We start from the raw sequence: 144179 nt of genomic DNA on the forward strand, positions 1-144179 counted from the left end.
GAAGATGGAATGATGAGCTGTATGTGTTGTTCGACGACATAGACATAGTCCAGCGAATAAAAAGACAGCGACTACGCTGGCTAGGTCATGTTGTTCGAAGGGCTCTGAAAGTGTTCGATGCAGTACCCGCTTGTGGAAGCAGAGGAAGAGGGAGGCCTCCACATCGATGTAAGGACCAGTCGGAGAAGGACCTGTCTTCACTTCGTATTACCAATTGGCGCCAAACTGCCAAAAGGAGAGATGCGTGGCGCGCTGTTTTGGACTCGGCTATAACCGCGTAAGCGGTGTCTACGCCAGTCAAGAAGAAGAAAAATATATTCTATAAGAAGCTCTTTCATTGTCGAAATACACTTGGAAGCTTATTATTGCCTGACGCAGAACTCCATGGATTTATTGACAAAATGTTTTGCTTCCGATTTGAACATTGTTCAAACTCTGTTCCTGAGCAGTGGAAAAACGATACTTCGTAAAATTACCCTAGAATTTTCGTAAGCTACCAATTCATACTAATATTTTACGCAATATTTTTCCAAAAATACCCACTGTAGAATAATGCTGCGGTTGCATTTCTCGCTTTGTTGTTGCTGTTTAAGGTGTTTAATTGGAGTTCAATTGTGGAGATACCTGCATGTATACCAGCGACTGCTTTTGGTGTGTGTATTGGTGCATATGTATGTAAATGGGTTATCGATAGTATTCATACCAACTCAGCTCAACACCAATACGGCGCTCCGAAGCGCAGTGGCAGCAGCAACATATTTTCGAAAAAATAGTTCCAACATACAGCGCTATGGCAACGTAGTAGGGTGGAGAGAATGATGCCTGCAACTGACGAGTATTGTTGTTGTTGAGGTTTTCTTTTCTTCCTCACTTGGCTAGCTATACAACGTGGGTTATGACGTCTACTGCGCATGATTCTAACCTTTTGTTGTTGGCTGCTGTATGTATACAGGTGTGAGGGTGTGTGTGTGTGTGTGCAGCATGTAAGGTGTCGCTCAAAACTGGATTTGAGCAACAGCCTCTTGGCATAGCGCAAAACTGGTTGCTCAGACGCTCTCAGGAAGCAAAAGCCACCACCAATAAGCAAACAGTTTTCCAGCGAGGTTTTTTTGCTTTCCACTTCTTTGTTTTGTTTCATTCCCAAAATATATGTAACTTACCACTCGCTGCGCAAGCTATCGATTTGGCCAAACACTAACCACTGCAGAGCCAACCAAAACAACAATAACAACAACAGCAATGAGTACAAAAACATTGTTTGAGTTGACAGGCTGCGATGTCAGCAACATGGCTTGTTACTTTGACTGCTTGGTTCAGTAGTTGGATTGGCGCCGGAGAGCACGCGGATACTACACGATATAAACGCTTAGTGATTCTATACGGTTAAAAAAACACACACATACATGATATAACATAGAATATATATAGAAACGGGCTCGTAGCGTTGTACAACATTTAAATCGAAGTTTAGTGCATATTTTTTCGAAATAAAATTTTCGAAAATAATTTATTTCAAAGTTAATTTGTAGTGATTTACATTGTGTGGCGAGTGATTTACTAAAAGTGAGTGTTGAAAAATGTGCTGTGCGGCCAATATTGATTTTATGTTGGCGTAAAGCAGCCGCAGCCGCAGCAGCAAATAGCAATAAAAGTGGTAGTGGTAGTAGCAGTGGCAGTGAAACAAGCAAAAGGCGAAGCAAAAGAAGAAGAAGCACAAGAAGCAGGAGCAAAAGCAAAAGCCAATGGCAACGAGTAAAAGGAAGCCATGGTGAATACGACGGCAATATCTACACAAAAGTGGCTACTCGCTGTGTTTGTTGGCTAAAATTCCAGAAATCGTAAAGTCCATAACATAATTTGACGCAGCTAAAATCGAAAAATTTAATATATCTCAGCATTATACATACAAAACAAGCATAAATTTTCAAAAAAAAAAGTTTCATAATACCGAAAAGTGAAGGTGGTTAAGTGCACTATTTTAGCCGCAGAACGTGCGCTGGGCCCACATTTTCTATTTTTGTTGGGTGCTTGCTGCTTGTGTAGTCCTGTTTGTGTATTTATATAATCAATATTCTGTACCGCAGCAAAAAAGTGTATTTTTTTCGCATGAAAATCAAAGTGAATAAAAGCAAAAGTCATAATTATTGCTAAAAGCAATTAAAAAGTAAAATAAATAGAAATCCGTGTTGAGCGCATATCCGCTATTGAAAATATTCTAAATTGTTATACGAGTGTACACACAAACATCCACAGCGCAGCAGTGATTGGTGCGCTTGTGTAGGTGTGTGCTGTTTGACGCTCAGCTGTGCTGGTGTTGGTGTTGAAAGTGTGTTTCCTATCAGTGTCAATTTGCCAACGGTGAGTAGTTATCCTTCCTTATTCATTTCGAATTCGCGGAAATCGTTCTATTTTTATACATAGCGGCAGTGATGTGCCGCATAGATACATACATACAAACATAAATGCATACATATGTACATAGTTATATAAATATGTGTGCGTTCCGTGAGGCAGTGTGCGTGTGCTTTTACGCAGCTAGCAGTAAAAAAAAATATTTTTGTATGAAAAACTTATGTTTATGAGCATTGGAATTCAAGTTCACTATTTTCTGTTATAAATTCTAGCCAAATATATGTATGTACATACATACATATACACATTTGTAAGTATATATATTCCGATGCTCCTAACAGTGTAAAACTCCTTCGGAAAAGCAGTAAATAGTGAAGGTTAAGGATATTGTTAGCTTTGAGCATAATTCCCAGTGGATAATAAATTGAAACGTGTTCTTGAGAAAACAATAATAAAATTTATGTATCGAGCTCTTTACATAAAATCAGTAATGCTCCAAATATCCTTAAATTATATACCCTGAAATTACATAGTTGTCAGAAATTAAATTGTTTAAAACTAAAAATTCCATACTGATAATTAACTAGTCCGAAAAAGAACAAACGTGCACCAGTTAAAAATTTTAATTTAGAATTTATTAATTTTATTTGATTTCAACAATTTAATATTTAGTTTTATGAACAAATTTTTAAATAAATATTTTTTCTTTTTTTTTGTGACTCCCACAGCAAATCTTGCAATATTTCCAATTATGTCATTTAATGAAGTTTTATTACTTTATCTTCCTTTATTTTTTAATTTTTGTGCCAAACCTTATGATTTTGGTCCTTAATTGTATCAGTATTAATGAATTTCTATTATTTATTTTGTACAAGTTGAGACTAGTGCTAGTTCGTATCAAAATCTAACAATATACTATATAATACTTATTATAAATATTCAAGGATACCTTTTGGTCGCATCTTTTTGGACCTCCAATTTTAAATTAATCAGGGGTGTTGTTGAATTTAAGACAGATTTGCTAAATGTCAGAATGACAAACCAATTCTGATTTTCATTGGTGTCACAGAATCAGATTGGATTTTCATCTTTTCGAATATAAGCAAAAAAATATTCGAATCATCTGCACCACTATTTATTCATGGGGCAAAATTACCAAGACAATTTTTTTGGAATTTTAATCAAATAAATACTTCATAATTTTCTTTAAACCCGTAAAATAGAATTAAAATGAGAAATTATTTCGAATAAAATTGGTTCCATGACACCTATATGTGATTCAAATATCAAACCAATAATATCAGAATTCATGACACGAACCATATTTTTTATAGGTTTGAATTCTGATTCCGACAACAATCAGATTCCACAACAGCCCTGAATATTTTTACGATCACTGATTATCAACTCAGGAACATTCTCCAAAACTTTTTAATGTTTTATGAAGTTACAACTCAGATCGCCGCATTTGCCCGCATTGTCACTTGGTGTTTCTTTCGTTCTTTAGCAATGTCTCCAGAAATAGGTTGCTGTTGACAATCTTTGGCCCGATACGAGAACAGATTCGGATTTATGTCTGTTCCCGTTACACCATGGTCATGGTTAATTAATGTAGTCCTGTATATTTAAAAATTACTTAAAGCTTCTAAAAAAAATCGTAGATCTTTGAAATTCTGTCACTTTTCTATAGCTTATCCGGAAATCAGTTGACAGTTAACAAAAATAAAGGATCATACATCAACTACCCAAAGACCATTATGTTGGCTATTAATTAGTTACATTCATTTTCGATTGAGACTTCAATTGCAGATGTTTAAGTCCAGAACATGTTTGAGTAGGTGAGCCGAGAACTCTGGACATCTTTATATACTATATTTTACATAAAAACAGAAACAATTTGCACGATTTGGATACACTTCATCATGTTTTGGAGATACATATGTATGTATGTATGTATATCTTATTCTTAAGTTACAAGAAATATTTGTACTGATTTTTGGGATCAGCATTATACTTGAAGTCGGTTAAGATTTAGCAGAGGAAGCATTAACATCAGGACCTGTCAAGTTTTCTATGATAAATTTTTAATTCAGGACGTTATTATTTTTGAGCCATTCTTATATGTGTCTTAAAGTTGTTCCCAAAACGCAAAATTAATATAAATTCTGATGAATAAAATTTCCATAGCAGTTATTTTCAAATTAAACAAAATTTGTTGAAACATATCTCGAAATCACTATGATTATGTAACGGAATGGGTCTTATTTGTAATTAGTGTCCGACCGATACCAATTTTTTGGCCGAAGCCGATGCCGATTTATCGGTCAGTTGGCAAAATATCGGTCGATGCCGATGCCGTTTCTTTCATGAACAAATTTATTAAGTAAACTAGTATAGTAACAAAAGAAAAACAAAAACAAATAATATTGCAAAATAAGCAAAATAAAAAATCAATTCAAATCTAAGTATGATAGCAACAACGATTTCTATAAGAGTAACATTATGAAATTATCTTCAAAACCTCAACAAGTTGTTGAATAAACCTGTGCATATGTGATAAATCGGGTCATTCTAAATAATGTAATAATAAATTAAAAACAAAAACATGAAATTCTTTATACCGGACTTAATATTATCATTGTGGGAATTGTTTGGTTTAGGCAAATATAAATAAGTAAAAAAAATATAAAATAATAATAGTAATTCTAAAGATGTAGAAAGAATCGGCTAAGAATCGGCCAAATTTGACCACAGTTCATACATCTAGTGTTAATCAAATTCTTATACTAACCTCAAAATTATAGCACATATATTATTAACATATGTATGTATATTTATTTATAATAATTTTACCGTTTTTATTCCAGCAATAATCTATTGGGGAGTGGTATAGATGTATTTACATATACATAAAGGCCAACTTCTCATACGATGCATCCGTCTAGTGAACAAATAAGTAGAAGCCGACAGGATTTGGAAAAATCAACAGAATTATCACTTTCGCATAATGTCTTACCACAAGTACGATCGCATCATGGCAGTGCTGCCAACATATATCAAGATCAAACGGACGATTTTCGAAGAAGGTAAATGGAAAAGTATTTAAGTTCATCAAGTATAAATATATTTTTAATATATTTAAGAATCTTTTATTCTTTGATTAGTAAATGTTAAGAATTGTATTTGAAACTCCTGTTCTAGATAAACAAATCCTTTAATTGACGTTGGGCCTTAGAATTTAGGTGAAGGTACATAAATAAAATGTTTTGATATTTGAAGCCAAATAGCAAGATATTTGAAAAAAATGCAATCAAGACATGTTAGATGGTTATGGTTAGAAAGTGTTAAGGTGAGCTCTGAATCCATTTCCAATTATACATCCGGGTCCGATCTGGTAACGAAAGATTCCAACAGTAAAACAGACATTTCGTGTTGGTTGTGTTTTTTGTAGTTCGGGAACACAAGAATATTACTTTAGGCTTACTACCGATTAGTGATTGATTACATTATAAAGGAGAAGGGATTAAAGGATCAACTACCATAGAACATGTCGAAATTTATATTGAATGAGGGTTCACAAGAACAGAAGTATCTGGCTTCTTTGATTCTGCAATCCTATTCACTCGTCGGGTATCATTTAGGTCTTAAATTAAGGACATATTGGCTTGTAAGACAATATATTTATTCAATTGTCTACATTAATTTTGTCGCCTTTAAAATAATACTTAATAAAACTTCTTCCAATCGTCGAAATACTTCTCTAACTCGTTTTTTAGGATATCTTTTAGCTCTTTCATCGAGAAATCAGGGTTTATAAAACAATGGCTCCTTAAGGTTCTCTTTATAATTGTAAATGGGAAAAGGCTGTTTTTGGCCAAAACAAACGAAAATCGCCAAACCCATAAGAACACATCTAACCTTAGCGGCTGCTACAGACGAAGTAAGCAATGAACACAGCTGAAATATTTTTCGTACCTCGAAGTCATGAATATCAATATAACATGGACTCTTCCTTTCAATGACCTCTCCCATAGCTCAACCATGCTTTTTCGGATTATTTTATAGAAATTTACAGATAATATTAAAACGGTTCCTAGCTCCCATATATCTAATATATGGATTTTCAAACTTCCATTGGGCCTTATACTGATTTCTTTTCGATTATTATGCTGAATATATTAAAAAATTTAACTGAATGTATAACCTCGGATATAAAGTAGCTTGGTAGCGAAAATGAGAGAAATCGGTCCAGGAATTATCTATTAATATTTGATGTTCTACTTTTATGTTTAAGAAGTAATAAATACACGATACACCAGCATGTACTCAGTTCTGCGCCCAATTGAAAATCAACATAAAGAACGATTATCGTTTCGATCGTTCGATCGTTTGATTGAATGTAAATATTTTGCACGCTTTTCGCGTCACGAGTATAAGAGAGTTCACCATGTGACTGACAACTCGAATTTTATTGTTATTATTATTGTTATTACCGTCGATTGCGCTTTATTATAACAATATCGATCACGCTGGTTGTCCAGCGATTATTGCTCTATACTTTTAACAACGGAGACTGTTTATGGCTGTAAACCAGTAAAAATCATTAATAACTAGTTTTACTAAAAATAAATTAAATATTTTGTAAAAAAACGAAAACAACAACTAAAGTAAAGTTTTTGAAATTCTAACGTGCTCAAAGTGATAACGATAGCGAACAAGTTTGAATTATTCTTCGTCGTGCAAAAAAATGGTTCTATTCCGTGACAGTCACCATTCACTCACAAAAATTCATATTACGCTCATATACATACATATATGCATACCTATACATACTTACACACATACATATATTCATATTAATGCATGTGAATGTTTTTAGTACATAGTAAATTGACTCCGTCAAACCAACCAGCTTCAAAAACTGGTTTCACGATCTTAATGAGCATCGATCGTCTGTTGGCCAAATAACCGAACCGCTTGGTGAGCGCAATGCGCAAGAGAATGGTAAAATACCTGCCAGTTTCTCTACAAATATACGGCAATACGTGCCCGTAGTGTAATTAAGTATTCGCATATAGGGTGTCCCATCAACAACGTTCAAAAAATACTTTTATGAAAATTCCAAGTTGGCATCCGATATATATTAGTGGGTAGGGGTGTGGATTCTAATTGAGTTTAACATGCATTAACTAATTAGAGCCGTCTAACTGACAAAGCTCTTTAGGTGGGTCTAATATGAAGAAGCTTACGATTACTGGCTCAAAGTCGGGTTGAAAATCAAAACTACCAAAAATCGTGTAAAAAAATCTGCAAAACAGAAGAGAGTATGAAATATTGTCCCGTTCATGACAAATCTACTTCTTCTCTACTGACGTAAACACCACTTACGCGAGTGTAGCCGAGTTAACAATAGCGAGTCATTCATTTTTTGTTGTCGCAGTTTGACGCCAATTAGTGATACCAAGTGCAGCCAGGTCCTTCTCCACCTGGGCTTTTTAATGGAGTGGAGTTCTTCCTCTTCCTCAGCTTCCACCAGTGGGTTCTGCATCGAACACTTTGAAAGCTGGAGCGCTTTCGTCATTCGAACAATATGACGTAGCCTCTGTCTTTTTATTCGCCGAACAACATACATATGTCAGTGTCGTCATACAGCTCATCGTTAAATAGTGTGCGGTATTCGCCGTTGCCAATGTTTAAATGACCATAAATCTTCCGCAAAACCTTTCTCTCGGAAACTCCTAGTGCCGTCTCATCGAATGTTGACATTATCCACGCTTTTGCACCACAAATCAGGACCGGAATGATTAGGGACTAGTAGAGTTTGGTTTTTGTTCGTCGAGGGATGACTTTACTCTCGACTGCCCGTTCGTGAGAATGTCAAATACTCGTCGTAAAAATACAACCAAATATAAAAAAATATTCTAATAAGCTTAGAAATTATTTTGTAATATAATAAATGGTCAAGTAACCCGTGAGACTGGAAATACTCATCTATAACTTCCTGAACTACCTATGTAACCATATACCACTTCAGCCTTAGTTTTTTCGAAACACTAGCTCAATCGTTACCATACCACAATTGTTTTTAGAATTATCTTTGAAGAATGTTGCTGATTTGACAGTCCACTGGTTAAAAATTTGCTCGTTTTATATTTTTTTGTCGATTCAAAACTTAAATTGCTTCAGTTTAGTTCATATGCAATGATGGCTTTCAAAGGTACTTACATAACTACTCTTGATACACTTATGATATATCGTATATGGTAAGAAAGTGTATACATTAAGAATATTCTTGAGTTCAGATTCTAATATGCCCATAACTTACGCTTAAAAGTCACAATAGCATGTTTCTTGATATTTCTTGAGTATTTCATTAAATAACATCGAAGATAACCTTTATTATATTAAATATGTAGGGGCCAATAGCAACTGAGTCCAATTGGAATGAGGGTGTTCTTTGATATTTTGAATAGGAGTTTCTGTCAAACGTTCGGTGTTTCGAATCTACGCCAACTTCCAAAATAAGAGAAAGGAGTGTAATTGTAGACTCGTCCAATTTTGATCATATGTATAGTACTAGACATACTTAAGAAGAATATTGATTAAAAAGTAAAGTGCAACACAAATTGACGCTGGACGTTTAATGCATTACTATCTTATTCATTGGATGGCGAGTTTAAAACATATCTCAAAACATATTTTACTGATTGGTAGAAACTAATGGAAGTGGTCAGATGAGATTAAAGCAAAAATATTTAAGGCCATTGACAAACGGATATGTTTAACAAACATAAAATCAACTGCTACAGGATGCTCAACGATTTCGCGCATCATCACCTGGTTGGATTTGATTTTAAGCAAACATAAATTAAAGACATAAAAATCGCTACAAATAACCAATACAAACAAAAGAAGAAAGAAGACTATAGAATTGATGACAGCTATGAAAATATATAAATATCGAAATATTAAAATATTAAAATATGACCATCAAAGAGTCTTAAGAAAGCTCAAATTTAAAATGTTTTAAATATATAATATAAAGCCGTTAATAAGGAGTACTGATTAATGCAATAAGATTACAAAGCGAAAGAAAATTTTGAAAACTTACAGCTAAACATATATTCAAGTGTATTTGATATTTCAATTAAATAGCATTAATAATAACAGAACGATTACAATATGGGTCTAGAACTAAAGTAATTTACGTATTAATGACTTCACTCGGAGATAATTTTGAGAAGGGTAACCATCCCCATTTTTGCAAATATTCTATTTAAAAATTTTCAAGTGGATTAATATTCCAATTGTACGAGTATAATAAGGGAGTGTTGTGTATAGTTAACCGCACAATCATCAATTACTTGACGAGCCACCCTGTATGCGCATTACTTCAAATCAGACCACAGCCAGACAGCGAGTTAACTTCAATGCGAAATTCATAAACGCCAACACCAACACGAACACCAAAGCCAACAAAACGAAACGAAAACACCAGCGCAAAAACAACAAAACAACAACCAATAAAGCAATAACAACATTATTATCACATATTCATCTACAATCAGCAAAACGGTGAGAAAAAAATTTCGCACTTTGTGCACATACGGTGCTGTGAGCACCGAATCTCCACAGCGAAAATCAGTTGACGAACTTCAATCGTAACGGTGAGTTCAATTGCTGCGAACGCCGTCAAGCGCTGTCGTTGGAATCGTTGCGCGTGCGGCTTATCTGTGAGCGCAAATGAGAAGTGAAAAGAAGGAAAAAAAATCGAAATCGAATTGCTGTGCATTATATATGTATTCATATATAATTGTTATTTTTAAGTGATAACATGAGCTACCAACTAAATTGCAAATTTAAAAATATATATTGGCAAATAACAAATCAAAAATTGGAGTACGCCAGGAGTAAGACCAGCTGTGCGCGTGTGTATGCCGAAGTTAATACAATTTATGTGTGAATACGAGTATTTAAATATATGTACATATATACAGCAGTATATAAGCGCACCTGTGTGAACGGCATACAAATACATGTATGTCTGTATGTATTTTACCTTGACGTCACGGCTCTTTTTATAACCAGCCAGCAGTCGCCAACGTAACGTTTGTGTTGGCCGTTCTCCCGCTCAACGCGAAGCGCTAAACATATCTTAGATACCTCTAGATAGTAACGCGACAAACCGGGCTCCCAACGTGTGGTGGAGCGTGTACGCGGCGCTGATGCCAACAACAACAATACGCATATTCACAGTTAACAAAAGTCGACTGGCAAAAAGCTAAAGCACAACAGCAAACAACGCCAACAACAAACGGCTCACAATTACAGCGTGGAATTGTGCAAATGCGCGTCGCGTTAGTTTGTGTGTGTGTGTGCAAAAAAAGCAAATACAAGTGCATAAATCAATTTTATACATACATATTTACATATATGTATATATGGGTGTGAGTGTGTGTGAATTACACAAAAAAGAATGCTCGCGAAAAAAATAAATCAATTAAGTTACACAAAAATATTAACAACAACAACAATCGGCTGATAAAATATATAAATAAAAAAATTAAATTTTGCGTACGCCAACAACAACAATAACAAATACAACATTTCGAAAGTGCTCCCAATAAAAAAGTACAAATATTTTTAAGCAAATACATACAAACATACATAAATACTTATATAGAAACGCATGTAAGTCGCGCTTAGCTCGCCTGTTCCAAAAATTAAAAAAATCAATTTCGATTTACCGCACTGAACCCCAAACGTTTCGAATCTGTGCTTAAAAAATCGAAGAGAAAACAAAAAAATCAATTTAAGAACGCAAAAAAGGTAGCCAGAAAAAAATATTGACGCCACAAAAATACCTCATTATCATAAATTCAACATTTTTGCGCACACAAGCAAGGCACGATAGTGCGCACGTCAATACATACATACAGACAAAGCTGAAACCAAACGCAGCTGCGCTAAAACCCACGACTCAGCAAAAAATAAAAATCAAATTGCAGTAATCTCTCACATACAATTGCGAAAAAAAGCAAAAAAAAAATAAAAAATAACAATAAAAACAAAAATAATAACAACACAAACAAAAATAATAACAACAACAACAAAGAGCTTAAAATCACAAACACTTTATTAACGGAAGAGACTCGACCGACGTGAGCGTGTGTTGAAAATGGTATTCTACATATCGGTTTTTGGCAAAAATGTCGAACCACCCGACAAGCCGACGGTCAACGAAAAGAGGTGAGTGGGGGTGTGCCTAAGTGTGGGAGATCGCAAACATATCGCACGGTTGGGTGTAAAAGCAAAAGTCCTGTCGTTAACCTCAATGAAGTGCTAATTTAAAAATATATAATCGTATCCACATATGTACATATCATACTTACATACATACATACTTTAACATTTAATTACAATCATTCATACACTTGCACATCAATCTTCGTGTGCAATTGTATGTATATATGTATGTAACAGCAGCTTTGCGTTGCAAATTACTACGTAATTGCAGTTAAAAATAAATTGTTGCCCACTCTAAAGAGATTCCCTAAAAATCAGACTTCCCAACCAACCTTCAATGGAGCGCCACAACAATAGCAACAACAACAGCAATAAATGCGACCGCAAAAGAATTGCGACTTTTGTCTGCGACACCGACACGAACCGACACAATATTTATTTATTGCAGGGTCAAAGTCCGCCACAACATTAAATTAAACTCAGAATTATTTATTTTTTTTGTTTTGATTTCAATAGTAGATATTATGAGCGCGTGCGTATTTTTCCATTAGGGTTGTACGACAACAAAAACTCCACTGCGTGTTTAGGAGATAATTCAAAAGTGAATGAATATTCATTTGTAGTACTTCAGCAGCTGTAAACTCTTTATAGTTATATACTGACGGGTATAAATACAACATTCCAGACATTGGCTCTCTTCTTCCTCTTAACAGGCGTAGACACGGCTTTCGCTGTTAAAGCCGAGTTCACAACCTTCCTTCTCGCTGTCAAGTGACAATTGGAAATTCCAAGTGCAGCCAGATCCTTCTCCACCTGGTCTTTCCAACGGAATGGAGATCTTCCTTTTCTTCGGCTTCCACAAACGGGTACCGCATCGACCACTTTCAAAGCTGAAGCTCTTTCGTCCATTCGAACAGCATGACCTAGCCAGCGCAGTCACTGTCGTTTTAATCACTGAACTATGCCAATGTCATCAAATAACTCATACAGTTCATCGTTCCATCGTTTGCGGTATTTGCGAAATGATGAGGGACTTGTTGAGTTTGGTTTTGGTTCATCGAGTGAGGACTTTACTTTTCAATTGCCCACTCAGTCCATAGTAGCACCTGTTGGCAAGAGTGATTCTGCGGATTTCTAGGCTAATATTGTTATTGCTGTTAACACTAGTTCCAATATAGATGAAATTATCTACAACTTCAAATTTATGACTATCAACGTAAGAGCCAAGGCCCGAATGCACTGACTGTTTGACGACAGGAGATATTTCGTCTTGTCCTCGTTCACTACCAGACCCATACGCTTCGCTTCCTTATTCAGTCTGGAATACCAAATTTAGACATAGCAGCATAAAGGCATCTCTTTGTCGTGCTTTCAAAAGCAGGTTTAAAATCGATAAAGAGATGGTGTGTTTATCTGTTAGTTTTTTTTTACTTTTTTTTTACTCAAGATGAAGAAGGTGACTGAAATCGATTGATATAACTTAAGAAGCAAATTCTGCAAGTAATAGTTGATGACTTTCCGACCGGTCTACATAACTTAATTTATGTTTAAAAAAGGTGTATGAGCTAAGCAACATTCTTCAAAATTTTGGATTTGAGTTTTCGGACCCCTATACGTCCGTCATACTTCCGTAACAACATAATGTAAACCTCCTTGACCACAAATTTTAATAATAATTTGACTACCTTCACTGCTGCTGTTATAGACAGCTACATCCGCTTACCGATTTCGTCAGATTTCAATAATGAAATTACCTAATTCTTTAAAGTTTTGTACTGTGTTTTTCTTCTTTGTTGACTAAAATTTCCTGATCATACTCAATTCCCATCTTCAGATCGTTCTGTAGAACAACCTTTGTTCTCTCAAGCGATTTGTTTTCTTTTTTGTCCATTCGCTGGAGTAAAAAGCGTTTCCTTCCTCAGTTTAACGCTTAGATTTAGGTCCAGTCTACTTCTAGATACGAAACATTGATAATTTCATTACTTCACCAAGCTTTTCTAAGTGATAACTGAAGTTAACTTTACAATGTCGAAAGGTATTTACAAAGATATTCCATATTCTTGATCAAGACTTAATAGAGACTTTAAAATGGAGTTTTGGCTTCTGAAATTTCTTTATTTATTTTCAGTATTTGGTTCATAAATTTTGATATATACATAGCTCTATAATTATATCGATTAATATTATATGTTACAAACAACCGTTCGATGAACAAAACGTCTATAATATGTGCTGTATATAGAGTAAAAATATATACATATATGTTTTCAATGATAATGAATATAAATATATATGAATTTATTTGTAAACACCCCCAATTTTGGACGGCCTTCCCCAACTCTGTTGTTAAATCTCCTCCATTTCACATTATTTATTTTATTTTTCTTATTTACTTATTTACTATACAATTTCTAATCTAAAAGTTATTAGCCCTTAATTAAGTTTCACTTTGTACTTTGTCATGTTCTAATTGATTTAATCGAAGGTCAAAGTGAACGTTCGATTTTAATTCATAAATATTTATATTTATAAATGGATATCTATATTTAGAAAGCATGTTTTTAATGGTATTTCTAATTAACCTGTAAACGTTAACAATATTGTATTCAATTGTTTTCTAACGAGCGATTATTATAGTGAACAATAAAATAGCTTGGGGTGAGGGGAATGTTCGGTTGAATTGTTAGTTAAGAGTCGGCGACTACTTCAAGTAAATCTTACACTTGAGAATATTTATAACTTAATTATATAAAGCGAGCGCGAGTTTTAGTGCTTTCCAGCGAATGAACTTTGTCAGGAGGTTCTCTAGTCTAGACCGAAATGATGCGAGAAACAAAAGACTTATAACCGCCTTTTTGACCTTGAGTATGATCAAATGAAATTAATCGTTTCCTGAATATACCTTTCAAACTCCCGAATCATTGACTTTACAATAAATCTGGTAGAAGCCGAGAAAGACCTACACTACGTTGGTAAGATTAGGTTGAGAGCGACCTGGTTTCCCTTGGGATTTCCAACTGGCGCCAAATTGCGAGAAAAAGCGACGAATGGCGCGCTCTTATTGATTCGCCTATAATCGCTTAAGCGGTGCCTACGTCAATTACATACATACATACATATGTACATTAGGGTGGCCCTTATTTTCCAAAGTATTCCGATTCTCGATCGCACCCCATAGAAATATGAGAATAGCCAAAAAAAACTAGTATATACAAAGTTTTAGGTCAATCAAAAAAGATTTAGAGGTTGCTCAAGGAGCTTGAAATCCTGAAAAATTAAGAATTTTTGCCATTTCTATGTCTCAGACTTCCATATTTCAAAGCCACACTATCCCTTACTGGTTTTCCATACCGTAATAAGATAATAAGAATCACATTAGAACCGTTATAGCGGTATATCACGAGCATGCGACGCTTGAGAATGCACGTGCAACACATTTAATTTACTTTCATATTTATATTTCTGTAACTCTATCATCAATCGACCGATTTTTAAGATTGTGGTAATTTTGGAAAGGTAATAAATTGCAGATCTTGATTGATCTTGCAGATTGATTGACCCAAAACTTTGCATATACTAGTTTTTGGGCTATTTGCATATTTCTAGGGGGTGCGATCGAGAATCCAGAAACTTTTTTATCCTCCATACAACAAAGGGCCACCCTAATGTACATATGTAATTTGAATTCTTAAATATTTTTTTTGGACATAAACCGCATTCTTTATTTTACTCTTTTTTTCGATATTATCCGACAGTTTTAAATTTATAATTAACCTTTTTATCTCAAACCGCAATTTGCGGTTTATAGCTAATACCATACGAAATTATAATATAGTTCCCACCGAATTTTGTTCAGCAAACTTATTAAGCTGGCGCTTTTTACGCTTTCTACTTAGCTTTAATCCCAAATTTGATCTGGTTGCTATTATATCAGCAAAGATTTTTTTGTTTGAGTAAAGTTCCCGGAAAAATGTGGGTCAAATTTGCATAGAGATTACGGGTACTGTTCACTTTAAGGATTTCGCTGATTACAGCTATTTTGTTTAATTTCAGCAAGAATTTTTTAGATAAATTACTGAAAAATATTAAAATTATTGTAAAATAAATATAGTTTAGTAGTTGCTATATAATGTACTCAAAATTAAGTGCTCATATAACCCACTTTACATATGTTTCAACTTAAGTAAGTTTCTGAAGGATTGATATATGAAATATATACGATATTTTATACGTAAAATATTTATAAAATTACATCGATTGGCTCCAACAGGTTTAGGTGCTTACGTGCCTATCTAAACTAGATAAATATATAGACATAGATATGTATATACATATATGTACATTACATGCACATTCATAAATAGAAAAGCTTAACAACACTAGAACAAATTTATAAAATACTATAAACCAATTACAAATATTACATACTCGTATATATGTAGAATTCAGGTGTTTCATTTTTTTATTTCATTCACCTGTCGCGCTTGCTGAGTGGTGTGATGTGCGAATATTATAAAATTCCGCAAGTATGTATGTATGTAAGGTACATACAAATTCACTCAACCTTATCTTATCGCAAAAATTTGTTGTTATTGTTGTTTTTTTTCACACCACGTATTCTCTATAAACATCGCGCCATAACTTCGTCACATATTCAAAACAATGCAAAATAGCAAAAAAAAAAAAACATTTTCTTTACGCGAGGGAAAATATTTAATTTGTATTATTTATTTATTTTGCTTATCTTTTCCTAGAAATTTTTATATTTGTGGCACAATTATTTAAAATTTTTAAATGCGATAGAAACGTATATATTTCTGAGCGGGATAACATTATACACATATCGAAATGATAATTTCGAATAGAATAGTTGTTGTTTTGTTTGACATTTTTATCCACCGTTCCATTATTAAGCGGTTTTTATTCTTAGTCATGTTGAAACATGAATCTCGCCCAAAAAAGACTCTTATCACTACTTTGAATTTTACGTAAACCCAAACTTAAGCTGTTGCTTATGATCATATTAAGTGCTGGTTATCTACTTTATTTCCTTTCATTTATGAATCTTGAAGTAATGTTTGCCTTTACTAAGGATTCTTAAAGTCTTAACTACCTCAAGTGTTATTTTCCTCTGAATATGATAAAGCACTCCATAGTTGTGGTTAAGTGCTTTCGGAAAAGCTTGTTGAAATTATATTAAACATATGTATACATATATATTAGTTGTTTTAACCAAGTCTGTAATAATTTAATATTTATTTGTTTTCTTTAATATTTTATCTGTGTTGAGTTCTTGTCCTCAGAAATGTAACAATCTCTAACTATAGAAGTAGTTTACAAGTTTTATGGTTTAACTTTATAGTCGACAGAGTGAAATCTCAAACTCATGGTGCACTCTTTACCTCAGCAAAAGATTCAAAACGATATATTTCATATGTATGTTAATTAAATACACGGTTCTCAAACCACTCTGCCACTTTTTGAAAGCTCATCAATTCAATTCTTAAATAGGATTTTTGTACTCTCGCAACAAAAGTTGCTAAGAGAGTATTATAATTTTGTTCACATAACGGTTGTTTGTAAGTCCTTAAACTAAACGAGTTAGATATAAGGTTATATTTATATACCAAAGTGATCAGGGTGACGAGTAAAGTTCAAATCCGGATGTCTGTCTGTCCGTCTGGCCGTCCGTGCAAGCTGTAACTTGAGTAAAAATTGAGATATCTTAATGAAAATTTAAGTTAAGTTCGAATCGGACCACTGCCACGCCCACAAAATGGCGATAATCATCGCATTAGGGAGGGGCACATTTGAATGTAATTTTTTTTGGAAAAGTGGGCGTGACCCCTCCCCCAAATAGGTTTTTTGTATATATCTGGCAAACCAATTAAGCTATATAAACCAAACTCTCTGCAGTCATTTCTTTTAGCCGTTTCTTTATACAGTCCAAAAATGAAAGAAATCGGATAATAACCATTCCCACCTCCCATACAAAGGTTAGGTTGAAAATGACTAAAAGTGTGTTAACTCACTAACGAGAAACGTCAGAAACACCACATAAGAAATGGCAGAAGGAAGCTGCACTGAGATTTTTTTACAAAATGGAAAATGGGCGTGGCGTCGCCCACTTATGGGTCAAAAACCATATCTCAATAACTACTCGACAGATTTCAATGAAATTCGGTATATAATATTTTCTTGACACTCTGATGACACTGGTGGAATATGAAATCGGTTCACAACTACGTCTACTTCCCATATAACTCAATTTTGAATCCTTCTGTTTCGTTCACTTTATAATGTATACATAAGGAACCGATAAAGATAGCGAAATAAAACTTTACACAAATACTGTATTTGAGCTGTGACATCACTTGTGGAAAAATTGCCAAACTCGAACCATGACTTTTCAGGCCCCTGATATCAAATATAAAGAACTCAGTGCCTAAGGGTAATTTTTCACCGAAAATATAGGTAGATCTCTAAATAAATTGCGAGAGTATAAAATGTTCGGTTGCACCCGAACTTAGCCTTTCCTTACTTGTTTTATAATAATATAATAATTCACTAGCGCAAAATGTGCCTGGAATGAGAATGGACCAAAAAATTTATCCAGTATTTTTCGAAATATAATTTCTTTATTTATTTCGAACATCTAATTTTGGCCCCTTATAGTAGTAAACCCCTTTGACCCCTAGAAGAAGTAAATATTCATTATATATATTTTTATTTTATAGTAACTATATCTTATAATTAGTAAGAATGCTTTCGAATTTCCTTTTTTCGAACTATCGAAGGCAAATGTTTCGATTTTGGAAGTTAACTATACTGATCATGTTTAAATTTTCCATAAAATTAAAAAAAAATTGGCAATCTGAGAATCAAAGGAACTCATTCTGACTCATACAAATTCTAAGGGAAAACTGTAATTATTAACATGGATCTTGTTAATTACACCATTTCCATAACAACCTGAATAACACAATTGATTATCGTGGAATTTTCATTCCATTTCAAATGAAAATACAATTACATTGTGAGTAATAGTATAATATCTATCTATAAGATTCCCATTAAAATTCTTTGTATCTGCACGTGACGTTATGTTATTTCTATGTTCGATATTCTGCATTTTGGTTTCATTATTTTTATAATGCATGCCATATATAGACGTGTGCGACTGCTTAACAATTACAATTGTTATTTAATTATAACTTTGACGCTTTCGGAAAATGAAATATTTTTAACAACGTAAACGTAACATGCATAAAAAGATAAAAAATATAAGATTCAACAAAGACATGTGCTGTGCAGGGAATTTTTATTTAATCATAGTTTATTTATATTTCAGATTTGCATGCCGAAAAAGCAATACAAAGTCGTATACCATTCTAAGAGTAGGTAGTTCCCCTTTTGATTAGTTTTTTTTTAGAAATGGCGCGTTGCCTTCTTATCAGTAAATAAAAGTTCAAAAATATTATCTTTGGGCTTTGTTGTTTGTATATATTTACATATGTATGTACATATATACATACTATACACATGTCCATATATCCATATAAGTGGGTTTTATGCTGTACTGATGTTTTGTTTAGTAATAATGTGAAATTCTGAATGTACTGAGAAATATTTAGGTTCTAAGTCAAATGTATTCTTATATATGAAATGATTCCATACAGCACTTGAAACCATCAGTCTATTGAGACTAACCCATATCCAGAAATGAACCGCTCAGCTGGACACTAACTATTTGTTGTGGAGCCATATCCAGTTCTTTCCAGAATATTTGATACACGGCATCAAATCATCCAAACACTTTCTTGATTTCTTGATTGTCCGGACTTTACAAGATCATTGCAATATTGGGATGAGAAAGAAAGTCTCTAAGTAAATTTTTGTTGGTTGTAAGACACTCAGTTGATAAATGGGATTCAATTATTGGAGTTTTCTGGCATCAAAAAGGTACTACTTTATCCGACCATCAACAGAAACTGAATCACTTCTTCTGAGTTCTGGGAGCTAGATTAAAAAGAAAGGAATTTTGAATAATACTAGAGAATTTACATACAAATTCGAACAGTCACCACCAACATCTCTTTTTTATTATTATTAACCCAAACGATTACCCTCCTCCCGCCCAACCGACGCGTGGGGCGCAGTCCGCATACGAGCGGAATTTGCCGAGTCTAGAAAGGCAAGAGATTTTTAAGCGTCCGGTTCTCAAACTGCTCAGCTACAGAAACAAACATTTCAACAGCTGAGAATTAAAAATTTATAAAAACAAAAAGTTAAAAATTTCTGAATATTACTTATTAAGAGAAGACAAAATAGTTTTTTTGATGCAAAATATTGAGTCAGATGGATCAAATATGCTGGAATGCGAATTAAAATCATGACATATTCGGCAGAATGGTTCATTTAACTCAAAATTTGTTCTAGAAGATTTTAGAAATAATGGTCTAAACTGCCTGGATGAACGCAATGGGACATTAAACTTAATATCAGACAAAAGGAATGAACTACAAACTAAACCATTCAGAAGTTTTACTAGGAATATTATACTTTAAACGAAAAAACAGAATGTGACACACCCATTAATCTTCGGCTTCGTATGTCGATTCATAAAACAGCTACAACTTGCAAAATGGGTATCAAATATTTTATTCAGCTTCTTTTATAAACTAAATTAAAGATCTTCTCTTTCATAATCTTTATTTCAAGATCTTTGGTACGTGCCATATGTTAAGCATCTGAGAGGTTCTTAAAAAACTTTTTTTATAATACTGCTATCAATAAACTACCTAAGGTAAATCTATGTAAAACAAGTAAGGAAAAGCTAAATTCGGGTGCAACCGAACATTTTATACTCTCGCAGGTTATTGCTATATTTTTAATAAGAAAACACACAATTTGACCCATATATTCGGCATAAATATATTTCACATATTAACCGGTTTATAAGTTATTAAGCTCATCGTATTTTTGAAAATCCTATAATTAGGTATTCTCATAAATTCATAAGGAAAGTTATGACCCGATTTTAACATTTTCTGGTACAAAGACACACTATTAGAAGAAAAATATTTCCTCTGAATTAAATTAAGATACCTGAGAGATTTACCGAAATTTTCGGTGAACAGTTACCATGGGGCACTGAGTTCTTTATATTCGATATCCGGGTCATCGAAAAGTTATAGTCCGATTTCGACAAATTTTTCACAATTGATGCCACAGATCATATACAGTATTTGTGTAAAGTTTTATTTTGCTATCTTCATTGGTTCCTTATGTATATATTATAAAGTGAAGGAATCTGATGGGATTCAATTGATTGAGTTGTATGGGAAGTAGGTGTGGTTGTGAACCGATTTCGCACATCTTTTATTCGTGTTATCAGCGTATCAAGAAAACATTATATACCGAATTTCATTGAAATCTGTCGAATACTTCCTGAGATATGGTTTTTGACCCATAAGTGGGCGATGCCACGCCCATTTTCCATTTTGTAAAAAAATCTCAGTGCAGCTCCCTTCTGTTATTATTTCTGTGAAATTTAGTGTTTCTGACGTTTTTCGTTAGTGAGTTAACTCACTTTTAGTAATTTTCAACCTAACCTTTGTATGGGAGGTGGGTATGGTTATTATCCGATTTCTTTAATTTTTGGACTGTATAAGGAAACGGCTAAAAGAAACGACTGCAGAGAGTTTGGTTTATATAGCTTTACTGGTTTGGCGGGGTCACGCCCCCCTTTTCCAAAAAAAATTATATTAAAATGTGCCCCTCCCTAATGCGATCCTATGTTCCAAATTTTATTTTCATAACTTTATTTAGGGCTTAGTTATAGCTCTTTATGTGTTTTTGGTTTTCGCCATTTTGTGGTCGTGGCAGTGGTCCGATTCGAACTTAACCTTCTTTAAGTTTCATTAAGATATCTCAATTTTTACTCAAGTTGCAGCTTGCACGGACGGACAGACGGACGGACAGACAGACAGACAGACAGACATCCGGATTTGAACTTTACTCGTCACCCTGATCACTTTGGTATATATAACCTTATATCTAACTCGTTTAGTTTTAGGACTTACAAACAACCGTTATGTGGACAAAACTATAATACTCTCTTAGCAACTTTTGTTGCGAGAGTATAAAAATAAAAGTTCTAAAAAATCTCTTATACACACATACATATATACTAATGTACCAACAAATATACTTTTGACATTTATTAACTATTCATTGTTTTGATGATAAAATGCCAAACCAATTGCTCACTTCATAAATTGGCAACAATTTCTTCTTTCAAGATAAAGTCTGATAAGGAGAATTAAAATCAAAATATGGGTGTCTTTATAACATATTTATGTGCGTACATATGTATGCGAAAGTAAAATAGTTATGAAATTATTATACAAAATTATTTAAAAATTTGCGTGTTATTTGTTTACTGAAGAGCTTTTTGAGTTCTCAGTTGCTTTAACAGGAAACTATTTTCCTGCCAAGGAAACTTGTTATCGATTATTAAGAAAATAGTTTTCGAAGACGTGACCCACCTTGTTGCAGTCACGTACTCAGCCAATACAGATACTACTGAATTAATAAAATTACAAGTAAAGCTGTTCTACCTCATTGTTTATTAAAAACATGCCAATTTATTTGTGGTAAATAAAATTTAATAAAATTAAAAAAAAAATTAGAAATTCTGCGAAAAACTTAGTCGGTTGGTGCCAGGAATTTGTGCGATCTTCCGTTTGATATTATTTCGTTCCACGTAGGAAAAGCCAAAACGTGATTTTCAAACAATTAAAATATTTAGCGTAAGCGTCAATTTAGTAAGGAAGTGTGCAGCACGTTACAACTTTTAGAGTGTGACATTTGTAATTTATACCGCATTGGAAAGATATCGATATATTCAAGTTTAAAAGATTTCATTACAAGGTAATTGGAAGAGTATTTTTATAATTTTCAGTACCTTATATAGAAAATATTTTAAATAGAATTTGGGTCTTAACCACAATGATTAATCCAGAACACTCGTTTTACAAAATATAAATTCCGAATGTCGTTAAAACAGAAAGCTTTTAAGACTAAGCTTGAGCTCATTAGCTAAAAGTGGTACTTTGATTCCAAGGAGATATTCAGTGGAAGTTAGTTCCCAAAAACGTTGATCAGGGTCGAATAGCTTCGGTAAATTCTGGGAAATTACATTTTATACCCTTTCTACATAATTTCTAAGTGATGTTTAGAAGACATAAAAAGGCATCCGAGTCTTGTCTGATAGTGATAATTAATTCTACATTGCCGGTGCTGACCTGTTATTCTGGGATCTACGTTTTTTCCTGAATATATATAGGAAAGTTCGAATTCAAGATTTTAACTTCTTAGTTTAAAAGTCGACATGGGTCTCATATGGATCATATTGTTAAAATAAAATTTCAATATTATTTGCCATAGATGCTTAATATTTGAATTCTATAGCTGTCTTACTATTTAAAATAACTGTTTTTGAAATAAAATATTAAAATCCAACTCATCTAATTTTTAATACAACTCTTAAATATTTTCTTTCCAGCATGGCCTGCATTCAAGATGGACTGGAACATATGAGAATAGGTGGCGGGAATCTTTCCTACACCACAGACATCGATTTCCATCGACCGCAACCACAAAATAACGGCACAGACAGTTCGGATAATACGTGTCAACATCGATGGACACCCACAAATGGTTACCATGACAAGGGTATCGGTGTGATGACAAGTCTGTTGGGTTGTATGAAACCGATACTCTCCTTTATGACCAAGACTGGCGTTATCGAGATCAAGGATCCGAAAGATTACGCTTGGGAAATACCTTTTGAATGCATCACAGGGTTGGAATGGCTGGGCAGCGGCGCGCAAGGTGCGGTCTTTAGTGGAAAGCTGAACAACGAAATTGTTGCGGTGAAAAAGGTGAAAGAACTGAAGGAAACAGATATTAAGCATTTAAGAAAGTTGGATCACCAAAATATTATTAAGTTCAAGTGAGTACTTGTATATAAACTAATTTACTTTATAATTTCATGCTAAACTCTTGTAATTTTTCGTTTTCACAGAGGTGTTTGCACACAACCGCCTGTTTATTGTATAATCATGGAGTTTTGTCCCTATGGTCCACTACAAAATATATTGAAGGAACAGCGGAATAAGAAAGTGATGTTGCCATCACGTTTAGTCTCGTGGTCGAAGCAAATTGCACACGGCATGCAATATCTGCACTCTCATAAAATCATACATCGTGATCTAAAAAGTCCCAAGTACGTATGCTAGTTACTGAAAATGTCTTGGTTAGTCTTTACTAAGTTTCTTCCTCTCCCTACAGCATACTGATTGGCCATCAAGAGATAGTGAAGATCAGTGATTTTGGTACAAGCAAAGAATGGAATGAGAAGAGTACGAAAATGAGCTTCGCTGGCACCGTAGCTTGGATGGCACCAGAGGTGATACGTAACGAGCCGTGCTCGGAGAAGGTGGACATATGGTCGTACGGCGTGGTGCTGTGGGAGATGCTGACATGCGAAATACCCTACAAAGATGTCGACTCATCAGCCATAATTTGGGGTGTGGGCAATAACTCATTGAAACTACCGATACCGTCCAGTTGCCCAGAGGGTTTCAAATTATTAGTAAATTTATGTTGGCATACGAAACCGCGTAATCGTCCCTCGTTCGGACAAATATTAACGCACTTGGAGATAGCCGGTCCGGAGCTATTGCGTAAAACCGACAACGGTTACTTCGAGGCGCAGCAATCGTGGAATGAGGAAGTGCGTATGCATTTCAAGGAAATCTCACAAAATGGCACCAGCATACATAAATATGAGCAGGATTTGATCAGACGGCGCACGGCTGAGTGGCAGCATGCGCAAGACATACGACTGGTCTATGAGGATAAGTTGGAGAAGACAAATCGACTGTATCTAGAATTAAGTGAATGCATGACACAATTACAGGAAAAAGAAAAGGAGATCGCTATGTAGGTTTCACAGCTTTAATTTTTATGACAAGACAGCTGGACTAAAGCATTAATATCTATTTTTTATCTTTTAGGCGCGAAAAGCAACTGCCAGGTTACAAGCCAACGAGACGCTTGGGTACTACGCTGCGGAAAATACAAAATTATCGAAAACGACTTAATCCACCTATTAATATACCAGGAAATGCTCAAAAACAACAACAGTCGTCGACACCTGACCCCGAAACAACGCCGGAGGTAAGCTATTCTTTCATTTAGTTGTGAAAATATCGATCCAAATCAAACCAATTTATTTCGAACCCTCTACATATTCAAAGTCCTAACCGCGTATTTTCTTTAACAGAGCCCACTCAAGGCAACGCTCTACGCCCAGGTCATAAGTTTGAATAAGACGAAGTCTTACTGCGTGGCCACGCAGAAGCCGAAGAAGAGCAGACATCGACGTGTTGGTTCGGGCAGCTTCGCTGCTGCACCCAAATATAGTCCAAGTCGAGACCGACGTTATCAGAGCGAGCCAGAGAATCGTAAGAACATCAAATTGGTCGATACGGAAACTCAAACCGATGCCATGGATATTAGTGAAATGGATATAAGTCCAAACGCCTGCTGTGCAATGCGTGATATCTCTATGACACTTGCCATGGAGACTGGTTTGCCATCCTATGAAGTTTTATATGCCACAGATCGCATAAAGCAGCGTCAGTCGGCACAACCACAAACCGCTATGCAATGTGCGCAGCTAAAGGAGCAACAACAACAGACGGATGCAGCAGCAGCCGCTGTAACACCAACCAGTCTGAATGGCAATTCCATGACACCGTTAGATGTGACATTCCAAGATGCATGCTCTAGTCCCGACCAAATGCTCGACGATGTGATCAATAGCAACGAAAGACTCGATTTACCCGATTATTGTAGTTCCAATGAGCACCTTGATCGTCTGGGCGAAAAGGTGATTAAGTTTATCAACGAAAATCGACTGAGCATACAGACAACAACCTCAATCAGTAATCAAGCTGAGTTGGCGACAGCACGTCTGCAAGCGTCTGATAATGGGAATGAGAATGCGAACGATGGCAATAGCATAAGTAGACACGATTTAAGTCGTGATGCTGTAATGGAACGTATGACGCCAAGAACGAGCAGTGTACGACGAAAACATCAGCAGCACACGTTGGACAAGTCATTGGCTGCCGATGACCAGGCTTGCAATAATGCGAATGGTGAATCCAATGAAGATATATTCGATGACAGTTGGTCGGATGAGGAGGGTGAGGATACCGACTATCATTATGGACTTAGACGTCGAAGGTAAGCTAAATAAAATGGCGAAATCTGCCGTAAGTCGCTTAAAAGTTTAACTGGTATATTTGTTTATGAGTTTATCAACCGAGAAGCTATTCCTTTTAGAAGCATTGTCTTTTTAAAGACTTTCACTGACTTGTCTTAATTCCGAAACCCGCTTTTCCTTAACGAAACGGTATGAAATAGTTTATGCCGTCTTCCGTCATTTGACTTACGGAGAAAGCATTTAACTAAAGTCTCCGGAACTATTTGACTTAAGATATCGATCTTAAAAATAATAATAATTTCAGTACATCCAGAAGACCTTGTCCCACCTTTTTGATATGGATGATTGTCTCGATGACTTCTATATTGTGGTTTCTTATAAACGCTATAAAGCAATAAGGAGTATTGTTGAGGATAGGTTCAAACTTTATCCAAATTCTCAATAGGCGGTTCAGCGAGTGTTTTCTTCAGTATGTTGAAGACTGGCTCTCACCTGACCTTCTCTTTGATTTCTGCTAGGTGGTAGGCAACCGTCACCTAGAGCCCTCGCCGACTTTGGTTCTTCCAGCTGTTTTTTTACCGTTAAAATCCAATTATTTCTATAGCGGATTTATGCAGAGAACAATGACACTCTAATCCTAATCTAATGGAGACAACCACATAGCATTCCCAAGATAGAAAGTCGAGGAGCCGAATTGTTTTGCGACTTTTTACCAAACCTCAAAATTATTTAAAAAATTTTGATGTACTTCTCCAAAAAGTTTACTCAACTGAACTTCTTTCTCCATATCCAGCATTGGACGTCTACCAATTGGACGCGGCATGCGCGCGCGTCGTGGCTACAAAATACCAATTATACCGAAAATTCCCATACACAAACGCAATGTGACCGTCGTATCGGATGAGGAGAACACCTCCGAGTATAGTCACTCACCGTCCAGCCAACATTCAACGCTCGAAAGTAATCCTGATGAAGTACTTAAACAAATGAAGGCGAACAAGAAGTCGGTCAACGCTGCGACCGCTACCACAGACTCCGAAGAGGATGTCTCGTCGAGTAGCAGCAGTGATGATGCTGATGAGCCCGAAACGCAGCAAGAGCGTAGACCAACTGCAAAAACAAACACATCGGCAACAGCAGCTGCAACAATAACACAACGACAAAGGCGCGAACAACGACAACAGCAACAAACACAACAAAAATATGCAACAACAACAAGAGCAATAAATATACCCGCTGCCGATGTTGGCATATCCAATATGCCCAGACGCAGCGATGTCATCTCCATACCCACATACGAAGCGGACGGCGCTGTGGATATGGTCTAAGCTAATGTACGCCTAACAACAAGAAAATAAGTGCGAAACAGGCTCAGGAGCTATAGCATGTGGCTATAGTTCCATTTAACATATACAAAAGTAGCATGTAAAAACAACAAAAACAATTATAGGAAAAAGCAAACAAATTATGAACGCAAAACAATTTCGCTTTAGTTCAAGTACATAAATATGTATCTCAGTAAAATCAAAAAAAAAAATAATTAATTAATGTCCTATATTTAACATAACAATTACCAGTTTATTAAGTAACCGTTACGATAAGTGTACAACAAACAAGTCAGACATCTTGTCATACATAGTAATTAGTCATATACATAATTACATACATTACAAAGGATTACATTACATTTAGTACTCATTACATTGTAATTAAGTGTTTATTATATAATATTTAGTTTGGACGTTAAGCAAGTAAGCAATTGTAGTATGTGCGCATTATTTAAATACATACATATATACTTATATTTATATTTTATACTTGTACTTGTATTTGTAAATTTAAATAGCTACTTTGATCACTTTAAGATTAAAGTAATTGCATGTTGAATTGTCCGCAAAGAATGGTTGCGCGCCGGTAAAAGTTTTTTACACAAAAAAAATTATTTTCGAGTTTTTTTTCGGCAAAAACATATGCCGTTAAATATAACGTCAAAATTATTCAAAATATTAATGCTGTGCATATAATAAACGATATTTACGATATTTGGATTAATTCGTCATGATTCTACATACAGTTTTAACTACATTATAGAAATCTCTGGAATGTCCTAAATCTTATAACCATGTACGAGGTACAACAAAGAGAGATTTTAAACTCTACCTTTTACGTTGTAGCGACACAAAACATTCACCAAAAAAATTTGAGAATTCGACAGTCCTTGGCTGTATAAAAATCTAGGTCCGTTTCGATTACATAGATTTTCGATTGCATGGGTGTCCTAAGGAGGTAGGATAACACAGGAAATCAGTCAAAATATAATTGTTTGATGCCAATGATCCCGTGAAGTGTCATGTCATAATTTATCTGTCGAATGCCTCTAAAAAGTTAATCAAGAAAATTTTTTGCAATCTCTATTTCGAACACTTCTGACTTAAATGAAACTAATATAGCAAATGTTCCTAGCTTTATTGCAGTCGGAAACCAACTAAGAATTTGATGTTTTTAGAGATTTATATCTTTTTCCACTTTGTGATTGTTTCGACTGTAATCCTAAATGTAGGCAACATTTTTTTGATTGAAAAGAAAATACAGTAAATGCCGTTGAAAATGAAAACCTTAATTTTTTCAATATAAATTATTAGTAAATTTTAAAATTTTCTACGCGTTAAATAAAAATTAATTATTTATGAGATTTCTGCAACCATTCTCGCAAAATATACATATATGTTTCAAAATCCTTATGTGCTTAACTGGAATCTCGCCATTTATAAAGAGTATGCGTTACTTGTTGAGCGTTCGATATGTAATTACTTTTCAAATAAACACTATTTAAATTAAAAAAAAAAACACAAAACATAAGTTAAAATTGCCCAAAAACAACAACAGCACTTTAAATTTATGTAGCCTATCGATATATATATATATTTAATTTAAGGTACTTGTTGTTGTATAAAGTTCAATCGTGAAAATTGTATTTGATTACAAATGTACTTAGTTTAGTAATGGAAGCGATGAGATTGCTTGCCCGTGCCTGCTATTCCACGAATACATACTTACAGTTACATATACATACATTTATATTATATATATATGTTTTAATATAAATACATACATTTCCATGTAAGTCTGTAGCTTATAATTATTTAAATTAATTTAAGTGGTTTTATGTGTTCATGTAATTTAAATACATAAGCACATACATACATACACATTTCATAAATTTATTTTTTATTTATAATTATAAATTTATTAGAATTCAAATAAGTAAATCCACTAAGTTTTTGTTTGGCTATTATTTGTAGTAAGTAATATATTGTTCAATATAATTTAGAAAATAATAAATACACATAAATATATGTATATGCATATGTACATACATGTATGTATAACTAACTTACATAGTTTCATTCAAATACAAATTTTTCATTAATTGTTATGCAATTTCCAGTGCTCAAATTCTGGATTTTTAACGAGAGTCCGTGAATTTTTGCATTTCCATATAGAAGCATTAAATTCAACACTGTCTCTTCCCACTTCCTATGAGTACTTAAATGACATACTTTTTCTCGTAAATCAAAATATATTCTCAAAAGTTTGGTGAGTTGACAATCATTAATCACTTGTAAATCTACAAAGTAAGTAGACTAGACTAACCTTCAATACCCTTCAGATTCTTAAATTCCACTTAATACTTATTTCGAAGAACATTTTTTACTGTATTTACTCACGATTCTTCTCAATAACTTTCAATATTGCCACTTTATATATTTTTAGAGAGATTTTTAAACTGGAAGAACTTCTATGTAATGATAAAACACAATTTTGAGGGATGCTAATGAAATGTCACAATTTTCGGAACCCTAGGGCTTGAAAAACTCCACGTATGCTTTAGATTCAGAAATGGAATCTAATGTCTTGAGCGTCTAAGATCAAAAAATATTCTAGCCTAGCAATTGCCTCTGGGAGACAATGACAATCCTTCGAGTGCATTTCTATAATGAAATAACATCTCATATATTACAATGAGAATGCCGCTTGTCCTCTCCGAACTTAAAGCTTTACGGACCATATAAAAGTGAAATATATTTGACTCAAATATAGACTGATTTATCTAACAGCAGTTGAGAAAAATTCTTAAAAACAAAATATGGTTCCAAGAGGATAATTTGTCTTAGGATCCCCAAGTATCAGTTAATATTGAAACATCTCTTTAAGGACACTAAGTCATTATGGTGTATACGTATGTGCATATGTATATATATGTTTATATAATGTAAATATTGTATTATTATTATTGTATTGTATTGTAATTATAAGTATATATGTATACATTTAAGCATACACACAATCACTAAATAATCACTTAAGTGTTTTAAGTAGCGGAATTATTGTTTTTACAAACATTCGTCCTTATTTGACGTCCTTGTATTGTTTTCTAGTACTAGAACTGCTTAGTATTTCGCTTGTAATTTGCGGCGTAGCTTAAAGTCAACAAAAAAATTAATTAATAATTATTTTGTTTTTAATTTAGGCGTATTTTAAGCGTATGTGTAATAGTTGTAAGCACTCAGGGTTTAGGAAGTGGATATATACTCCTATGTAAATTGTACAGCGTAGCGTTTAGAAGAAGATTTTTTTCGAAAGTCAGTAATTAACATTTATTTTTAAAAGAACAAAATTTTAATCGTTTCAGAATTATTATTTTCTGATAAAAGTAACACTCTCTAAAAGGAAAAAGTGTCATTTTAAAATGATTTAAAAATAGTTAATTTTACCTTAGAAAGTCGGTTCCACATTGGCGATAGATTCAATGGAAGCGAGCATGTTCTGTAACCTTGAAACTCTCCTGGACTTCTCGTGTGTTAGGTGTTAGATACTGCAGCTCTGCAAAATTTTTCAAAATTGATTTGGAAATCTCTTACTGTATTCGAGCAAATGACAGATATATAAACAGTTTCGGAAATTTTTGCCCGGTTACTTCTTTTGAGCCAAGTTTAACAGAAAAATTCGATGGTTCGTGTAGTACCAGACAGTCTGGAATCTTAGTGTACCATTATTTAATCTCTCTCCAAAATTTGCAATATATCCTGTATAATGGTATGGGTGTTTGGTCAATAACTTGCGCTTTTTTGCAGGCGATCATACTTCGCCTGAGAGCATGTGCAACAGTGCGCTACAAATTGGTATGCCTTTTTTTTCCATTTTTGGGAATAGTCTTCTATTATTTGTTTTACATTTTCCTGGGCTGCTCGATACGCACGATTATGCTTAGCAATCAGTCTGAAATTTACTGTTGGAAAACTGTCTATTAATTTATATTGAAATTTCGCTAAAGTGTGTAGGTCGCACCGTATTGCATTTACTACATCTGCTTCAACGGCGTCTTTCCTCGTGGTGAACGTAATTAAGTGTCTCGTCTTTCTTCCAATTATTATAAAAGTTCTTTTGGGGTTTTACGCCTTCCTCTATAATGATCTGATTACCGTAACAATTTACTGGTTTGCTTGTTCTTTCAATTGTATTGGTTGATGACTGTTCGCTACGAACTGTTTCAATACTCATATTGTCCAAAGCGTTAATATGTTGTCTAGACAACGTATCAGCAACTTCATTTTCTTTTCCTGGTTTGTAGATCACTTTTGCTTTGCTTTCGTCTATGAATTCGGATTTCTGTCTGAAACCGCAAAAGTTAACGGTTGATGATCTGTGAAAAAATTAACTGTGTTACGCCATAAAGATAATTTCTAAGGGCTTTCAAAACACAAACGATAGCAAGTAACTCTCTCTCATTAGTAGCATAATGTTCCATTGTGTTTGACAAAGTGCGTGAGATCATTATTATAGGTTTTCCACCTTGCGAAAGGACAACACCTATAGCACGTGAAGATGCATCCGTAGTTAAAAACGGTTTTTTATAATCTGGATATCTCAGTGTTACATCGGCGGAGACTAATATTTGCTTTAAGGTTGCGAAGGCTTTTTACTGTTCATCAGTGAAATCAAATTCGAGTTTATTTGACTGTGATGCAGTAACTCGGCCGTATTCTCCCCTTAATATATATTATAATGGCTTCGGTATCTTAGCAAAGTCTTTTATAAAGCAGCGGTAATATTCTGCCAATTGTAAAAATGACCTAAGCGTAGGTTGTCGTCTCGGCACGTTTTTACTCCTCCCTGTGAAACTACAAATCCGAGGTATTCAACCTCGTTTTAAAAAATGTTGATTTTCAGCAGAAACCCTAATATTGTCATTGAATAAACTTTAAATAATCGATTCTATATATTTTAAATGTTGTTGTTAATTGTCAGAAAAAATTATGACGTCCTCCACATAGACAAAACAACTTTTCCCGATGTTTTCCCTTAACACATCGTCTATGATGCATTGAAATTGCAACCGGCAAATTCATACTTGCCGTTCTTGACGGAGAAAGCTGTTTTTTCTCTGTCCCTCACTGATAGTTTAATCTGATGGAAACCAGATTTGAAGTCTAGAGTGGAGAAATATTTACTTCCACCTAAATTGGACAGTATTTCGGATATATCTGGAATGGGATATTTATTGGCGTTAGTTTTATCATTGAGTTTCCTGAAGTCAATACCTAACCTTTGCTTTGCATGTCCGTTTTCGTCTACCCCCTTTTTCTTTGCCACCCATATGGGATTATTAAATGATGATCTTGACGGTCGAATAATTCCACTCCCTAATACTACTACTCTACTGGGACGTTTGGATATTGATGGTTCGTGTCCATTGGTTCTACAGTATTCTTTTTTATATTTATGTCTATTATATTGCCTATTATGTGAGTAGTGTGGCTTTTTATTACCCACACTGAGCTCAGAATTAAATGTTCTAGGATTCTCGGAATTTCGGGTTCCATTGTTCCTCCACATAGAAAATTGAGTGCAGATGGGAGATCCGAAGGTCTCGATGCGAACAATATGTCGCACAACGGTTTCCTTAAACCCGATATATATACCACAAGGGCCCTTTTTAATTTTTAATGTCAAGTTATTTTCATATAATATAATAGTTTTGTCGGTTAGGAGTGTTAACATTTTCTCTACTTTATCGCAGAATTCTAAGCACGTCATCGAACCTTGTCTTAACGTGAACAATTAGTCAGTGAAACTCCGGAAGAGATTTTATTGCATCTAAAGATCACTATTCGCAAAAAATAGTTCTAAATATTTACTTTTTTTCACTTCACTTACATTTCCATTTCGATTCCTTAATGCTAGCAGTATGTTAATAGTTAATAGTGTATCATTTCCTTGAATCTCCTTGATGTCCTGAGCTGGATTATATTTCCTTTCTGATTCCTGGTGTCCTTAACCGGATTGCTGATGTTACTATCTTAATGATGTCCTTTAACTGTCTTTGACCGGATTGCGGTTGTTGATTTCTTAATGATGTCTTTTAACCGGATTGCGGCTGTTAATTTCTTATGATGTCCTTTGACTGGATTACTGATATGTTTTCTTAATGATGTCATTTAACCGTCTTGCAGATGCTGATTTTTATGATGTCCTTTGACTGGATTACTGATTTGATTTCTTAATGATATCTTTTAACCGGATTGCGGCTGTTAATTTCTTATGATGTCCTTTAACTGGATTACTGATTTGATTTCTTAATGATGTCCTTTAACCGGACTGCGGCTGCTAATTTCTTATGATGTCCTTTGACTGGATTACTGATTTGATTTCTTAATGATGTCTTTTAACCGTCTAATAGTTAAATTTTTTTTCTATTGAGAGTTTATTGATTACAATTGATTGAATATTGATTATTTTGCAAGACATTGTTTATTTTATTTGAAATTAGTTGCGTATCCTGATTTTATGAATTATTTGTCCTTTTTCCGTAAATCTTTACTATTTCTTCACTGTAGGGTTTACTTAACATAGTTCCTAATCTCTTATTTTCTTTCCGTTTATAAGTGTCCGTGCAGTGTCAGCGGTTGATCGATTGCGCGTGAAGAGTTGTTGACCGATGTTGGCGAATTTCATAAACAATTGTCTTTATTTTTAATTTTTAAACTGAAGAGTATAAATATTTTGATTGTGGGTGTGAGTAAATTAATCTATATCCTTGAAAGAGCAGCTGCCATTATATAGACAGCATTTCTTTCTCATTGGTGGCATAATGCTCTTCAGCTTTACTTAATGTTCTAGATATAAAAGTGATTGGTCTACCATTTTGCGCTAGGACGACTCCTAAAGCAAAATCAGAGGCGTCCGTTGATAATTCAAAATCTTCTTCAAATTTTGGATGTAATAAAACTATATCTTTTGATACTAAAGTATTTTTTTATTTTATTAAAAGCTTCTTCAGCTTCATTGTCTAATTTTAATTATATTTTCTTTGAATATTGCTTAGAAACATTCCCTGCTTCTCCTCTTAAAAGTGTTGTTAAAGGTTTAGCTATTTTTGAATAATCCTTGATGAATCGTCGGTTATAACCTGACATTTCTAAGAAGGATCTTGATCCTGTGAGAATTTGTGGAACTGAAAATTTAGCTACTGCTTCTACCTTTTTCGTTTTAATTCCTTACGAGCTTTCTACATATCCTAAGAATTCTACTTCTTCTTTTACAAAAGTACATTTATCTAATTGTATTTTCATATTTGCTTCTTCTAACATCTTAAATACTAATTCAATGTTTTTTAAATGTTCTTCTTCATTTTTACCAAATATTAGTATGTCATCAATATAAAAATAGCACATTCAACGACTCATTAGTGAAGTCAAGACATGAAACTTTGTCTAAAATTAGTGAAAGGTGTTGGTATACCTTTTGGTAGAATGTCGGGATATGGTCGTGGCGTTGAGCCAGTGTCGTCATTTGTTATTTGGTGTACCTATGTCTCTCTAGTCCGAATAATGCATTATAAGGCATTTTCTAATTTGTGCGTAGTCAAGTGGATTATTATATGACTCCAAGGCGTTGCATCGCCAACTATTTTATGTCTTATTGCAAAGTATTTCTTTACCCCACCGTATGCTTTAAAAATTCTGTCAACACTTTTCTCCAGGAGTTAAATTTTCCAGGTCGTCCTGAAAGTTTTCTAAGGCATTTTAACTTTGTGAGGGATCTTGTCAAATTCGCCTTTATTATTACCAGCCTTCCATTGGGATTTTGTTTCACTTTTTGGGCTGATCCGATTCCTATTGTACTGAGGTCCCTCGTCGTTTGTTTGATCCCTCGTCGCTAAATAGTCGCTCCCGTTGAAATTATTATTTTCGAATTATGACACACGCGTAGCCGTATTTTTTGATTTTCGGGCTTTCGGTTTTTTTCTTTATTTTTTAATACTTTCTTTGTTAACGATCGCGTAGCCGTCCTTTTTAGTTTTCGAGCTGTTTACCACTTTTCGCGCGACTTTTAACTTTGGTCGTGGAGAACGGTTTTTTTTTTAATAAAAAATCAATTTAAATTGCAACGAGCTGACGTTGATGACAACCAAGAGAAATTTGAATTTCCAATTTATTCATTATAATGGTTCAAGTTAATGGTACAATGGTATTTCTGCTTACAAAGCATAATTACTTATTTTACTTATTGCATATGTTTTACATTAAAGTTTGCTTATACATCGTTATTACTTAAATGCTGACTAAAGTTAATGAACTCAAGTTATTCAAGTTCTCGGAAATATTGTAAATTAGGTGATTGACTACTTTGATTTTATTTGGATTAGGCTTCATGCCATCTTATGTTGAAATATGCCCTAAAAATTCTGTTTCCTTCTTCAGAAAATTACATTTATCCATTTGAATTTTCAATTTTTTTGATTCTAGCACTTTTAAAATGTCTTTAATTGATTGCATATGTTCTTGCAATGTTGTACTAAAGAATAGTATACCATCTAGATATACAACGCAAGTTTTGTTTATGAAATCTCGTAAAATTTCATTCATCAGACTTTGAAAGGTTGCAGGTGCGTTCTTTAACCCGAATGACATCCTAGTAAATTCATACAAGCTATGAGGAGTTACAAACGCTGTCTTACACCTATCTTCTTCTTTAATGGTAATTTGGTGGTAACCTTTTGCTAAATCCAATGTTGTTAAATAATGGGCACGTCCCAATTTATCTAATATTGATTCTATATTTGGTAAGGGATATTTATCATCAATAGTTACTTCATTTAATTTTCTGTAATCTACACTATTCTTTATTTTCTTTTTCCTGAATTAACCACTTTCTTTTGAATTACAATCAAGGGACTTGAGTATCTGGAATTACTTTTTCCATTTCTTTGATTTGCTTTCGAACTTCTTCTTCGTGTTGAGGAGGGTATCTGTATAATTCGGAATTAATTTGCTCTTCTGTGGTAGTACTTATTTCATGTTGGATTTCTGTAGTACTACTTAATTTTTCTCCTTCTTTAAATAATAACTTTTCGAATTTTTCACTTCCTTCACTTCCTTATTATCTTCAAGTTCTTTATAGCTTTGCCTAGGCGATTGCAAGCGATATTGGCTGCTACTGCTGCTAGGGTGTCCTGCAATTCGGGATCTCTCTTGATCGGTTTCTATATTACCCTGAATTTGATCTATGATTGTTGTTAAATCTTCCGCTATTTTGTTTATATTGGCCTGATGTGTTATACCTAATGTCATTTTGGTAAATTTGGTTATATGAACCTTGATTATTTCTATAATTTATGTTATTTCTTTGTCCATGTCCTCAGTCAGGATATCTACTATTATTTTTGTCATTTGGATTATCTCCTTTTATTTTAAATTTTCTATACTCTGGTCTAACATTGCTATCTTCAAACCTCCTACTCGTCATGATCTGTTTTATGTTATTTAAATTTCCTTCTTCATATATCTTGTCTAACAGGACTCCTTGAGTCATTTCTTTTAATGTGTTAACTAGTAAACTGTCCATGCTACTCAGGTCTATGTAGTTGTCACCTCTGTAGTATACGGTCAATTCGTCCGACTTATATTTAATATTTTGAATTTCACTAATAAGATCATTAACACAACTCACCTTAACATTTCCTATTTTATTGTAAAGATGGTATGGCTCTACGTCCGGCCTGTACCTCAGCTTCAATGTCTCCTTTATAAGTTGCCAATTATCTGGTTGTGGGATGTTGATGATTGTATCCTTAGCTTTGAATGGTTCTATAGAATATCGTCCTTACTAATTATTTTTGAAGTCCGTTGTCGTTAACTGATGAAAGCAGGTATTCGATACTGCTAAAGAATGAATTAATGGCAAAGTCTCCGGTCCCCGTGAATGTTGGTAGATCGTTCACTGTTTTCAATAAGAAGTTTCTGCTATCACTATTTTCCTCCGTCCGCTTCTTCAGTTTTACGTATGCTTCCCTCATCTGCTCCAGCTGTGATTCCCTGCGATTTAGTTGCTCTAACAGCTCCATATTCGGAATTTGAATCTGCTCCTGCTGTGCCATCCTTCTCCTCCTGTGAAATGCTTGCTGCCTTGATGATTAAAAATTGTTTGTTTTTCGTCCTTCACTTGTTTATTGATTTGGTGAATTCACGTTTTCATTGCTTAAGTCGTGTTCACTGCAAATCTTTTTATTATTTAAGTATTTATGGTGAATTTACGCCTTTAATAAGGTCGCTTTTCACTGTACAAATTTTTTATTTTATAAAAATATTTATTTTTGGGTGGAATTACGCATTTTTGTTTTAAGGTCGTTTTCACTCCACAAAAATTTTCTTTTATATTATCTTATACTCTAGAGGATCCGGTGAATTTCCTAAGTTGGCTACGGTTTCGCAGAGTTATTATGGGAATTATATGTTTAATCACTATCCTTTTTAATTATCTACAAGGATTTCCGACTAAAAAATCAATTTAAGTTGCAACGAGCTGACATTGCTGACATCCAAGAACAGACTAATTTATTAAATGTTTTCACTTAAAATCAAGCTTAGTTTAATTACAATTTGCTTATTAATTAATTTTAACATATTGTATTTATGAAATTGTTGATTAAGCATATTACTGTTGATTTGGATAATTCTTAAGAAATTTATAGTCTTTTTCATTTTCAATTACTTTATTTGTTTAACATTTTAGTAAAAGGCCGGAAATGGTATTATGTTACAATTTGGTGTCTTTACATAATTATTTGTATATGTAACTCGAGTGAAGAGTTGTCGACCGATGTTGGCGAATTTCATAAACAATTGTCTTTTTTAATTATTAAACTGAAGAGGATAAATATTTTGGATTGTGGGTGTGAGTGAATTCATCCTCGAACGGGCAGCTGCCATTACATTCGCTTTACCCGGTTGATAAACAAGTACACAATTATACTCTTCTAAAATGGCTTTCCATCTCTTCATCTTACTATTAGTATTTTTATGGCTTAGGGCGTACGTAAGGTGTTGGTGGCCGGTAATAATTCTAACTTTTTTTGAACCGTAAAGATAACTTCTTAATGAATTAAGTGACCAAATTATAGAAAGCATTTCTTTCTCATTGGTAGCATAATGCTCTTCAGATTTACTTAATGTTCTAGATATAAAACAGATTGGTCTTCCATTTTGCTAGGCTCCTGAAGCAAAATCAGAGGCGTCCGTTGTTAATTCAAAATCTTCTTAAAATTTTGGATGCACTAAAACTATATCTTTTGATACTAAAGTATTTTTTTATTTTATTAAAAGCTTCTAAAGCTTCATTGTCTAATTTTAATTCTATTTTCTTTGAATGTTGCTTGGAAACATTCCCTGCTTCTCCTCTTAAGAGTGCTGTTGAAGATTTAACTATTTTTGAATAATCCTTAATGAATCGTCGGTAATAACCTGATATTCCTAAGAAGGATCTTAATTCTTCGAGATTTTATGGAACTGAAAATTTAGCTACTGTTTCTACCTTTTTAGTAATCGTTTTAATTCTATTCACGCTTACTACATATTCTAATAATTCTACTTCTTCTTTTACGTAAGTACATTTATCTAATTGTATTTTCATATTTGCTTCTGCTAACATCTTAAATACTAATTCAATGTTTTTTAAATGTTCTTCTTAAATTTTTACGAAATATACTCGATTATTCCTAAAATTATTATGTTGAGGAAATCGTGATTGGAAATTAGTTTTATGCGTTTTATGCGCATGATTTATTCTAAATTTCATATTGTCCAATTTTTGCCATAGATGTAAAGCTTGGGGAGTGCTCGCATGCTAAGGATGCGAGGTAAATCTCCGTTTAATCGTTTAATAGAAGTGTCAAGGGCTTTGTCCCTATATGAATTCGTCATCGTCCTTATGCAAATTATTTTGTCTAATGTGCTCTTTATTGAGTCTCTTTTTGAACTAAACATACAATTCACTTACTTAACCTACGCCGCCGTCGCTGCACTCGCTGTAGTAACCTGTCGTAGCCGTTGGGAGTATGTTGAGTCAACGAATCCCACGATGCTTGCTGTTGGCATTAAGTTACTATGTTCAGATAGTTCTGTTAGACAGACAATACAGACTGTATAACTTGACTGCCAGCGCTTCGCATTAACTCCTCCCCTTCTAAGTGAGGATCGTCCACGATTCTTTCAGTTACCTTTTTTACCAAGACATCTATTGCCCTTATTATGGTTGGCGGTAGTTGAGCAATTCGCCACTGCTCCCATAATGAGCTGTTGCCCACAAGTGGTAGTTTTTAGTGTTTTGCAAAATGTAGCAAACGTAGATTTTTCGCATTTCACTGCATACGCTTTATTTCCGCATTCGGCAACGGTATTGGTTTCTCCAAAATGTATTACTCGTCCTTGGTGCGATACGGCGAATAAGCTAATTTTCTTACAAACTATTTTATGTATAGGATATTTTATAACAAAATATAAATTGTCACTGCAAAACCTAAATTTTAGACATTCCTAATATTTCTATTATGTAGTTACTTTGGTAGAGTGCTCGTCAATAAGTGTGTTCAGATCATTATTGTCTAATGAAACAGGACTAATTTAATTAAGTTTGGCTAACGTTATAGAAATTGTGACAGCTTGTAACTCGAGAGTTATTATTCTATTTCGTGCTAATATTATTTCGTATAAGTGACCTGTATCTATTTTTTCTTTTTTAGCTGTAGCAATGATTTGATTAATTTTGTCTGTTATTTCTAGTATCTTTTGCTGAATATGGGTATTTATCCTATACTTTTTGTTGTTAGAGTCAACGAGCATATCCTGTCTCATCTGTAGTCTCTGGATGTCATCAAAGTCTGGGATACCGGCGATAATTTTAAGTGTCGTACCTAAAAAGTTTAAACTTCGTGTTTGACGGTGATGAACGTTAACAGTTCGCAGTAGTGTTTCGATGTGCATGATGTCAGAATCTATTATCTTCCTCATATGAGACTGGGGAAAAAGGTTTGTGAGGTTTTTCGTATCCTCGTTGATTATTGAATACATCGTCAAATTGGTGTAGTGAGTTCAGTAGCCGCAATGCTCCCACACGAATGCGTCGCCGTCTAGGATAGGATACATTCCTTGGCGTTCGTGTAGTCCGTGAGTTTTTCCGATAAAGTTGTCGGTGAAAGGAATACTATTGAGATAAATCTGCAATTAAAGAGTGACATTAATTGTATTAATGTGTTAGGGTGGTCGAAGATTGTCCTTATGTACCCTCCAACCCTTTATAAGAACGGCACCACCGCCATGTTGCCATATTGCCATGTAAAGACTTTACTAAAAATGGTCTAGATGCGGGAATGATATTTTTTAATTCGGGTATTGGTTTAATATAATTGTTTGATGCTCCTGTGTCTAGCAGTAGTTTTATTTTTCTCCCATGATTCCCCACTCCACGCTCAATCCACGGGAGAAGGGATTTAGCCCTAAAAAATTCAAATTCAAAAATAAAATTCTTCCTCGAGGTCTTCAATTTCAGCCTCAGCTCCTTGATTATAAAGTGTCTCGTCATCCTCTTGTTGATTTAAAGTATTAATTCATTGCATCTTTGGTCTAGTAACCCTATCGGAATCTGTCTGTCGTTTTTGTTGATAGTTACTATTAAACCCCTGTCTAAATTTAGTTCGGTACTGCTGATGTCCTTGCAATGTTCTCTGCGATGGCTCTGTACGCCAATTTATGTTTTGCCGTAATCTTGACACAGAGGGATCTATATCCATAGGTGTCACCGGCTCCTGACTCTCATATCTATTCTGATTTTTTCTATACTGTTTGTTTGGGAAGTGAGGTGTTTGTTTTTGATGTTCTATCTTATTCTCTGCGTTAATATTTTTTCTAATTTTATTTCGATCTTCAATGGATGTTGCAAAATTTGAAGCGAATAAATATCTTTCTCTATTTGATTCTACCTCTTGTGCTAATGCTAATGCACTAGGTAGGTCACTAGGTCGGGAAGCAAATAGTATGTCGCATAACGGCCTTTTTAGACCTGATATGAAAATTCGTAAAGCATCTGCCCTATATTTTTCGCAAATGGAATCTGCTATTGGACCTTCAAGAGTCATTATAGTCTTATTTGTGAGGAGAGTCAATTTCTTCTCAACCTCATCGAAGTATTGGATCACGGAAAGACTACCCTGTCTTAAAGTGGAAAGTTGCTGTTCAATTAAATATATCGGACGTTTGTCCGCATATGTAAAACCGAATCTAGCTATTATAGCATCGAAATTTAACGCTGTATTAAATGATGCTAAAACTGCATAAGCCGAGCGTTTAATTTTATTTCTAATTATTTCAACTGCTTGGAAATGTCTCGAGCTGCCTTGGTATGTTTCAAATACCTCATATGCCGTATGGGCGGCCTGTCGCCAGGACATATTCAAATTCTGGTAATGATTTTACCAGATCAAGGGGCTCCTCACACTTCACGTGGGATAATATTCTTACTGGCTCGAATTTTTGTGGAGTTTTTCCAGTGGTCAGAGTGGTCATTTGGTCCGTCAATCGTTGTAGTTTAAGGTCAAATGATTGTTGTTGTTGTTGAAGTGTGCAAGTCATGGCAGCCTGTATTAAGGCCGTTAATTGATTTGCGTCCATTATATTTCGTCGAGAAATTTGTAAATTACTAATTTTTTCAATCAAATCTTCTAAATTGTCGTTATGGCTCATTAAAACGTCGTTTACACAAAATCGAATAACAACACTGTCACAGTTTTTTCTTAAAGCTATTTGGTTTTTTTATAAATTTATTTCAAGTGATTTAATTTAATTTAAAAAAACCTCAAAAATATTTTAATGCTTTTGCACACTTTAATTTTAGCTTTGAATTTTTTTTTGAGCACTCTACTTACAATTTTAATGCTGCGTGGTCCATTATATTGCGTCCTTCTATTTATTTAGATTTAGTGGATATTTCTCCGTCCTTCTACGATTCTGCCAGTCCAACGTTGGGCGCCAATTATTTTGTTTAATGTGCTCTTTATTGAGTCTCTTTTTGAACTAAACATACAATTCACTTACAACTATAGCTTAACCTACGCTGCCGTTGCGGTACTCGCTGTAGTTACCTGTCGTAGCCGTTGGGATGTTGAGTCAGCGAATTCCACGATGCTTGCTGTTGGCATTAAGTTACTATGTTCAGATTGTTCTGTTAGACAGACAATACAGACGGTGTAACTTGACTGCCAGCGTTTCGCGTTAACTTGCACTCATTAGTAAGGTCATGACATGAAACTTTGTCTAAAATTAGTGAAAGGTGTTGTTAAACCTTTTTTGATAGAATATCGGGATATCGTCGTGGTGTTGAGCCAGTGTCGTCATTTGGTATTCGAGTGTACCTATGTCTCTCTTGTCCGAATAATGCATCATGTATTATACGACTCCAAGGCGTTGCATCGCCAACTATTTTATGTCTTATTGCAAATTATTTCTTTACCCCACCGTATGCTTTAAAAATTCTGTCAACACTTTTCTCCAGGAGTTAAATTTTCCAGGTCGACCTGAAAATTATGTAAGGCATTTTACCTTTGGGAGGAATCTTGTCAAGTTCGCCTTTTTTATTATCAGTCTTCCATTGGGATTTAGTTTCACTTTTTGGGCTGATCCTATTCCTATTGTACTGAGGTCCCTCGTCGTTTGTTTGATCCCTCGTCGCAAAATAGTCGCTTCCGTTGAATAACTTTTTGAATTATAACACACGCGTAGACGTATTTTTTGAATATCGGGCTTTCGGTTTTTTCTTTACTTTTTAAAACTTTCTATGTTAACGATCGCGTAGATGAACCTTTTAGTTTTCGAGCTGTTTACCACTTTTCGCGCGCTGGTCCCTGCTCGGGCGCCAGTTAATTATTTTTAGTATCAAATAAAATTAAAAAAATATTTTTTTGTCAGAGCTATTCTCTTTTTTTATTGAATTCACTTTATGAACTAAATTTTACCATTCTGTTTTCCTAACCTCTAAACCTAGGTGTTTGCCAATGCGTATTGTTTATAAGTGCTGACACGAATTGCATTGCACGTTTTGTAGATTCGGCCGTTTGGTGGTGTCATATCACGTTGCTTCATGTTATATGATATGAGCAAGGTCATTAGGTCAATAAATCTATGCTTTTATAGAGGTCCCAAGATTATTCATTAATATTATAGATCTGATGACATCTTGATTTCTGAATCACCATCGTTGATATCAAGTTGCCTCAACACCTTTAGGGCAATGGAACAGTCCTATAGCTACCAGTCCTACAAAACTCACTAAGGATCCGTTTACTGAATTCAAAAAAATATTTAACAATTCTTTTAATGTGAGTTAATGTATTCCTCTTGCACCTAACATTGTTCCAAAACTATTCTATAGAAACAGAATATTTTATAAAAAAAACTAGTCATCTCGAACTATATCGTATATCGAACTACTATACATATATGAATATGCCACGGGAGACGGTGAAGTATGTAGCAAATCGGTGTTGGCCAATATTGTTTTAGTTTCAAACTTTGATTTGGTACAAGAGTTATAAACATGTTAAGTTGATAGATATATGAGAGCTTCATTAATGTAGAACAAGACTAGATTTTGGATTTAGTGAATATCTGACTTTAATGTCAGGGTTAAAGACGGCTATCAGGAGTTTATACTTTTGCCAAACACATTTTTTGATACCCGTGCTATCTTTTTATTCTTTGTTTACGCTTTATTAAAGAAAAAAGCAAATATATTGGGATATATCTAAACCAATTTTGTCAATTTCCTTTCTTTTATAAAATTTTAAAGTTTTGCTGCAAATTTGAAGTACAACAATATATAATATATTTTGCATTTGACAAAGCCAATTACAAATGTACAACTTACCAAAATTAGGAGAAGTCTGTAAGCACTTAAAGGCAAAGAATTGTAACCGGAACTAGAGCATAAGTTAGACAGGATTCAAGGCTGGAATTTATCAAAACAAGAATGATTTTTTTTAAAACAAAAAAAGGAAATTGTTTGCAACCATTTAAATGATTTTCGAAAGATACGACGAAAGACAAGTATTTTATAAAAATAAAAATCGAAGAAAAAAAGCATTTACATACATAACTAAATATGTGTGTATATACATATATATTTTTAGTAAGTTGTACATCACTTTTGAAGTTGCAATAAAATTTTGCACGAATTTTTGCTTCAGTGCCTTAAACACAAAAAATGTAAATTTATGTTGCAAAATCAAAAGTACACAGAGAGAGAACTTGCGAAAGATCGGATTAAAAATAAAACGTAATAAAAAACAAAACCAAAAACTCACACAGCAAGTGCTATGAAATGTGTAACTTTCTATTGAATTTGTGCAAAAAAAAACTGATAAAAAGCCTGTTTAGCTATTTTTAAGGACATATTTTTTAGTAGTTTACAACGAGCATAAAAATTCATGCATACATACATACATACATACATAGATATATACATACAGTAGACACTCATATACATACATACATATTTATGTGCAAATGTAAAATATATAAACGCCTATTACATATATACATATATATAAGTATTCACATACGATAATTATGTATACACACATACAATACATACATAAAGATATACAAAACTATATATTGAGTATATGTACGTGCATAAATACTTACTTGTATTTAACAAAAAAAAATATTATGAAATAAAAACTAAACCTATAAGAGTTCATCGAAAATATAAGTCTACAGTAGTTTTATTTCACCCACTCTCATACGCTCCGAAGGTCCGTATGTGATATTAGAATATTGCAGCTGTAATGTAAGATTTTTTTTTTTTGAGTTCATTCATTTCCAACCATTATTTACCTAATAACCAGGACCTTCCGATCGTTTTCAGAAAAGAAGGAAAAAAACTTTCTCATAAAAGTTGTTTGTCGTCCCAAACAAGCCTCTCACAAAATCCGAAAGTGATGATCCTTCGATCCTTCCTGTATAAGTCCAATTCATTATAGTTGCTAAGATCGGAACAGTATTGAATTGGGAAGAATCATCATTCGAGCAGTCGTCACACTAAAAGGAATAGTCAATAAATTATATAATTACCTATTAATCCGACTATGAATAAAAGAGTTGATAATATTACCTCAGAAGTAAGCTAATTAAAAAATAAATAATAAGCCCTTTATCTTTCTGTACAACAGATTATATTTCTCTGTAATTGAACTTCGACCTTAAATATATCTCTCAGGTAAGGTTTCCTGATTGTAATTGATCGCAAAAAAGTAGGTGTTGATCTGTCGGGTCTCAATGAAAACCTAATTAAGTATGTTTTTTTTTTTAATTTTGTATCCCTGCAAAGCTTATTCGATTATGTAAATTGACGTTGGATAATTTTAGATGCGCTGCTGGTTCTGTTTTCTCCAAGCTTGACAAAGAAGCGAAGTGGTAAGACCCATCAATGATGAATGAGGACAAAACGAAATATCTCCTGTCAACAAACACACGATCAGCTCATTTGTGTATTATCTCCCACGTCATTGCAGACAATCATATATTTGAAGTTGCAGATAATTTCGTCTATCTTGGAACATCAACAACATCGAAAATGTCAACCTCGAAATCCAGCGCAGGATCCCTCTTGCCAACAGGTGCTAAAGTCCAAACTCTACAAGTCCCTCATAATTCCCGCTCTGCTTTATGGTTCCGAAGCGTGGACAATGCCAGCATCCAATGATACGGCACTTGAGTTTTCAAGAGAACGGTTTTGTGAAAGATTAGTCGTATAACTCAGACGATGGAACGATGGTCCGGTGGAGCACCTTTACATGCTACCTGTGAAAAAGCAGAGCATAATGCTTACCAAGCAGCTTCTGTTGGAATGCTTTCGTAGAAATCACCCCTGCAGTTACCTGCTGGAAGCCGAGCCGCCTCCCAAAGCCATCAAAAGTACCTTCCTGAAATACGTCGACGACTTAAAAGAATATACCGACAGGACTTCGGACGCGACTAACTATAGACTGAACGACATTCACAGAGGAGCTATTAACACCTTCATTGACTTCCTACCTGTGAATGGCGTACTTGGAGAAACAACACCCACCGTAGCCTCGCGAAAGACCCTTGTACAACTTCGTTCTGGATATTGTAGCAAACTAAACTCCAACCTATCCAGACTAGACCCTGACGTATTCAACATATGTCCTGCATGCAAAGAGTACCCGCGTGACACTAACCACCCCTTTTCATGCCCCCTTAACCCTACTCATTTAACACCCCTTTCCATTTGGTCCGACCATATCGAAACTGCTCGTTTCCTGGGCCTCCCGTTAGATAACTTCGATGACAATTATGCTAGGCAACAACGACATAGTTCAGCGAATAAAAATACAGCGGATACGCTGGCTAGGTCATGTTGTCCGAATGGACGAAAGCACTCTAGTTTTGAAAGTGTTCGATGCAGTACCCACTAGTTGAAGCAGAGGAGGACCTCCACTTTGTTGGAAAGACCAGGTGTAGAGCGACTTGGTTTCACATATATAAAATATGAACATATATACACATATGTATATATTTAAAAAAATCCCAGACTATCTTTCACTAACTATGAGCCATTTTTTGTTACTGCTTTTCAGCCAGATATTTTTTTATTTTTCCTTTTAATACAAAACATTTTCATTGATAGAAAATTAAACAAATATACACATATTTTATCGTATAACTTGTAGAGTTAAAAGTTTCTTATTTTCTTTTCGTTATTTTGTTTTTTTTTTTTTTGTTCAAATTCTCGTAAATCACTGTGTTTTAGAATTTAAATCAACAATACTGCCGGCAAATTTCGTCAACCAATTTCTTTCGGCTCTTCTTCAGATTACTACGTATCTTCTGAGAGTCGAGTATGTAACAAATAATATCGTGCATATTCTCAAAGCATATTAAACCAGCTGTACCACAGTTAAGATCCAGATGGCGGAAACGATTCACATTACATGTACAACCATCGAACAAGAAGTATATTTGGTCATAACAAGCGCGTCCACGGAATACGACATAATTACCCCATGGTGTCATTGTGAGAATACGATCGGCACATTTAAAGCCAGCACGTAATAACTTGCAGATACTCTCATAAGTACCGCTCTCGGAGCCGACAACTGCCATATCGTAAGCCACGCATGAATAGCCAGGATAACTGTTGGGCTTACACATGAGTGGCGGGTAATCATCTCCATCTCTGCGTTCGTCACCACAACTCGAATCGTAAGCCGAACGATCATCTCTTGAACGAATATCACGGCCATCGCGGCCACCACGGTCATCTTTCCCGTCTCGCCCGTCCCGACCATCTTGATCTCCTCCAACACGACTGCTATCAACTTGCTTACGCCCATCATCTTCTCCCTTTCTTACAATATCAGCACGCTGCATTTGACTTACAGTGCGTTTTTCAGGTTCCTTGTCCTTATCTGTGTCCTTGTCTTTATCCTTATCGGTCTTGTCTTTATCTTTGTCTTCCTTATCTTTGTCTGCTTTATCTTTATCCGCTTTCTCTTTATCTTTTCGGTCCTGTTCAGCTTTTTCCTTATCGGACTTGTCTTTGTCAGATTTGCGTTTATCCTTCTCGGATTTTCTCTTGTCTGAGTCATCTTTATCCTTTTTCTTCTTGTCTTTATTTTCTTTATCTTTATCCTTCTTGCCTTTCTTGCCTTTTTCTGATTTACGCTTATTTTTATCTTTCTTAAGCTTGTCAGTCTTTTCGCCTTTTGCTTTTCCTTTCTTCCCTTTGCCTTTACCGCCTTTCTTCTTGCCTTTACCCCCGCCATCTCCATCTTTACGTTTACGTCCTTTGCTTTTCTTTCGTCTTCCTTTACCATGACGATGACCATCACCACTCGAAGAAGATTCGTATTCACCTAGATCTTCCAAACCACCTTCTTCCTCCTCTAATTCTTCTTCAGACTCCTCAGTTTCACTCCTCTCCGGCATTTCCATTTGCACAATTCCAGATGTGATATCATCTTCATCCTCATCGTCACCGCCCAAATCGAGTTTACATTTCGTTTCGTCCTCCTCGAAGCACAGCGTCTCATTCAACGACTTCACATCAATATCTTCATTCAGTATTGGTTCTTCTGGCGCTCCGATTGCTTCATTTGCCGAGAATTCAATATTATTGATTTTGAGTGTGTGCACGGCGAACTGTGTGGTGCGATTCGTCTCTAAAAGCATCTGGGTAAACACCTTCAGTAGCATCTCTAATGAGCGAAACATTCGTAAAGTTGCATTTCTATGCACTTCCACTTCCTTTTTATCTTCACCCTCCGGTGCAGGAAGACCCTCGATTCGATGACGATAGGGATCGAACAAGTAAAAGAAGTTGTTCTTTTTGAATACGGCATAAATATTTTGATCGATTTGAACCAACAAATTATTGTCTCCAACATCGAAACTACTAATGAGCGCAGCTTCCAGTTCGGTTTGCTTGAAGTTCGGCACACATTTCCAGATACCAGTAAACTTACGTGGTGTGAGTGTATATCGCGCTTTGAACTGCGCAATCTTTAGACGATTTGGAAAACGTTCAATATCGATCGGTTCTTTTGCTTTCACACATTGTTCCCAACAGCATACGCATACATTCACACCATAGCAAATGATCTTTTCAATCATGCGCTCGTTCCACGTAGCTGGATGATCGATTTTGGCCGCCAACAAAGCTGCCACGCCTACCGGCAGTGCGCTACGTGTGCGTATCGGATCGGGACTGTTGCGCAAGAGATGTGTGTCCCCCTTCAGCACGGCATATTCGTCACTAATCACTTGATATTGATGTTCACGCTTACCGAAGTCACGACTCATAGTCTTACCATCGGTACCGGTCATCTTCACCACCTTCAGCTCGCGTAAATTGAAAGGATCCGTAGGTTGTATGCCGGATAAATTATTTATCAAATGTATCACATTATCGAGCGCCTTAAGACAGATCAACATTGCTCTGCCATTTTCTTTATCCGTTTCCAAATCTTCGGGTTTACGACCATACAAATCCAATACGAAATAAACGCCGCGTGAACGCCAGACCATTTTGTAAGTACCAGCTACCTTGATGAGACAAAAACGATGCTTCGAAAAGAACTTTTTCATAGCGACTCTAAATTTATCCATTGTCAAATCGGGTGGGGGACCTTCTTCAGGGCCAACGGGTGGACTAAAATAATACTTCTCCCCCAACTCCACTTGAAAGGCGACATCATCGACTTTATGCCAACGTTTTACTTTGGCTTCCAGCGGTGAATAGATGTGCAACGGTGAGTCGACATTATACTCGGGATCAGCTGGCTTAGCCAACAAAACTTGACCTTCTTTTAGAAGTCCGTCCAAGGTTTCTTCAGTCCATTGACTTTCCGGCGTTGTATAGACTTTCATAAACGCCACTATTGTCGTGGCAAAACGATGCGGGTGCACATCGGGTGTGCTGGATTTCGTAGCAATTGTAGCTTGCAACACACCGATTGGGGCACCCAACGTATTCACATTAATAGCTTTGGACTTACCTGTTATTTAAAAACAAAGTGTGGAGCAATAAAACTGGAGTAATGTTTGAAAAAGGGACTTACGTGGACTGCAAGCCTTAGGGTCTGGGCCGGGTGCATTATAGTCGTGTCCACCGAAAATACTACACATTTTCGGAGTGCAAAGACAGGTCGAGGTACAAGGTGCTTCATAGGGCTTGCCACTAAGTGAAATTACATTAATATTAACATTCCTTAGTTTGAGTCAATATTTTGGCTTACATTGATGGTATCGGTTGGCGTTCGCGTGGTGGGCACGCCGGTGAACAGCAAATACCACCATCATTTCCTCCAAGTTTGTTATCCGGATTCATTTCATTTACAAGAATTTTAGAATTTTGTGCTTTTAATATTTTGCGATTTTTTTATTATAATTTATTTATAATAATATGCAATTTTATAGAATTTTTATTTTTCGTCTAAGTGATTGACAGCTTAGAAATGGGTTGTTAAAATTGAAATCTTTGATTTTTGAAAAACATATATGTAAATACTTACATATCTATAAATCATTGTTGAGTTCGAGTTGTATTGTTATCGTTCTCATTCGAGTATCAATAGGGTTAACCTAAAATGTTATTGCAAAAATAACTAACATTTTTTATTCAATAGATGAACCGGGCATTAGGACATTACAACAACAACGTCAATTTGGTCCTTACAACATCAGAAAAAATCAAAACTTTCCATAAACAGGTTTTAAAAAACCTCAACAGCAACAATAAAAAGCTGAGTATACAGATTCATACAATTCCCTCAATTACCGAGACTATAAAATAGATCCAGATTTCTAACAGTTTAAACTGTCACTTCAGCATCATTCTCAAAAACCTGTAAATGCGGCATATTGTTGTTCTTGCAGTGGTAAAACATTCCACATTACAAATTTCAAACCCATTCTAAATACGTACAACTGACTATCGTAAAAACCAACATATCTCCACAACCGAAGACCGTCTAAGTTAACACTTTTTAAACACGCACATTCGATTTTTTCGTTAGCACATAATAATTCCATTATATTAACGGTTATCAATCATTAAATCATTACAAACACTCTTATATATAATTGGTTTTCTATATTTATAAATAATTTTCATTAAAGTAGCTTATTTGTTTACTAAACATCTTCAATAAAATATTAAAGTATTAGAAAAAAAATACGAAATGATAAACATAACTTATAAACTGAAGAGAACGGAAATAAAGACGAACAATGAGATATTTTTAGACCGTTACATATGCTCTGCTTGTAGAATGCACGGAATTAGATGATAGGTACAAAAATACTTTTATACAGAGGGCGATAAATAGCTGGCTGGCATAGGTTGACTACAAAAAATCCTAGCACTCCATGGCAAGCGAATTTGAGTTTTCATTGAGCGCATTAACACCATTTTCAATAGGCATATTCAGACTATTATCATCGCATGCCGCTTCTGGTGTATCCATTGAGTCGCACGCTGCACCACTGAAACCATTACCATTTGAACCAGCTCCCAACACGCCTGCTGTTGCCGAAGTTGAAGCGCCCTCATCCATATTTGCCATACCATGCGCATGTAATTGGCCATTGCCGTTTAGCAAACCATTCGATGGTGTGTCATCCCAATTTATTTTGAAGCGGGTAATGCGCGGTTTTGTAGCCAATATATTTCGCGTGAGTTTGTCAAACAAAGGTTTTGGCGGTGGATTTTCACGCATTTCTGGATCAGCGTAGTCATTATTAATGAAATAACCAACACGTACAAATTCCTGTCCACGATATGAGCAAGTAAGCAGTACTATTGTCACGCCAACAGCATCTTGTTCTGGAATTTTCGTCACATCGGGTGGATCTGCTTGAAAGACAAATATGTGACGACCTTCCGGCACGGGGCCTACATATATTGTGTCCAGCACTTGATCATACTCCTCCGACTCGGCTGAGCCAACATAAATCATTTTCCATTCCAAATCCTCTTTCAACTCTTCAATACACTCGAAAGTTAACTCGAATTGAAAAGGATTGAAGAAGCTGCTTGGGTTGTCTAAAACGACCACGTTTGTGATATGCACTTTTGCCATGATGCTGCAGTCGTTGCAGTGACAACCAATTCGTTAAAATGTCACTTACTTTATAGTAACTTGTAATAGTCTATTATTTAAATATGATTTAATGTTATTTTTTATGTTTGATTTTATTTTCTAGCTTTTTTTCTTGACTTTAATTTGCAATTGTCTCTGGCGAAATTTTTCAACAAGCACAATAACCGATGACAATTCCAATTGCCTATGACTTTCCCGCCAAACAAATTCCAGTGGAAAGTATTGGCATCTCAGTTGTTGCCAGCATTCTGGTTTTTCTTAAAAAATTTACTTTCTTAACAGCTGTTAGTTAACTTTACGTTTGTACCTAGAAAAAATTAAGAAAGCAAAAAATTTTTTTAATTCTATGAGAATAAAACTGTTACTAAAATAATCTTTATCTCGTGTAAATGGATACCTGATACCTAGTTTTAGAGTATCATATAATTGGAGATCTTTCTTCAGTTAAAACACTATATATTATGAGTGTAACGTAACTTTCGTAAAACAGACGTATGTTGATAATAAAAGTTATTAAAACGGATAATTAACCCACACATGTTAATTAAATAAGGTAACGTGTTCTTAACGCAATCAGTTGCGTTAATGTTAAATAAGTACTATACCATTTTATATGGGACACCCTGCAGCTCGAAAACTTGAAATATTTTTCTCACTCTGCTATTGCTAAAACCAGCTGATCAATTGTCAATTGTATTCGTTAAAAAAAGTGTTTTGTTAATTGCCGTGAAAATTTAAGATAATCGAAAAAATATACATTAAAAACTAACGTTAGTTACTTGGAACGTTACAATGATCCACTTAACAGGGCACAAGTATAATGCCCGAGAGATTATACAGAATATGTTCTCGCCACTAGTGGGTGTGATTTGCAGTCCACTGGCCAACGAAGTTTGTGCACGCAACAATTTGTCCTTCGTGGAAATGTTGCAACCATTTTCTAAATTGTTAAACGATGGTAAAATACAGACTTTAAATTAACAAAAGTATGCTATATTTATTTATGTTTATCATTTACAGCCCAGTTTCGTGACGTGTCCGATACAAGTGTTTCCATTAAAGGCCTACGTTTGAATTTTTGCGATGTTGATTGGCGTCCACCGCAGACAGTGCTGGCGCGTAAAATGCTCAATGAGGCGGTAACCAATGCGCATAATGACGAAACGAAATCTGTGACAATAGGTAAATGCATGTTATTAAAAAGTTGCATCTATTTATACATATACATATATTTAGGCGAGCTGAAATTAAAGCTACCAACTGCAGAGCCATGGTTCGAGCAATGGCGTGAAACCTTCTTAACTGTGCAATTTCCCGCTGATCATGAGTTCACGCGTCATTTTCTTACTTGTCTCATCGTATTAAGCAGTAGTGATCCGAACATTGTGGAGAGCGCACAAAAGCTTACACAACGTGTGCAACAAATGCAAAGTGTGACGCCACAAAAGTTGCCGAAATGGTTCAATCCCACTAACGTGCTTAACAGTTATGTAGTGCTGCATGAGGGTTCACAAGGCGATATATCTAAGTGAGTCAAATATATTTTATATTAATTGGAATATTTTTAAAACTTTTTTTTTATTGATTTACAGAGCACAACAAGGTTACGAGCTACTAAAGTCCACTTTCGGTGATAATAAGTGTTTCTTAGTGCAGATTAACTCCTTAGATGCCACCGTAGCTGGCGAAGTGCCTGACTATTGGGCAAATTATATAAAACGACAGCCCAGAAATGTAAATGTTGATACAATAATTAACTCAGAATTATTTTAACCTAATTTAACTTCTAAATACTTTCAGGAACTGCAAGTGGATCAAATAAGCGGGCCTAAAACACCACAAGATGCTATGTCCATGATCTCAATGCCAAACATTCAAATGCTCAGCGATGCCATGACGACCACTGACAGCAGCAGCGATATATCCATTTTACATCCGTTGAGTCCGGTGCAAGAAAATGCTACGGAAGCTATTGTGAGTTTTTAAATTTTTTTATGTTTTTTTCTATATTTCTATTTCCCTACAGAGTTCGAAGTTTTCCGTCAGTAGCGAGAGTATCGCATCGCAAAATATAAACGCTAATGTATGGGCAACTGAAACAGACGGCGATGCTACAGGGCATGGTGGCTGTTTGAACGCTATGGATGTTGAGAATTTACGTCATTTCGTGCAGGATTATACGGTGCGCGCGTTAATACCGTACGCTGAGCAGATGGTTGCTGTGCTCGCCGAAGCGGTAATGTTGTGTAGAAATTTTTAGTATTTGTGTAGTTATTATTTAGTTTTTTACCGTTATTTTTTAGATTACAAACAAAAAAGGTGTTAGCAAATCATTATTAAGCGCTACTAAACGCTTATTCAGCAGCAAACCAGCTACGAATGCGACTAATCAAAATGCTGTTATGTGCGTATTAACCGTTATGCAGAATATGTATTTTATTTTTTATTGACTTATTTTTTTATCTTTGCACAGTTATACACACGAATCGTCGGAATTGCAAACACGTAAACTTGGTGATCTCTACTTCATGTTTGGGCATTATAACCTAGCTTTTCAAGTGAGTACTTACAATATTTTTTGGATCTAATATGTTTTTTGGATTTTTTAATAATTTTTTTGGTATTTTTTTTTTATTTTCTTTTCTATTTTTTTTAATATTTTTTAATATTTTTTTTTTATTTTTTAAATATTTTTATTTTATTTTTTTAATATTTTTTTATTTTTATTTTTTTTTTTTGTATTTTTTATATTATATATCCTTTCACTTTCACTTTGTAGGCCTACCACCAAGCTAAACGTGATTTTGACGCCGATTCCGCTTGGCAGTATTATGCTGGCGCGCTTGAAATGGCTGCCGTTTCGGCGTTTATGCTGGGCACAGCGTATCGCAAGACCTTTGATTACATGGAGGAAGCCATTAAGACCTATCTAAACGTTTGCAAGTAAACGCAGTACATTTTCTTTATACAAATATTATATAATATTTTCACACAACAGATTGCAACAATTTGCCACGCGCGCCACTCTCCTGAGCATGGAATGTCTGCGCACATCACGCATGTACGGTGAGGCGGCCAATCAGCTGATACGCATGACCAGTGAAGATGCCGATTTGCGCTCGGCTTTGCTTTTGGAGCAAGCCTCATATTGTTACTTAGCGTCGAATCCCTCCATGTACCGCAAGTATGCGTTCAACATTGTGCTTTCGGGCAATCGTTATTCACGCGCTGGTCAACGGAAGCATGCTCATCGTTGCTACCAGCAGGCTTATCAGGTGTTCGAGAGTCGTGGCTGGAGTTTGGCTGAAGATCATATACAGTATACAATGGCGAAGCAGGCTTGTGCGTTGAAGCGACTTGAAGAGGCGAGCAGCTCGTACTCGCATTTGCTGCATCCGGCGAGTCAGCAGAGTGCGCAACAGCAAATTATTTTCCTCAAGGAATACATACAAATGCACACGGTGGGTGAAGAGTTTTTCCCAAAATTTGTTACTATTTTTAATCAAAAATTATTTATTTCACAATTATTTTATTGAAATCATATTTTTTTAGGAACTGATTAAACGGAATTCCGAATTAGGTCTGCTGGCGCTAGCGTTGCCACAGGTGGCGCAAAACTCTGTGCGTGTATTACTTGCCACACCCTGTACTATGGTCAGTGGACAACATGTAGCAGCCAGCGGTATTGACATTAAGGTTTGTTCAGCAAATACAGAATTTGAATATTTTATTTTAAATTTCTTTTTTATTCATATATTGTAGTCGAATTTCGTGGATGAATCAATTTGGCATAAAATGGAAGAGATGCTTGTGGCTACAGCGGATCCCAAGAAAGCTTTGATATTCAAGCCAACACGATTTCTCTACTCCAAAGAGTGTCCAGCTATAGATAATCCGCTAGCAGTGCAAGGCGGTGAGAAATTTGGAGATAACCTCAATTTAATTTGATTAAATATAAATATTTTTATATTCCAGAACCGATTGAGTTAGCCGTAACGGTATTTAACACTGTCAAATGCAGCATAACCTTGAATGGCATTGATTTGCTGTGGCAGCTGCAGCTAGACAATGGCGAAATGCTTTCGAATGAAACGCTCTACACCAACAATGAAGAGAGTTCGAGTAATTAAGCAGTTAAATATATATGTAATTATTTTAATAACGGTAGTTTCTTTTACCACAGGCAAAGCCGCCGTTAGCGCCGCAATCAAAACCAATTGTGTGCCCTCCGTCGTGTTGGATGAGCGTTGCGAACATACGATTTATTTTAAGATTACACCGAAATTAACTGGACTCTTACATATAACAGGCGTGGTGGGCGAGGTGGTGCTCACGGCGGAGCCCACTGCCTGCTTGCAAGGCATGCTGAAATTCGAATCACCACAGGTCAAGGTGAAAGGCAAACAAACCACGCAAATGTTAATGGATAATAAATTGAGCATTAAAGTGACGCCGGCAGTGCCTGCCATGTCGGTTAGCTTCACGCCGCTGCCAACAAACTTAGTAGCCGGTGAGATACTGCCTGTAACGGTTAGCTTGCGTAATTCCGGCATTGTGCCGATCGAAGATGTTTTTCTTTGTTGCGATCAACCGCGCTGGCTGACTTTAACAGATGCGGATACGGAAGTGCCGTTATCTATATTGAAATGTAAGGTCTCAAAGCTTTATTTTTGTTGTATCTTCAAATTTAATTGAGAATATCTTGTCTTACAGCGGTTAAAGATCTCGTCAATGAGAAGTTATCGAAAGATCGTGAGTTGCGTCGCCAACGTGTATTTCGCTTGCTGAAAAATGAAAATTCCGTTAGTTTGAAACCGCAAGAGTGCACAACTGTGCCAATGTATATACAAGCGCCCTACCAGCAAGGCGATTTCACATTGCGTCTACTGTTCTTTTATAGCTTGCCTGATGGCACTAGCGCGTCCATCAAATATCGGCTGGTGCGCCACAATTGGCAATTTAAAGTGCATGACTGTCTTTATGCTGCAATTACGTGTGTGATTAGCAATACGCTGTCGGGCGAGCTGGGTCTCGATGTAGCGGTGAAGAATGAGAGTAGCTCGAAAAATTTCGTTGCAAGTGATATGTATATCAACTCTATTGGCGTCTATAGCGCGGATCATAATATGAACAGGAATAAGTTATACAGTAAGTTGCACAGTTTACAGTTGTTTTGAGCGTACTTATATACTAAATCCTCTTTATTACAGTTACCAACCAAATGGGTATAACTACTGGCAGCGATGGTGGTAAGTTGCGTTGGTTGACTATTATGCATTAAATGAACAATTGAGCTGTGTTTTATCTCCAAGTACGACATTTACGGGAAGAAAGTCCACGAAGGTCGACTATATTTCGAAACTCGCTCAACCAGAGGGAGTCTTAGTCACCACTTACGCCGATGATTGTACGATAATGACCTCGGGCAATGAAATCGGTGACATGTGTCCGAAAGTGAACGGCTACCTACTCAACCTTTTTCGCATATTAACTGCTTGGATTCTAACACTCTCCCCAACAGAATCCACAGCGACCTTATTCACCAACTAGATGAAAGAGTACAGTCTAAACCTGAACATGTCTGTCGATGGAATTAAAATTCCGACTGTCAATAACCCCAATATTTACACTGGGTAGCCTGTATTCTTTCACTTTACATGCGACGGCGATAGTTACCAAGGCGGAGTTACCAAGTTACAGAGCCGCAAAAAAATCATCAAGTCGCCAGCTTACCAGGCTATCGGCCGTAGAACGCAGTTGGTTAAGCTTCAGACTTGTCAAAGTACCGCTTTCCGACCAGCGACAGGTTGCCCCTTCATGTCTCCGGTCGAGCACCTACTCAATGAGGCTTGTATGCTACCTGTGAAGAAGCCTAACGAAATGCTCTCCAAACAGTTTATGTTGGGATGCTTTCGTAGAAATCAAACATAGCCATCAAGAGTAATTTCCTGAAATACGTCTACGACATACAGAACTATACCGACCGGACTTCGAATACGACAGACTTTCGACAAGCACTGAACCCAATTCACTTATTATTATTTTATTTTTCATTTTCATTATTGTTTTTTTCTTTCAGCGCGCTATCTACCAATGGGCAAGTCAATGAATTTCCAATCGCGCCTTGAACGCAACAAAAATAAATTCACTTCACCACCCGCCAAGTTGCTTTACGAACGCGTCTCATTTGTTAACGTTATACCCGCTATAAATGCTGATAAAGCACATACACACATTCCTTCCGTACATGAAATGTACGGCTTTTTGGCAAAACACGAGACTTTATTCTTCAACACCAACATCAATACAGATGAGTTCAACAGCGCTATTGTGAATAAAGATGCACACACTACCGTTATATTGAATTGGGCCGCACAAGTCAAACTGATTGGCCAAGACGAGACGCAACGCTTAGTTGCCGGTCAACACTTCATACAATTGCGCAATCTTTATGAAAGTTCCACATGTCTGGGCGCGCAAGCCACACAACACGCTTTTGTTGATATTATAGCGAAGCCACAACAGGTGCGCAGCATTGCCGAGTTCGCGTTGAACGACACTGAGGCGCAACCGTTTGCCGTGTTCGCCGATGAGCAGCGTTGGGTGGATGATGAAGATGATGCTGCGGCTGTTGATGATACCGCATCGTTTTGGGAGGTGAACACAGATTATGTGGGCAAACGTTGTTTGCTGTTGGATGAGAGTTTAACAGTTGCGGTGAAAGTTTGAATGTAAAATGTTTAGCTTACTTATTTAACTTGTAATTATTAATGCATACTTTCTATTAAAATGCCGCCGTGCAATAAAATAAAATAATAAAATATAAATATGTATAGAGTATTTAAATGATATTTTCTTTTATTTCAAAGTTACTAATACTAAACAATTATACTAAACACTACATTATTTAACGAACATTAGACTAGTTAGACACTGTGCTTATATTTATTTATTGCTGCACATACTTGACAGTAGGTACAAGGTGCTGTCAAAGCGACAGTAAAGATTTTCTTTTTGCCTCAACGATACAGATTTAGTTGTGCAACTAATTCACGCTCATCGATTTCCTTCGTATTTAAATCGACTTCCTGCTTCTTTAATAGTTCAAAAATCGCCGCTAGCTGTTCTCGTTCGATTCTACACAAATTACATTTGCATTAACATCAATAATATAATTTAATAATTATTTACTTTTTAAAATACTCACTTGCGTTCTTCCTCCAATTGATCGTGCGTCAATTGCGCTTCCAACTCCTTGAGGCGCGCCGACTTCATTTTACCCACTAGGCCATCACCTAACGGGTTATCCGTGTCGACTTCTTCCTCGTCACTGCAATCATATAAATCGCCTTCAGCTGTCAGGTTGGTGTTAGGTTGCTCCTCCACTTCACGATCCGCGCGTGTACCATATAACTATTTCATTTGATTAGTTAATTTTTAATGTTGTTATACTAATTATAATCACCCCAATATCCTTGACCAAATTGGAAAAGTAAAATGCTAGCACAACAGCAGCTAGCATTGTGACAGTGCTCAGTAAATAAACATTATCGATGGAATCGAAAATTTCTGCAATGCCAAGTAGTCCACTCATATCCTTGACACTTTAAGCTTTAAAAAAATATAATATGTTTAAACAAACTGAGTTGTGTACTAAATTCGATCACCTTCAACAAAATATTTGCGCCGATAAAGGTAAACAAATACGAAAATCTATCAAGAGAAAGATTGCATAAAAATAATTACCGAAAATTGGCACAGGGTTGCATACCATGTCACAAATAAAGTACTCACAGTATGCCGTTTTATATACGATATACGTATATCTGACATCTTTTAAAATTTAGCACTAGTTTGTTTTATTTATTTGCTGCAATTATAAAAAAAGTGAAACAATAACTATTAATTTACGCGTTTAAAGCTGTTTTTAATAGATGTGTGAGTAGAATAATTTTTAAGTGAATGATAGGTTTTATCTATCTTCGTGATTCAATCATGCAATAATTATGTTGAACTGATAAATTACTCCTTTGGATAGTTTGATATCACAGTTCTCGCTTCTTTAAGTTGGATATACTTATAGTAAAATGTTGGATATTTTTTATGGGTTCCGGTACTTATATAAGTGTGTATAAAGACACGCATATCCGGATTAATTTGTATCCGGTCAACGTTAAATTGCTAGGGATTGATTCATGCTGTTACAAAAAACAAACCTTTTGGATTATAACGCATTTTAACGGCATTAAGAGAAGGGCCAGTTTCATTGAAGTGAGATTGAAAATGAAACCTGACTTACCAAAACCCAGCATTGAGGAAAGGAGTTTAATTGAAATACTTGTTATATCCCCCGACACAAAGACCCAAAAGATAAATTATTGATTTGCAATTTCGTTAAAAAGTTTATTCAATTCAAACATGTTTTTTTATAAAAAATTAATAATTTCCATTAGTAAATTTATATAAAGACTTCAACTCAAATTTTTTTTCTTCCAGAAATTGGAGTACTTACAAGTTGTCATAAAGTGTCGTAAAATCATAATGTTTTGAAATTTTACAGTGGTTCAATTGTTGTTGGATTGCTTACAAAATAAATTTACACAATTACGACTCAGTGCGTTATGTGTTCTGTTCGTGGAATATTGAAAATTTTTGTTTTTTAGTCAATCGGCTTTTGCCCGATTTATCACAACAGAATCATAACAAGTTGTTCAGAACCATCGTATTTTTTTAACATTTTCATTTATGACTTATAACTTTACAACAACTTGTGAGCAGCCTAAATATAAAAAATAAACTTAAAAAAAAAAATTCAAATCTTCAAATACAATTCAGTTACATTAATAATTGTTTATAAACAAATTTATACTTAAAGTTAAAATCTCATTTGTACTTTTTAGGTAACTAAACTTATTTACTTAACAAGTTGAGTAGATTTTATTATGTTAGAAATTAAGGAGTTCAAGGATGCATGAGATGTAGCTAGTTGTTAGTTATTTCTGAAATTTGTTGCTTTAAGACAATCCAGAGTTCGGGAAAAGGTTAATATGAATTTGTCACATGTTGATTAATTAGTTGAAAAGGGAAGTGTAAGATACGACAGGAAATCCTAAGTCACAAGAATAGGAAGTCTACTTTTTTAAACTCTTCGAAAGCTTATTTACGAAGAGAGTATCTAAATAAGACGATATTGTATCAGAGCTCCCAAATAAATGTTAACCGCTTGAATTGCGAAATAACTCATATTTATGACGCTTGCACTTATATTTTATTTTTAGTAGTAGTTCATTGGTTATCTGGACTACTTGTGGTTATCTGGACCCTACTTGGAGGCAGAGCTTATTAATTGTCAACGAGGTCATCTAACGGGAGGCAAAAGAATCGAGCTGTTTTGACAGGGTCGGACCATAAGGAGAAGGGTATTAGATGAATTTATACGATACTAGACGCCCAGTACGTGCTACGTATAAAGTGAAATAAAAACAAAATTAATTTAACATCAAATCCATTAATTCAAACAAAAAAATATTTTATTATAAATAAAGAACCCCTCGACCGATTTTGTGCAAACTTCACATAAGCCATAGGTGAGTCCGTACTTAAGTTATAAAATTACAACGAAAATCGGCATTAATTTTTATATATATAGATTTCAGGAACTTCGTTAAGCTTAACAAATAAATTATCAGCCTTAAAATGGGAAATTAGTGTTAAAAGTGTGCATTATAAACCACATATGAAGATTTAAAAGAAGACCCAAGAATGGATAAATCTGTACTGTATTTGTTCCGATTGAAAATAATGATACAAAAGGACAATTTGATTAGCGAGACAAATATATTCTCCTTATAATTCATATTCAGATTATGTATGGCATTGTGTGAACACAGTTGCTTATTTGGAAAACAAAAATTTAAAAATTAGGGTTGGAATAATTTAGTGATTACATAGTTTATTGGTTTCAAACCCTTTTTATAGGTCTCTGGAAGAGAATTAAAGTAATATTCATTCAGAAATATTATTTTAAAATAAGTAATACATCAAATAAGTGTTTGGCTTAAAGACAACCATTAGTATAATAAATAAAAGCAATTCATTTATGTAAACAATCAGCCTTATTTTAAACTTCATGTGACAAAAGCATTCCCATGAATTTTTATTTCCACACGAAAGAAAATTCGTATTACGAATTTCGTGTGTAAAACAATTTATATTCGAATTCCGACATTTTGTCACACATATTTTTGTTTTGATTTTTTGATGATTCGTTTTGAAACTATAAATGGAGATTCATTTTTGTAAATTTGTAAAGATGTAAGATTTTCCCCCGTGTGAAAAAAACACAAATGTTTGAGTTTTTTCATTGGGAATGTCGTTCACATGAAATTTACAAAGAGGCTGCATAAATTTTTTTAAAGCATCAAAATTGATTCCAAAGCATAAAGAGTTTTTTAAATTATATTCTACTTACAATTTTTGAACTTAAATTTAAGAAAAACAGAAAACAAAAAAAAAAAAAACAACGCGCATGCTATATAGTTAAAGTTTGTACTTCATCTATAAATTAAAATAAATATTACTTCATATGAAATTAGGCAGTAAATGATATTTTATAAATGATAAATAATAAATGATTATTTTATTAATTATGGTGATTTCATTTGTGTAATTTGTTTATCTATTCTCAGTTCTTCAACAATTAATGAACACTTTTAATATATCTTTTTAGCTGTTAAACAAATACATACAACTAACTTTTAAGTGAACGCTTGAAAGCTTGTTTCCACAGCCAAATATCATACATTATGCACAATTTTAATTTAATAATTCACGTTAAAGTTAATTATAAACCGAGAGCTTCACCACTTAGTTTACATTTACACTTTATACACTGAATACACAAAATAGCGAATAACAGTATAATCTTTTCGCACTTATTTCATTAATTCACTGAATTTGAATTCAAAGTCTTTTGTACTACGTTTTATATGCTGAAATCCAGCACGACTCTTACGTTGCATTTCCATGGGCATAGTGGCATCTTCACTTTCACAAAATGTATGCGAAAATATATCACATTGATTGTAGAAGTTCTTCAGCATGTGCTTGTGGAGTAGATGTTCGTGTAGCTTTAATTGCAATACTGCTTTCTTTGCCAGCACTTGACGCGCTACTAAGGACAGCGGTCGTTTATAAGGGTTATTGTGTAACTAAACAAATAAAGTTAAATATGTTTATTATTTAAATTAAATGTTCAATACAAATTTAATATTACGTTGTCTTCCGTCTCGGGGTTAAAGAAAAGACGTGTTATATTCAATGTATTTTCCACAGCTTCTATTAAAGTCATTGGTTCTTTGATTCCTCTTACGAGAGATACGGCTACAAACGTATCGAATATACCACCTAACTTCACGCCATGTCGATTCATTAGGTGATCAACTAATTTATGACTATAGTGTACCACTTTGCGTGGTCGCTCAGCCTCCAGTAGCTGTTTCATTTCACGAAATATGCTGCCTAAAGCAATAATGTCGAATATGTAGACAGTTTGAAATGTCGCTATAACCATCACTGATGTACGTTGTGCGCGTCCATAATCTACCGGCTCCATTACAAGCGCAACAACTGGTTGCACACGAATGTCTACAAGCGCTTTGTGATACTTTTGATCCGTCTGTGTAATGCATATCACCGTATTTAGCTGCTCATGTATCAACTCTAATTCAGTTGTACTGAGCGCAACATCACTTTCTTCTGTGGATAATACTTTATTTTCAGGAGATGAAGTTGGCGACTTCAGCGCGGTACCGTAGCTTGTGTGACTTCCCGATGATGTAGCTGATGTACCCGTATCACTGTAGCTATTTGAGTTACTCGAAGGTTCATCGTCTCTTATGATTTGCAACTTCTGAATTTGAGGAAACGCCAAAATTTGTGGCGAGTTATATTGACAATTTGAGCGCTGGTCATAAGGGTTATCCAATTCGATAATCTTGCGATTGAGATCAACATATTTCAATGTGCCCGTTAATAATTCACTAGCTGTTTGCACCAATAGCATTTGTCCTAATTGAAGCGTGATGTCCAAGTGCTCCATTTTATTTTGAAATATTTACAGTTAACAAATTTGTTTGCGTTGGTATGATGACAAGAAGCTGTATTTTTTTATTTAAAGTATTTATTATAGTGAAAGATATATCTTTTTTAATACTTTCTCTGGAAATATCAGCACTTTAACTAAATTAGCTTGTTAATGTTATGTTAAATAAATAGTTGAAAAAAAAATTGACATTTAAAATAATCAAAATATCAACACTGCTGAAACTGTGGAAACAGAGTTGCATTGCAATGGTATATTTTAATATAATATTTAGGAAAGTTAGAAACTGTCTTTCGTACGATTGAGATTGAGTTAAAACAATAAATTTAAACTTTCGAGCAGATATTTAAAAAAGATATTAGATTAATAGTATTTGTAATGGAGTTACGGCGATTGTGATTTGATGCGTTGATATTGGATTTTATTCCATATTCCGTTTTGTGGGCTTAATTCCTTTACAATTGATGTATTTTAGTTCGTGCTGTCTTTGAATATTGACGAAGCTGAGCGAAGTCATAAACCTTAAACTGTAAAGATAAAAACCTTAGCAAAGATAAAAACACTATTTTTAAGTTAAAAGTCATCAATCCAATAAAAAAATAGTTTGATTCTGATTATGTCGTCACGACTGTCCTGGGAACGGTTAAAATCTCAGTCTAGGGGTAGGATTTATAGTCATCTTTGCGTTATTGCATTCTCATGTAGTAACCAATAAGTTTTGTGGTCACTGTTGTCCAGAGCATACTGTGTTTATGGATGGAACACTTCTGCAACCTGCTAAATGGCAGTGAAAGTGTAACACCAGGAGATGGCGAACCCAAATCTCCAATCGATGACGATGGAACAGATGTGCCACTGCCCGACCATGAAGAAATTCGAATAGCACAATCCACAAAAAGGAAGACACAATATGCGCCAATTACCGTGTGATAGTCATCCTAAATCCTGGAGGATGGAAGGAAAGTTTCTGACTGTCTTTCACTTGGGAGTGGCCAGGAACGAGTCTTTTGCATGTGGCCCAGTGTAAAGGAACGGACCCTTAATTGGGAAGGTGCATCTGCCCAGCAGATTGATGTCCTCGTAAGAGTAAAGGCTGACATCACCGTCATCCAAGAAATGCGATGGACGGGACGGGGACGGAAGAAGGTGGCTCCTTGTGACATCTACTACAGCGCCCATATAAAGGAGCGCAAATTTGGTATTGGATTTGTGGATGAACGTCTGGCCACAATCCGCATCAAAGCGTGGTTCTTCAACATATCGCTTATTTGCGCTCACGCCCCGACGGAAGAGAAGGACGATGTGACCATATAGCTCATTGAAAGAGCGCCTTTAGCGCACCTATGATTGCTGCCCCCGCCACGATGTCAAAATCGTGCTTGGCCATTTTAACGCTAGGATAGGTAAAGAAGGTGTCTTTGGCACAACAGTCGGAAAAGCCTCCATGACGAAACATCGCCAAAGGGCCTGAGGCTGATCGACTTCGCTGGGGCCCGAAATATGGTAGTCTGTGGTACATCAAGCTACTTGGCACAACCGACAGCCGAACGATTTTCTACTCGACTTGCACTCCAGCTCTCTGAGAGCACTCATCAACATCTCGGTATAAGGGAACTGTGGGACGGCATATCAAGCTCCTTACGTACAGCTGCAACCGAAACTATTTTCTACTCGACTTGCACTCCAGCACTCTGAGAGCACTCATCAACATCTCGGTATAAGGGAACTGTGGGACGGCATAACAAGCTCCTTACGTACAGCTGCAACCGAAATTATTGGCTTTCGGAAATGTCAAAAAAACAGCTGGTATGATGAGGAGTGCCGTTTCGGAGTGGAGAGAAAACAGACTGCCTACCTCGCAATATTGCGATCGACCGCAACAAGTGAGGGATGGGATAGATACCGAGAGCTGAAGAGGGAAGCGAGACGCATTGGTAGACAAAAAAAGAAAGAGGCCGAAATGCGTGGGTATGTAGAGCTTGACAAGCTGGCCGACAGGAGTAATGCTCGAAAATTCTACGAAAAGATCCGGCGACTAACTGAAGATTTCAAGACCGGAGCACACTTTTCCAGCCTGCTGAATGGCAGTGAAAGTACAACACCAGAAGATGGCGAACCCGATTCCCCAATCAACGACGATCGAGCAGATGTTCCATTGCCCCTTGAAGAAATTCGAATAGCAATTACCCGCTTGAACAACAAGGCGGCGGGGGCCGATGGATTGTCGGCCGAGCTATTCAAATACGGCGGCGAATAGCTGATAAGGTAAGGACATCAGCTTCTTTACGGAATATGGTCGGAAGACCATTATTCCCGTCCGATGCAACGGCACTAGGAGTTTATGAGAGGAAGGATTTGCGGATGATTAATGGTTCTTTTCACATTGGTAACGGCGAATACCGAAGACGGTGGACTATAGGCTGTATAACTTATTCGACGACATATAGTTCAGCGAATAAAAAGACAGCGTCTACTCTGGCTAGGTATGTTGTCCGAAAGAACGCAAGCCCTCCTGCTTTGAAAGTGCTCGATGCAGTACCTCGGGTGGAAGCAGAGGAAGAGGAAGACCTACACTACGTTGGAAAGATCAGGTGGAGAGCGACCTGGAGAAAAAGAGACGAATGACGCGCTCTTATTGATTCGGCTATCATCGCGTAAGCGGTGCCTATGTGAATTACATACATACTTACATATCTTGAAAACACAATATAACAGTTCAAGGTCTTACATTTTACTTCTCCGATATATAATATTTACATATCATTTACAACAGTAAAGAGAATCAGTGACAATAATAACCGCCGATAAATACAGCGAAGAATATTCAGTGGGAAATGGAAAATTTTAAATTGCCTCTGCCTTCGTATAAATGCTTAAATCAGTGAAAATCCGCTGTTAAGATATCAAACAATATGCCAAATGAATGGTGACAATGCGTAAACGGTCGTGAACAACGTGAGGAGGTAACAAATACAGCTTTGGATTCTCTCTTATCGTTTGTGGTAAGGCAACAGGCGAAGGTTTATGAAGGCTCAGCTGGTGAGTTTCGTGGGCCAAGCAGAACGGCGAGTACTAATTAACAAAAGAATAAGTGAATTTATGTGGAAACTTCAGCGAACCAGACGCACTTTACCAGTGCTCCATAAATAAATTAATATTTTATTTATTATATTTTGTGTTTTGTATATGTATAAATAGCAGCTAAAAATCAATAATAAACCATAGCAAGTAAGAAGATAAAGGAAATGTGGTTGGTACCTAAAAGTGGCTTGATGAGTGTCGCCTGAGCTTTGGGAAGCGAGTAGGCGCTCTAAAGACGCTGTTTTGAACGAAAACATCAAAAATCCACCAAATGATACTGACCGTAACATAAATTTGATCTGGATATCTGACACTCCGAAAGCTCTATGCAAAGTGCCTGAAATCCGAAATAGTGAAGAAAGACACATTCGAAGAAGAAGAAAATATTATTTCATTACGACTTTGGCAAAATTTCGTTAACTGGGATTGCTTTCGTATCTGCCTTCGGTACCCAAGAGAATGTTTCCTGGAAACGAATCTATCGACTATAAAAGCTAATCCCGAGAATGTGAACTAAATATTTTTCAAGCAAAGGTTTTCACTTTAAAGCGATTTAAAGTCTGGTTGTATTTTCATGGCATAACGAACACTCGTTATAAGGTGCATTACATACAGGAATGGTGGAATCAAAGAACACAAAGCGGCGGGGTCGATGGATTGCCGACCGAGCTATTCAAATACGGCGGAGAAGAACTTATAAGGTGTATGCATCAGCTTCTTTGCAGAATATGGTCGGACGAGAGAATGCCCGACGACTTGAACCTAATTGTGCTTTGCCCAATCCAGAAAAGGGATTATGGGGTCTCCCCAGTCTGCTCTAATAACTGTGGGATAATCCTCTTTAATATCACATATAAGGTCCTATCGAGCGTACTGTGTAAAAGACTAAAGCCCAGCGTCAACGAACTGATTAGACCTTATCAGTGTGGCTTTAGAAGTAGATAATCCACTATGCGCCAATCTTGGAAAATACCCGAGAGAAAAGAATCGACACTCCGCATTTTCTTCGATTTTAGAGATGCCTTTGTAGCACAAAAAGGAGCTGCCCCTATGTCGATATGTCTGAATTTGGTATCCCTACAAAGCTTATAATAAAGCTATGTAAACTGACGTTGGATAAAATGCAGAAGGCCAATTAAAATTGGGAAGGACCTCTCCGAGCCGTTCGATACCAAACGGTTTCAGGCAGGGCGAATCTTTCTAGTATAATTTCTTTATCCTGATTCTAGAGAAAGTAATAAGAACCACAGAGCTAAATACGAACGATTTACTAAACTGGTATCAGATTATTATTTGCGTTATAACCGAGAAAATGATTCTTAAATAACCAGAAGTGCGCTGTTCAAATATGAAGAATACAAGATCTCTGACATGTCTTTTTGAAAAATGTCTTTACTAGATTGAAAAGCTAAAGTTTCACTTAAAGTGCTTAAGATTGCCGCTAGATGGGATTTGTAGAACAAAGGTTTTTAAACGTTTTATTCAAAAAACTCAAAAGCTGTCTGCTTGAACAGCGTCTTTATAATATCTAAAAAATTTACAGTTCTGAAGATCGTGAGCACATGTAAGGTCGGGCCCTTCTTTAATATATACTTTGTATGTTGCTACAGTAATTTTTAAACTGAATAAGGATCCGAAGCTACAGAAATCTCAAATCAAACAAACAAAAGTCTCTCTTAAGCCGACAATCAAAACAACAAAAGAACGGCGACGAAGTGGGTACCCACTTAACGGTGAAAAGCGAAATCACGCCATCCATTAGCAAAATAAAATTTCATTGCATTTTACCGCTGACAACCAACTGCCGGTAGCTGTTGCGGCGGTTTAGTTTTTTCTGTCACTTAAAACGAGTATCGCACTTTAGTGTCCACAAGCGTGTCTGTTTCCGCTGACGTTTCCGTCGGGTCGGTGGACGACGACGTTAATCCGAAGTGCATTGTCATTGCTTATGCGAGACTTTCACAGCGCCACACACAAACATACACGCATACGAGAGTGTGCAGATTGCATAAAACAGGTATGTATTGCCGGTGCTGCCACCCGTAGCTAACACTTCCGCTTCCACTCTTTGTAGCTTTTTATGCTTTATTACGTACTCATTCATCAACTATTCGCTGGTCACTATTTAGCAGTAGTTGTTGCATTCGAATGACAGCGTGTGAATTTTGTCACTTATGGTGAGAATAGTGATTTACAAATAGGAGTAAAGTCACCACAAATTAGAATTCTTAATTATTTACTGTGTGAGAAATTGGTGAAGAATGTTTTTGAATTTTGGCGTACCTTTTTTCTGAAATAGGAATAGAGCTATTAACTTAGGCTCTACTAAAGGGATTATTAGTAATAGCGCTACAATTTTTGCTACCACAATGCTGCAATTTCACGTTCGATATTCGTATGAACTTCATCAATCGTCGCTGGCTTGTTGGCATAGACCATAGATTTGACGTAGTCCCACAGGAAATAGTCCAACGACATCAAATCGCACGACCGAGGCGGCCAATTTCGTGAGATAACGTCCACCAAAATTGGTTTTCAATAAATCGATTGTGACATTCGCTGGTACGACGATTCTGGTGGTCAAACGGCTTCAGTTCTTGCGTCAATTTGATCTTGTAAGAATGTAGGCCCAGATCTTTTCGCGAATTTCGCCACAACGGTGTCACAGGAATGCCCAACGCTTGAGAATGACATGTGAGAGACTGATTTGTGTCTTCCTCAATTGATGCTTATATTTTTCTATCCATGATGGAATGGCGAACCTTACTGAAGAGAAATGTCAAAAGAGCGGGGAAAAATATGTCGTCGTTTGCTGTCTCTATCGGTCTACTTTTGTAGCGTCTCTTTTGAAAAACACTTTACAAGAGCGGTCTTACTTAAAACACAGATTCAGGGGGTTTGCTGGGGGGTCGAGATTATCCACACTCTGAAACTGTAAGCCTAATTGTCATCGAGGTCATCTAACGGGAGGCCCAGGAAACGAATTGTTTAGGCATGGTCGGACCATAGGGAAAGGGATGTTAGACGAATCGAGTCTGTTAGGCATGTAAGTACTGTACATATAGTCAGTATGTCGGCGGCTATTTTGGATAAGTAGGAGTTTATTCTGCTACAATACCCAGTACAACGTTGCGCGAGGTTCACTCTTGTCTTACGAGGTGGTGGTGTGGCTCCAAGTACACCATTTACTGAGAGGCAGTCAAGGAAGGTGTTAATTGCTCGACTGTGAATGGCATTTAAGGAATGTCTGCAGCAGTCTGCGTCCGAAATCTGGTCGGCTTATTGTTCGTTGTGGTCGACGTACTGTAGTGTCCTCATTGTGTAAATGATTTTCAGGTGATATCAAAAGGAATCACGTGATTGTGTGGTACAGACTCTATGCAGAAAAGGTATAATCCACAACGAATACCAGGAGATGGGCGAAATGGTCACAGAGCTCTATTAGTCCGAATTTCTGCCCTTGACTACGGAAAAAGTGTTAATTCACTATTATGCCCACGGTATAATTGGTTTAACAAAGCTACGAACCTTTGCCTCTATCATATTCTTTAAATTTGGCCCCATTCGATTTCTATGGAGCCCTACTATCATGAGTTCCAGAAAACGTATTATTATATTATAAGCTAAGTACTAATCGGATTGTTCTACCTCATGATCCCTTCGGAATCTTCAGTTCCACAAGTAATGTGGTAATGAAATGGGAAGTATGTAAATTGAAGAATTAAAATGCAAGGGTTTGGTTGACTAAGCCACGTCTTCGGAGATAAAAATAACCATTATATACCGGTGAAAAGAAGCAATATTGAGATTCGCCTTCTGTTATAAAAAAAATTACTGGCAGGAAAAATGAAAAATAAATTTCAGACGAAAATACTTCTAAACAGCTGTCAGCAAGAATATGTCGCCTAAAAGTACCAATATTAATGCGTGAACCACAAATTCGTGAAATAACTTAAGAGAAGAGAAAGTGCTAAAAAGCAAAGAAAAGAAAAAAATCAAACTCAAAGCTTCCGGAGATAGTGGAATGACGTCCATAAATACCCACATATACAAAGGACAGGTGCACTTGATCGACTTGAAAAATGTACAAAGGAGTTGAAACCTACCTTTTCACGCACTTTACGCTACCGGAATGGAAGATATGGATGCGCGTATGCGCAGGAAAATAGCACCGTTATGTGTTTGGCGAGTATTAATGGAACTAGCGGCAAAATGGCGCCCAGCAACAAACGCTCTTACATATGACCATATATATATATATATATATGCATAACAGTATGTATGCATTTAAGGCTCCACTGCTACTTGTGCTGTGCTCGTTCGCGTAATGTCGTCATTGTCCTCCTTTACAGCATTACTAAACACATACCTACCTCCGCACTTGCATGCGACTATAAATGCTTTATTGTTGTGCATGTTGTTGTAAATTTTTGTCATCGTTACCCATTTTGCTTGGAAGATTTACGAGTTGTGAGCGATAGCAAAGGATGCCAAAGGAAGCATGTAAGGACAACGCATGGAACTGTCCAAGCACACTGACAGTTGTTTGGTATAACGGAATTGCTGCTGGCTGGGGGAGAGGTGTGTGGGGACTGCTGCGCGTAGATACTCGAATGCAAATGCCATAACTTGAATGGGAATATTATCGGCATGTGCGTACTACAATGATGAATGAATGGAACGGCAGTAAAAGCGACGGGGAAACTAAATTGAGGTGTTATGAAGGCAATTTGAAAACAGAAAATAATAACAACAACAGCGACAAATTTTTTGCTCTAGGTATGCTAAAACATTCTAAAGCTTTGTGAATTTATTGATATTAATATGCGAGTGTTGTGTGAAAAAATGTTTGCTAATAGAATTTCGAGCGGTAATATTGAAATAAATAAATAAAGCAATGTCAATGAATAAATAATGGCCGTGTCTTTGGAGTGAGGGTCTTTAAAGTCATGCATTTTAGTATATATGTATGCGCGTCCATATATTTTGTTCTTGTTTCTTAAGATATTCATAAGGTCGCGTTTACATTCGTGCTATAAGGCAGGTTAAAAACTTTGCATAGTTGATTAAAGAGTGCTTTACTAGAGTTGAATCTATACTATTTGAAGACTTAACCTTAAAAAATAAATACTTGGTTAAAAATCAAAGCTGCCTCAGGCCTAAAGTGAATTCTAACTCGAAATATATCGCCAAACTCAGTCTGAATATCCGTGTCGGTAAGTTGTTTAGTTGAATGATAAAATCGAAAGTCAAGCCAAGCCTTACCTTGTCTAATATTTCATGCAGGATATGACTCGTATACCCTTTTGATATGCCTACTGTCTCAGCTATCTCATGACAATATGAGATGGTGCACTTTAGTCACGTGATTCTCTGAGGTATCAGGTTTCGGGGAATCCAGGAGTGACTATATAGATAGTCGTCACTATATAGAGCATACAAGCGCTCTTCGATTTCACAGATCGAATTCCCTGTCCTAATGATGTGACAAAGCGCTTGGGTCATAATGTTCTTAACGGATCACAAAGACCCTTATAATGCCACAAAGCGCTTGGGTCAATAATGTTCTTAAGTCGGCTAATGTCGATTGCTGGCTTCGCCATACGATGATCAAGAGCAGACTATTGAAGACATTCAACCACATACACCTAAAACTTACCGATTCAAACAGGTTAAGATTGCACTTGGACAGATAAAATCCTATTCTTGATATACCGACATACCCAATTTGTGTCCTGCATGGAAAGAGACCACGCATGACACTGAAACCATCTATTTGCATGCCCACCAAATCCCACTAACACCCCTTTTCCTTTCGTACGAACCTGTCGAAATTGCTCGTTTCCTGGGCCTCCCGTTAGATGACTTCGATAACAGTTAATTTAGGCTTGCCGGTTCAGGCAGGTTTGGGTAACCGCTACAACAACACTATACACAATCACAATCAAAAAACACACACATATTTTTGCAGGCTACATAACTTTTAATGTACTTTAATCAAATGCTGTAAATGAGCTAGGGGCTAATGTCACATCAATGTACTGTTAAGAGAAAACGCGCAAGAAAAAAATGAATAAAGCTCGAGACTCACTGAAACACTCCACTTCTCACCTCGAACTAAATTTGCGGTGTAACCATTTAACCATTCTTAAACGGGTGCGCCGCTTTACCACCATCCAATGGGTCCAGCATTCAAATAGAAATATTACCACTGCCAGTGTGGACAGCATGACATGGAGAGCGAAACTGCCACCGACCTGTTTGATAGTTAAACTCTTCACGAGCACTTTCTGAGCGCGTTGTATTTCCTCGCGTATCCTACGCTTCAAGTCCAATTCTCGCGCCCATTTCTGCATATGGCCCGATTCGATGATATGCTGTATGACAGGGTTGATTTTATGCAGCAAATGAAATTTCTTCGGCAATAACATGGTAACCAAATACACATAGAGATTCTCATTACGATCGAAGCAGTAAAGCTGATCGCGCTTAATGTGTGGATTGTAGAAGGAATGCTGACGCGAAACAGCGACTGCGAGATTTTCATCCGAGGCGGCGCGATTGAGACACTCCTCGATGTTGTAGCACATTTGAAACTTTTCGCGGATATACTTGAAAATCTGAAGAGAGAATATTTACTGCTAGAAATAATTGAGTAAATTTGAGTTATGGGTCCAACTCACCTCACCATCCTTATTCAGATGTCGCACATTCTCCACACTGCCCGTAACAGTCATGCGATTGCGGTAAATTTCTTCCAAGTGACTTATTTGATAGGACGACTTCGGTGTGGTCAAGGTGCTAACCAAAAAGCTCTGATAGACATTGACAAACATTATGGCCAAAAAGAATGTGCTACCGAAAGTGATGCGTAGCGAATTGGGTAAACGTGTGAGCTGTGTCGATTGGCTGAGTATAACGCCGAGTATGCGCACAAAAGTGGCAAAGAAACCACCGAAAAAGATCAAACGTATGTTTAACAGCTTTTGTGCGAGACATATATTCAACGTAGATATGAGAATGAAAGCCAACGTACAGAGCCAAGTGCTAATGTGAAAGCTTTGCAGAAAATTGAAGAGATCGTATTTGCGTTTCGCTCGCGCCACACACCACGTGAGATCATCCTGATGGTAGGCAATGCTGCTGGAGACAAATTGACTGATGCTGGGATCTTCGTCGATGCCACCCAAGATCATTTCAATGTCACTAGAAATAAATGAGTTAAAGACGCGAGAACCTACCTTCAAAGCAGCAATTAAACACTCACCCATCAATGAGTTGTTGGAACAGATGATAGAGATTGGTATTCTCCAGTTGCAGATCTATTGTTATATGTAAACGCTCGCCGATAGTCTGTACCAACTGATACTCGATGCCATTCAACTTCACCGTTGGCTCATCATTCAGATCGGCTGTGTCTACATCGTTGTATGAGTTATCTGCCTCTGCATCTTCATCCGTATCGTTATAAGTGTCGTTATCACTATGTTCTGTATTTTCCTCATTTTCTGTGTCATACGCTGCCGCCTCTGTGGCTAATTCTTCGTAGCTTTCATCAGCTCTGTGGTTGTTGTCTGCTTTGCTCTCATGCTCACTGGCTTCTTTGAAGATGTATGGTTCCCAGGGTCGAAAAGCGGCTACAACTGGACAACCGCTGAGATCTTTTGGGAACTTATCAAAGAACGATGCTCGATATAGTTCCTGTAGGTAAATTTTCTGTGTTTGCAAGTCATTTGTGTCGTCCTGTTTGTATTCAATGAATTTTTGTTGTTTTTGTAGATATTGTTTTTGGTATAGGTTGTTATTTTTCTTTGTAACCTTTGAATTGTGTTTTTTCTTGGGTTTCTTTTTGTCATCGAAAATAGTTTTTAATCGGGTTTCTGTATCAGCTTTAAGGTTTGCTTGACTTCGTCGTCCAAAATTTTTATAACTCCAGCTCAAGTTGCTGGTTATATATTCTTTACTTTCCTTTTCGTTTTCTTTCGTATTTTGCTTTCTTTTTCCTATTTTGTTTCCATTTTCGATCACAATTAACTCTTTATTATTCTTCGTATAATCATGTTGGTATCCAAGCCACTCTCCCCTCCAAACTATCTGATCCAATTGATCCTTGCTGCCATTTTGTTTTTTATTTTCATTCCCCGTGATTTCTTTCACTTCTTCATTATTGATTGGCATTTTTTCCTCCAATTCTACACTATTTTGGTTAACTTTGAGAGGTCCAATCTCATTGCGATCACTATATATTTCTATATCTCGTTCTTCTCCTCGTTCGCTATCAATTTCTTCCTCTAACCTTTCATTTCCGTCCGCATCTCTGATTTCATCTCCTATCACACCGCTTTCTCCATCTTTATTGCCATTCATTTCTCCACCACCAGCAACACCACCATCATCTATATTTGTATCTCCCTCTCCATCACTGTTATTATCATCAGTATCTTGACTTCTATTTCCATTTCTTTCTTCGTCTTCATCTTTATTCTCATTTCCCTCTCCATATTCCACTCCGCCTTCGTTATTATTTTCTTCAACTGTACCATCATTATTCCCTGCGTCATCGCCTTGTCCTCCATCATAATCTTCGTCATCGCCAACGACTTCTTCTCCATCATCTTCTTCATCAAAATTATACTCGTATTTTGGCTTACTGTCATCTTGATAATCACACATATCCAAAGTCTCTATGGCTATTACCCGATTACCACAATTATTGTCTGGATGATATGGGAACACTGTCTTTCCATAGTAGAAGCCATTCTCTTCATTTCTGCCAATCACATTAACATTGTAAATCTTCTTATTCATAAAGCTAAGTAGTATTTCTATCATCAATTCGGTCATCTCGTCGTCGGTTTCCTCGACTGAAGCCAAATAGACAACGAATTGTGCCAGCGGGTTCCAATTTATATTTGTTTTCCAATCTTCGAAAACATCTTCCAAATCACCATCCTCCAAGTTCTCAATAACAATGAAGTAACACTGTGGCTTCTCATGCAAAGTCATAGTAGACCTCACGTTGTGCGCTGGTTGACGTGGATTTCGCACCACAACTGTCCATGGTACGGCGACCTGCGTATGAAAGGCATTCAACAAATTCTGTTGAATGTGTAATGAGGCTGTTGTGAAACTCATTGAGATGATCGAACCCGAGAGTGGTTCACCATATTGAAAATATTTCTGCAGCAGCGCGAGTGTACAGACGATTTGTGAACGATCCGTCTCAGAAATCTCCATGAGATGCATGCCGAAACATTGTATACGTTGCGGCAAACTCACAAATAACGGTAGCAAACAGAAAAACCATTGGAGTAACATGACTTCCGGAGCTGAGACAGCACGCGAATAAGGCAGAAAACTGAATGAACCCATATCCATAAAACGAGAAAGTTTTTGTTGACTTCAGTGGGGTTTTGTTCTGTTTAGTTTATATTCCCTCGGGAAAATTAGTGCCAATGTCCACAGAAAGCATGATACGTAAAACTAACAAGATATCAGCAAATTGAAACAAATTGAAACAAAATTACCGCATAACTAATAAGGAGTAAACAAAATTGGAAGATTATCATGATGTAATTGCGTTTGTATTGCTGTATTGTTAAAAATAGGAAGAATTTGTTTTATGGAAATCCTTCAGGAGTAAACTTGTACTCTTTGAATATTGTATTGAACAAAATAATTATTTTGGGAGATATTCATGAAACTAATTTTTTTTTTTGGTTACCAAAAAGATACTACAAACTTGGACGAACGTCAGGGTTTGGGTACACCAAGCAAAAAAAGTGCTAGTATAAGACAATATAAAAATCAGGACAAGTGCGCTATTTTCTCCTCATCGAGTAGTTTTTCAATTGAAAAAACTCTCACTGTTAAAATGGATTGGCTAATTAAAAAAAAAAAACGATAGAGGAGGAACTAAAAACAAGGATTGTGTTTCAGATGAGAGAGAAAAGTGCAACAGCAAGGGCTTTTAAAGGAATCGTACGATAACAAAGAGAGTAGGAACCGACCAGTTAATATTTTTATTGTCTTCTCATAAATTAATAATTAACGAAACAAATAAGAAAACTCAAGTTCAAGCCCCAGCTGTAGAAATAATATTATAATATAATATATCACTCGTATTGTAGAAAAGCGAGTGATAGCTGAAGAACTTAAGCCGCTTGAATACCAGAATCGTCGTATGTTAGGGAATTAGGCTGGGCAACAACTTGAAAATGATCCGGATTTTCATCGAAAAAGAGTGGAATAAGAGCCGTACTTGTCGCTTATTGAAATTTAAGAGGAATGATACAAGAACCTTTGTAGGGGTGTTAACCGAACACTGTCTGATTGGGAGACACGCCAGCAGACTGGGGCTACCTTTCAATGATTACTGCAGGAGCTGCCAAGAAGAAGAAGAAGAATAAGAAACGATTACACACCTTCTTTGTGGATGCAAGGCTCTGTACCGAAAAATAATTGCAACTATTGGACGCGGTTTCCTCGAGGATGTGGGCGAAGTTGCTCATGTCAAATTCTGTGAACTTTTTCACTTTATCAGGACCACAGGGTGGTTCAATGATGACTCGATAGTGTGAGGGATCTCAGTCCCAGTGGTATCGCAATGGGCCTCCCAAAGGCCTAGGTGCGTCGTTTGACAACCACTTAACCTAACCTTCATCGAAAAATCATCTATGCTTATTGGTCAGGCAGCAATCTACACACACACTCCATGAGTCACCATTGCATCCCGAAAAAATTACGGTTTGGTGCGGTTTATGGGGGTCGGCGGCGTCATTGTGTCGTAATATTTCCGTGATGATCAAGACCGCTGATATAATAACTGAATATTTTTACAATGCCCGAATTTAATGATATGGAATTGGACAATATGTGGTTCCAACAGGACGTCGCCACAAGTCACACAGCGAATGTCACAATCGATTTATTGAAAACCAAGTTTGGTGAATGTGTTATCTCACGAAATGGCCCAGTCAATTGGCTGCCTCGGTCTACGTCAAGTCTGTGGTTTATGGCAAGAAGCCAGTGACGATTCGTACAAATACCGAACTTGAAATTGCAACAGTGTCGTTCGATTTATGCTTGAAAACCGTCGAAAATTGGGTTTAGCGTCTGGACTTCTGCAAGCGTGCCCGTGGTGGCCATGAAGAAGAAGAAATAGAGTTCGATAAATAATGGCATCACAAGAATATAGAATTTAATTTTATTAAAAAAAAAAAAAACTTTTGTAGCGCTCTTATTGAAAAGCCCTTTAGTAGACTTCATGCCGAACATATAGACCAAATTGTGTGCTATCTTAATAAAATTTAATAATTAAATTGTGAGAGTATAAAAGGCGCGGGTGCACCCGAACTATGCCTTTCGTAACTTGTTTCATACCGACGTTTTGTTGGGTACTTTGATGATATGGGTATGGGTTGGATATCGGGGTGAACTTGGAGCCTCAATAAAGGAGTCAAAGCTTTTTTTTGATCTTGCTCATAGAGCAAAATGCATGAGCTTAATGAGCAAGATATATTTATATATAATGAGCTTTATGACAAGCTCAGTATTTAATGTAAGTTCAATTTGTCCATCACGGTGTATTAAATTAAGTAAACAAATGTTACTATTATCTCAAACACACACATCACTGTTTATCTATGGCTGTGTGTATAAGTATGTTTGTACACGCGTGAATGTTAACAAATTATGTAATTAAAATATTAAATTACAATTATGCCAACAATGCTGTTATTAATGGGGAGGCGGCGACTGCATTGATACTTGTAAATAACCGTCTATGTATGAGAGAGTGAGTGAGTGATAAACGCAGTGAGGCAGTTGCGTGTTTATGTTAATTGCATTATTATGCGTTGCATGTCATTTAGCATAATGCATAACACACACGCGCACATACTTATAATATTATGTGTATAATTACATATTACTGAAGAAAACTGGAAGTATGCTTGGGTGTCGTGTGTAATATGCAAATTCATATGTTTGCCGAGACATGCTTATACCTCGGCATAATGGACATAAACAGCTAATATTAGCGCATGTCATTAGCGTGAAAGTGAAAGAAAGTACGAATATTTACCTTAAACAATGAATTCCACAGCCATTTTGGTCGATTTATACTAGAACTGCGGCGTCATCCATCATATTCTTCAGATTTGTCATCTTGCTTCTTCCTTTTATTTAAAAAATTTTAAAAGTCATTCGTCGGGCAAAAATTTTATTTCAAAGGGGAGGTCTACTTGGAAGCCCTACAAAAAAATATATTCAGATGGATTAAAGACATTGGAGCATCGTTGTATCAACGAGACTATGTTAAGGAGAAAATCGTAATTTTACCAAAAAAAAAAATGATTTTCCTTTTTCTTATTGTGGATGTCCACATAAGTATGTAACATTTGTTAACATTATTGAAATTGCTTTGGGTATTTCATTGACAGATTTAATGGAACTAAAATGTCCTAAAATATATATAATATAGATTTCACAGCTCTTGCACCTCGCATCTCACCACTCACCACACATACTGTGCGTGTGTGTAATTGCCTGCATATAATTTACAAGCTGCCACTTGCATACATGCATTAGAGAGTAAAGTGGGTAATTAAATATTATCACAACTGTCAGTTGACAGGGTGTCATTTCAAGTAATGTACGTTGTCTCGCTGACAGTACAGACGAACACACACTGCATCATTCAGTTGATTGAAATACATATGAGTGTATGCAAATGAGTTCGTATGTGTGTGTGGAGGTCAGGAAAAATAATAGTTTACGACCAGAAACTATTGGCTGAAATTTAACTAGTCCGAAAAGTTCTAGTTCATTACCAAACTTGATTTGAACTAGTCTGAGATTTACTACACTCTGTACCAATAAAAAATCGGTTTATTGATAATGTGATAAATAACAAGTAAGGAAGGGCTAAGTTCGGGTGTAACCGAGCATTTTATACTCTCGCAATTTAATGATGTAATTTTATAAAGATAACACGAATAACGAAAATCATCATAAATAGTATATGGGGACTGAGGTAATTCCTAAACCGATTTCACTCGTTTTCACCACCAAGATACAATTTATCGAAGACTATACGCTCCCTTAATTTATTATTACTTATAATTAGGTATATGGGATCTGGGGTAAGTTATGACCCGATTTTTACCATTTCAAGTACAGAGAGAAACTGTTATAAGAAAAAAATTCAGAGGGAATGAATTACATAAAAATATCTGAGGGATTTACCTATATTTGCGGTGAAAAATTACCCTTAGGCACTGAGTTCTTCATGTACGATATCAGGGGCCTTGAAAAGTCATGGTTCGATTTTGACAATTTTTCCACAAGTGATGTCACTGCTCAAATACAGTATTTGTGTAATGTGTAATGTAATCAAAAGAATTCAAAATTAAGTTATATGGGAAGTAGACGTAGTTGTGAACCGATTTCGCCCATATTCCACCCGTGTCATCAGGGTGTCAAGAAAGTGTTATATACCGAATTTCATTGAAATCTGTTGAGTAGTTCTTGAGATATGGTTTTTGACCCATAAGTGGGCGACGCCACGCCCATTTTCCATTTTGTAAAAAATCTCAGTGCAGCTTCCTTCTGCCATTTCTTATGTAAAATTTGTTGTTTCTAACGTATCTCGTTAGTGAGTTAACACACTTTTAGTAATTTTCAACCTAACCTTTGTATGCGAGGTGGACGTGGTTATTATCCGATTTCTTTCATTTTTGGACTGTATAAGGAAATGACTAAAATAAACGACTGCAGAAAGTTTGGTTTATATAGCTTTATTGGTTTGCGAGTTATATACAAAAAACCTATTTGGGGGCGGGGTCACGGCCACTTTTCCAAAAAAATTACATGCAAATGTGCCCCTCCCTAATGGGATCCTATGTTCCAAATTTCATTTTCATAACTTTATTTATGGCTTAGTTATGACACTGTATATGTTTTCGGTTTCCACCATTTTGTGGGCGTGGCAGTGGACCGATTTTGCCCATTTTCGAAAGCAACCTCCTCAGGGTGCCAAGGAACATGTGTTCATTAAGATATCTTAATTTTTACTCAAGTTATCGCTTGCACGGACAGACAACAAAGTTGCTACGAGAGTATTATAGTTTTGTCCACATAACGGTTGGTTGTAAGTCCTAAAACTAAACGAGTTAGATATAGGGTTATATATACCAAAGTGATCAGGGTGACGAGAAAAGTTCAAATCCGGATGTCTGTCTGTCCGTCCGTCCGTGCAAGCTGTAACTTGAGTAAAAATTGAGATATCTTGATGAAACTTGGAAGACGTATTTCTTGGCACCATAAGTTCGAAAATGGACGTAATCGGACCACTGCCACGCCCACAAAATGGCGAAAACCGAAACCACTTAAAGTGCCATAACTAAGCTATAAATAAAGCTATGGAAGTAAAATTTGGTATGAAGGATCGCACTATGAAGGGGCATATGTGGATGCAATTTTTTTGGGGAAGTGGGCGTGGCCCCGCCCCCTACTAAGTTTTTTGTACATATCTCGCAAACTACTAAAGATATATCAAAGAAACTTTTTAGAATCGTTTATTTTAGGTACTACCTTATACAGTCCAAAAATGGAGGCAATCGGATCGTAACCACGCCCACCTCCCATACAAAGGTTATGTTGAAAACTAATAAAAGTTGGTTAACTTACTAAGGAAAAACGCCAGAAACACTAAATTTTACTTAAGAAATGGCATATGGAGGCTGCACTCAGATTTTTTCACAAAATGGAAATGGGCGTGGCATCGCCCACTTATGGGTCAAAAACCATATCTCAGGAACTACACCACCGATTTCAATGAAACTTGGTTTGTAATAGTTTCCTTACATCCCAATGATATGTTGTGAAAATAGGCCAAATCGCTTCACAACCACGCCTACTTCCTATATAATAGAACTTTGAAGACGATCTTTATCGTTTATTTTACAATATATAAAGTAAGCACTAGTGAAGATATCGATGCAGAACTTTGCACAAATACTACGTTTATAGTGTGGCAGCCCCATTCTAAAAATCGCCGAAATCGGACCATAGGTTTTCAAGGCCCATATATCGAGTATGAGGACCTCGGTACTTCTAAACTAATATTAGGGTTTCCAAATTTCAATGGACTTTATATAATATATATGACGAATATGTGAGTCAAATTGTGTGTTATATTAATAAAGTTAAATAAATAAATTGCGAGAGTATAAAATGTTCGGTTACACCCGAACTTAGTCCTTCCTAACATGGTATTTATTGATTTATTTGAACTATTATCAATCTAATAAAAAGGAGTTGTTTAAATAGAGATAGTCTACCAACTAGTTAGAATATGTGTACTAGTTGTAAGTTTGTTGGAAACAAAACCATTTCACTTCAGGCTACTTAAGAATCTTGATTATTAGCGACGGAAACAACAAAATCCTCTTGATATGTCTTGTAAATATTTATGTATACATTCAAGTATCTTGAAACTGTTCCATATGTGCTCAAATTTGTTTGCAAATAAAGTATTACATGAGCAATGTGTACTTAGATTTTGTTTAAATTACTAATAAACATAACCAAGGCGTAGTTAGAGTCGCTAGTTGTGCAGAATCCTTTATTAGACAAATAAAAATATGAAGGTATCTCGGTTTTAAATCGATGTCTGTTGAGCTTCTATCTACTAAAGAGTTTATTACAGTTCTTATTATCAACCAGAGGTAGCTTCGGATTTCTTAATCTAACAAACGATCAAAACTTTCCTGTGGCCTTGGCTTTACAGAGGATGCTATAGTAGGCGTCAAATATTCAGATTCCATTTGAAGTGTTTTTTCGATGATTTTGAATATAATAATGAGTCTTCTTATTTCTCATGTAGAAGTATAAACATTATCAAAATACTATCGATTATATAGTCAGAGATGTCTGCTTTTGACTGGATATAAACCCTATAAATGCCGGTTACAAAAACCGGGGAAAGAATACTTTTTCTTTAGCAGTCCTTCCTCTAAGCAGATTTGCGAGCATTATTCTCTCGTAATAATCACAATATATAAATTCAATATAATGTCAATGAAATGATGTTTAAAAGATCTAATCATATACAGTAAATATCTGATATCTGCAAAATACTTGCAAACGCTTATTTTTACCTTAATTATTATATTGGTTTTCTAAAAGCTTTTTTTCGTAGTCTGGATGACAACCTCTAGAGTTTATAGATAAAATAAATGAAGGGTTTTTCGAAGGAACAATACAAAAGTAGACCGATAGGGACAGCGACGCCATATTTTTTCCCGAATTTTTGACATTTCTATTCAGTAAGGTTTGCCATTTCATCTTGGAAATATATACGATCCAGCAACGAGTTGAAATTATTAAAATTAACTGCCGTATTTCGGAGTCAGTTGCCTCAATTCTAAGAGCGCTACGTCCAATTTGTGGTCGTCATAATCCACCTGTCTGACCGCTCAATATTTTTGGATCGAATTTAATGATATGGACTTGGACAATATATGGTTCCAACAGAACGGCGTTACAAGCCACACAGCGTATGTCAGAATCATTTATTGAAAACCTAGTTTGGTGAACGTGTTATCTCACGAAAATTGGGTTCAGCGTCTAGACTTCTACATGCGTGCCCGTGGTAGCCATGCAAAAGTAATCGAGTTCCATATATAATGGCATAGAATATACTTTCACAGGGATAATTTCATTGACATTCCAAACAGTTTTTGTGTTGTTTAGGAAAACGTAGCGTTCTTATTGAAACCCCCTTTAGATAAATCGTATGCTTGGCTTTGAGTGCAAGTTTTTGAACCGATCTATCCATGACTGGTGGTTTTAATATTACAATTTTTATACCCAAAATTGAAATCTTAAAACTCCGACTCATAAGCAATTAGTCACGTCCTAGCTCTGACTGGTAATAACCAACATGTATACTCAGTTCTCTCAACTATAATTTAATAATATTTATTTAAACTCATCATTTTTAGTATCAATGGGCAATATGGAAGATATAGTAACGAGTTTATGTAAGCTTTACATTTAACCCTTTCTCCCCCTCAACCATTTTTTCTGTAAATCATGTAACTGACAGCTGTCGATGGCAGTTTAATTCGACTGCTATTAATTTTTTCCAACCGTACTGACCTAATAAAAATTTTAAATTATATTTTATAATATTTTTTGTATTGTTTTTTTTTATTTGTACGCCATTTACACGTTGTCTTTCTGACATTTGTGTTGGAATATGATTTATTGCGATTTCACATGCGTGTTCGGCAGGTTAATTGATTTCACTGTGTGTGCGAATGTGGGGATTTGTGTATGCAGCCTCATGGTTGAAACTATTTTTAACCAATTCTCTGCACTTTTTCTGACTCAATTACGTATGTCCACATATAAAACTGTATATATGTATATGTCAGGCTTGTACATATGATTAATTGTGTGAGATTTTGCAGACGTTAATGCAACATCACCGATCTGTCAACTTCCGGCAGTGTTCTTTCATTTCCTCTGCTTCCGCGTGTGAAATCAATTTAATTTTCATCCACACTTCCGGTGTATTTATTAAATGATGGGAAATTGATGGATGGAGGTGATAAATTCATTTCATTTTTTTATTTTTTATTCAATACAGAAGTGTTTGACATTTTGAACCAAGAAACTACGATTGAGCATTCAGTTTGTGTTATTGTTAGGTGATCTTTTCCATGAAGTCATAACTGAATGAAGTTTACAGCCGACTCCGCCTTTGGGATGTAAAGCGTTTGTTCTCCGCGCGGTGCATCTTGGTTAACGCTAAATGACCTGCGGTCTTCACGGCCTTGAAATTCCTTATTGGCCCCTGACTTGACACGGAAGATGTAGATTTACAGTTTTTGAATTTGGTTCCAACTGGGTTGGTGGTCGAGGTATTCTCTCACCTGAGTATGTTAGGGTGAAACCCTTCAGAAATGGCTAGCTTAATGTCAAGACGATAGTCATAGCAGATATGCAGCGGAGATTTACCCCTTGGCCTAAGCATGAGAAAAACTTCCTTTCCTTTGAAAGGGTGGGAACAATGATTATCTTAAAGCACCTGTAAAACTACCGCGACAGTGTCGGAATAATATGACCATACTAATCTTTAATATGAGAATTACGTACTTTTGTATCCGCACCAAGCGGTCTTCAATGAGTTTAACACATTTTTTTTTAAATATCGGGAACTTCCAAATCGGTTACATATTCCCTCCACTTTATGTAAAGAGACCTTCAATCAAAATATGCCTAATTTATGAGAATTCCGATTGGATCAAGGAGGAAAATATTAGAATAATTCGTAAAAAGCAGGATCCGGATATTGTTTAACGTTGCTATACAGCGTTTAGCAATTAGGGATCTCTATATTTGGAACTATGTTGAGCAAAAAACCGGAAACTTAGAAGTGAACTATTAGTTTCCAATTGTCAACTGACCGGATGGATTATATGGTGTTCAATTTGACTTAAAACGTTTACAGTCCATTGACTTTGCCTTGATGATTTTAGAAATGTAGAGTGTCTGAAAGTGCAAATAAAGAGCTGTTCTTATCAAAAATATTCCATTTCGCCTATGGTCTTACTAGACTTACCTATGAGTTTATGGTTGGGTTAGGTTGAAGGGCTGATCCCTGTGCCACAGGAGATCCCACTTGGACTACTAAACACAGCCCTTTGTGACGCCGCAAACTCCTCAAAATGTATGATCGATACACAAGTACAAAGTGACGACAAAGCGCTTTTAGCCTTTTACGAATTTGTACAGGCATCACATTTGTAATCGGGGCAGTTCAACTGATTGTCAGAAGTTCGTTCTGCCAAGATGTTTGAGCCACGGTCTAGCGAAGGCTGGACATTGAAGGAGAGAGACTCTCGATGTCTCAATCTCCTCGTCTTCCAGGTAAATTTGTCACTTTGAATTCGTCATCATATTTAGCTTCGCGGCATGTAGCAGTATCCCATCGAGCAGTATCCAGTCAGGACTCCTATCATTACGGCGAACTGAACTTTGCAAAGAGCTAATAGCTCAGTGGATCTCCCGCGATCCACCTTAGGCCAGAATTATCTCGCAGTCGTAACAGGTACTGGACGTTCTCCATCACCTACCGCGTTCGTTTGACAAACACTTATCCAACGCGTAGAGGCAGGAAGATAGTGGGGTACCAGCTTGTTCCCAAACTGATGAGAATACAGCTTGGGCGCCCTCACGCACAAGCTTATCGGCTCTGCAGTTCCCAGCGATACCGCTATGTTCTGGGACCCAAACGAGTCTTAGATTAGATTATATATTAGCTTACATCTGAGATTCGTACTGGTTTAAAAGTAGTTTGGGGTTTTAAAATTCGTGAGATGTTTTCTGAATGCAATTTTGATAAGCCGTACCGTATAGTTAGGCTTCATGAAGACATTTCTGGTACAAAAGCTGCATCGAAGATTTTGTTTTGTTGTTTTAAAGAGAAAGAGCACTGAAACTACTACTATTCCGGTACATGTATAAGTATGTTCGACTATAAATCTGCAACAAACCAAATATTTCGTGACAGTAAGAAGCTTATGCCCTCTGTTACCCTGTTGCCATTTTATTTCAAATACGTCGGCCGACAGTTCAGCGGTGCAACGCAGAGGCAATTTTTATGTTCCACGGAAAATCGCGATTATATACAGAAACTAAAGCTTTTACGGCAGCGAAAAAAATGTCAAAAGTATAAACTGGCAAAAAGTATGAATACAAAAGCCGAATAGCGCAAGCGTGAAAAGGGCAAAGCAGCACCGCCGAAAAAACTGAGGTTAAATAGTACGTGCAAGTGGGGTTATTGGTATTTTCGCGCATTTGCGCCACTTTTTCTGCAAACATTTCAAAACACACAAACATTTTGGAGGAAAAAAATACACATACATATATACATACATATGGGCACACAATTATGTACAGGCATGCGAGTGGCCTGCTCGCTAAGCTGGCTATTATTCTTTTGTGGTGCATATGTTTTTGTTGTTGCTTCCTTATAATTTATTATTTCACAGCTGTAAGCAAGCATTGTTTTATTTCCTTGCACACACTTAATGGCGCTCCAATACTGTGGCAACGCCTGCATTTTCTTCGCTTGCTGTGACTTGACTTTCGCCCGGCAGCAAGCCAGCCAGCGTGTGCCCTTTTGCGTTAGCAAAGAATGCAAAAGCATCATAATAGCTGAGAGGTTATATACCATAATACATAAATAATAATAATAACAACAACAACCACAATTGTGCAGTGAAAGTGCATAAAATGCAAATTTTATTAAAAGCAATGCAAAACTTAACGACGAAGGGGAGAAATTGTGACACAAGAACCCACTTAATATTTTGTATTTGTAAGTGCATGCTGAAGAAAACCCTTTAGGAATTCTTCTTTCTTTTTGAAGCGCTCTTATTTGAATGTTTACTAATCCATTGTACTTTTTCTGGAGAGTGTTTTCTGAACTCCCCACACCTTTCATATGGACTGAGTTCGGTCTATGAGACCGGTTGTTCCGGTTTTCGTCATTTAACGGTAGGCCCAAGAAACGAGCAATTTTGATGGGATGACGAATCGCAATACAAATAGTAGTAATACGGTGTCACCGAAAAAGATTTATTGTGTTGACGATTTCACACTACTTAGATCAGCAGTTGTTTGTTATGCTATACATATTTCTTCATGATAATTACTTCCAACAGCGATTGTGATGTTGCGATACCATAAGGTCGGGTAGTAGTGAATGGATATTCATTAGGAAATCCAAAATAGATGGAATATGATAGAGTGGATCATTGTGGCAATGACAGAAGTTTTCAGTATCTATAGGTCGGAAACTTCTTTGGGGAATGAAGTTTTCATTATACTTTAAAAAAATAATATATTAGAGCCAGCGAGTAGATTTCTTGTTCTTTGATTAATGGGATCTCGTTGGAAGAGCAAGTGGAACCCGAGATCCCAAAGGATCTTCCTTAGACAGCATCGAGTGTCCTTTGTAACACCCAAATACTCTTGACGGATCGCAAAGACCCTTATGGTTCTACAAAACGCTCGGACTCTGTTACAATGTTTTTAAGTCGGCTAATGTCGATTCCATTCACTTTGCTGGATATGCCTATCGAGGTGTTTTAACCTTAGTCTGGCGAATTTCTAATCTCACCGCATGGGTGCCTAGTAAGCAATGATTGCGGCGAGACAAGGCTTCCTAAGCGTCAGCAGCTGGAACGGTCCACCGCTGGCAAGTAGAACCTCTCTACTGCACCCCCATACTCTTAAAGGATTATTATAAAGATTTGTTAATCTATGCAGAGCTATCGCTTAATCGGGGTTTTGAGAAGTGATCCGTATCTAAACTTTTGAGTGGAGTTCTAACTACAACACAGGTTACAATATTTACTAAGCGACGATTGAAGTTAAGAATTCTGAAGATTTTCTTGGTGTAATCGAAGTTGTTTGAGAGCGTTGGAATGCTCACTCACTGCTCCACCTTTAAATAGGTTCAGAGAGGTAATAAATACTTCCATTTAATGATAGACCAAGCTGTAGCGCCGCGGACTCTAAAAATTTGTTTAGCTTTTAATGGCTGGAAGATTGTGAAAGAGAACTCTTTGAAAGACCCATACATCAATTAACGATTATACTTTGTCTGACTTTGGAAAATACTACTTTCTGCCATTCCTACTGGGTTTAAACACCTGTATTGTACTTGTGCTCACCACATGAGATGCGTGCTCTTGTTGACAATAAATTACAACATTGTTGACAATTTTTAAATTCACAGCGCATTTCTTTTGTACTTATGCTTTGCACATTTTATTCGCTGCTCTTTCTAAACTTGTGTAGTTTATTTCACTTTTGTAATTTCCTTTGTTTATCTACTTCATTTTAGATGTAATTGTATGCAGGCATTGTTAGTTTGTTGACTTTATTGGCTTTTGTGTTGTTTTTGTAACGGCTGCATTTTATGCTCCAATTTTATCTGGTGAATACATCAAGGGAACTGTTTGAAATGTGTTATCTTTTAGTGTGGCTTTTTAATTCAGCGCAGCAATGGATGTGCTTAAAGGTGAGGGTTAAGTTTACTGAGTGACAATGGCGTTGTCAGCGAGTTGGGAAATTATTGCTAATGTAGCTCAAATCAGACTAGTTAGTAGATTGAGTCAAACAGTTTTTGGCTTGGAAATGATTTAATAGAAAATGGTGCTGGTTTCAACTATCGAAAATTCAGTGGGGACCATGGACTACGGCCCGATTTCAATGGATACTGATAGTGGTATTAAATTGTAGTTGAATAGTGCTGAACAGAGCATATTTTAATGTTAAGAATTGTTTAATGTTAAGAAAATAGAAAGTCCCAACTAAGTAGAGATTTGTGGAAGTATATAAAAATTCAATACTGATAACTGAAATGATCTTCCTTTCAAGTATGATTACAAAGTCAAAGCAAAAATTACCATAGTTAATGAAATCCGTTAGTTCATGGTATCGTTTCAATAACTGTAACAGTAACGGTAAGATAGTCGGGGAAAATTCTTGAGTGTTCGTTGCTTCTTACTAGCACAGCTCTCGAAGATAAGGTCTTACTATGGTTGGGGATACAAAGGAGGTCTGAATCAAGGTGTCATGCGACCTAGGCCGTAATAACATAGCCCTACTTGCGAAGCGGGGGCTATGCGCAACTAGACCTACTGTTCCTACATGAGTGGTGAAAAAAGTGAGTGAAAGTATAGAAACAGTAAAAATAATTCGGCGATCCTTCTAAAAATGGAAGGAATGCGTTGTCTCCAAAAGAGGAAAGCATTTTCAATGAACTCTAAGATGGATATTACAAATTCAGGAGCTAATTTTTGCCTGGAGATAGGGTCCTGCGTTAGTACTGAAGTTGCAGCTAATCTTAACTCAAGGTTGAAAACCCAACAAAGGTTAAATATGAGAATAAGCGTCGGGCTATCTACATAATTAGGAGGATACAGCTACAACCGTCAACTAAAGATAAACTGATAAAGGAGCTGCATTATTCTTTTGATTTGGCGAAAGCGGTTCTACCAAACTTCAAATCTGAACTGAAGAGTCTAAGCCGTCAGATAAAATTCGAAAAGGGGGTAATATTCACAAAAAAAATGGTTGCTGATGTGGCCCGAAAAACCGCAATATCATTGACGTCCTGGATGAGGGTGATCTTGAAAGCCAATTCTCAGGGCCCAATGGAAGTGGGCACATAACGAGTAGTTGGAAGTGCTACTAAGCATCCACGTTCGCCACCGTCTTGCACATATTCTGGCTGGTACTAGGGCGAACTCAAAATAGCCTGTGACGACGAGAATTCGATTCAGTTTTGTAAGGTCGCTATAGCTAAAGTTGGAGTAGTATGCCCCGAAGTAAGAGTGACAGCGATCGTCAGGAAAGACAAGCCAAAGGCAAGGGTTTGGATCCCGGCTACGCCCTTACATCCGAATCCGATAATGCATCTTATAAGAACCTGCGAACCAAATCTTCCAACAGAGGGATGGAAATTCGTCAAATTCAATTTAAGTCAATTTAAGAACCCATTAAGACATAGTTAATTAAATAAATATTTAATTTTTTAGAATAATATTCGAAACCATTAGACACAAGCCAATATTTTCATTTCCACACGTGTATTTAACAAATCAAAGATTACCAATTAATGAACACAAAGTTGTGTATAATTTACCAAATTTCGAACTAAATTGAGCAATATTGAGTATTTAAAACTACCATTGTGGCCAACAAGAAAATCCAATTAAATCTAATGAATGTAATTAAATAAGCCACGACAAGTGCAGTGAAATTACACACACACAACCAAAGTCGCTCTCATACATAGAAGTATAGACATATGAGAGTACAAATGACCGAATGGCCATCTATATTACTCGTATTTGTATAATTTTTACACGGTCCATACAACATACACTCACATATACAGACATACAAAATAAATATTTCATATAGCGCATTTCACACTTCCATATACATATGTTCATAGATACGTATGTGTTGCAATCGTATGCGTTTCTAATTAATTCGCCACTTATTGCACAACACCGCCATTTTAATTGATCCATTTACAATAAACCGCTATGTGCAAACACTACACTCATCGTCGTAGTCGTCACTACGCGGTACAACGCTGTGGCTTACTCGCGTGTGAAATTAAATTGCCAAATATAAATATATGTGCAAGAGAGCAGAGTAGAGGAGTGAAGGGTCGAGCGGTACATGCACAGCAAATGAGAATGAACACGTACAGAATGCACTAAATGACCCTATTTTCATTTAACTTACAGCTTTGTATGTAATTTGAATTATATATTTAACAATATGTTCGCGAAATTGTATTTAATTTCATTTTATTAGGACAGTGATACACAAATGGTGTTACACTTGGCACTAACACATATTAGAGTATTAACTATTACTAACTGTTCAAACTGTTCCTTTAGCTTAAAAACGATGCTATTATTGAGTTCGTAGAACATTAGGAATACTATATTGTTTGAAAATATATAGAATTGATGAGATGGGGCTGGGATGAGGTCCAGATACTATCACCCGGAACGCTTTCGGTGGGAATTCACAATGCAGCGGAAGGAAAGATGGACCCGCTCTTAATACTGAAGAAATATTGGACATCGAAATCACTAAAGTCCAAACAAGTAGGAGTCAAATCAAGAGGGTATCACAATAACGAAATAATTGAGGAATCTCATTGTGGTCCGTTACTCCCCCGTGGGGCCATTAATCTGATTTTCAACAAGTAAGGAAAGGCTAAGTTCGGGTGCAACCGAACATTTTATACTCTCGCAATTTATTGAAGAAATTTTATTAAGATAACACCCAAATTTACCTATAAATTCGGCACAAAGTTTAATAGAATAACGAAAATCGTCCTATTTAGTGTATGAGGGCTGAGGAAATTCCTGAACCGATTTCATTCATTTTCACCAGCAAGGTACACTATATCCAAGACTATATCACGTAATTTCGCTAAGATAACTCACATATTGTTCAATACATATACACAGATTAAAGCCCAACGAATTTTTGAAAAACCTATAATTAGGTATATGGGAGCTAGGAGATGTTATTATCCGATTTTAATAATTTTTGGAACCGAGACATACTATTAGAATAAACATTTTCCTCTGAATTACATTAAATTATCAGAGAGATTTATCCATATTTTCGGTTAAAATTTACCCTTAGGCGCGGAGTTCAACATGTTCGATAACTTGTTTTATTCCGCTATCTTCATTGTTTCCTTACGTATACATTATAAAGTGAAGGAATCAGATGGAATTCAAAATTGAGTTATATGGGAAGTTGTCGTGGTTATAAACCGATTTCATCCATTTTTCACATGTGTCATCAGGGTGTCAAGAAATTAAAATAAATAAATTATATACCGAATTTCATTGAAATCGGTCGAGTAGTTCCTGAGATATTTTTTTTGACCCATAAGTGGGTCAGCTTCCTTCTGCTATTTCTTCTGTAAAATTTAGTATTTCTGAGGTTTCTCGTTATGAGTTAACCCACTTTTAGTCATTTTCAACCTAACCTTTGTATGGGAGGTGGGCGTGGTGGGTCAGCTTTCTTCTGCTATTTCTTCTGTAAAATTTAGTGTTTCTGAGGTTTCTCGTTATGAGTTAATCCACTTTTAGTCATTTTCAACCTAACCTTTGTATGGGAGGTGGGCGTGGTTATTATCCGATTTCTTTCATTTTTAAACTGTATAAGGAAACACCTAAAAGAAACAACTGCAGAAAGTTTGGTTTATATAGCTTTATTGGTTTGCGAGTTATATACAAAAAACCTATTTGAGGGCGGGGTCACGCCCACTTTTCCAAAAGTTACATTCAAATGTGCCCCTCCCTAATACGATCCTATGTTTCAAATTTTATTTTCATAACTTTATTTATGGCTTAGTTATGACACTTTATAAGTTTTTGGTTTTCGCCATTTTGTGGGCGTGGCAATGGTCCATTTTCGAAAGCAACTTCCTCAGGGTGCCATGGAATACGTGTTCCAAGTTTCGTTAAGATATCTCAGTTTTTACTCAAGTTATCCGTTGCACGGACAGACGGACATTTGGATTTTGACTCGTCTCGTCACCCTGATCATTTTGATATATATAACCCTATATCTAACTCGTTTAGTTTTATGGCTTACAAACAACCGTTATGTAAACAAAATTATAATACTCTTTTAGCAACTTTGTTGCGAGAGTATAAAAATAAAAACACTATTTCAGACATAAACAAGTAGTGTCCTGAGTTCTCCAAGACTATTGGATCGTTAATATTTCGGTATCTGTATATCATATTTTGCTGCATTTAAGATAAGATTTGGTTAAGTCAACTAATTGGGCCGTCTTGGGAATACTTAAGATATTGATATTGGAGTTCAGTATTGTTTATAACCACCACTTCGACTCAGTAATTTCCATAATCGTAGACTAAAATTTAATAGGCTGCCATGAAGGACAACAAACTCGCGATCGGTTTGACAACGGGAAGAGCTCTGCGCGAGATCAGACCAGGTAGATCGGAATACATATGTTAGTGTTTCATTTCCTTTTCAGTGAGAAATAACTCTTCTAGAGTACTTGGAACACTATTATTCTGTGTAGTTCAAATAAGCTACTGGCCATGCTTACAATTCTGCATTTGTCATGAATTGAATCGTCAAGCGGTCCAAAAGTACCATTGATACTTCCAAGGTTTCTGAAACGAGGAAACAGCTTCTAAGAAATTTGTTTTGAGCTTATGTGAGAATAATAATGACATAAACTCAATGCTAGGTTATGTTAAGTTAGGTTGGAAGGTTAGGTTAGACTAGGTTCCGATAGGTTAGGTTAGGTTGGGTTAGGTTAGGTTAGGTTAGGTTAGGTTAGGTTAGGTTAAGTTAGGTCAGGTTAGATTACGTTAGGTTAGGTTAGGTTGGATTTGGTTAGGTTAGTTTAAGTTAGGTTAGGCCTCACCTTAGGTTTGTTAGTTGCAAATCGATTGTGTTCTTTGAAATTCTTAAATTACGACCAAACCTTCGTACATCGACAAATTTATCTTTTGATCCTTTGAGACGACTAAATTGGATACAATACAAATCCCAAAAACCTTAAAAGTATTAACACATCGCATATACCTGGAAAAAGTTGTGAATCAGCGCTTTTTGTAAAATCAAATCGTGCAAAAAATACCAAAAGAGGGCGTAAATGCTGTGTACACATTAAAAGTGGAACATTTGTTACGGCTGTCGCCTTTAATTTCCGCTTTTCGCAAACGTCGGCGAAAGTGTAATGTGAAAAAATGCGACCACGTGGCGTATAAGTAATCATAATATTTAAATATTTAAATGAAAGCGTTTGTAAAAATTCATTTTCCTACCTTTCATTGTAGTTAATTATAGCAAATTGTTGCTTTTAGACCGTTACGCGCACACAATTAAAAAAACGCAACACACTTTTGCGTTACGTCATTACAGCGTCGACGACGCGGCAATGTACGAGTATATTGCTATGCGATTTCTGCGATTTGACACGCTTAACCAACCTCCGACCAACCGGCGATTGAGAGTCTACACCTTTTGTATGAGTGTATATTAGTGTGAATCTGTGTGTGTGTGTGGTGGAGGTGCGGCACTAATTGTTCATTTTCGTGGCACTCACTTGATTACCCAGCAAATAGTTGCTGCGTGGGCATATAAAGTATGCCAAAACCGGTGGCGCTAACATGTCAGTGTATGGGTGGAAGATTGCGCTATAACAGGTCACACACACATGTGAAATACACACGCACACTTACATACACCTAACTAACCGATTGCGGGCGCATTAATTAAAAGCTGCCTCATATCCTCATTTCGTTGAATCGGCGCGGCCACATTCATTTGCCGTTGCGCGAAGGCAGAGCGCGAGGTGCAGGAGGTCAATATGCGCGCAGCTTGTGCAATGAAGTTAATCGCAGTTATTCGACCATTTCAAATTAGCATTGAGCGTCGCACGCTAACGAAACCCAATTATATGTGCTTTGGATAGAAAAAAACAGAGGAAAAAGACGATATTGGTGTGAGTTCGCAGAGCCGTTAATGCATGAAAAAAGGAAGGAGGGTATTTCTACCAGCCCACGTTGTTACATGGCACAATATTTAAATACTCACTGTAATTGGTGGCAAATAGTAAAATATTGAGTGGTCGAACAAAAAGCCGGGCGTAAAATGGGTTAAACGAAATTGCAGATTGATGAAGCTTGCATACAAATGGCTAATGCGTGCATTGTGCTTAAATGTAGATTAGTGAGCCACAAGTAGCAGATGTGTGCGAGTCCGAACACTCATTTACTATGGTGGCTATATACTTTGCCCCAACAGCAGCTGATTCAGTGTTGAATTTGCTAGGTTATGGTTGACTGCAATATTACAGACTTGCCTGCTTTGTTTTTGTAGCTTAATTCGACTGTTAGGAGGTATACTTACTTCCATCTACACGCTTATCAGTACACATTTGTTCAGGATATGAACCAAATTGGAACATAAATATGCCTTTTAGCACTTAGCGAAGTAATTTGTTATAAATTTATTTACTTTCCAGTCGCCAATGTACGTAGTAAATCTCGAATATGAGTTGGATAAATAGTCTCCATTTGTATAAATAGTCTCCAGTGTGACCAGAATGGGATCGATTTTTAATCGAATCAAGGTTCGTGAACTCGGTTGCATGGAATAAATAAGTATTAATAAGTATCATGGTAAAGAGGGCACAGAAGGGTTACACTCAATTTTGAAGACCATCTGAATCGTTCATTTTACAATACATAAATTAAACACCATGGAAGTGATTGGAACAAAACTTTGCAGAAATTAATTCTAGTGGGACATCACCCGTCAACAAATCGGAAATCAGACTATAAGATTTCAAGAGTGAGATATCTTAGCAAAATTCAGTGAACGTATTTGTTATTCTAGTGGTCTTTATTCCGAATATACGGGCCCTTGCGTACTTGTTTTCGATAAGAATTTATGACAACTTAGTGGAGGACAAAATTGAGAAAAAAATTTCAGATTAAGGAGAGAGTGGCTTCGATTTTCTTCAACAAAATGACGGGTCAAATGTGTTCCTTAATCATATATAAATACGTACGCTTTGTTTCATTTATACTATGGGTATTTTATAAAGTGAAGCACTACTTCAAACAATTGTTGTCCAAGGTATTCGACATACACGTATTTATTTGTAGGCATCAAGTCCACTTATGATACGTACATATGAAGATATCGAAATTAATTTTTTTCTGGAACTAATGTTGGATTATTTCTACAACAAATCCATTCGTCCCTTAGGTAGAGTTCAACAATCTTCTAGAAACGAATCGGAAATTCATATTCACTCAACACTGTAGTTACTAATTTTTAAAAGTGATGGATTATATACCCAGCTGGTGTTTGGCCTAGCTCAGAGTTGTATTTAAATAGTACAAGGTCCATAACTGAGTTGTATTGTAATGGAGGATAAGTCAAACTCGTGTTATGCATTTTTAGCATGCAATATTATGATAGGTACACCAAACCGCTAGAATATCCTTACGGTTAAACTCAAATACTTATTTATCTATGTAATAGATGTATCTATCTGAAATAAAGCACGAAATCCATATTGAGATATTATACCAAAATAAAACCATTGTGTTTCTAAAAAGCACAGTACATGCAGGCCTGATGACTAGTTTGTTTTGGGGATCCAAATAAAGAAGTTCTTCTAAGGAGTTCGCTCTTTTTTGATAAATGAGGATGAATAAAGGTTTTAGTGTGTTTATAGTAAACTTATGTGCGTTTCTGACAAAAGAATCTTAAGATCTCAATTCAAAGCATGTTTCTTTCCGCAGTTAAGGGGTAATATACAGTTAGAATTTTCAAAAAATCGATTTTTATTAATTTCATTTTCTTAATCCCTACTAATATTATAAATGCGAATGTAAGTTTGTTTGTTACGCTTTCACGCAAAAACTACTGAACCGATCATCATGAAACAGTGTACGTATACTCTTGAAGGTACTAGAAGCAACATAGGGTACTTTATATAAAAAAAAAAAAAAAAATTAGATGATTTTTGAATGTCGAGCCCTCGACGAGACAATATGGATGATTTTGATAATGGAATTGCACGAGAGCTAGATTATGATTTCATAGCACTGCAACATCAAGTGACAGAATTAGTGCCTCAATTACTTCCAGAGCAAAATCATGTTTTCCATCAAGTTTTACGTAAAATAGACTCCGGTAGTGGTGGACTCTTCTTTCTCGATGCACCAGGAGGAATTGGAAAAACGTTTTTACTTAACTTATTATTAATGTCCGTCAGAAAAGACCAAAAAATAGCAGTTGCCGTAGCTTCGTCAGGTATTGCCGCGACGCTATTAAACGGCGGTCGTACGGCACCTTCCGTTTTAAAATTACCATTGAATTTGGCACAGGAAGATTCGCCCATCTGTAATTTTAATAAAAATAGTTCACGAGGTAGAATTCAATCTTTTAGTGTGGGATGAAAGTACAATGTCTCACAAGAAGGCTATAGAAGCTTTAAACCGGACCCTCCAGGACTTGCGAGATAGTACAGATATAATGGGAGGCATGGTAGTTTTATTGGCTGGTGATTTCCGTCAAACCCTCCCAGTGATTCAGAGGGGGACACCAGCAGATGAAATTCAAGCGTGCATTAAATCGTCAAGCTTATGGTCGACAGTTAAAAACTCCGCCTGAAAACGAATATGAGGGTGCATCTTCATAATAACGTGGATTCAGGACTTTACGCAGAAATGTTGTTGAAAATTGATGATGGTTGTTTAGACGTTGACGCTGAAGGCTACATATCACTGTCAAGAGAATTTTGTAATTTAGTAGAAAGTGATGTGGATCTCATTGCTAATGTTTTTCCGGAATTACAACAAAATTTGTGTAGTGATCAGTGGTTGTGTGCAAGAGCAATATTAGCACCAAACGAGGTTCAGGGAGAAATGAAGGAATATTTGTCAATGGATACAATTATGGATACGGAACTAAGTACTTCATATCCTGTGGAGTTTTTAAATTCACTTGAACTATCGGTACACCCCGTCACATAAACTTCAATTGAAACTAAATGTACCAGTAATGCTTATGCGAAATCTAGATGCTCCTCGGCTATGTAATGGAACAAAGCTTCGAATAACAAAATTGGGACAAAACATACTTGGCTACTATTTTAACAGGTGTCGGTAAGGGAAATAGTGTTATAATACCTCGGATACCAATTATTCCCACTGACCTTCCATTCCAATTTAAAAGGATTCAGTTTCCCGTCAAGCTTGGCTTTGCTGTTACTATAAACAAGGCACAAGGACAAACATTACAGGTAGCAGGAGTGCATTTAGAAAACCCATGCTTCTCCAATGCCAGGAATTTACACAAATTTGCACGCGACAGGAAAACTTATAACATTGTGTACAAAAAATTAATACTTTGTATTTTATTTTTTTAAATTATTCAAAATATTTTCAAAGTTACAAGCAAATGCAAAATTTGAAAAGGCGTTTCATAGTGCTTTTAAGTACAAGGTCCAAACTTTAAACGCGTTTTTCTCAAAATGGTGTTTTCAAAGTCGGTGACCAACATTACTCGAAAACGGCTAGACCGATTAGTCTCAAATTTTAACACGACCTTCTTAAATATATTTTTTAGTAATTAATCGAAGATTTTTTCTCTCCGATAAATATTTTTTTTTTTTATAAACAATTTAAGGCCGAAATTTCGGTGAGGAATCGATTTTTTTTTTGAGAAACCGCCATTTTGTCAAACAAATTTATTTTGCTTATTCCTTCGATTAATTACTAGATTTAAGATTATTTTAACGAAATCTGTTTGGTTTTTTAATTTCGGATGATCCAGCTCCGAGATATAGTGGTCACCGCAAAACGTCTTTTTTGAGAGGAGCTCCTGGAGATCAGCTGTAGCTCTTTTTCAAATAAATATTTTTAATAGTACTAAGTCTTAAAATACAGTTAAAAGATACCATATGTGTATAAATTTTTTGATCAATAAATTAAAAAGTTTTCTCAGAAAAAATTCTGTAAAATTCACTTTTTTTCGGCCGTCTAACTGTATATAACCCCTTAATAACCTAAATGTCATTTGAATTAATTTTATGTCCTTTAATTTCATCCGGTTGTATTTTTTTCGATATCGAAAAGACGTTTTAAGTTTTATAACCCATTTCTCAGGAAGGAAACCATGAAGATGTAAATAAAAATTAAATAAAACATTAAATTCAAGCCGATAACTATCAGCTTCGTTCAATGATTGCCTGTCTGCTGGCACAACTGTGAACCTCCATGCTGCCACAACGCCCAATAAATTTGTGGGCTGAGTTTTATGACTTTATCAACGTATCGACCGCACTGAAATTGCCAGCTGCTCCAGTGTTGCCAGCCCTGCTGCCTCCCTTCGCTTACGGCAAAATATAATCATTACGGCATATAGAATAAAGACATTAAATATTTTTAGAACATTTAAACAGTTAGGCAAAGCGTAGCACAAAAACAAAGTGTTGTCGGAAAAGCAACAACAACAAAAAATGTCAAATGAAGTAAAAACCAAATGAAGTGAAAAAAGCGCAAAGTCAAACACATCACACTACCTTTTTGGCTTGTCACAGCAGCCACAAAAAAACAACAAAAATTACAAGAGCAACAACAAAAGCAAAAACACGCTTCACTCATAAATATGCCATAAAATGACAAAAGCACAACACAAAAAGCGGAGATGAGTCGGATGCCGTGGAGTAGCAGGGCGTATGAGTAACGTCAGGCTGTGATTGAAATGCGGGTTGTCTTTAAAGTCAAGGGAAAAGTAACAGCAACAACAACTACGGGGAAAATACACGACAGATATGGCACAACAGGAAACGCTACAGACCGTCTAGTTGACGTTGTGAGTGATAAAAATGAAAGGAATCAGCTGAAACCGAAGAGGTGAGGGAGAAGAACACGAAAAAAATGGTGAACATCTGGGACACTGTCAGTCATTTGAACACACAAAGATACACACATACACTGGTGGTACACCAAAATGTACTCACATATATTAAATTGTCCCATATCTGAACAAATTTTGCTGCCAAGTTGATGTGGTGGCCTCAAACAAATAACAAAAGAGACGAAAAAATATGAAATATGTCACAGCGTCATGAAGTGTCCACCAAGTGTGGGTGCATAAAAGCGGTGGAAAGTGAAAGTCCAGTGTTTGGAGACTTTGGTATTGGGCGTAAATGGAACACCTGAACACCTGTACACCTGTCTATTCACATAATCATATAAGTGTGTGTAGAAATAGTCTATGTATACAAATTCATATGTATGCACGGGTATGTATTGTTTACGATCATTATGAGCATATTTGCTGGCTAAGTGCATGTGTGCTTTGCAAATTTGCTGGCGTTGTGCCAATGTCAACGAATGACCAGACACTGACACAAATCATAAACAAAACAAACTATGCCACACACACACACACATATGAGCTAATATTTTCCAGCAGTACTGTGGTATTTTGGATGATATTTCTAATGACTTTATAACTTTAAGCCTTAAAACTTTATAAGAATCAGAATTCTTACTTATTATGTGTTCGAAAAAGAAATTCCATAATCGGTTTATATGTTTAACCCTTGAATGAACACATAGGTTTTTTTATAGTAGGGGTAATCACCTAAACTGTTGGAGATGTCTAAGATCTATCATTATTAAATGCCGCTTCGCTAACAGCTTTCCATTTTTTGGAGGACTGATACATAAGTGAAGTCCAAATTTGACCGATTTGAAAAGCGGGGCAACGAAAAAATACGTGTTCAGAGTCTTCTACAAATTCTGCATATATTGGACAATGCGGACTAACGTCACAACGCAATTTGTACAGGTAGTGGTAGTGGTAACGTGTGCACCTCTTAATATTTGGGTCAGGTAGAAATCCAGAAATAATTATTTTCCTCGTCAAAAATCCCCTGCTGAACCCTTCCCGAGGGTGCCGACTAGTAATAGATGCCACAGTGTCGCGACAGTAGCAGGGCTAACTAGAACCAACTCGACCTGCTGTAGTCGGGAGGTTTCTAGGTATGGTATGACTCTATCGTTGAGTGTTCGTTGCTTCTTAATATCACACCATTCAAAGATTGAGTCATACCATGGTAGGAGGTAAGAGCTGGTTTGAGGTGTCATGCGACCCGTGGCGATGATCAACCTGACCAACCTGGGGTACTTAAATAGCGCTGTCTCGAACGGAGCTTACCAATTACTTGGCACACTCCGTAATAAGACAGCCTTACTTGCGTAGCGAAGGCCAGCTTTTCCCCTCACAATATATGAATTTGGAAAAAAAAACAAAAACACCAGAGTAGTTCGGTCCTCCTTCAAAAAAAAACAAAACAGGAAGGAAACAAATGTTCCCTGAAGAAGGCAGCGTCTATAATGAGCTCTAGAACGGAGTAGACATAGTTTGATGAAGAGGCAAAGGCTAACGCTGGAGGTGCAGCTAAACCTACCTCCAGGAAGCCAACGACAACATCGGCAGCCCTAATTAAGCCTAGTAGCCAGAATCAGGTTACTAAGCAGAAGGCGAAGGGATATTCTAAAGTTGAAGTTGCTGGAAGTGACAAATAATGGCCTATGCTTAGGCTCGAAGACATTTGATCTCCAACCAAGGAGGAGCACCCAAAGGAGCTCCAAGAGCCAATCGACTATGCGAAGGCTTTGTTACCAAATTTGAAACTTGAACCGCCAGAAACGACGGTAAAAAGATAAAGGTCTGCTGAAGAGGTTAAGCCGTCAGCTAAAAGCCCGAGAACAAAGGACAAGGTACCGAAAAAGTCGTTCGCTGATATGGTCCGTAACCGAATAATCATTGGTGTCTTGGATGAGGGTGATCCCGAAGGCAAAATCCCCAGGGCTCAATGGTAGTGGGTGCAGCCGCATTGACAAACATGGCGCTGAAAGTGTACAGATGCTGGCTGGTACCAGGATTAAAATAATTGCCTGCGACGACGAAAGATCGGTCCAGTACCGACGATCTTGAACTACTTAAAATAGTTGCCTTGATCAGCGAAAATGAAAGATTCTGAGTGCTTTCTAACTCCTATTCATAAGCGGAACCTATATACTTAGATTAGATGTAATTTCAGATTACCGTCTAATGAATCATTGGGACGAAGCTGTCGTTGCAATATTGTATAAACATTGATTTCAATAAAAAATTACATTCGTTAGCTTTTCGAAACAGTTAGGCTGATAACAGTGTACCTTTTACCAAATCTCTTTGATGATAGGTTTCAGGGCTTTTAAAATAGAATTAATGTAACTTTAGAAAAACCAAATATCGTTAGTAGTACCACTAAAAACCTCCAAACTCTCGTGTTTTTTTAATTTTTTCCACAAAATATTTGGCACTATACCACTGTGCTCCTTACGGAATTCGCACTGACACGTCTACTTTATAAGCCTTGCACGCCTGCTTGCAGCAGCACAGCTTGCGTTAGTAGTACATAAATATGCTCTGTGATACATATGTATATAATAGTTGGGTCTAGTTTAAAACGTGCATTAGGCTTTTGTGCATTTTTTAAGTATTTCCGTTTCCTTCTTTATACTAACGCCAACAAAAAATCTACATAGAAGACAGCTGTGGCATATGTTGTTGTGGTTTAAAAGTTTTTCACACTGGTAAACTGTTTGTTTCCTTTTGGCTTTGTGCGATTACTGTTATTTTTTCTGTCACGTACCGACAATAATCTGCGTTACAATAACCAAAAGTCTGCCATAGAAGAGACAAGTTTTGTATACTAGTAAAAACATGTGAGGCTTAAAATAACAGAGACAAGGCAAAGAATGTAGCATAGAGCTTTTGAATGGGAATGAAAATGTGGGCTATATATGAAAAGAAAAATATGTTCTCAGGACAATAACTTGTGCTTGAGTTTTGTATATAATATGTATGAGAATTTACGGTATGATGTAATATGACATGCTTTCTTGCATTGAACTTTAACTTGAAGGACATATAAGTAAATCAATGCGATACGGTGATTGCAGTGATCTTTAAATTTAATTATTAGGGTGTGGTTGGTTGGTTGGTTAAAAAGGGAGTCAAAGTGAGCCGGACACAAGCGGTCGCACTTAGGCCATCATTATGACCATTGTGCTCCCCGGAGGTACCCTGACACCTAAACAAATCAGGCGATTTGACGAAACTTCTAAGTTTTTTCCATCCCAGATACCCAATTTCTCTTAGGTTAGAGCATTGGGAACCCTGGAAAGTGTCCCTTCTTAACCGACTGAAGGCTGGGCATTCGCATGATAATGCATTCTACAGATTCTAATATACCAAGTCTCTGAACTTCATTCCAACTTATCCGCCTTTTCATTTCTATATGCCTCATCTCGAGGTCTTTGTCAGCACTTCTTTGTCAAAATATTGAAATACTACCTACCTAGCTCATATCTCCTTTCGTCGTGAGATGTTAGCTGGAGGTGTAAGTACTAATTTATTTAATAAATGACAGATTATGTCATCCTGTTATCTTCCCCTACTTTTAGAAAAATATTGAAGGCAAGCGGAATACTGTTCCATTAGTTCAGAAATTAGAAGTTATTGTATAAAGCATTTTCATAGGTCTGTGCCTCTGGGACCAATTTTCAAAACTCTTTTTTGGTATAGATTTGAGTTCTCCCAGCAAATTTATCGAGTCGTTGATCATTCGGATTCTGTTGTGGTTTTATCGTTATCGTTTAAGTCCTATCTAAGATGATTAATCTAAGAGATTTAAATCTATTTTGAGTCAGTTAAAGAGGTGAACTTGGGCCAAACCGTTGGGAAAGAGGTAAATTGGAGCTGGACATATTTTGGGAAATATCCTAGGGACAATAAAGAAGCGGATGAAGTATGATCGACTTCTCCGAGCATACCTTGGGTATGACATATAGTATACCGTAGCAATATCTGAACGTAAAAATCTTAGAATAATTTAACAGAGTTTATGCTTCGTTCCCTGTTATTCGGCTAATGGAACTTAAAGGCGTCTCTATGGATAGTTCTTATCATTGAAGACGGTATCCAAGGTCCGTTGTTTTCGATAATAACGAATTTTCCAGATACTAAACTCAGTACTCGAACCATCCTTCAATCGAGTCATAGCTACGTACCAAAAGCGCTGAGAATCAGAGAATCAGAAAATGATATTATCTACAAAGATGCACGCTGCATTTATGCCTATTCGTGACCTCCCCCACCAGCATAAGTTAGTTAGCAACACATCCAGTTGATTTACATGCAGTTGTGGTCAAATGTCGGCCGTGTCGACTCAACAAACGGCACAATCTATGCCATATTAAGCAGCAGCATTGTTGTTGGACAATCGTGTTTGCCACTTTTAGATTGCGCATAATTCAACAAACACAAAGCTTTGGATTTTGCGGTGACCAAGCGAAGATGATTGGTAGCTGGTGGCAGAGCTGAAACGACGAGCTGAGCTGCTGCTTGCGTAAGGAGGGGGAAGCACAGAAGTAAGTGGCGAAAAACAACAAGTGTCTGAAGGTTTGAGCATAGCAAAATTTCTGAAATTTGCTAGAGAAGGTCTCGCATAATTTTCGGTTTGACAGTTTTCGCCAATTTGTGCTGCGCTCACACACACATCTAGGTCTAGTCGACTTCGCATTCGTGTAGGTTGAAGCGGAAAATCTGCCCGCTGGCACAGTAAATTAGCAATTGCTAGCGAATTACATATGCCACTGTCACATATGCACATGTTGTCTACGAATGCACCCACACAGTGATGCATTAGAAGTGTGTGTTGTGTGGCAGCAGGCACACAGGCACGAGGCCTCTGCGTTTGCGTCTGTTGTTAATCAAACCACAGCGGCCACAATGCATTAGTACATGGTTCAATTGCTTAGCTCTATTGCGGATGCTTCAATTCACTCATTTGGTTTGGTTGAGTCTGCATGCGAGTATTTATGTAGATCTCGGGTCCCCAGTGGGTTCGCAGTTGTTTGTTTGACTCATCGACTTGGTTGGTGGAGATCATCAACAGAGCCACCGAAGTCTGTGGGTGTTTGTGTGTGGAAGCATCTATTTCGGTTGAATTGGTCGCATTTCGGCTAAATTTAGGTCGGTATATATGTATGTCTGTGTGTATGTATGTTTCGTGCGGGCGCCTAATTTAAGCAATTCCAACTGTTATTCGACGAAATGATTGATTGGGTTCTAACCGAATTTCGGTTGTTGCCTAATTTGCGGCTTGTAACATAAACGCTGAGGCACAATTCGGCTATTGTAAAAGTGATACGAAGACAATGCGGTTAGAGAACGGATAATGGTGGCTGGGACACTTTGATTGTGGCTTAGAGATGAAAGTTCGACTTTAATTACTTCGAGCTTATTGCTTATGCCAGTGTTAATGCGGAAAAATAGTTCGTACAGTGAATGTCGCAGTACAAAACGACACATTACTGAAATACGAACTCAGGACATATGACACCTTAAGTAGCTTAGTTCCTTTTGAAAATTAAACAGACTTAAATCAAAGTCAATCAAAGATTGAAACCAACATAAACCTACCTACAATTGGCGTAGGGCCGTTTATCCGATTATAGCCAAATCGATAACAGCGCGCCATTCTTCTCTTTTCCTCGCAATTCGGCGCCACTTTCACGTACAGTTCATCTTTCCATTGTCTGCGGTATTCGCCGTTGCTAATGTTCAAAGGTTCATAAATCTTCCGCGAAACCTTTTTCTCGGAAACTCCTAGAATATCCTCATCAGATGTTGACATCGTCCACGCTTCAGGGAATGATGAGGGACTTGTAGAGTTTGGTTTTTGTTCGTCGAAAGAGGACGTTACTCTACAATTGCTTACTCAGTCCAAAGTAGCACTTGTTGGAAAGACTAATTCTGCATTGGATAGGTGATATTTCGTCTAGTCGTCGTTTACTACCAGATCCATAACCTTCGCTTACTTATCCAGTCAGGAAAATGCTATAATACCGTCGCGGTTGTTGTGTCCAATGATATCGATATCATGGGCAGCTTTTCAAACTTATATTTTTGCAGTAAGCATTCATGGAATCTTCAACTAAAAAATAATAAAAGAGAATCATAACTTGTGGGTAGGTGTAAGTTTTGGAAGCTTTTATTTTGTATGAAAGCTTTCGTGAAAGCTTAAATCAAAGCCTGTTTAGTTTGATACTCATATTGTAGTAATACCTTTGCCCGATGAATATTTTTAAATTAAAACTGTTAAAGAGCAGGAAAGCCTTTAAAAAATATTTCCAAAAAATGAAATTAAATGTTAAAGAGGAGGAAAACCTTTAAAAAGTATTTTCCTACAAAACTTTCTTAGGACTTTTTATAATTCCTCAAAGCAATGATTCCGTATTCATGGATGCAGTTGGTAATATATGTAAGTCCTCAATCACTATTCAGATGTCCGTACCTTAGTCAACTCACTTGTTGTTATGAATACAGATAGACTTTATATGAAAGTTGTTTAGTATACTCAGCATAATTTCATTTACACCCTTCATGAATTTTTACTTTTATCTTATGGTTGGTTTATTTATTCCTAAAATATTCTTAAAGAATCCCTAGAGTCTTTCAAAACTACTGGTGTTTCAACCGAAGAGCTATTTAATACCGAATTCATTCCCCAAACGTTTCTAACAACAATTTAGAAAAGTATTACCCCTTTGTTTTACTCTTTCATCATCCCCAATGACCACATAAATTTCTATATAAGTCGAAATTTCCATTGCATATTTTTATTTGGTTGAAAGCCCTTGCTGAAGTTCACATCGTTGATTTTAGTGCTATAAGGTCACTGACAATTCACTATAATCGAACAATGCAGTTTTTGTTATTAATACTGCTTGTCAGTGCTTTGTTATGACACACTTTTTGCAAACTCCCGTTGTTCTACAAAAACAAAATCAATATTTGCAAATGATTCAGTGCTTTCCACATATTAAATCTTTATTAAGCAATGTCAATAAAAGCTTTGTTTGCATTCACTTGACATTTAGAGTTGCCATATTGCTGGTAATATGAAGTTGAGTTGTGAGGGACAGTGACAGTGGAGTGAGTTTGTCAATGAATTTGGGATTTTTACAATATTTTATGTTTATTAAACGTCCGAAATAATAACAGATTACAAAAATCGTTTGAAAAATATCCTGGAAACCTTAGTCGAGTAAAAGTACTATCATTATTTATGGATTAGATCTAGATTAATATTTTAAGATATGGATTTCAAATATTTCACACTATACTATATAGAAATATTTGAAATATGTTCAAGTACATCTTCCTATAATAGATGAAGTACCTTTTCAACTCCTTTTTATGACTTCTTTGACCTAGGGCACTTTGTTCGGAGTTCTGGATAAAGTTAAGCAGCCAAGTTTGACGAATAAGTGGGCTGAGCGTTAACTTTTGTTTGTTGAAATACAATTTTTTTAGTCTTCTACGTAGTCTGTTTTGTTAAATCTTTCATTAAGGCTTGAAACGAGAAGCTTCTTATCCAAAACTCGAGCAAATATTGGTCTAAACGATCTATATATGTATTCTACAGTACCTATGATTTCTTTCTAATGCTAACAAGATGGTAACCGACCTTCACCTCTTTCGACATTTTGGATGATATTCTCGGAATATCCACACGAAAGTTTTCCATGACCAATGGAAACCCACCGTGAAATTTGTCCAACGATAAAGTAGACTCTTCAAAATTGATTTCGAAATTTTGTGAAAATTTTATGATTTAAGAGAAGACTATGAGTTCGAAAATATATTCACCTTTATTTGTGTTCTTAAATCGCAACAACATAAGATATACAGTACAGATATCAGCTTTGTTATGACTCGATTTTCCATGACTCTTTCGATATTTGGGGATTGTATTCAAGGTTGAACACCTCTTTGGCACAAAGTTTACCGTGATCTGTATAAGAAACTCAGACTGAAATTTGTCTTATTTCGATAAAGTAGACTCTCCAGAACTATTTTGGGATAATTTTGATGGCTTTAGACAAGACATAGAGCTCGAAACTCGATTTTCCATGACTCTTTCGATATTTGGGGATTGTATTAGAGGTTGAACACCTCTTTGGCACAAGATTTAACGGGATCTGAATAGGAAACTCACACTGAAATTTGCTTTATTTCGATAAAGTAGACTCTCCAGAATTGTTTTGTTTGCTCGAAAATAATTAAAATATATTCGCCTTCACCTGTCACCAAGTGGTGAAAACCAATGCTCTGCTAGGGCGAGTTTATGGTTATATAGTACAGAAATCTGTTTTAGTAGATCGGTAGTAGTAAGTTTTAAATATATAGGGTGCTTCATTTATATTTCCCTATATTAAACCATTCAAATATGATACTCACTCCTTCAGTGTATAAGAAAATATTTATATGACATGTTATAAATGCTTTTAGCAGAAAACGATATTTCACCGACTCCACCACTTCCACCCTCAAGTACAACAGAGTTCACAAACGATACTTTTTCAATACAAATACCCCAATAATAAATTAGGTAAAAAAATAAACATAAAATTCGGTTTTTAATTTGGCAAATTGCGACATTATTTAACTACGCCCGTGGCCGCATTAATATTGTTTTTGCCGATCCCCAGCGAATAACCGCGCTTTGTGTATTGCATAATATTTGCGAATATTTTTACGAACTTACCGCAACAAATATTTGCACATTTCTGATTACAATAAGTAAACACACATTTTTTGTTTTTGTTGGCGAAATTTATATTGGCAACGCATATATTTTATTTAAGCGCATGCGAGGGCATGTAAAACAAGCTGAAATTACGCGCGCGCTTAAAAGTATGCTAAATTCCGGTTGCCCCTAGTTAATAGAACGTCGCTAATTTATATGCATATGTATTTGTATATCTATATATATATATATACATATACATATATATATGTTGGAATGCCGATTTGTTTAGTGCTCTTTGCGGCTGCATGTTTTAAATTCAAAGCGTCCTCTGCTCTCAGTCTCATTTATTTGAATTTCTTACTTGACTTTCTCCACTCGACAAATAAACCAATTACATAAGATGCTTGTCGTTGGAATTCGCACTGCCAGTGCCGTTATGCAGCAAGCGCCTGTTGCGGCTCTTTGTTTATAAATTTGACGAGTTTTATAAATGTATGTACGTGCATATGCTCGCGTACGTGCGGCAGCCAGTGATGGCTTTGAGTCTACTATATACACACGGCCTTTCAATGCTTGCTCGAAATGGCTTGTACGCCTTAAAGTATGCAGACATACGTACAATGGGAAGAGGTATAAAAATTTTAGACACGTCTCAAATTTATTTGTTTGCGAACAACAATGATTTCTGCTGCAAATATAGATCCAGGCAACAACAAATATGTAGTATATGGTTGCAGGCGCATACACTCGCGCTTTTCTGTGATGTATATATTTATGAGTGTGTACTCACTTTTGTGTTGCTTTATAGGCCTTGTATTCGCTTTAAAAAGCGCTTTTAGCTTGATTGTTGAGCACGGTCTAACCTTGAGTTGTTTATTTGTTGCTACACGTATTTATTGTATGTATTTTAATCGAAATGATTGCTGAAACAGTAATGTACTCAGCCTCCATGTTGAAAGGTGTATATTTACTAGGCTTCGACGAGTCAGTGACTCTGAAAATTAAAGATTTTATAAATTTATGAAGCAGAATACAGTTTTTCAACATTTATGCTTATATAAAAAATGTATTTGAATTTAGTTACAAGTAACTTGAGTAAAAATTGAGATATCTTGATGAAGCTTGGAAGACGTATGGGCGTAAAATTTTAAATGGACGCGGTTCCGCCCACTTATGGGTCAAAAACCATATCTCCGAAATTACTCGACCAATTTCAATGAAATTCGGTTCATAATATCTTCCTAGCTTCCTAATGATATGTTGCGAAAATAGTTCAAATCAGTTCACAACCACGCCTACTCTGAAGTCGGTCTGAATAGTTTACTTTACAATATATAAAGTTAATACTAGTGAAGATATCGGAACAGAACTTTGCTAAAATACGTCGAAATCGGTGCATAAGTTTGCAAGACCCTATATATCGAATATGAGGACCTCAGTGCTTCTAACAATTTTTTTTACCGAAAATATAGTTAAGTCTCTCAGATATTTAGAAGAAATTTTGAGGGAATATGTTTCTTCTAATAATATGTCTCCGTGCCAACAATGAGTGAAATCGGGTCATAACTTCATCTATCTCCCATATACCTAATTAGGATTCTCAAACTTTCAATGGACTTTATACCGAATATGTGAGTCAAAATGTTTGTTATATTAATAAATTGAAATAAATAAATAGCGAGGGTCTAAAATGCTCGGTGACACCCGAACTTAGCCCTTCCTTACTTATTTTTTAGTGAAGTCACTCAAATATATTCGAGTTTGGAGTTCCGGAAAGTCTGGATTTGATTGTGGTTCTCAGTTTTGGAGCAAGTGGTTCACTTTATAAATGTGTTCGGCCTCCTTTGAGGGGAAAGAATGCTTCAGATGTGACCCGTTCTTTTGATGATGACCTCTTCCACCGGGGTATAGTTTAAACATGTAAATTTTGGTTACTTAGTAGGAAAGGTGTCTCAATACCACCGCTTGCTATTTAGGTCAATATAGTCTAAGGAGATCTACGAATCACCAATGTAAAGGTGCGGCTTTTAGTCGCCGAATACTGAAATATAAAATTAAAGTCTGAAAATGTCTGAAATGTAAACAAAAAAGGTTTGTTGTCCTCGAGAGGTCGTAAATTTCGAGTGTGTCAGAATCCATCAGATGAAATCGTTACGAGATCGAATCACGCATCGATACTAAATGCTATTTTGATAGCCCTATGAAACCTATTTGTGTGAAAAGACATTTAATATAACATTCTATTCTCTATCAAAATTGAAAAGCACAATTGTTTGTTATCCCAATTTGGCTCTTCTTAGAGCAACTCAAGGAAGGCATTATTCTGAGCATAATTTTTCGGTTATATAAAAGCTATGCCTTAATAATGTCTTAATAGCTAGATAGAGTACCGAGGTACCAAATTGGAATGAATGGAGTATTTTTCCCTTTAGACATTGAAGAAATCTAAACAAATTTAATTTTAATATTTTATTACAGCGTTCACTTCAAAGAGAAATTAAGAGAGTACAATATATGAGGACTGTGATAACTTCTGAGTTAATTTAAAGATATATCATAAGGTAAGGTCCTTGGTGAAATTTTTTGTTACAAGATATCGAAGCATTACCTAATCTACTGAAAAACTGTGAGGTTTATATGCTTATTGGATTTCTACATTTGAATTCGTCAGTCAGAATTGGACCTGTTGAATGGAGGATAAGATGGAATAGCGTACAGCATATTCAAGTTGAAAACGTGGTGTTTTTCTCTAAAGCGCAACGAATAAAATGGCTAAGACATACTACGAAAATGGATGATTCAAGAGCCCAAGAGAAGGTAATGGACGCGAAAGCATTCATCCGCAAACGAGAGGAAGGCCAAGATCAATATGGAAGGATGAATTAAACAATGAATTAGATGGAACCTCATTCTCGGCGCTTGTGGTCATGACTTAGTTGGTCTATGTCTTCTTGTGGTCAACATTTCAATCCACTGATCCATTGGAAGCCATACATGCTATGTGGAGGCGGATGCTCTGAATCATCTTATTAAGTTTTAAACTCTACTGTGATCCTAAGAAGTTATGACAGCTTTAATTTACTTTAAATTGAAAGCAGAATAGAGAAAATTTGCAAACAAAATTTGCCCCACCTTACTCATCCTTACCCAGACAGGTCAGCAGACATAAAATGATAAACAAAATGTTATCTTGCACTTCACATACAAATCCAAGCAAATATAAACTCATCAAAATCTCTTCATTCATTTGATTCATTCTATCTATGTCAAATACATTATTTACTTATGTACACCTGCAAATGGAGCAGTCAGAGCAGCAAGTGCCATTGTGAGCACACAAAATATGGACATGAAGTGGCACAATACAATACTCGTATGCATAGAAAGTAAAATAAATAGAAATTTAAATAAAAACGATGAAATAAAATAAAATCATAAAAAGTAATGAAATCGAATAAAATAAAATTTTACACGAAATGAGCATTTGCAAATCCACAACAACAAAAAATGGCAAATAAAAAAGCACAGCAGTCATGTAAAGAACTGAATTGGGTTCGGCTTACAAAGACCCACATATAATGGCAGAGATTTGAAGCCATAGCAAACACATGAAATGAAAAACAGACGTAAAATGAAAAAAAAAAATAAATAAAAAAATAAATATTGAAATGGCCGTCGGAGTGAAAGTGAAATGCTTAAACCAGTTTTATATAATTCTCGACTGCGGTTGACAGTTGAGAAAATTGAGTGAAACGGCGTAAACCAGTGTGGATTAAATTGATTGACTCACCTCGCAGCCGCAGGTGCTCGTTATAATAAATGTCACTCATACGCCACGCAGTCTAAAAATATGATATAATGGCGAGCAATTACGCGTTTCGCAGAAGTGAGGCCTTTCAAATGATTCAGAATGATACAAAAAATAAAGAAAAATACAACTTTCCTGGAATTTTGCCTTTCATTGTTTTTCCAATTCAATTACATATTTTCACTGGAAAGTAAAACAATAGGTCAGCTTTTCAGTATTGCTTTCAGAGGAATTAGTTGTTGTGGGCGAGCTAAAGCGCGTTGAAAATTATTTTAAGGTTTTCTTAAGAAAAATTATATTGTTGAATTAACAGTAATACGCGTGTCTTTAGTAATATTGCAGCAAAGACAGCTCTTACAAATTGGAAAAATCAATAGGATATGGAATGTATATTTTCAACTCATTTCTTCTTTAGTCAGATTATTTTCATTTTAGAAGCCATGAAATCAAGTCGTTAATTCATTAAGCTTAGTGAAAGTCTATTGAAGTATGGATATCACTATCATAAGATCGATTAGTACAGTAAAATGCTGGTAGAGAATTTGTTTTCAGAACAGTTTCTCAATTATAAGAGCTGTTATGGTCTCATTTTATTGTAATCTTTAAAATAAATTTACCTAACCTATGCTCAAGTACTTAATATATACGCAATTTTATTGTTCTATTTTCTTTTAAAATGGTTTGGTGTAACTGCTGAGGTCTTGTAGATGTAATCGACTGATCAGCATAATCCCTTAAGGAAATTCATTAGTTAATAAAAACTAATGGGTTTTCAACAAGGTGTTGCCGGAAGCAGTAGTCAGAGCTCTGAGTAGAATCGGCGATGTATCTAATCTTAAGCATCTTATTTTCAGTATTTTCTGCGATAGAACGATCGTGGTGAAATGAGGCAACGTACGTGTGCGCTGGGATGTATATAGGCGCACCCCCCAGGGTGGAGTAAGCTTGAGGAAAGCAGCGGATGCGAGGCGCAGCATCCTTCATAGAGGTAATGATCCACTCTGATAGTAGAGCGGCGATATTAGCCTTGAGCTCGCTGACTGTGCGCTCCAGGCTGGTGAAGGAATGCCAGTCTTCACTATCTGTTTCATCGGATTACTTCGTAATCAGACTAGTTTGGATGCATGGCCACAGCGGAAATTGCAAGGCTGATGAACTCGCTAGACTAGGCACGTCTGGCTCGCGTATTGTAGAATGGGAACAATTAGGAACACCACTACTCTCTTGTAATTTGCTTATGGATGAATTGAGCAAGAACTGAACGGTGATTATCATTAGTTCTGTCCCAAGATTCTTTTGGTTCAAGATCAATCGTAAGAGGTCTAGGGGCCTCTTCGCCCTCAATACGGCCAATCTTTTCCTAGTCATAGGAGTTCTAACTCGGGAACTTCCTATCGGAATTCACGCTGACAAACAAAAAATTTTACCGCACGCTAGCTGCAGAAGCTGGTTGGAGGGGGATGAGGTAGAATCTTCCAAACGTTTTCTATTGGAATGTCCGCCTTTGCGAGATCTAGGCAATCTTACTTGTTTGGACATTCTCCCGAATTAGCAAATATCTCTGCAAATTTGTGATTGTTTCTAGATACTGTGCTCATTCTTAAATTTAAGTGAGGGGGTAAATTTTTGGCATCACAAATATCATATTTACAGTGGAACATCCATAACTCGAACTGTTGAATTGACACTAGCGTTTAGAAATCAAATTCATAACAATCTCCTTCCATAAATCGAACTTTTCGACCAGGGCATAATACAAAATTTAAAATTTTACTATCGATGCAGAATTGTAAAAGAATACCTCTATATTGTATGGAGGCGAACAAAACATACGGTATTACCTTTATGGATTGAATAAATCATGTCACAAAAGCATGGGATACAGACGCCAAGAGCTAAACCGAATACATGTTTAACGTATGCTCATAAAGCTTTATGCGATATAAATAAATAAAACTGTGTATAGATCTATATTTTACAGCTTATTGAAAAAGTATATGTTTTAATGAAAATTCTATTACTCGAAGTTTTTTTGTGGATTATAGTGTTTCGAGTTAGAAGAGAGTTCCACTGTATTATTGATCCCAATTTTGCCTGGGAGTTGTAACTATGCGAATATGATATGGACGGAATACAACTTCAGTTTATAGTTAAAAAAAATTATAGATGTCTAGTAACTCTTTCAAATAATTTGTTTTAAGTTTCTTCAAAAATAGATCTCAGTCCGAAAGTGATATCTGTATGCAAAGTGGAAAGAACATAGCATAAAAAAATTTTCTGAAATGAATCCTAAAGATTTTTGAATAATTATTTTCATGACCTTAGAATTAAAAAAAAAAAAATTAAAAAGGATCCTGCTGAAGTTACTAGAGACTAGACTATAAAACTGAGTCTAACAAGAACCGTAACTTTTTACAACTTTTTTCTCTCACGGCATGTTCTTCCGTTTTATACTTCTAAGTAGTAAAGCCTTCAAACATCCATTCACCGAAAGTATAAATATAAAAACATATAGTGATAGATATGCATTTAGAAAAGAGTCCCTAATAACATTTCGCATAGTTTGTACAAGCCTTAGTATGAAAAATATTGCAATCAGTACATATTTTTCACCAAAATACAAATTTCTGATTTCTGTATAATTCAAATAATTCCGCACCCATCCTTGTGTATTCAAACACATAACCATACAAATAAATTTAGCATAATTCGAATATTATATAAATTATCGTGTACATCCGATTCCTTGTTATTGTAACATTGCTTCTCTAATGCGACTTTCAATTCATTTACTTCCTATACATAGCACCACCTACACACTTTCCGCCGTTCCAATGCGTTAAATGAGCATAACGCGTGCAAAAGAAAAACACACCACTTCAGATGTCAATTCACGTTTCCCCGCCAAAACTGCGGGCGATGTACGAGTATGGTATGTGAAAGCACTAATATATCGACATTTATCACGCTGATTCATGTGGTTTCGTTGACTTTGCTTTGGGGTTGTGGTTGCTGTTGGAGCACGAGCTGGCAGCTGGTGGCGTTAACTGGTGCCTTGGTTGCACCACAACATGTGTTGTTGGCAAACATTGAACCACAACTTCTTGCTCAGCCTTTCGAGCTGTTGCGAGCGCCTCTTCTTTCCTGGCTGCTGCTTGTTGTGCTGCCTTTGATGTGTGTTAGCTGGTATTTTTCCATCGGAGCTTTATTGCGGTCGGTGCATGCACGCTTTTGTGACTTTTCACAGCCAGTCAGCAAATTGTCAGCTCGTATTTCCTTTAATCTTCTTTGACTACAACAAAGTCAAGTGCAGGAGTAACACAACACACAACAGGGTTGCCATGCTTATATGAAATTTCTTTAAAAGTGCAATACTGAGATGAATCATCATCATCATCAAGTGCTGTGCAATGAGTGTCCACTAACTGTACAAGCTACACGATTCGAGCTTTGTCTTCCCGATTGAGCTTTACGAAGTTTTTCAAATTATTAAACTCCGAAATTTTAGACTCATAAAAACTAGGATTATATAGAATGGAAATTACTGGTATATCCCGATATTATCTAGATGAACTGTATCTTAGACTCAACTCTGGTTCTAACTGGTATTGAACCCTTAACTCTTTCTTTTAAATTATTCTTCAAATTCAAACTACTGGAGAATCATTATTAGGAATAGATCAGAAGTGCTGATAATACCACATACAATGTCTCCAGTCTGTTGATTAAAAATCAGAGTTTTATAAAGGAAAATACGATTAATTCAAATGCAGTCTTCGGTGACAGTTACATTATTCAATCTATAAAATCAAACTATCCAATTTTATAGATAAAGTGGGACATCAAAAATCTCTCTGAACGACTACCGTATTTCAAAAACTTTCTTGATCGGATGAAAGCTACTTTTTATTTGAAGATCTATCTATTCATTCACAAAGAAGATAGGCCATTCAAGAGTAAGAAGAAGTGCATTCAAGAGAAGAGAGGGGATTTATTATCTGAATATAACTTAATGTTGTTCAAGGTTGTCTCTTAGTTCTAGCTTCTAATCGGTATCGGTATATCGTCGAACTGTACGACAATCAAACGATTTAAAGACATTTTTCAGTCCGAATGCATACTCGGTGGGGGTTTGTTGGAGTGAAATATCAAGAAGAGACCTCGCAGTTATTACTTAGACCTTATTTTGTATTGTGAGAGCAATAATGCTCTTTAGGTTTAGTACAGGATCCTTTACTCTCAGTAAGTACCAACAATCTTCATTAGTAACTTTGAGACTAAAAAATATTTTAGTTTCACTTTGAACTTGGTTAACAGTTCTAAAACGTTTAAGATCTGAACTAAAAAAATACCGCATGAAAAAGAAGTTCACGTATTGTAAAAAGCTTAAACCGAGACCTAATTGTTGGGGAAAGAGGAGGGTGGTTCAATTTGAATTTAAACAATTGGAAGTGCTTTGGAGGTGGGATAGAGGTGTGATATGATCAGATTTGTCTACTATCTTTCTCTTATCATTCTTTCTCCTTCTCTCTCTTTCACTTTTAATCATTTATTCTTTCTTTGTCACATCCTAGGTGATGAACAGTAAATCTAAAGCCTGAGAGACACTGTTGGAAGACTTAGCTCTTAAAATATATATTATTTGTATTCTCTCTCGACACTCTCTTTCTCTCTCTTAATTTCCCCTTACCAATATCCTCTCCTTCTAGTTGGTGAACCTTGAATATAAATTCATCGTTAAACTGCTGGAAGTCTTTGCCCTCTTTTTAAGATTCATTGAATTTAATTTGAAAAAAAATTTTATTGGCATCCCTGGTGTACGCACAAAGGCATTATAAAGCTGCAACCATAAGAGTGTAAAGTGTTAAGAGGGTAAGAGGCAAACAGAATGTGCAAATATTGTGACTGAACGAAATATTTAAAAATAAGTATATAAATAGGGACTCGTACTTAATGGCATGAGGTAATACATATGTATGTTGTAACTTATGAGCACACTTTTAGCAACATGTCGGTTTGCAGTGGAAAATATTTACATATGAAAGATACATTTGTATATGAAGTAGAGTATTTGTGTGCATTCAGCTACTTTTTATAAGCGCATTAAACGCACTTCGCCTCGCACTCTTCCCATTTGGCACACCAATCTTTATTTTCTCAGCATTTGAATGATAAAGAAATATGCATATATATGTAGAGAGAAAGTAAATATACACATCTGCCATTTCGCCTTGCTTTTGTGCTGCCACAATGTTGCCTTGTATCTCTTTGCTTTCAATTTGTTTACAATCGAATGATTGCAATGCGTGAAATCAAAGAAAAATTTCCAAAAATAAAAATAAATAAATTACAGCAGCAACACGGACAAAGAACCGACAAATGTATGTGTGTGTGTTTGATGAAATTGTGTGCCAAGAGGAGTAAATAAATGAAATCAAAGTCACAACTTCCTGTGCGATCGAAACTTAAATCAACAACAGTTGTGTGAAATATAATTTATATGATTGGAGATTGATTTTGGAAACCGGCACAATAGCGCTTTGTTGGCATTGTACTCTTCTCGGCTGATGACACCATATGAAGTAAAGGTGTGCTGTTACCTATTGTCAGTGTTGTATCTCACAGAAACAGCAAGAGGTTAGGTTAAGTGTTTATCTGACGACTCACATAAGCGTTTGGCAGGCCCATTGTGACAATACCGGGCCTGGAATGTCCTCAGAGCATTACATCCGCCTAGAAAATATGTTATAGTCTCTTTATCTACTACTTCTTGGCAGCTTCTGCAGTAATCATTGAAAGATATCCCCAGTTTGCTGGCGTATCTCCCAATCAGACAGTGCCCTGTTAAAGCCCTTACTAGGGTTCTTATGTCATACTTATTAAATTTCAATAGTCGACATGTGCGGAACTTATACCACTCAGCTTCTTTGTTTGCGTGTTGAGCAAGTAATTGATTGTTTCCATCGAGATTCAACTATGTCTACAGCATTCTTTATTAGGATCTAACTGTTAGGTAGTGTCCAGTCCGGCTACATCATTTGTTTCGCAGTTTCCAGGAATATCACTATGTTCTGGAACTCATCGTGAAATATGATGTCACTTATAGTTCCAAGCATTATTTTACTAACTTCGATGAGTTTCTAAGAGACTTTAGTGATTCTAAAGCCGCTTGCCAACCCGGAAATATAATTATGTTTTTGGCCGTTAACATTCTTTTTGAGAGAATGATTGCAGTAATCTCCGCTTGAAAGACACTGCAATGATCCTAGCCGGAAGGAGATTCTGGTATCTAATTTTTCTGAAAAGACACAAGATCCCACACGTTTGTCTAGTTTTGATACTTCTGCATGATACTTATCTCTGGATCTTTGTCCACCTTGCCCTTCTCTCACTCCTCTCTAGAAGTTTAGATTCACTCCTAAAGGATTAGGAAAGTCCGTAATATTTGGTAGAAACAGGAACTTGTTGCGTATAATAGAATTCCCTTATTGCAATCTGTAGTAGGGAAGATTTTCTCAATCTGAGTGCTGATTTCGCTGCCTGCTGCTTACAAGATAGGTTCTTATTGCTTGAATAACTTTGCCATATTATCCCAATTTAAAGTTGTAGTTCGGTGAGACGAAGTTCTAATTGAATCTAATAGCTTTTATCTTAGGGTAACTGGAAGTGAACCGTAAAAAAAATCAATCCTTTTTGTCAATGAGTATCAAAATATTTGAAAAATTTTGAGAAAATTTAATTTAATGACACCATTTGAAGAAAGTCAAATATTTACCTAGTAAATGTGATTAAAAATGTCAAGAGTTTCTCTCAAACAAGTTCCAAGGTACCTTTCACATCACTTTGGCACTAAACCCTCAATAACATCAGCGCAAATAAATTGCGCCAACCCTAACGCTATAAAACGCATAATTAAACAATACTGCCTACCCGAAATTTGCTATAATTTTAAATTTTATCGCATCATTTATTTTATTGTCATGCTGACTTAGGGGCACGTACGTTTAAATAAGCCTTTCAAATTATTTTGCTCGCAAGCAATTTGAAGAATGTAAATTTCCACACTTATTTGCGACATTGCGGCAGCTCATTTATATGCCAAGGCTCCACCTTCTTGAGGCGTTTGAAAAAGTGACATTTAATTTTCATTTCTCGCATGAGAGTAAATTGTGTGAAATTCACTCAGGACAAATCATTCGCATTAAGCCGCTTCGTTTCGTGCATTTTTTTGTACTTTGCAAGCGACTCACGTGGATAACTGGCAGATTCATTTCATTTCATTTGTTGCGTATATTAAAGCACTCTATATTAGTATATATCTATCCGCATATTATATATACATATATATGTCTGTTAGTGCGAGCCTACACGTCTGATGACTTGTATATTCCCCAGTGTTTTGTTTGTTTGTTTACAAATAGATAAAAATAATAGAAATGCAAACGCAGACGAAAAATTCGAAATGCGAAAAACACACGTTCGGGGCAGACATGATGAATTTGCCACATTTAAGCGAATAACGGCTTACATTGCGACACAACTAAGCGATTAAATATGTTTATGTGCATTCATACATACTTATATGAAAATAAATATATAAATGGCAGTGTCTTTGAGGGGAGTACTGTGGTGTTCACAAACCCCTAACGAAAGTTTGGAAACGAAAATGTATAAAAACTTACTACTTCGGTTATATCATCTCTTGAGCGTTGAGCGTTCTAGGCTGGAAAAATTTTGAATCACTAAAATTCTTTACTCTATTTGACTCTCTGATACTCCTTAATCATAATCTTTCAATTATGTTCTGCCGAGAAATTAATTTTTATTGCAATATTTTTTATTATAAACAGAACTAAAATAAACTATGACTTAGAAACCAATCATTCCGAATTACGCCATTGAAGTTTCAAAAATTTGGTATTGGAAAATTTTAAGTTATATTAGTCTTAGAAGATCTCTTTATAATCTACTGCTTTTCAAAGGTATTAATTCTGGAATCATCTCTAGAAAAAATTACAGGAAATGCAATGCCGATTGTGAGATCACTCTTCTATATTTGATTTCGGCAGGCTAGTATTCTCCCGACCATATTTTGTACTAGGAACTCAACGAGCTGTCCATAGCTTTTATCAATTGGCTCGCTCCTGAGATGATTTAAGCGCAGATATATTACGAATCTCAATTAAAACTTGTCTGATGAAAAAAATGTTTTCATCCCCTCTTAATCAGTATTAATCTCTACCAAATTCAGATTAGGATTTCTAAAGGGACGTGTGTAAATACGTACCAGATTGGAAATTGGAATTAAATGATTAAATTTTGTTAATGAAGCTGGAAATGATTAATAGCCTATCCCAGATTGTGTCTAGTTCAATACTCTTTCATAAATAATTTGAAAGTATTTGGTGATTATTTTAGTGAAACTTTTAAGACGTATTTTGGAACTATCTGATACCTCTTTGTGACTAGTTCATCGCAATATCAGGGATATTATTCTATTAACAAACTGATGGGCGACTAGTGTGTGTGTGTGATTGGCGTTGCAAACGTTTAGCTGGTTATAGCCGAATCGATGATAGTGCGCCACTTCTCTCTCTCCTTCGCAGTTCGGCGCCAGCTGGAAAATTTTCCTCTCGAAAACTCATAATGTCGTCTCATCTGATGTTGACATCGTCCAAGCTTCTGCACCATAAAGCAGGACGGGAATGATAAGCGACTTGTAGAGTTTGATTTTGGTTCGTCGAGAGAGGAATTTACTTTGCAATTGCCTACTCAGTCCAAAGTAGCACCTGTTGGCAAAAGTGATTCTGCGCTGGATTTCGAGACTGACATTGTTCGTGTTATTGATGCTGGTTCCCAGGTATACGAAACTATCTACTACTTTAAAGTTATGACTGTTAACAGTGACGTGTGAGCCAAGACGCGAATGAGCCGACTGTTTGCTTGATGACAGGAGATATTTCGTCTTATCCTCATTCACCTCCAGGCCCTTTCGCTTCGCTTCCTTATCCAGGCGGGAAAAAGTAGAACTAACGACGCGGTTGTTGCTTCCGATGATATCAATATCATCGGCGTACGCCAGGAGACGACTAGTAGCTACTTAAATATCATAAAGGGTTGGAAATTTTTGCGGAATAATGTGTGGCAGAGCTGAGAAAAGTGTGATAGTTTATGGAACACCTTGTTGTTTTCATTTTCCCATATAAATAAATTATAAACATAAAACTCCAAACGACAAAAGATTTTTTGATAGAGGGCTTATTCTATCATAATTCGAGTTATTTAAAAAGGTGGCTAAACTGTAAGTTCGCTTCATGTTATTCTATCTAAAACCTTTATCATAATTTTTCCATCTCATTAATTCTAGATTAAAAAATTCAAACAGGTGGGGACCTTCTAACTCTTTTGACTTTAAATAAGAGTTAATTAATTATAATTTTATTTCAACTAGATTTGTGTAAAATAAACAGCAAAAAAATTGTTAACTTTTTAGAAAAATATTTTAAAGTTATTAGAATTTCAAACCCACATCAATTTTCTTAGAGGGTCCTTTGGTAATGGCTTGCTTTGCCCTTGTATTTTAGATGGTTATTTTTTTATTGTCAAACTTTGTATGTTATTCGAATTTAGCATTGATTTTTGATGTTATGACTTTTTACGCACATCTATGTATGCGTATATGCATATAGTATATACATATATAGTATATACATATAGTATATACTACATTTGTATATACAGCTTGTATGGTTTTGTTTGTATTGTGATTACGTGCTTGTTGTTATTATCGTTGTTAGAATGTTTGCTTTTGTGTGATTACTAGGCACAGATTTGTCATTAGTCTTGTTTTTGTTTTTTGCTGTCTGTAGTTGTTTGTTGTTTTTTTGTTGTGTGTGGAAAATTTGTACAAGTTTTTAGATTAAAATTTAAATCGATACAATTAATTTCGAAAATGTGTGCAGACAATCCCATTGATCACATGGGCACATAGTCACCTGTACATACATATATAATGGGCTATATATTTGTATAATTGTTCGTGTGTATTAATAGGCAATTGCAACGCATTTATGCTTGTGCAATATAAACAAGTATGACAAATTCTAAAATATAAGCAAAACTTCATTTGAATTATTAGGCAAATATTCAAAAATAACAGAAATGAAACACAAATTTGCTTTTGCATTTAAATATGAGCCTTAAATTTGCATACAATTTCATACAAACAAGCATAAATGCATACATATTTATTTTCATATTTGCAATTTTGTTGTTGTTAGTTTTGTAAATATTATTGACCAGCTGCATTTTAGTGTCTAAATTTAATTGTGTTTGTTTGCACTAACACGAACATACACTTGCGTATATCTTAATTAAATTTGCTGCACAAAATTATGATATTTAAAATCATATTGGCATACTCTCTAAAATAATTAAAATGCCTAATTTAATTTAAAAAAACAAGTAAGGAAAGGCTAAGTTCGGGTGCAACCGAACATTTTATACTCTCGCAATTTATTGAAGAAATTTTAGTAAGATAACACCCAAATTTACCTATAAATTCGGCACAAAGTTTAATAAAATAACGCAAATCGTCCCTTATAGTGTATGAGGGCAGAGGTAATTCCTGAACCGATTTCATTCATTTTCACCAGCAAGGTACACTATATCCAAGACTATACACTCACTTAATTTCGCAAAGATATCTCACATATTAACCAATACATATATGCAGACTAAGCCCAACGAATTTTTGAAAAACCTATAATTAGGTATATGGGAGCTAGGAGATGTTATTATCCGATTTTAATAATTTTTGGAACAGAGACACACTATTAAAAGAAAACAATTTCCTCTGAATTACATTAAAATCAAAGAGATTTATCCATATTTTCGGTTAAAATTTACCCTTAGACGCGGAGTTCAACATGTTCGATAACAGGGGCTTTGAAAAGTTATAGTCCGTTTTCGACAATTTTTTCTCAAGTGAAGCCAGAATGTTAAGCACTATTTGTGTAAAGTTTTATTCCGTTATCTTCATTGGTTCCTTATGTATACATTAAAAGTGAAGGAATCAGAAGGATTCAAAATTGAGTTATATGGGAAGTTGTCGTGGTTATGAACCGATTTCATCCATTTTTCACATGTGTCATCAGGGTAGGAGAAGGTATTATGTACCGAATTTCATTGAAATCTGTCGAGTAGTTCCTGAGATATGGTTTGGACCACTAAGTGGGCGATGCTACGCCCATTTTTCATTTCGTAAAAAAATCTGAGTGCTGCTTCCTTCTGTTATTTCTTCTGTAAAATTTAGTGTTTCTGAGGTTTCTCGTTAGTGAGTTAACCCACTTTTAGTCATTTTCAACCTAACCTTTGTATGGGAGGTGAACGTGGTTATTATCCGATTTCTTTCATTTTTGGACTGCATTAAGAAGTGGCTAAAAGAAACGACTGCAGAGTTTTGTTTGGTTTATATAGCTTTATTGATTTGCGAGATAAATACAAAAAACCTATTTGAGGCGAGGCCACATCCACTTTTTCAAAAAAAGGTACATCCAAATGTGCCCCTCCCTAATGCGATCCTGTGTTCCAAATTTTATTTTAATAACTTTATTTATGGTTTAGTTATTACACTGTATAGGTTTTCAGTTTCCGAAATTTTGTGAGCGTGGACCGATTTTACCCATTTTCGAAAGCAACCTCCTCAGGGTGCCAAGGAAACAAAAATTTCTATCTCTATCTCTATCTCATTTATTTGGAATAAAGAGGACGATAAAAACGATTGGATTTTTGTTTAAAGGGAAACCAAATAAATAAAACACCGAAAAGAAAAAAATAGATCAAAAGGGTTGCCACCTACCGAAAAATTTTAATTCAATACAAAAAGTTAAGAAGTTTGAAGAGTAGAGAAAATATGTTTAGATGAATTTCAGAATTATTCTGAAAGGTGTTGCCACTTGTTAAAGAAAAATTTGAAACTTTGATCTGAAAAATTCAATATCAGTATTAATATTGGGAATATCTTCAAATGTGAATTTTTTAGAATTATTTTTTGTATTACGGAGTTACCACCTGTCAACATTTTTTATTCACTTTAATTGTTAAAATCAATTAAAATTTATAATATGAATTTGGAAATAAGCAAGTTAAAACAAGATTTATGCCGAAAGTATTTTTAGAGGGTTGCCACTATTTAAGTTTTTTTTAACTTTGATAGGAAAAGCTAAAATTTAAATTTAAATCAACATTAAAATCCCAATATTGGTAACATTTCGAACTGTAAATGTTTAAAAAAAAATTCTTTACTTAACGGAGTTGCCACCTGTTGAAATTTTGAATTTTTAGAAATGCTTAAAACGAATTAATTATTGCAGTTTAGGTATAAATATAAGCGGGCTAAAAAATATATTGGAAAAATGTTTTTCAGAGAGGTTGCCATCTGAAAAAAAAATTTTGAATATTGGCAACAAATTTGTTTGTATATCGAACTATTTTGTCTCAATATATATCTATATTTCTGTACTCCTCTACACCAGTCCAATCAATTTTGGGCGGTGTAATTCCTAACTTGCTTGAATAATTGTTAACGAAACACCAGGGGTGAGTCTGATATGAAATCGACTGACGACATGCAAGAGAGCACTGCAGTTTAATAAAATTCTCATAATCATAAATTATGACTGCCAGCTTTGGAAATTATTTAGCTGCGCGATTTTTGATGAGTTCAAAAGCAAACAAGAAAATGCCAAAATTCACGCTTTAGTGCAAAAAGAAAGTTCATTAGATTGTGAAAATTAACTACTCCGAAAATTTAGCATGTCATTAAAATGGCAATTGAAATAAATTTTATCAAAGAATGATAAATTTAATGACCTAAGTGACATTTACGAGTGTGTCCTTCTGCTGGCAGCTTGTCTGTTTGTTTGTCGCGCTTTGCGGCAAAAATTTATAAAGATAACAAGCAGACACCACAAATAACTGGAGCAGTGTGGAGGTCGAGGAGGTTGCCAGACCGAAGAAGAACAACAGCAGTTTCATAATAATAAAATTGTTGGTCAGAGTTTAATTACAAATACAAATGCTGAAAAAGTTTTGTGTCGACACGAACAAATACACGCTTTTGTAATACATACAAACATACTAACACCTCTATATAAATATACAAGAGTATGCAACGCTAGAGAGAGTATGTGCATGAGTATCCATATCACACTTAGCAAGCAATTGTACACACATACATTCGCACACACTAGAATAATTGCTAATATAAAGTTTTAGTGCGACCCGAACAGCCGTGCAGTGTGGCAGAGAACTGCTGGCGCGCAGTCAAAACGCTTGAGCGCAGTAGAGCAAATATGCACTGCAAATTATTGGCATTGCGTCAAAATTTCATTAGAAAAATCTGCAATAAAAGAGTTCGTTGCAAATGCGCCGAAAATGGGAAAAGTTCGACAATATTCAACAGCAGACTCGCATAATAAAAGAATGCTTGTAGTTGTAATTGGCAATGAGGCAATGAGAAATGCATAAATATTTATGTATGTAGAGCGAATTAATGAGAAAGGATATGCAGACCAGTGAGGCTTTGGGTAATGGCGGTGTATAAAAATGATTTTGTAAGCGCCTGGGTACTGGAATGGAATTAAAGTCTTGCTTATTCTTGGTAATATTAATTAGTGATTGGTGAGATCTGCACTTTTATGTATGAATATATGAATATAGTAAGTCGGGAGGTTAGCTGAATCATCCTTTTCGAAAAATACTGTTAATCATGAAATGGGAAATTTGAATGTAGAACAGTGCGATGAGATTTATTCCATTCTATATAATAACTTTCAACACTTTTGATAACTGGGATCCTAGATAACACAGCCTATCAAAAAAGTGATGATTCTGACTATGAGTACATTTGTATGTTTTTGGGGTCGCTGAATTCGATTAATTCCAATTAACCCAATCAGGTCATGGTTTTAATATAAACTCCAAATTAATAAATCATCGGATTCGATACTCGGGAGATTTCGGGATCACGTATTACGAATCCGGTGTTAATTTTTCAAAATAAGGGATCTATAATGCCGGACGATTTTTTGAAAAATTTGTCGGATTCGCTTTGAATTCTTTACTCGGGAGTATTTGGGTTGCTGAGTCCGAATCTGAGGTCTATTTGATTCCATCGGATCAGGTTTTTTTTTCAAACATAAAAATAACTGTGAAATTTACGCATATTTGGACGTAAATTTTTTGGGAAAGTGGGCGTGACCCCGCCCCACATCCCATGAAGAACTCAGTGTCTAATTGTATTTTTTCACCGAAAATATAAGATATTTTAAAGTAATTCAGACCAAATATTTTTCTTCTAATAGTGTGAATCTGTACCAAAAATGGGTCATAACTTCCCCTAGCTCCTATATAGCTAATTATAGGGTTTTCCAAAAATACGATGGGCTTTATTCCGTATATATGTATTGGTTAATATGTGAGATATCTTACCAAAATTAAGGGAAGATATAGTCTTGGATATTCAGGAATTACCTCAGTTCCCATATACTATATTTGACGTTCTTCGTTATTCTATTGGAGTTTATGCCGAATGTATGGGCCGAATAATTGTGTGTTATCTTAATAAAATTACATCAATGAAAATGTTCGAGAGTATAAAATGTTCGTTTGCACCCGAACTTAGCCTTTCCTTACTTGTTTTATATAGTCATATATCTGTCTCTATTAGTTTTAGGTCTTATATAAAATGACATTGATATTATTTTATCAACCGAATTCCTTCAAATGCCTGAAACTTAGAACCAAAATTATTAAATTATTACAGAGTCTTCTGAGAAATATATCCACATGTATTTTGATTGTTCGAATATCATGTGATTTTCTAAGTATATCCTGTCGTAATCTCCACTTGACTTAAGCATATATAAAATAATTTGCATGCGTAGGCGTACGCACGCACCAAGCATTACTTCCTCCAATGATCCACTTTAAATTGTTTGAATAATTCTAGGAACGATACCGATATCCATCGATGGGAACACTTAACGGCCTAGTTCGTATATGCCACAAGTTGAACAGTAACAATAATAACAGTTATTACAGCGTATGATGCATGATATGAGTAACGAGAAAATGAGCCTTGCAGGAATTGATAAAAATAATAAATATGCAATTGAAAATGAGAGCAAAATGGAGAGAAAATAATATATGTATTGATATGCATAGCAATCTACAATGGTAATGTAGCTCTCTCTGAACTAAGGACAACCTTGCATCGAGATAGATAAAGCGTTTGAGTAAGCTGTAGAATATCCGTAGGGTATCCCGATAAAAGTTGTTAACGGAACTCTCAGTTTAATTCACTTTTCAGAAGTACAAGATATGTCCTCTTGTAAGATGAAGGTTCCTTCATGTAACTGAGCGAGTTGAGATCTTATAAATTCCTTCTAGAAATAAAATATGAATACTTCACATTTTTCTCACAGGGTATAAATGGCTTCATATATATAGATTCTTATATGTATGGTACAATATGTATGACATTTGCCCCCACATATAAGTATAAGTGCTGACTTTGAAGTACACCTGCTTGCCTTTGTTTGCTCTTCGCCTTTCACTTTGGTTTCCACACATATTGCTATTTATAATTTATTTTCATTTCTATTATTAAAACATGTGCAAAATTTATTAGCCTCTGCATGTGTTTCTGTATTTGTATTTGTTTGTTGTTAGCAATTTGCTTACATAGTCACGAAGCAGTGGAAATTTATTATGAAATACGCTTTAGGAAATAAACATATATAGACATGTATATACACATTCATCGTATAACGTTTGCTTACAAAAATCACCTTGAACACTTCCTTTCGAATGCCGCAAGCAGCAATTTAACAATTTCACAGAAGAGACTTCTAATAGCGGAAGTAATTGTAAAGCAAGTATGATGCAGATTTGTTACACAAATAATATATACATACAGATCGACAACATACAGTGTGGTCCAAAAGTAAGTCGCAAAGCGCATACTTCTCGTTATTGTTTTATGGTTGAATATAGGACGAAAGGGGCAATACAAAGATAGTCCTTAAAAGTAAAGCAGTTAGTTCTTCTTCGCGCTAATTTAAGTTTGTTTGAAACTCTAAGTTAAATCTTTAAACAAACAGGCGATTTCCTCAAAGAATTTAGTCTTTCATTGAACTGGAAATGTTAGCTTAAATTTATTGCATTAAAAGTCAGTTTTCATATAAGTTTTATCTCTTAAAAAATTTCGACCATTCGGTTTGCTTGAAGAGAACCCTTTGCGATGACTACAAATATATCCCTGAATAATTTTATTTGGGAATTTCCTCAATTCAATCATTATTGAAAGGCTCCTTTTGTCTGTGTATCCAATTTTTTTCGCATACTGTATAAGCGAATATATTTGCCCACCTATGTATATACGCATGTTTCCATAAGCTTTCGCGTGGAAATACTTTACGTTTCCCAGTATCAAAAGTAAAGTTCAATTTGTTCGATTTAATTGGCTTTCAGTGGCGCTTTGGTTTGTCTAATTGACTAGCTTTCACACAAATTCGACAAGCGGCTTGCCGGCTTATGGTGGAAATATACTCCTTTTCATACTTTTCGTAGGTTATGAAAGAGCTCTTGCTTTAGTTGTTTAAAGATATGATGTTATAAAGGTGGAATATTTATAATAAAATAAAAAAAATAAATTAATGAAATTGATTGCACTATTTTTCGAAAAAATCATATATATTATAAATTAAACATAAACTAAGAATGTTTGTTCCAACTTAAAGGATGAATATGAATTTGAAATACTGTCCGAAATATTTTTTTTTAATCCGTGGTGTAAAAATTCTAAGTTCTAGTTCTAGATCATTTATCCGCAACATATTTCACGTAATATCAGAAATCGTATCTTCAAATTGTTTAAAGAAGTTCAAAAATATCACTAACAGATCAAATGAACTGTTGTTTTGTTTCCAGTTTGAAATTTTCTTATATGTAAGCAATTAACTTATTACTCCATTAGTATATATTATATAAATTGAAGTCATAGTCCCGTGCATCCTCATAAAGTGTGTTTGTGGAATATGAAAACGTCTGTTTAAGTGAAAAAATATATTGTGACTAAAAACATTAATTAAGTCAATTAATATTTGAATTAAGTCAATTAATACCTTTAGTCAATTTGTTACGTAATTGAGTTTATTAATAACTTAATTTAATTCAATTCAATTTATACTCTAATTGAGTATATTAGTACCTTAATTGAGTCAAATAATACACTAATTGAGTCAATAAATACGTTAATTATGTTAGCTAATTATCCTGTTTGAACCATTATTATATAAAATTATGGTAATTAAAAACTGAAGACCAAATATGAGAAGATTAAGTTAAACTTATATTGCGATATTGTGATTTTTTAGATAATTGAATTTAATGTATAAATTTTTATTTATTTATTGTATTTAATATTATACTACAGTTGCTGCTTCACCTGTAAAGTCCTACAGGTTTCTACAAAACAATAATGTGTGCTCTATATTGAAAATTATTGATTTTGACAGCAATCGACCTCTCTTCGCTACAAATAAAAGTATGTAAGTAATATGCAAGTGCGCACCACATTCGTGCTATTTTGACACGATGCTTTGTTTTCGGTGTTGCCTTGTGGAATAAATTTCCATTTCTATTTGTATGCAGTGGCACAATTCTCGAATTTTATGACAATTGCTCTTGTTTTTCAAGTGAATTCAAAATATTCGCTTGTATAACTGTCGGTGTGTGCGTACTCTGGGGTAACGCGTTCACTTGCGCTCGCTGTCATCATTTGTTGCATAACCCCCAAGTTTTTCTTGTTTCAATTTCTGGTGACATTTGAAATGCAAGCGAAGCCACTTTTTCATTGTTTGACGGGTTTTTTCTACATTTGCATCGCCTGTTTTTGCAGTTATATTTTAGTGAAATGGAGTTTTGTTAGAAAATTCCACAAAAAGCTCGTCGAAGTGGCAATCAGTTTGACAGCATATGACAGAGCTCGCAGTAAAGTCTCAATAACTAGCTCTTTTGGGTTCTTATAGATTTTTGTTGGTGCAATATGATGACTTCAGTTTCTGAAGAGTAAGTAAGTTGTCGCTTTCAATGATCTCCTCATGGTGCTTTTGTTAGTTTAGTATATTTATGGGTATTGGAGAGAGCGTGGGAGCTATTATATTTTAAGAAAGAAAGAACTTAAATTTGCATACAAACACAGAAGAAAAATTGCTTGTTTAATCAATAAAACTTTCGAGCCACAAATTAGTTGTAGATAGTTAGTGGACTTCTGCAACAACCATACACTGCAAATCGTTTTTTTGCAGTTGGTATACAAAATTCTGACTCACCGCGTGTTAGTAACGTGCACAAATCACACATTCCTGTAAAAAAAAAAAACATTTTGGTCAATCGTAACAAAATTAAATTGCCCCAAAGGTATTTAGTATTGATAAAAGTATGAAGTAAAATTTAGAAAAATCACTTCTAAAAGGACTTATCCAGTGAAGTGCTATAGTGGCAACTTCTATATTAAATCTGATGTATGAATACTGACAGGGCGTATGAGTAACGTGCACTAATATTAACTTTAGTCGGCAAAAATCCCCCGCTGAACCTGCCGGCTGGTAATAGACACCCCATTGCCGCAACTGAGGAAGAAAGTAACCGGTAACGGACTGCCCCTTCCACACTTGTGGGGTTTCTAGCTGAGGAACGATTCCATTGTTGAGTGTTTGTTCCTCTTCAATAGCACAGCATTCGGTGATGTAGTCGTATCATGGTTGGGGGTAAAACCAAGGGCTGGATCAAGGTGTCATGCGACCCGTGTCGATGATCAATCTGGCTGGGGGCAAATAGCCTCAAATAGCCCAGTCATGAAAGAAGCTTACGGATACCTGGCGCCTTCCTCCTATGCGCAAGTGGACATACATAGATTCCCCAACACTCGTGGGTCCAAGTATGAGCACATCCAAAAATAACAAAGAAAAACCAGGGGAGTCCGATTCTCCCTTAATAAAGCCAGTAGAACAATCCGTTGTTCCGAAAAGAGAGCAGCGTATGCAACAAGCTCTAGGGCAGTTAGCACGAAGACAGTGGCTAAGCCTGGTCTGAATGCTAAGGTTGGCATCAGTGCTGGAACTACAACAACGGCAGCCGGAGCCAGGCCTACCAACCAGAGGCAGAAGGCAAAGGAAGAGGCTCTATGGATATACTTCATAAAAATAATAATCAGTTATTTCAAAAACAGAAGTCTGATATTCGACACGGACGAATGCACCAAGAGCTACTCTATTTCGAGTGAAGTACCGCAAGGATCGGTTTTTGGTCCCCTCTTATGGAACCTGATAATACGTCAACCAAAAACTGTGAAATTAATCGCATATACTGATGACCTTATAGTGGTAGCAGTGGCTAAGCATATAGATGACCTCCGCAGCAAATGCAATGAAAGCCTAAATGGTGTACGACAATGGTTCTCTTCCAAGAATTTGGAACTGGCTGAGTACAAAATAGAGGTATTGTTCATAAGTCACATGTAATAACTATGTGAGCGGTGGAACTAGAAAAAGTGGCGACTATATAATTCTCAAAATTTTAGAATTCCAGAAACACTGTGAGTTTTGTTTAGGCAAATGGGAAACTCATGTAGAATTCATAATAAAATTCCTAGAAGCCATACTACAATAAATCGGCAATGGTTTTTGTGCTTTCGCCTGAAAAGAAAATATTTTTAAAATACATGCATTAGTATCAAGTGGAGATGAAATTCGTGGGAAATGTTAGCATGTAAACATGATTTATGTGTATGAATAAATGTCGATATGTGTATATATTGCCTACACAGTTATTATGTTTCGGTCGAAATATTGTTATTTACCGTCCATCATGTTTCGCAGTAACGGAAATTTGATACTTTCCACTAAAAAGCGTTATTACTATGAGTATTAATATCAATGCCACAGCATATGAATAACATTTTAATTAGAATATGATACTTTAGTGAATTTAGTGCTGAAATTCAATTAAACCTAAACTTGCAATGAAGGTAGTAATGTGTAGTAATGAATATTCACATAAATATTTTTAGCAAATATCAACTTTGCTGCAACTAGAAATGTATATTGTTGATTAATATTAAGGGGAAAAATTGTTGAAAATCAAACTTTTTAGATCAACAATATACATTTCTAGTTGCAGCAAAGTTGATATTTGCTAAAAATATTGCTCGCAACCTGTTGCACAGAGTATTATAGTTTTGTTCATATAACGGTTGTTTGTGTCACCAAGAAATAAAAGAGTTAGATATGGGGTTATATATATATATAAATGATCAGGATGACGAGTGGAGTTGAAATCCGGATGTCTGTCCGTCCGTCCGTCCGTGCACGCTGTAACTTGAGTAAAAACTGAGATATCTTAATGAAAATTGGAACACGTGTTCCTTGGGACCATGAGAGGGTTGCTTTCGAAAATGAGCAAAATCGGTCCACTGCCACGCCCACAAAATGGCGAAAACCAAAAACACATAAAGTGTCATAACTAAGCCATAAATAAAGTTATAACAGTAAAATTTGGAATAAATGATCGCACTAGGAAGATGCATATTTGGATGTAATTTTTTTGGGGAAGTGGGCGTGGCCCCGCCCCCAAATCGGTTATTTGTATATATCTCGCAAACCAATGAAGCTATATAAACCAATCTTTCTGCAGTAGATTATCTTACGTACCCCACCACACACCATGAAAATAGTTGAAATCGGATAATAACCACGCCCACCTCCCACACAAAGGTTAGGTTGAAAATTACTAAAAGTGGGTTAACTCACTAACGAAAAACGTCAGAAACACTAAATTTCACATAAGAAATGGCAGATGGAAGCTGCACTCAGATTTTTTTACAGAATGGAAAATGGGCGTGGCGTCGCCCACTTATGGGTCAAAAACCATATCTCAGGAACTACTCCACCGATTTCAATGAAACTTGGTTTGTAATAGTTTCCTTACCTCCCAATAATATGTTGTGAAAATTGGCCAAAACGCTTCACAGCCACGCCTACTTCCTATATACCAGAACTTTGAAGACGATCTGAATCGTTAACTTTATAATATATAAAGTAAGCACTAGTGAAGATATCGATGCAGAACTTTGCACAAATACTATGTTTATAGTGTGGCAGCCCCATTCTAAAAATCGCCGAAATCGGACCATAGGTTTTTAAGGCCCCATATATCGAACATGAGGACCTCGGTGCTTCTAAGCTAATATAAGGGTTTCCAACTTTCAATGGACTTTATATAACATACATAACGAATATGTGGGTCAAATTGTGTATTATATAATATTAATTAAGTTAAATAAATAAATTGCGAGAGTATAAAATGTTCGGTTACACCCGAACTTAGCCCTTCCTTACTTGTTTTGATTTATTTTCAGTGAATGTAGATGTTATTAAAGCACTAAAACGAGAAAAAGTAGTAGTATATTAAACCTATAGCATATAAATCTCTTTAATATTCGAATTCATATGCATTCAACTATTTCTAATATTGGATATTCTTTTCATTATATGCATATGAGAAACCTAAAAACACAATCAAAAACCAGCTGCATTTGTTTACAGAAATTTTTGGAAATTTCGTTTTGCAATCAACAGCACCTCTACCACGTAAAATTGCATTATATTGCCTGCCCTTCCACGTCCTTGCGCAATGTGTCGCAACCTCAAATTGCATTGTACCGGCGCTCCAATGGAGCATTACTGTAAGCATTGATTTATATTGCTGCATGCCACACATATGCAACTTACTAATGCACACACCATTACATATATATATGCATATATGTAAACACATCGAGGTACGAGATACTCTATAAACATATTAAAAGCATGTTACTCATACGCCATGGTGTGCAAAGAATCATTATGCATAATGAAATCAGCATATGCTCAAATAACAAAGTGCTGCAGCAAGAAACATGAGGGCGGGCGGTGCTGTAACCGAAATAAACAACATATTCATTGCAGCCAACAAAATATGAGTTGCTGACAACTACTGCACGAATTGATGAAAATAATAATAACAATAACAACAACAATATTGTTGAATTATTTAGTAGCAGTTGGAAATATTGTCAACAGTGGTGACAGTCAACAAGCAACAAGCGATGTGCAAACAATCAAAGCAGAAAGTGCGGCAAAGTAAATGTTGCCTTTTTGTGCATGCGTGCATATATATTTTTGAATATATGTACATATGTATGTTTTTGTATGCCTTCAAATGCACATGTGCATAACCATTAACGAGCTGAAAACAATCAGGCGCAACTGAAAATACAACCATGTCCTTGCTGCTTTATTATAGGAGTTGTTGTAATTGTTGTTGTTTTTATTACTGATGTTGTTGTTATTGTTTATTTTGCCTAATATCGTATGTACGGCTGGTATTCATTACTTTGCCATTCACTTGCTTTTCTAGTGCAATGAATCATAGCGAATGCATGAAATATTTTATGCTTATAAAATATGCACTCACACTCTCACACACACACAACCGCACACAGCGTTCACATATTCATTTCGGTTTATTTGCACTTAAATGCATATATGCAGATTTTACATGTGCATAAATTACATTTGTGGCATTAAGTTTAGCAATTCAGCAGCGGTTTTATAGACGCCAGCCGCGCCGTGGCTGCACTTCATGACCGTCCTTAAGCGCACGCAAAGCACTGCATTCGTGTATGTGTGTGTGTGTGTGGGTGCAGCTCACTTGAATATGCAATTCTTGTTTATTTGTTTGCTTGTTTGCGTGCTTGTTTGTACCCCTTCCCCCAACATAAACCGCTTCAAGTGTGTTTGTGTGCATAACGGCACACTTGCAGCGCGCTTATCAGCCGATCCGCACCACATCGACCATAAAACGCATAAACACCATTTTCATTTAGCGCCAAACGTTTCCTCCTGCATATTATGATAATTTTCATTAAATTTTGCGCTCCGTTTGCTGGGAGTTCTTGCCGGCGGAATACCCAAGCGTGTGCGACGTGGCACTAAGTGCTAATACATATCTGCATCACGCTTCGCTTTTCACCTGTTGCTGCAATTTGCCTGCATTTTGTTGCCTCATTCATGGAGAATCCCTTTCGGTTGCTAATGACTTTTGTGGTTGGCGTCACAACGTGCTCTGCAAACAAACATACTTACATACAAACATTTATGCATAGAACGCCACGACGCTGACGCAAATAAATATATATACTACGCCGTGCAAGTTTATTCCCATAAGTTATTAAGTCATTGAGCTGGAGGTTTTGAAGTTAAAGTTGCTTTTGTTTTTGTTTTATTAACTTTGTCGAGGATTCAGTAGGGAAAATAGATTTCGTGTGTGATTTTATGCATTGAAGTAATTACAATATATTTTAAAGTAATGAGACAATATTTCAATATTTTTGAGTCATTGATTATCACATTTGTCTAGTTTTTAATGCCTATAGCTACGCTTTAGCTCTTTCTTTATTAATTTCGCACCTTCCCACCTCTCAGTATCATTTCCTTTTACTCTCTTTCTTTGCCACCATTTTTCTTTCCGCACACACTCTCACTGTGACAACTTTTTTTCTGTTTTAGTATCCCGCCGGTTCGTTTCCTATATCTCTCTCTTTTTGCTTCTTTTATTTTTTCATACTTACTCTTTACATCTTTCCCGTATTATCTCTTCATCCCTTTTCCATTTTCTTTTTCTTTTCCTATTTATCTCCCTTTTTTCTACCGTATTTCTTTTCTCTATTACACTCTACTCTTTCTTACCTTTTTTTCATCCCTATTTTAATTTTCCTTTCTCTTTTTTTCTTCCTCCTTTTTCTCTTTTCTATGTCTATCTCTTTTCCTACTTTTTTCTTCTTCTGTGTCTCTCTTTTCCTAACTCACCATTTCATTTCTGCTTATGTTGTCTAATTTCTCCCTATCCCTTTCTCTCTTAATATTTTTTTTCCTTCTCCATTTTCTCATCTATTCTCCCCTTCCTTATAAGATCCTATTTTGTTCGCTCTTTTTCCTCCGCATTTTTTTCCTCTCTTACCCTTTCCACATTCTCTCCTTCCCTCCTATTTTCTTATTCTGTATTCAGGTTAGTCTCTTTTCTCACCATCATTTTTTTTTCTGTTGTCTATTTTCCTCACTATATTATTCTGTCTTACTACTTTTCTCTCTTTCCATCTTCTTCTTCTCATTTCGTCTTTTTTCTCTCCTTTTTACTTCCGAACTTTTTCTTTTCATTCTTCCAATATTTTATTTCCATTCCTTTTACAATATCATTTTCTTCTTTTATCAATATTCTCTCTTCTTTCTCCTTTTGTCTTAATTTTTTCTCGTTCTCTATTTTCTTAGTTCGAAAGTATGAAAATTTACCATATGTCTTTGTATGCGTAATAATTTCTCCCAAGCTTTTTGAAGAAGTCTGTCTCTGTTTCAGGTATTAAAGAAAGTTGAAATGAGAAAATAAGTTCACAAAACGGAACTGGTTCTTCTTGTAATCAAAATATCGTTAATCGATAGCTCACTGTACTGGAAACTGACTCTCTCTAGCTTTGTTCCACTTGAACAAGGACAAAATTTCTTAATGTCAATTTGGGAGAGGACTTTGAAGTTACTTTTAGACGATCATATAATGTATTGCAATAAAGTGTCGGATGCCTGGTCTTTGATTATATATGCCAATTTATTTGCTCTCAAAGCTGCCACAAGTCTAGTCAATTATGTGATTGCCTTCAATGGTAACCCATAGATTTTATTTAGGTGTTATATATTAGTTTTTAGAATAAGTTTGGACCACCACAAGACAGCAACACCAGAAGGCAAGCTTCAGCAACAGTTCGAATATGATACGTGATTCTGTTGATCCATCAAAAGTGTGAGTGTTTATTTTGCTTTCTGCCAAAATACCTATCGATATTTAGGAAAGCACAAAACCATCCTCCAGAACTTAGGAGTAGGATAGGATCTCACCCAATGAATAAGTATGGATTTCTTGTAAAAGAGTAGACATCTTATACATATATAGGTGAGACCGACCTTTCAGAGGAGCACATTTTTTACAGTCTCTCTTTAAATTTGCACAACTTTATTTGCTATTTATTTGCAATTTCATGTTTGTTTTCCGCATAACAATTTTTCGCTCGTTAATATTTCATGTTTTTATTTTTTATTTTTACTTTGTTTGCTGACAATTCAATATTCCCTTAATCCCATAGTCACTTAATCGCACACATTTATTGCCGTATTTATGTGCGAGAATGTAAATGTGCGTGAGTGGAGCATATTTATTTTCATATGCTTGATTAAATTTTGCTTATCGCTTTACTTGCAACCTTTACAGCAATAATAGTTAATTTTGTGGTAATAATTCAATTAAAATTTATGAAGCGTTTAAATGATGAATTGTGCGTGAAAGCAATATGTAGCAAAGTGACATGTTTAATAAATATAAAATGCGAAAATTAAAATTGAGTAAATAATAATTAAAAAAGAGTTACAAAGATTTGAGCTGCAGTTACATATTTTTAGAGATCAACAGAGTTGATTTTATCGCTCAGTACACGCTGACAGCATAATTAAATTTCAGCAGGACAATGGATTGCTTTGAAACAGTGTTTGGCCAAGCGGGACAAATAAATGTTGTGAATTGTCAATACTACATATATTTTTTGGTCGGAATCTCCATAAATATCTATTATAAATACATTTTTCTGAAAGACGGAAAATAATGAAAGAAATACAAAAATAAAAATAATTTCTGAATGTCTACTTTTAATTGAGTGCCAAAAAAGATAGATTTGGGGAATCAGTGTAGTCACAGCTTATTGACCACTGGAGCATCTTCGCCTATAGTTGATAATTATCATAGAGTATGCTAATATTCAGAGATCAAGTTATCTCAAAGCTATATTCATTTATATAATTAGTGGAATGAAGGATTATTTAGATACTTTTAGAGATCTGATATCCACCACTTAGTTATTTCAGTAAGAAAATGGGATTTCACACATTACATTATTTACAGGGTAAGTCAAGTAGTTCACGCATATCATTTTTTAATCCTTGCCTGTAATTGCCTTTGACATCTGAACCTCTACGTTCTTTCAAATTAGTGGGGTATTTTACTTCACACCAGCATTCGCATGAGAAAAGGAGTTGCGAAAGATCTAAGGTCCTTTGAACATTGCCAACGGCGAATACTCTTGACTGTGGAACGATGAGCTGTACGAGTTATTCGAAGACATTGACATAGTTCAGCAAATAAAAAGACAGCTACGCTGCCTAGATCACGTGGTCTGAATGGACGAAAACACTCCGAGTTTGAAAATGCTCGATGCAGTACCCGCCCGTGGATGTAAAGGAAGAGGAAGAAGAAGGAGGAATAAGTGGCGTGCTCTGAAGGATTGGGCTGCAGTCGCCTAAGCGGTTCCTACGCTTTATATATCTATACTACTATTATGAAGAGGAAAGATTTGTATGTTTGTTTATAATGAATAAACTCAAAAACTACTGTGCTAATTTTAAAAATTCTTTCACCATTGGAAAGCTACATTCACCCCGAGTAACATAGGCTATTGTTTATTGCTAGAATCTCAACTTTCTGGAAATAGTTCCCAGGTGAGGGTATCAAAAAGACTCCGTGAAGGAGAATCTTAATCTGAAACTGAAAATCGTCTTGCAAGTCATTCTCTTCGTATCACAATCGCATGCCTGAGAGTTCAGTAACGAGCGCTCTCAGCTGCTTGCTGAAAAAAATTTCAAAAACTCCCAGGTACGCGCTTGAGTGCTGAGTACGGAGCATGTGCAGCGACTTGAAAAACAAAATATTATATTAGAAATATACAAGCTCGCACTAGGGCGTCGACCTCTGAGCGTTCCCAACGCCTTCAAAATAAGTTACATTGCAAATAAAATTTAATTTACTGTTCGATTTTTCCTCATTTTACTTTTTTAAAATGAACCCACGCAAGAAACGGAAAAGTACATTTATATGTATGGGAGAGTGTGTGTAATAGTGTAAAAACTTATAACTTTTGAAATGTATGTATAAACCCGTGCGAAGCTGGAGCGGTCTGCTAGTACACATACATATATATATATACTAGCAGACCCGGCGAACTTCGTACCGCCTTATCGTAAATTTGGTGCACTACTTTATTTTGTATAGCTGACCTATCTTATGTATGCGTACCTATTCAATTTGATCTGGAATCTATAATATCCTCCATATAAAAATGAATACTTATTACAAATTGTTTGTATGGGAGATTAGAAAGGTGTGAATTTTAGGCATTTTCAGGCATTTTTTTCTCTCCGTAAGAAACATCCTCAAACCCCCTGGAATACACACAAAAAAGAATCAGCCAAATCGGTCAAGCCGGTTTCATGTCGTGACAATGGAAAACGGGTTTAATTTTTCGTTTTTGTGGCTAAGGTATACATTAAATTTGTAAATTTTTCATTGCAGAGAAAAAACGCATAAAGACGAAAACTTTATACCTTCTTCAAAGTCGAGGTTGATTTATGTTAAGCAGCATGATAACAACTCACACTACTTTTAATTGCAAGTGAGTGGGGATAATCCAGCAATTTTAAATAGTCTGTGAGATAATTGAATACGTCATCCTGGTTTGTAGCTGTGTCAACTCTCCTGAAATTCTAAATTGTCGCATTAAGATCGAAGAGATTCTTGTTTTTTTACCACCAATATAGTTCATTCAAGCAGTCATTTATGGTTATCATATTGTGGTTTCATGTCAGGAAAAACACGATGAATAAGCTTCTTCTTTGAGTCAATGAAGTGACAGAAATATGTTGGAAATGTTATTAATCCATTGAGGTGTCAACTGGGACCCTACCATTTCCAACTGCTTCTACAATCGCAATTTGATATTGTTGCAAAATTAGTGGTATGTTAGTTGTTTATTGGCGAATCTTTATGTGTCGCCATAAAGTAGATGATTTTAATCATGGGATTATCCAGGAATAATTGGAAGAGTCTGGCGTAAATCACCTGCCAACAGAATCATGGCTCCACCAAAAAAGTTTTGGTTGTCGCGTAAATCTTTTGAAGTCCTTCGCAGTGCCTCCAGCGACTTCATGAATATCTGGAAAATCTTCGCTATAGCGCTACTTTTGACGATTTTGCAGACTGGTGTTTCTTCGATTTGCAATTTAGGAATAATTTCAAGGCCGAATGTGACGTTGGTTTGCCTACTAACAGTTGCCAAGTTGCCCCTATTCCCGTTAACATTAGTGGTGAAAATGAGAGAAATTGGTTCAGGAATTACATCAGCCCTCATATACTATATATGATGATTTTATATTGGACTTTATGCCGAATATATGGGTCAAATTGTGTGTTTTCTTAAAAAAATTAATGGTCGGTTGCACTTAGCCTTTCCTTATTTGTTACAAATTGTTTAGGGCTATCGACACAACCTTATACAGTTAAACACTGACAAAAATATTTCAATAAAGCAACAATGACAACCTTCAAAATGTTATTATTTTTTGTTTTCTTTTTTCATATTTTTGTTGTCAATTCAAATAAAATGCTCTTTTTATTATCTTCCTCGCAATTTTTCCATATTTACTTAATTTCTAAACCTTTCCTGCCCTTCCCCGAATATTTCAAGACTTCAATTAGCCAGATCGGTTTGGCCGTTCTCGACTTTCATTCATTTTTATATCTATAGATTAGAAATTGTTTGTATGAGAATTTAAAAAAGTGTGGATTTTAGACTTTTTCAGGACCTTCTACTTCAAGGAATATTGCAAAAAAAGAATTAGCGAAATCGGTTCAGCTGTTCTCGAGATATGCGCTTAGCAACACATTTTGCGATTCAATCGTTCGAAATGTATGTACGCCCATAACTTTCGAAGATCCATTTTTATTTATATAGAAGAAGAAGATAGATGTGTTTTGTTAGAAAAAAGTACAAAGACAATAAGAAAAGCAATTCAAGCAACGGTGCGTTGCTGCAAAATAAGTAACTGTAAAACAGAGTAAATATAGTTGACACTCTATTTACATATCTACATACATGCATACATACGGCAATTTATGCGAGCATTTGATTGTGCTGTTTAGCGTTATTTCACTTGTTCTGCGATCATTTATATATGCAAACTTTTTTGCTTTGTACTTTACTTCAATAAGTTATGTAGTAAAAGATGCGAGAGATGGAAGAGAGAGAGTGCATACATATGTATGTACTTTACTTCATTACGTTATGCTGGAAAAGATGTGCAGAGATGGAAGAGAGAGAGAGTGCGTGCCGCAAACGATAAAGAGCACACGCACACACACAAAGCGCGCTTCGCTGTAGACTGCGTTTGGTGAACGAAAAACCTTATGCTTGCAATATTTTTGATTTTTCAAAAACTTCAACCCGAAAGAAAAAGGATTTGATTTCGGAAAATTAAAAAAATAAGTATGCCACTCGCGAGACTAGAGCAAATGCTTTATTTAAAAAAAAAAATTTATAAAAATCGCTTCAGAACTTTAGGAGATTAGCCGTTACAAACATTTTTCATATAAGCGATTTTATATAATTAGTATAGATTGAGAATAACGTTTACCCACATTTTTCTAATCTTTTCCAAATCAATGTTGACTACACTCCCAAAGATAAGGGTATTGGAATGCCTGATCTGATACTTTCTCCGGTTAATTTTTATCTTATTGTACCGGAATGCTTTAGTTGGGTTAATTGCTCATGGAAGATCTCACGAGCAGTACCTATCGAAGTGTATTCATTAAAAACGGTCTGAATTACTCGAATAATATGTTTTAAGATTTACAAAAATTCTGCTTTTCTGAGATACTATCTAATTATTATAACAGATCTCTCTTTGGAGCTAATTATGAACTTGTGAGACAAATTGTGTTGCCTATATCCAAATTCATGAGACAAGTTTTGTTTTCCGATCTTTCAGAGAAACAATTTCTCTACACTCAACTTCCATGAATACCAATATTCAGGTTAGTAGTATCTACAAAATATTATGGAAAGGTTTTTCACTAAAGTAATGGTGTTCAATCAAATGCTTGAACATTATGCATAAGAATCCTACTATTTCTTATTATTTCATCTCAGAAGCTGAACATATGTATATGTATATATTACTTTGTATGGCTCTATCTATTCTATAAATATCATTTATATCGTATATAACCTCACAACTATTTGCTTGAATCTTTTTGTAAAGCAAAAATTGTTATTGAACAAAATAAATATAATTATTGAAGACTATTCAGTCACTTACATTTTCCAAGTCTGAGTATTTTTATTACCTCCTGAGTCTCTGTAATGAAAAACTTCCATCCACGAATCAATATAAAGTAAATTTTTTACGATCGTAACCAATTTAATGTACTGTTAAACTAGTCGTTAAATTGTAGCTGCATTCAAATGACCTAAAATAGTTTGATGGACTTATTTACGACTTTCGCGACACTTTTTTGTTAGAGATAGTAAAATTAATATATGCAGTATATTCGTTTTAATTAAGATTTTTCAGAATTTACACTTCTCGTCATACACGAGTACTTTAATTAATTAATTTTGTTTAAAGGCATTCTAAGTACACTTCCATGGTGATTTAAAGCAAATTAGCAAAGAAATTCTTTCACAAATAACACACAATTTGCGACAATGCGGTTGAAGAGCATATTTGTGGTTAGCATTTTGTATTCAACACACACTCACCTATACATTCACGAAAACAAAGCATACCACATAGATTAATTGCCCTCAACATTTGCTACTAAACCATCTTGTAGGCACTTCGGAATAAGTCATTCGTGAAATCAATTAGCGAAACTTAATCAATTGCTGTGCGCACAAATAGACGAAAAAACTATGCTCGCAGTTATTTGGAGGAAACCACAAAGACATTAGTAGACAGATTGCACGCGCTTCGCCGCGCCCATAATTAACCGCAAATGAAAATATTCGGTTTTGGTATTTACGGAAAGCGCTAAATGATATACACGCAGCCATAAATATATTAGCTGGTTTTTAGTTGTTGTTATATTTTAATATGTAAAAAGATAAGGTATGTTCTTTTTTCAAAACACTAGTTGCGAAACTAGTCTGATATGATTTACTAATTTATATGAATCTATGCAGAAAATATCAACAATTCTCTCAAAAAATAAAGAACTCAGCCGCAGATAATAAAAACTATTAAGAAATAAGTTCTAGAGGTTCTCAAGATCTGCATAGATTCAGCATAGATATAAGTTTGATGTTCTGAGTTCTGAAAAACTAATTTTTATTGTATTTTTCTCATTTAATTTTTTACTACAGCCTTCAAAATATTTCCTCCATTCGACTATACGATTCCCAAAGCATATATTTGAGATCCTAGT

The 144179-nt window shown here is 35.8% G+C and overlaps 7 protein-coding genes across 10 annotated transcripts; 2 read left to right on the forward strand and 5 right to left on the reverse strand.

Annotated features, from left to right (window-relative positions):
• Window positions 1-1322: 1322 nt before the first annotated feature.
• On the forward strand, window positions 1323-27344 carry LOC105217394 (mitogen-activated protein kinase kinase kinase 13-B). Of its 2 annotated transcripts, XM_011192376.3 has the most exons (8): window positions 1323-2358; window positions 5220-5438; window positions 23168-23617; window positions 23690-23890; window positions 23956-24609; window positions 24684-24846; window positions 24953-25920; window positions 26694-27344. In XM_011192376.3, exons 2-8 carry the CDS (start codon window positions 5284-5286, stop codon window positions 27226-27228), a joined length of 3126 nt encoding a protein of 1041 aa, XP_011190678.1. In that variant the 5' UTR covers window positions 1323-2358; window positions 5220-5283; the 3' UTR covers window positions 27229-27344. The 2 variants fall into 2 exon arrangements, with proteins under 2 accessions (XP_011190678.1, XP_011190694.1); XM_011192392.3 differs by lacking the exons at window positions 1323-2358; window positions 5220-5438 and adding an exon at window positions 9980-11601.
• A 19618-nt stretch (window positions 27345-46962) lies between these two features.
• LOC105217414 (uncharacterized) lies at window positions 46963-50279 on the reverse strand. Its single transcript, XM_011192404.3, has 3 exons — window positions 50052-50279; window positions 49875-49993; window positions 46963-49811 (listed from the first exon to the last, which is right to left on the reverse strand). Exons 1-3 carry the CDS (start codon window positions 50141-50143, stop codon window positions 47074-47076), a joined length of 2949 nt encoding a protein of 982 aa, XP_011190706.1. The 5' UTR covers window positions 50144-50279; the 3' UTR covers window positions 46963-47073.
• Window positions 50280-50824: 545 nt separating this feature from the next.
• LOC105217425 (histone chaperone asf1) lies at window positions 50825-52113 on the reverse strand. Its single transcript, XM_011192416.3, has one exon. It carries the CDS (start codon window positions 51894-51896, stop codon window positions 51174-51176), a length of 723 nt encoding a protein of 240 aa, XP_011190718.1. The 5' UTR covers window positions 51897-52113; the 3' UTR covers window positions 50825-51173.
• Window positions 52114-52568: 455 nt separating this feature from the next.
• On the forward strand, window positions 52569-58757 carry LOC105217433 (trafficking protein particle complex subunit 8). Its single transcript, XM_011192428.3, has 17 exons — window positions 52569-52875; window positions 52938-53099; window positions 53154-53445; window positions 53510-53651; window positions 53718-53891; window positions 53944-54153; window positions 54221-54321; window positions 54391-54475; window positions 54697-54860; window positions 54916-55378; window positions 55470-55613; window positions 55680-55830; window positions 55893-56039; window positions 56101-56565; window positions 56631-57065; window positions 57128-57166; window positions 57997-58757. The coding sequence occupies exons 1-17, from the start codon at window positions 52710-52712 to the stop codon at window positions 58644-58646; spliced, it is 3990 nt and encodes a 1329-aa protein (XP_011190730.1). The 5' UTR covers window positions 52569-52709; the 3' UTR covers window positions 58647-58757.
• On the reverse strand, window positions 58749-59728 carry LOC105217441 (matrix-remodeling-associated protein 7). Of its 2 annotated transcripts, none has more exons than XM_054228768.1 (4): window positions 59712-59728; window positions 59383-59630; window positions 59125-59330; window positions 58749-59054 (listed from the first exon to the last, which is right to left on the reverse strand). In XM_054228768.1, the coding sequence occupies exons 2-4, from the start codon at window positions 59509-59511 to the stop codon at window positions 58937-58939; spliced, it is 453 nt and encodes a 150-aa protein (XP_054084743.1). In that variant the 5' UTR covers window positions 59512-59630; window positions 59712-59728; the 3' UTR covers window positions 58749-58936. The 2 variants fall into 2 exon arrangements, with proteins under 2 accessions (XP_054084743.1, XP_028898436.1); XM_029042603.2 differs by lacking the exon at window positions 59712-59728 and having other exon boundaries at window positions 59383-59528; window positions 59585-59630.
• Window positions 59729-61285: 1557 nt separating this feature from the next.
• On the reverse strand, window positions 61286-65181 carry LOC105217458 (protein Exd1 homolog). 2 transcript variants are annotated; one of them, XM_054228767.1, is made up of 4 exons: window positions 64944-65181; window positions 63193-64547; window positions 62899-63127; window positions 61286-61899 (listed from the first exon to the last, which is right to left on the reverse strand). In XM_054228767.1, exons 2-4 carry the CDS (start codon window positions 64015-64017, stop codon window positions 61838-61840), a joined length of 1116 nt encoding a protein of 371 aa, XP_054084742.1. In that variant the 5' UTR covers window positions 64018-64547; window positions 64944-65181; the 3' UTR covers window positions 61286-61837. The 2 variants fall into 2 exon arrangements, with proteins under 2 accessions (XP_054084742.1, XP_011190774.1); XM_011192472.3 differs by having other exon boundaries at window positions 61286-63127; window positions 63193-65180.
• An 8018-nt stretch (window positions 65182-73199) lies between these two features.
• LOC105217664 (uncharacterized) lies at window positions 73200-76637 on the reverse strand. The gene is made up of 3 exons (XM_054229294.1): window positions 74369-76637; window positions 73785-74307; window positions 73200-73721 (listed from the first exon to the last, which is right to left on the reverse strand). Exons 1-3 carry the CDS (start codon window positions 76477-76479, stop codon window positions 73209-73211), a joined length of 3147 nt encoding a protein of 1048 aa, XP_054085269.1. The 5' UTR covers window positions 76480-76637; the 3' UTR covers window positions 73200-73208.
• Window positions 76638-144179: the final 67542 nt, after the last annotated feature.

The sequence above is a fragment of the Zeugodacus cucurbitae genome, chromosome 4, assembly GCF_028554725.1.
Source record: "Zeugodacus cucurbitae isolate PBARC_wt_2022May chromosome 4, idZeuCucr1.2, whole genome shotgun sequence".
Lineage (NCBI taxonomy): Eukaryota > Metazoa > Arthropoda > Insecta > Diptera > Tephritidae > Zeugodacus > Zeugodacus cucurbitae.

Coding starts and splice junctions, on each gene's coding strand:
- LOC105217394 (XM_011192376.3), top strand. CDS start 5,284: ATGCATCCGTCTAGTGAACAAATAAGTAGAAGCCGACAGGATTTGGAA. Junction 5,439..23,167: donor ACGGACGATTTTCGAAGAAG/GTAAATGGAAAA, acceptor TTTTCTTTCCAG/CATGGCCTGCATTCAAGATG. Junction 23,618..23,689: donor CAAAATATTATTAAGTTCAA/GTGAGTACTTGT, acceptor TCGTTTTCACAG/AGGTGTTTGCACACAACCGC.
- LOC105217414 (XM_011192404.3), bottom strand. CDS start 50,143: ATGAATCCGGATAACAAACTTGGAGGAAATGATGGTGGTATTTGCTGT. Junction 49,994..50,051: donor CGCCAACCGATACCATCAAT/GTAAGCCAAAAT, acceptor AATTTCACTTAG/TGGCAAGCCCTATGAAGCAC. Junction 49,812..49,874: donor CCCTAAGGCTTGCAGTCCAC/GTAAGTCCCTTT, acceptor TTTAAATAACAG/GTAAGTCCAAAGCTATTAAT.
- LOC105217425 (XM_011192416.3), bottom strand. CDS start 51,896: ATGGCAAAAGTGCATATCACAAACGTGGTCGTTTTAGACAACCCAAGC.
- LOC105217433 (XM_011192428.3), top strand. CDS start 52,710: ATGATCCACTTAACAGGGCACAAGTATAATGCCCGAGAGATTATACAG. Junction 53,652..53,717: donor TAAAACGACAGCCCAGAAAT/GTAAATGTTGAT, acceptor AAATACTTTCAG/GAACTGCAAGTGGATCAAAT. Junction 54,861..54,915: donor ACCTATCTAAACGTTTGCAA/GTAAACGCAGTA, acceptor TTCACACAACAG/ATTGCAACAATTTGCCACGC.
- LOC105217441 (XM_054228768.1), bottom strand. CDS start 59,511: ATGAGTGGACTACTTGGCATTGCAGAAATTTTCGATTCCATCGATAAT. Junction 59,331..59,382: donor ATTTGGTCAAGGATATTGGG/GTGATTATAATT, acceptor CAAATGAAATAG/TTATATGGTACACGCGCGGA. Junction 59,055..59,124: donor CAATTGGAGGAAGAACGCAA/GTGAGTATTTTA, acceptor TAATTTGTGTAG/AATCGAACGAGAACAGCTAG.
- LOC105217458 (XM_054228767.1), bottom strand. CDS start 64,017: ATGGAGCACTTGGACATCACGCTTCAATTAGGACAAATGCTATTGGTG. Junction 63,128..63,192: donor ACCCCGAGACGGAAGACAAC/GTAATATTAAAT, acceptor TTATTTGTTTAG/TTACACAATAACCCTTATAA. Junction 61,900..62,898: donor TGGATTTCAGCATATAAAAC/GTAGTACAAAAG, acceptor ATTCTCTTCCAG/AGACCTATAAAAAGGGTTTG.
- LOC105217664 (XM_054229294.1), bottom strand. CDS start 76,479: ATGGATATGGGTTCATTCAGTTTTCTGCCTTATTCGCGTGCTGTCTCA. Junction 74,308..74,368: donor TTCCAACAACTCATTGATGG/GTGAGTGTTTAA, acceptor ATTTATTTCTAG/TGACATTGAAATGATCTTGG. Junction 73,722..73,784: donor ATCTGAATAAGGATGGTGAG/GTGAGTTGGACC, acceptor TTCTCTCTTCAG/ATTTTCAAGTATATCCGCGA.